Genomic DNA, 138784 nt, shown 5'->3' with positions numbered 1-138784 from the left:
TGCACCTCTATAAGAGGAAGGGCAATCGCCAGGTATGCAACAATCACCATGGAATCTCGCTGCTCTACAGCGTGGAAAATTCTTGCACGGGTTCTGTTGAACCGATTGATCACTCACCTGGAACAGGGCTTACTGCCAGAATCACAGTGCGGCTTCCGCAAGGGACGTGGGACTATTGACATGATCTTCGCTACATGTCAGCTACAGGAGAAATGTCAAGAACAGAATTGTGAACTCTACACAACTTTTGTGGACCTCACGAAAGCGTTCGACTCTGTCAGTCGCCAGGGCCTGTGGAGGATCATGTCGAAATTCAGCTGTCCAGACAGATTCATACCAATGGTACGTCAATTTCATCACGGTATGATGGCTCGTGTCCTGGATGACAGTGAAACATCTGAGGCCTTCCCAGTCACCAACGGCATCAAGCAAGGGTGTGTTTTAGCACCCACTTTGTTCAGCATGATATTCTCTGCCACTCTGACTGATGCCTTTCAATACTGCACTGAAGGAGTAGGCCTGAAATACAGAACTGACAGGAAACTATTCAATCCGAGGCGACTGTGTGCCATTACCAAGGTGAAGGAAACTGTACTTTGAGACTTTCTCTTTGCCGATGATTGTGCGCTGAATGCTAGTACAAAGCCACAAATGAAAGCCAATATGGACAAGTTTTCATCTGCATGTAACAACTTCGGTCTCACCGTTAACATCAAGAAGACTGAGGTCATGCACCAGCCAGCTCCCACGCCCGTACTCAGAACCGTCCATCACTGTAAATGGACAGAGACTCCAGGCAGTGGAGCACTTCACATACCTGGGCAGTACCCTTTCCCAAGCAGTGTCAGTCGATGATGAAGTAAACGGCAGAATTGCTAAAGCCAGCTCTGCATTTGGCCGATTGCGCTCCAACGTCTGGGAACGTCGAGGGATCAGCCTACCAATGAAGCTGATGGTCTACCGAGCAGTGGTGCTTCCAACTCTGCTGTAGGCCTGCGAGACGTGGACTGTCTATCAGAGTCATGCACGAAGGCTCAATCACTTCCACATTTCCTGTCTGCGAAAGCTTCTAAAAATCAGATGGCAGGACAAAGTGCCCGATACTGAAGTCCTTACCAGAGCCAGTCTGCCGTCAGTTCACACACTGCTGATGAGAGCCCAGACCAGATGGGCTGGACATGTCGTGAGAATGTCAGAGGAGTGCATTTCTAAACAGCTCTTCTACGGAGAACTCACCAGGGAAAGCGCTCCCATGGAGTACAAAAGAAGCGGTTCAAGGACACGCTGAAGACCTCTCTGAACTCCCTCGAGATCAACACCGCCACATGGGAAACCCTCGCACTGAACCGTCCAGCATGGCGCAGCCTCATTCACACAGGCAGTAATACCTCTGAGGCGAGGCGTACTGCTGAGTCTGAAAGAAAGCGTGAGCTGCGCGAGTCCAGAGCTGCCCTCACATCATTGACAGTGCCATCGCATGTCTGTCCAACGTGTGGCAAGACGTTCCACGCCCAAATCGGACTGATCAGTCATCTCCGGACTCACAGAGTCCGGTCATCGAACGAATGAGTTGTTGAGGTCTTCATCGACAACGATGGACGAACATCACAGTACCTCAGCACCACGAATGCCCATTTCACTCCCAGGGCCTCCCGCTCTGTGGTGGAATACCGGGTCTCTCTGGGGAACAGCTTGTGGCTCAGGTCCAAAATGGGGTGTTCTTCTCCTCCCACCTCTTGCGACAGTACGGCCCTGTAGTGAGGCGGCCTGGCTCCCGGCCGCACCCGAGAGGGAGGAGCCAGAACAGCTGCCACAGTGGGCGGAGCCACTGCCCCTGTCCCCGCCCCCCGGAAGTCAAGGGGCGGGACAGGAAGTATAAAAGCCCCGGTGGCCGGAGAGGACAGACGCTCCTGACCGAGCTCTTGCTGGACCGAGCCTGCCCCAAGCCCCGTACCCTGAAGAAGACTGGCCGAGCCTTCCCCGAGCCCGGTACCCTGAGGAGAACTGGCCGAGCCTGCCCCGAGCCCGGTACCCTGAGGAGAACTGGCCGAGCCTGCCCCGAGCCCATTACCCCGAGGAGCTGCCCGAGCGTCCCCCCGACCCATGTCCTGAGTAGCAGCCCGACCTAGCCAGCCCTCAGCACGACGAGGAGCCCATGGTATGGGACCCCGCTGCGGACACCTGCGATGAGCAGGTACCCATGGAGGGGGAGATGGGAAGTAGCCCGGGGGTAGCTGACCCCAGTCTGGCTACTGCAGATTTCGAGCCGATGTCGGTGTGTTGCGGTCAGGACCCCACCGACACAGCAGCAGACTAACTGCTGCTGTTAGGGCCCCGGGCTGGGACACAGTGGAGTGGGTGGGCCTGTGTCCCCCCATCCACCGCCTCACGGGTGGCAGTCTCCCCCTCACATCGGAGCTCAGATCCAGAAGTCTGGACTCACCTATTGTTGCTGCTCAGCTCCTGCTTTAAGGACCTGAGCCCTGAACTATTATTGCTGCTCAGCTCCTGCTTAAGGACCTGAGCCCTGAACTATTGTTGTTGCTGCTCAGCTCCTGCTTTAAGGACCTGAGCCCTGAACTATTGTTGTTTGCTCAGCTCCTGCTTAAGGACCTGAGCCCTGAACTATTGTTGTTGCTGCTCAGCTCCTGCTTTAAGGACCTGAGCCCTGAACTATTGTTGTTTGCTCAGCTCCTGCTTAAGGACCTGAGCCCTGAACTATTGTTGTTGCTGCTCAGCTCCTGCTTTAAGGACCTGAGCCCTGAACTATTGTTGTTGCTGCTCAGCTCCTGCTTTAAGGACCTGAGCCCTGAACTATTGTTGTTGCTGCTCAGCTCCTGCTTTAAGGACCTGAGCCCTGAACTATTATTGCTGCTCAGCTCCTGCTTTAAGGACCTGAGCCCTGAACTATTATTGCTGCTCAGCTCCTGCTTAAGGACCTGAGCCCTGAACTATTATTGCTGCTCAGCTCCTGCTTAAAGATCTGAGCCCTGAACTATTGTTGTTTGCTCAGCTCCTGCTTAAAGATCTGAGCCCTGAACTATTGTTTGCTCAGCTCCTGCTTAAAGATCTGAGCCCTGAACTATTGTTATTTGCTCAGCTCCTGCTTAAGGAGCTGAGCCCCTTGAACTACTGCTTATTGCCCCGCCCTGACTAGGGCTAGGGCTTTACTGACTCTGGGTGCTCAGCCCCTGCCTGAGGGTCTGAGCCTAGAACTGCTGTTTGCTGCCCCACCCTGACTGAGGACTTGGGCTTCGTTGACTGTTTATTTCTGCTCAGCCCTGCCTGAGGGTCTGAGCCCTTGGACCTTCGGAGACTGAACTGCTGATTTAGGCCGTGTAGTGACGCGGCCTGGCTCCCGGCCACACCCGAGAGGGCTGAGCCCCCACACCGGACTCTTACACGTGGTGCCTTCTCTGAGGACCTCTCGCCCAGGATGTGGGTGCGAGCTCTTGACGCTGGTGAAAAGGGGGCCGCGGGAGAGAGGCCTCCCGCCAGAGAGATGGATCTGTCCCAGCTCCTGCCCTCATGACGGAGAGCCAGGAGCGACAACAGGCGGCCCAGTCGCAACAGCAGCAGCAGCTCGTCGAGCAGCTAGGTTCGCAACAACGGCAGCTCATTCAAGACCTGGTTACCCAGCACCAGGACTTCCAGCGGCAATGTGTCCAGCAGCTCGCAGCGGTGCTGACTCGACCGGGGGAACCCCAGCCAGGAGATGCTGCAGGCCCCGCGCCCAGCCCCCACCCGGCTGACGAAGATGTGGCCCGGCGACGACCCGAAGCCTTTCTCGTCACATTCGAGCGGGTGGCCATCGTCGCGGGCTGGGCCCAGGACCAATGGGCCACCATCCTGGCCCCATACTTAACGGGGACTGCTCAGACGGTCTATCGAGGCTTGTCTGTGGAGGCAGCCCAGGACTACTGCCAGGTGAAAGCCGCTATCCTAGACGCCCTGGATGTGAGTCCAGAGACCTACCGACAGCGGTTTAGAAGCCTGGCGTATCCTCCAGGGGCCCGACCTCGGATAGTGGCCCAGGAGCTTCGAGAGACCTGCAAAAAGTGGCTACAGCCCGAACGCCGGACATCAGAGGAGCTGATGGAGCAGGTAGTATTGGAGCAGTTCGCCCATGTACTCCCGCCGCGAGGAAGAGCCTGGGTCCTCCGCCATAGGCCGGCGACAGTGGCCGCGGCCGTTACATTAATGGAGGACTTCCTCGCGGCTGAAACCCCGCTGGGCTCGGCTGGCCGGACCGCCCCGCCCCGGACGGAGCACCCCAACCCAGAAAAGAAGGGTGCACCCACCCTCACAGACGTACGAGTTTCCTCCCGTGGAGCGGAGGCCCGGACCCGTACCGCCACGTCCTCCAGGAGACCCGCTCGGACCCCGGTTCCCGCAGAGAGAGGGGACTACCGGAACCCGCCTGGAAGTAACCCCGGGACCCGGTCACGGACGGGACGAGCAGACCTGGGGCCCTGTTTCTCCTGTGGAGAGTATGGCCATTTACAGCGGGACTGCCCAGGACTGGAGTGTACCTTTGGCCAGGTTTACTCATGGGAAGGCCGTGCCCGGCGTTGGCAAGCGGCCAAGATCACCGTGCCCGTGGTCGTTGAGGGGCGCCCGACGGTGGTCCTCCTCGATTCAGGCTGCGGCCAGACACTGGTCTGCCAAACCATGGGCCCGCAGGCTGACAACCGCCTGGGGAAGATTCAGCTGCAGTGTATCCACGGGGATATACGGCCCTACCCAAGTACCAGGGCCCAACTGACTATTGATGGGGTCACCCAGCTGATGACAGTGGGACTCGCTCCACGGCTGGCGTACCCGGTGATCCTGGGTCGGGACTGGCCCGAGTTCCCCGCCGTACTACGCCGCCACGCCGAGGGCAGCCCGCAGGTCACGCCAGCCTTGGAAGGGGAGGCCCCAGAGACTGAGGAAGACGAGGTGAAAGCCCCCGACCACACCAACCCGACGGAAGGACGTGAAGATCCTCCCCCCGGAGTGGGGGAGGATGCCTCGGCTGCCACAGACTTTTGCCGGGATCAACAGGCCGACCCTACACTCACGCGGACATACGACCAGCTGGCCTCCGTGGATGGGACAGTCCTCGACCCCCATCGAGCGGCGCAGTGGCCGCACTTTGAGTTGCGGCAGGAGCGCCTGTATCGCGTCGAGAGGGACCCCCGCAAGTGGGATACCCGGACACAACTCCTCGTGCCTCGGTGTCACCGCCGGGCGGTCATGAAACTGGCCCGCGACATCCCTGCGGCCGGGCACCTCGGTCACGAGAAGACCCTGGCTCGGATCCTGGGGCGCTTCTTCTGGCCAGGGGTACACCAGGAGGTAAAGAATTATTGCAACTCTTGCCCGGAATGCCAGTTGGCTGCCCCAGCACGAACTCCCAAGGCACCGCTGGTCCCGATGCCTCTGATTGAGACCCTCTTTGAACGTGTGGCCATGGACCTGGTGGGGCCTCTCCCTAAGAGCAGCGCAGGGTTCCAATACATTTTGGTGATAATGGACTATGCTACCAGGTTCCCCGAAGCAATCCCTCTCCAGACCATCACAGCCCGCACCATCACAGCTGATCTGTTGAATGTATTCGCCCGTCGGCCTGCTCCCGGAGATCCTCACGGATCAGGGGACCAACTTTACGCCACGGCTGCTCCAGCAGGTGTGCGAACTCTTGGGGATAAAGCAACTCCGACGTCCGTTTACCATCCCCAGACAGATGGGCTGGTTGAAAGATTCAATCGGACGCTGAAAGAGATGTTGCGTAGGTTCCCCCAGGAGGACCTTCGCCGATGGGACCAGCTCCTTCCACCCCTGCTCCTGGCGGTGCGGAAGTCCCCCAGTCTTCAACCAAGTTCTCACCCTTTGAGTTGCTGTACGGTCGGCGACCTCGGGGCCTGCTGGATCTCATGAGGGAAACCTGGGAGCAAGCCCCATCGCCGGCCCATGGCCTCTTAAAGTACGTACTCCAGCTTCAGGAGCGCCTTAAGCAGGCGGGGGCCCTGGCGCAGGAGAACTTGAAAGCCGCCCAGGACACGCAGGCCCAGACTTATAACCGGGACGCCCAGACTCGGGACTTTCATCCCGGAGACCGGGTATTACTCCTTCTTCCCTCCAGTGAATCGAAGATCCTGGCCCGGTGGCAAAGGCCATATGAGGTGGTTCGGAAGGTGGGCCCGGTTAATTATGAAATCAATCAGCCGGACCGGAAAAAGAAGACCCAACGGTACCATGTCAACCTCCTCAAGCCCTGGCGGGAATGTGAAGGTCTCCTGATCAACCCCTACCCGCCAGAACCTGAGCTAGGACCCCAGGTAGCCCATACCGAGGACCCCGGGGAACCCCAGCTCGGGGAGACCCTAACAGACGACCAACTCAAGCAGACCCCGTGCCTCCTGCAAGCCTTTTCCCGCACCTTTACGGGCCAACCGGGATACACCACCCTGGTATACCATAGGATCCAGACAGAGCCTGGGGTGGTGATCCGGGGCGCGACCAGGCCCTTGCCGTATCACAGGAGGCAGGTCGTTGAGGAGGAGGTACGAGCTATGCTGGATCTAGGGGTGATTGAACCATCGCAAAGTGAATGGCGCAGCCCTGTAGTGCTGGTACCGAAGCCCGACGGCTCACAGAGATTCTGTATCGACTTTAGGCACGTTAATGCTATCTCCAAGTTCGATGCCTATCCCATGCCTCGGATAGATGAGCTGTTGGCCCGCTTAGGGGAGGCCCGCTATATCACCACCCTTGATCTAAGCAAAGGGTACTGGCAGATCCCCCTGGAACCAGACTCCAAGGAGAAGACTGCGTTCGCCACACCCACGGGCCTATACCAGTTTACCCGGATGCCCTTCGGCCTCCATGGTGCTCCGGCCACCTTTCAGCGCCTAATGGACCGCCTCCTCCAGCCACATCAGGACTACGAGGCCGCCTATCTAGATGATGTGGTCATTTACAGTCCTCGGTGGGAGAACCACCTAGAAAGGGTTGCAGCCGTCCTGAGGTCCCTGCGGAAGGCCGGGTTAACAGCCAACCCTAAGAAATGTTGCATCGGCTGACAAGAGACCACGTACCTGGGGTATACTATCGGGCATGGAAGGTAAAACCTCTTGTCGGCAAGATCCAGGCCATCGCAACCTGCCCCCCGCCAGCCACGAAGCGCCAGGTGCGCCAGTTTCTGGGGCTGGCAGGGTATTACAGACGATTTATTCCTCAAATCGCGGCAATTGCAGCCCCCTTACCGGGGCTCCTGACAAAGGATAGCCCGCGGCAGGTGAAATGGACCCGCGAGTGCGACGAGGCCTTTCAGACACTCAAGACGAGCCTCTGCAGCGAGCCAGTCTTGTATAGTCCTGATTTCCACCAGACATTTGTTTTACAGACAGACGCCTCGGAAGTGGGACTCGGGGCTGTCCTTTCCCAAGAAGTAGAGGGGGAAGAGCATCCGGTTCTTTACATCAGCCGGAAGCTGTTCCCCCGAGAGAAAAACTACGCGGTGGTCGAAAAGGAAGCCCTCGCTGTGAAGTGGGCCTGTGAAGCCCTGAGGTATTACATCCTGGGAGCCCCCTTCACCTTGGTCACCGACCATTCCGCCCTCCAGTGGTTGGCTCGCATGAAGGACCATAATATGCGGCTGCAGCGGTGGTACTTGGCCCTGCAGCCCTATGCCTTCACTGTGCGTCATCGGGCTGGGAAGGACCATGCTAACGCGGACTTCCTCTCCCAGCTGGGGGGTATGGAAGGGGCTGGCCCCGCTGCACGGGAGCCAGCCTTGAGGGGGGGGCCGTGTAGTAAGGCGGCCTGGCTCCCGGCCGCACCCGAGAGGGAGGAGCCAGAACAGCTGCCACAGTGGGCGGAGCCACTGCCACCTGTCCCCGCCCCCCGGAAGTCAAGGGGCGGGACAGGAAGTATAAAAGCCCCGGCCCAGCGCTCAGTTGCAGCCCGGCAGCCGGAGAGGACAGACGCTCCTGACCGAGCTCCTGCTGGACCGAGCCTGCCCCAAGCCCGGTACCCTGAAGAAGACTGGCCGAGCCTTCCCCGAGCCCGGTACCCTGAGGAGGACTGGCCGAGCCTGCCCCGAGCCCAGTACCCTGAGGAGAACTGGCCGAGCCTGCCCCGAGCCCGGTACCCTGAGGAGAACTGGCCGAGCCTGCCCCGAGCCCGGTACCCTGAGGAGAACTGGCCGAGCCTGCCCCGAGCCCGGTATCCAGAGGAGAACTGGCCGAGCCTGCCCCGAGCCCGGTATCCAGAGGAGAACTGGCCGAGCCTTCCCCGAGCCCGGTATCGAGAGGAGAACTGGCCGAGCCTTCCCCGAGCCCGGTATCGAGAGGAGAACTGGCCGAGCCTTCCCCGAGCCCGGTACCCTGAGGAGAACTGGCCGAGCCTGCCCCGAGCCCGGTACCCCGAGGAGAACTGGCCGAGTCTGCCCCGAGCCCGTTACCCCAAGGAGCTGCCCGAGCGTCCCCCCGACCCGTGTCCTGAGGAGCAGCCCGACCTAGCCAGCCCTCAGCACGACGAGGAGCCCATGGTATGGGACCCCGCTGCGGACACCCGCGATGAGCAGGTACCCATGGAGGGGGAGATGGGATGTAGCCCGGGGGTAGCCGACCCCAGTCTGGCTACTGCAGATTTCGAGCCGATGTCGGTGTGTTGCGGTCAGGACCCCACCGACACAGCAGCAGACTAACTGGGTCTGGGACACAGTGGAGTGGGTGGGCCTGTGTCCCCCCCATGCCACCGCCTCACGGGTGGCAGTCTCCCCCTCACATTGGAGCTCAGACCCAGAAGTCTGGACTCACCTATTGTTGCTGCTCAGCTCCTGCTTCGAGGACCTGAGCCCTGAACTATTGTTGTTTGCTCAGCTCCTGCTTAAAGATCTGAGCCCCTTGAACTACTGCTTATTGCCCCGCCCTGACTGGGGCTAGGGCTTTACTGACTCTGGGTGCTCAGCCCCTGCCTGAGGGTCTGAGCCTAGAACTGCTGTTTGCTGCCCCGCCCTGACTGAGGGCTTGGGCTTCGTTGACTGTTTATTTCTGCTCAGCCCTGCCTGAGGGTCTGAGCCCTTGGACCTTCGGAGACTGAACTGCTGATTTAGGCCGTGTAGTGACGCGGCCTGGCTCCCGGCCACACCCGAGAGGGCCGAGCCCCCACACCGGACTCTTACACGCCCCCAACCCTACCTGCGAGGCGTCTGTCTGGAGCATTTAAACCCCTCCCCCACCCATGGAGTGTCCTCTTTTTTGACAGTTCCAATATGGTAACCCTACCCTATGGGCCAAGCCTCCACTCCTGACAGTTCAGGCTAACCTCCCTTGGCTGCTTGGCCTGCCTGCCGAGACAGAGGACTCAGGGATTTCCATCAGGCTGCTCGGTTGCAAATGCAGCCACCCAAAGAAGTGAAGAATGGAAGTGAAAGAGCAAAGCTGGACCATCCGCTGAGCTGCTGCAATCAAGTGAGCAGAGCCTGGGAGAGAAGAGGGAAAGCTTGAAGGTGGCTAGTGGCTGTAGGGAGCCAGGGGAGGAGAAATAAATAGTTAATGAGGAATCCTACAGGCTTTGTCTTGTGTGGTGAAGGGTTTCAAATGGGTCTTGTTACGATCACGTTACACTTGAAAATAGCTGGGGATGGCTGAAGGGCAGGTCTATAAAGGTAAGAGGTCACTCTAGGAGCTTCAAGTCTCAGATTCTGTCCCTACTGCCTGCTTGGATCAGGTGATCTCAACCCAACACGTCCCTCAGGTGGGAGCAGGGGCGAGCTCTTTTTCCGGATTAGCCGCCAGAATAGGGACAGGATACATGTGGCCAAGGAACTAGAGAGGCCTGGGGGTCAATTGCAGAGTTGCCTGTTAATGCAGCTCTTCTGGGGGAGCACGGTAGGGGACTGTGCACACAGGAGCCCCATTTCAAATGGTGGGGGGGGAGGGTAATTTAACCATGATTCCAGGGGCTACTTGCGCACCTGAAAACTCCAGTGTTTTGGCAGGGAAGTTAGCAATGAGCTGGCAGGAGCCCTGTATCTAATTCCTTTATAAAAGAAAGAAAATTAAATCGATATTAGACCCACTGAGCTCTAATACTAATGTGGTCTGAAAATCACTGTAGGGACACTGGTTAAAATGTGACTGTATATTCTTCCTTTATTACTAACTCTGTCGGGAGAGACCCTGCCAGGAGTCCTGGGTTCGATCCCAGCTCTAGGAGGGGACTGGGGTGTAGTGGATTACAGTCAGGGGCGGCTCTAGACCCCAGCGTGCCAAGCAGGCGCTTGGGGCGGCCGTTTCCCGGGGGGGCGGCATTTGGCTCCGGTTGAGCTCCCGCCGGCATGCCTGCGGCAGGTCCACCGGAGCCCGAACGGCGGACCTGGCCGCAGGCGGGTCCCGTCTTCCCGCGGCTCCGGTTGAGCTCCCGCAGGCATGACTGTGGAAGGTCCGCTGGTCCCGGGCTCCGGTGGACCTGCTGCAGGCATGCCGGCAGGAGCTCAACCGGAGCCGCGGGAAGAGGGGACCCGCCGCGGGACCGGGGAAGGGCGGCGCAGCGCTCTGCGCTGCTTGGGGCAGCCTACTTTCTAGAGCCGCCCCTGGTTACAGTGGGGGGCAGATACAGCTCGGTTAGTTATAAGAACATCAGAATGGCCCGAGTGGTCAGATCAAAGGTCCACATAGTCCAGTATCCTGTCTTCAAACAGTACCAATAAGGCTCTGTTTCCTGGCCTGGGCGTTGAGGCTGCATTAGGGGAGGGAGCTTCCCTCTGGGGTTTAAAGCTGGTACCTGCCTCTTCTGATCCCTCCTCACCAAAAGCTTCTGGCCCCTTCATTGCTGTGTCTCTGCCGCTGAGGATGGAGCAGCCCAAGCAGCAGGGCCGGTGCAAGGATATTTTGCGCCCTAGGCAAAACTTCCACCTTGCAGCCCCCTCCCCCCCACAACAGGAGCAGAGGGGCCCTGAGGGCAGACGTGGGGCTGCAGGGGCAGAACTGAGGGAGGGGCTGGGGCAGAAGTGATGGGAGGGTTGAGGAGGAGAATTGACAGCCGGGCTGGGGACAGGCAGATGTGGGGGTGGCAGGGACACAGAATGAATTAGGAGTTGGGGTTTGGGGGAGAAGCTGGAGGCTCCCCAGGAGCAGGGAGCCTGGGAGAGGGAGACCCAGAAACTGCAGAGTGTGACCTACAAGTCATGAGAGAAGGGAGGCTCTAGTGGGAAGCGGTTAGAGGGTGTGGAGGGTCAAGTACAGGGTAGGTTTACCCAAACCGGGGGAAAGAAATGAAAGAATAAAAGAGAAAAAATAAAGTAAAACCAGTGTAAGGGCAGAAGCCTGGAGAAAGTGGCGGGAAACTCAACTGAAGAGTGAAAGCCAAATGGTGCTGTGAGGGGAAATGCTCTGGGGCAGGCGGCAAGAGCAGAAGGGATCTCAAGCTGCAGTGGGGATTCAGGATCCAGATGCCCAGCAACTTTAATAGCTCTTAGGCATGGATGTCAGTCACGTCCATACTGACTGTTACCGGACCAGAATAGCCATGGTTGTTATGAAAGGAAAGGAATTGCTCCTTGGAAATTGATACTCTCACCACTGGAGCCTATTTAGTTGCACTTAGTATTGGGCAAATAACTGACTTTTTGCTTCACTGGCAGTTTTGCGCACACACAAAAAAATCAGCAAACCAAACAGAAAAATCATTATTGCAGACGGCAGGACTGGCCTCGCTGGCAGGAGCAATTTTAACTATTTGGACCCACTTTGATGCTAAGTAGGACCTGCTGTTTATGTTTCTAACATGTCGCCATTTCTTATTAATTGCCCAAACATCTTCTCATTGTCTCTCTTGCTGAAGACAGATTTCCAAAGGCGGTCAATATCCCAGCTATGTCATTTTGTCCCGCCGCTACATACACGAACAGGCCTCCTTCTCCAGCATGTTTTCCACTTGTTGGATAGAGACATTCACTTACTCAGCCAATAGGTCTAACAGATCCTGATAACGGCAAAACACGCAGTGATTTCATCACACTTGCCTCCAGTGCCGGACAATGCAGCTTCAGCTTCCGTTGGTTTCGCAAACGTATTGATCCCTTTTTGTTAAGCTTTTCTTAGACATTTCTCATTACCAGGTAGGGTGACCTGACAGCAAGTGTGAAAAATTGGGACGGGGGTAAGGGGTAATAGGTGCCTATATAAGACAAAGCCCCAAATATCGGGACTGTCCCTATAATATCAGGACATCTGGTCACCCTATTTCCATGTTAACTCCCCTCCCAGGTTTGGGGTTAGTTCAAATCAGTTGCTTCCAGCTTTGTAGCTACTTTATCTTTTATTGGCCTCACAAAGGTGGTTACTCTGTAGCACTAAGCATCACTACTCTGCCATTCCTTAGACACGCAGCATTCTGCTAAAGATTAAGCTGTTCAATGCTATCAGAACAGATTCTTAAAAGTCCCAGCAGGCTCTGTCTCAGGGCTGAATGAGCTTCCTCCCCTGGACCAGCTGTTCTTACGGCATGTTACTCTCTTGGCTTTTGTCAGCCCAGGCTGATTTGCGGAGGAGGAAGGGGGGATACGCTGTTCACGGTGATGGGGTGTACGGGCCCCTCACTGATCCAGTATTAGACTAGGGGTGCCCTGCCCCTCCACAGGAGCAGGGCCTGCTCCCAGCGGAGGAAGAATTTAAAAGGACACCGGTAGCCGAGGGGAAGGGGGAATGAGCTGCATGTGGCACCAGGCTACAAGGCTGGTGCTCAGAGCTTTGCCAGGAGCGGCAACAGCTTTGTGAGGGTTTCTCCAGTAGCAGGGACGTGGATTCCTCCCCACCCCCACCCCTTTGGGAGATGAAAGCCTGAGAGAGATGGACTGACTGAACTGGACACAGAGACAGAGGGAAGTCTGCTAAGCCAGCGACCGTGCCCCAGACTGAGGAGCTCCAGATGGGTAGGAGGTGACAAAATTTGGGGCTGGTCAGTACCTGAACTGGACACTTTGAGAGCCCCTCAGGGAGCTGGGCTGACCCCCAATGGAGTGGACGGGCCTGGGCCTAGGTTTGGGATGGAGGAACTGTACAGGCTTGTCGGCAGTAAAGAAATTGACACTGATACAAACTCCTAACATAGAAGCACCAAGTGGGATTTACACCACCTTAGCTTAATTCAGCAACCACATGCAGATACGTACCAGTGCGCGCCTTCTGGAATGCGTCTGCACAACATACACTCCCTGATGAGGTCCAGCTCCTTACGTGGGAAATAATGGCCCACGTGGGGGAAAGATTAGCATATTTCCAAGCTATCTGATTTGTCCAAATGAAGAAAATATTAGAATCCCAAGATAAAATAGGCGCCCTCATGAGTCATGAAAATCCCTTTCTTGATTTGATACAAATTAACATAATGGGTTATGGGGAGGGGAGCTGACGTGAAAATGCCCTGGCTTTGTCCAGGGCTGGCTTTGTCTGTGACATCAGCACTAAGGCAAGGCATAAAACAGGCAAACAGGGGCTCTTTGGCTCACAGAGTCCAATCATCGGAGGAAGGAAGCAGCATCACACTCCAGAACTCCTACTTGACACACAGTAAGTACTTTAGCATGTCTGTGTGCCAGCCACACTCTCACAGCCAGAGGTAAACTGGAAGGGGTTGGAACTGCACCTTATTTGAATCCACTGGTTTTTCCCTCCACTCTTTGTTTGCTTGTGTGATGCGTTATCTTGGGGACGCAGCTAGGTGTTTTCATGCAGTGACCCTTGTGTGCTGTGGCAATGTGCTTGTTCGCATGTTTGAAGTTTTTGGTGTGAGTTTTTCTGCACATGAATGTCTGTGTCCTATCCATCCATGTGAGCAGTGTTACACGTTCAGCAAACAGTATTTCCCATAAAGTGCTCTTTGCTGAAAGTACATGAAGCCTGCAACGAAAGGCAAGTGTCCATACACAGTGCGAGCCTTTGAGCTTATATCCAAATGGCTTCTAATTCTGTTTTCCCATGACTGAACTATAACCACTACTACAATGTTGTTTGCATGGCAAAACAGGTATTTTCTGTCGATTCAGTTCAGAGCCTTAGAATTTTCAAAAGGCCTGCAAAGGAAAACTGACTTTGTCTGAGTCTGCAGCCGATGCTAAGAACTTCTGAAACAATACCTCTCATCCCTTGTAGGTTTTACATGCTCGGTTAGCTCCTGAATTCCAGGTGGTGGAAGAAAACAACACTGGACATGTTAGGCATCTAGCCTGTGCATTTATACTCAGATATTAACCTCATTGTTTAAGACCCATGAAACCTCTAGTAAAACCCAACTGGAAAAAAAAGTGGGGAAGCCAGAAAAGATTAAAATGATGTGTTCAGTTTGGATCATATTATCACCCGCAAGGGTGTTGATTGTGCATGAAGTTATGCACCCGCAGCTGGGTGCACTCGGTTTTAAAAACTGTCTTAGGTCACACCTGCTTCCTTCGCTGACCCAGTTTTTGCATGAAGTTCCCACTGCAGATTGAGCCAGCTCTGGAAAAGCAAGGTGGAGTCTCTTCTGTCTGTTGCATCAGCGGCAGAATTGCCAAATTCTGGACGTCCTGATGGCAGAATCTTTATTGCTCATGTAAAAAGCCCTTTGATTTTCAGAGCCTGGCTTGGACGTTCAGGTCTCTCACTTTGCAGGGGGAAACGGCCTTTTGATTGAACTGAGCACTCTGCTCAAGCTAGAACAGCCACAGGTGGCATCACTGTCAGTGGGAGGTCAACTATATGACACTTGAGCCTCCCAGGAGCCGTAGGAACTAGAAATGGGCTGGGTGGGAATGCTGTTCTTCCACTGATACTCAGAGTTACCACCTAAACATCTGCACATTAACTGGTGTCCCCGGGCCATGTCCTGCAGCAGTGGGGTGTGGACTGCCCAAAAGTCTGTCTTTGTCCAAATGGGGCAATGGACAAATGCAGCAGAACATGCAGCCAGATCCCACTCTCATTCCTAGTGCATCGGCTCCAGTGGCCGTCTTTTAAATGTCCATACTCCATTTGAATGGTGAGGGCAATGCAGTGAGAGCGTGCCAGTTGCACGGGGAAGCACTGGTGAGGAGTTTTGACTCCCATGCCCGGTATGTTTGGTTGCATGGTTGCCATCACTTTAAATGAAAATGTAAGAAGCACAGTGTAAATTGTGCCATAAGGGGTGTGAAGAAGCCTCAGTGCTCAGAGTCCGTCTCTCCCAAGGTGCCAGAATGCATCTGTTATCTGTAGCACAGAATTTCACATTTTAAAATGGAGTGCACACAGCGGCGGGTGCATAACTTCATGTACAGTTATCGCCGCATGCAGGAGAGAAACCGTGAGTGCTAAAAAGGAGGCGATCAATGGTGATATAGCCCAGGGGAAAAGAACAGGTGTGGATGGACAGAAGGTTCTATAACGATTAGCACATTTCCTTCCATTGGATATTTGCTGCTATAAGGTTCAAACTCAGCAGCCTGCAGGCAGCGCTATAACTGCAATCAGCTGGCCTTTCTGGTAAGAGATTGCCAAACAGAGTCACTTCATTTCTACCTGGAGTCCCAGGGTGATTCCTGGCACGGGGAAGGGCTATGTGACTTTGTCAGAGTAAATCACGCTGACAAATTGAAGCCACACACCAGCTCGGTGGTGGGAGGCATCGGAGTAAACGCAAATCCAGCCTAGGGCCGCCATCCACTGATGGCTCGGCCAGTTACAGGTGTGAGAGTCAGGGCTTGTGCGGCTCTGTCACGGGACTCCTCCTGCTCTCCCAAAGGGGTGCTCCTGCAGCTCATAGGAATTAATGGTTTGCGATTCAGAGAAATAAGGAGGTGGCAACTAAGGGCTAGTCTAAACTAGAAAATTTACGTTGCTCAAGGGTATGAAAAATGCACACCCTTCCGTGGGTAGTTAAGCTGACCTAAGTTCCCATGTAGCCAGTGCTAGGTTGCTGGAACCATCAACCTAGCTACCACCTCTCAGGGAGGTGGATTAACTACACCGATGGGAGAATCTCTCCTGTCAGCATCGGGAGCGTCTACACCAAAGCGCTACAGCGGTGCAACAACTCTGCTGCTGTAGCATTTCAAGTGCAGACAAGTCCTAAAGCACCTGACTTCCAGCCCTTCACTAAGACACCTGAAACCCTTCTTAGGATGCCCGCTAAGGGCCTGCTGCCATCCATGGAAAGACTCCCAGTGGGCTTTGGGCTGGGCCCGAGAGCTCCAGTGTCTGCAGTGTCAGACGTAGGGGTGCAGGAGGAGTCAGTCTGACAGTTGTCTTCAGTGTCACTGGGAACTGCGTGGCTCCTTCCCCAGGCACAGCTTTCAGTAGGTAGCCGTCCCCACCGAACACCTTCATGGCATCATCCAATTACATGGATTTCCTAGCATGATTCAGACCAATAGTTTGCGGGTGTACAGCCCCGCCCACCCCCCAAGGATCTCAGCCTGCTTAACAAACGTTCATTAGGCCTCAGAACCTGCTGTCGGGAAGTATTGTGATGCCTGTTTGACAGACAGGAAAGTGAGGACTAAAGAGAGTAAGGGCCTGGCAAGGGTCAGCGATAGAACCAGAACCAGAAATCTACCAGTTCTGGGCCCCAGCCCAATGGTCTCACCACTAGCCCATCCAGCTTGAGGTTCTGCTGGCCTTAGTCATGCACGTGGGCTCATTGGGCCAGAGCTTGGATCCCCTACAGCTTCCCCTATATTTTTCTAACCATTGCTTCATTAAATGACAGTCGGCCTTCCGTTCCCCCCCCCCACTCCCCAGCACAAGTTTCCTTTTTATTCACATCAATAAGAAATGGCTTCCAAAACGCCCTCTCTGATGTGCTAGGGAAAGAATTAACAAGGTAGTAGGACTTGCCACTGAGACTGGAGGTTACAATGAACACTTACACTTGTGTTGACGCCTCACGCAGCCAGATGACTTGGTCATTTATTTCCTAGGCTGAAGACCTCTGTCTATTTCTGAACCACTTCAGTGTTTTAAGCAGGTCAGTAACTTGGATAGAAAATAACAATGAACAGAAGTAATAGACCAAGAAGCTTTTCAAAGCAATTCCTTTCTTACAATGTCTTATGGCAAACACACGGTAAAAGACAGACCAGGCCCCGATGAACTCGGTCTGAGGTCCTGACCCTGGCCACGCAATGCAGGGTTCTGGTCACACACAGCCGCTTGCAGGGTAAGGGCCCAACTTACGACAAGACACACCAGAGAAAGTCAAAAGCAATCGAGCAGGCGTAGTAAACAATGTGAGGGAATGAGGTGATGGAACAACAGATAAGGTGACTGAAGGATGCATAGCCGATGAATGTGCACTGTAGATCGGTCTGAGTCTTACAAGATCAAATAAATTTTGAGATGCAAACAAATGCACAAAATACTCTGTGCGATCCCCACAGTCCATTAATGAGCCATTAGCAGTTGTCACCACCAGTGGCTTCGTGACACACAAGTAGGCCTTGAGGAGAAGGAGGCCTGGGGTGGCAGTTCTGAGGGCTAGTTGGGACAGGAACTCTCTGCACCGGGGAAGCATGGGAGAAGTGGACAGACAGGCCGACAAGGTCGGCATCGTTGACAGAGTGGAGGCAGTAGGCTCAGACAAAACGAAGCGCAGGTAAGGAGCCGAGCCATGAAAGATATTAACAGTGAGAACAAGATGTTTAATCGACTGCAGGGAAGCAGGGTGACGTGGTCATAGCTACAAGGTCAGAAGACAATCCCAGCCGTCAGACAGGAGGGAGGGGCTTGACCTGGCTGTCGGGGAGGCCTGGAAAGGAGGTTGCAGGATCGAGGCCAGAGATGACGAGGGCTCAGAGAGTTTTTATGGTCCTTGGTGCCTTCAAAATATGTAGCTTTTGGTGCAGGGCTCAATCATCTCCAGGGCAGAGTACTCTCAAAACTCTGGGCCCAGGGCATTCACTCGCACCAACACCCCTGATGGAGGGAGCAAAGGTCACGGATCTCCCCAGTGGCTGCACTGCCAGGACTTCCAAAGGGAGCAGCTACACCGCGGCTTTACGGATGGATGGGCAGCAGAAACGTATTAGCCCTGGCTGTGTTACATCTCTGCCATGAGCAATGCAAATGGGTGGGACAATGCTGGCCTGCCCACTGCCCCCTTTGCCCCCCCCCCACTGCCTGCCTCTACCCCAGCCAGCTCCTTGGACCCATGTCACAGATGCAGTTACCAGCTCAAGGCATCGGTGCCCGTGTCACTCTGGTGGTACGGCTTGCAGCCCTTTCACTGCCCTTTGCTGCCCTAGAGTGTTGCTGCCGAAGCGCCCCCTTGTGGCCAGGGATGCCTCTGCAGTGTCTTGCCTCTAGCAGCCCCTTATGGGCCCCTTAAGCACCCCAGAGAGTCTTGTACCCAAAGCCGCCGGGTCTCAGCCCTGTGGCTCCTTTGCTTGCCCTCCTGCTCCTTCCTCCCTCTCAGCCAGCCACACACCTGCCTCTTATGTTAAATCACCTGCATCCACTCAGGTGAGGCTCCTCTTGTACTCCGGCCTGGCTTAGCCCAGACTCCAGAACCCAGGCAAGCCGCCCTGTTACATGCCCACAGAGGAGACGCTCAGGTGTGCACCTGTGTGTGATTTCACAGGTAAGTTTAGGTCTCAGGTTTAGTTGCAGCTCCAAAAAGGCAGCTACTCACTCACTGCTGAGAGTGATGCCAACTCTCGAGATGTTTTATCCAGTTTTCAGAATCCAGAGATTGCACGAGAGTCTTGGCTTTCATCAAAAATGGTTTTTCGCTCTACTGGCTGAGGAGAAAAGCTTGAAAATATAACCCACGTGCACTGTAGCAGCTCAGAAACCAGACTGGCAAATAAAAAGAAACGTGTATATATATATATATATATATATATCATCATCTCATGATTGGGGGGACCTGACTCATGACTTTAGAATGGCTAAGGTGTGGTTGACAATGCTGATCATGCATCCGTTCCCACTGGTGCTGGGCAAAACACTTTCAGGGGAACCTTTTTTCCATTGGAAAATGCAGTTTTGTCAAAGTCTAGCTGTTTTGCGGGAATGTGTCAATTCTGACAACATTTTGGATACATAAAGAACCAAAATGAACCGTTTTGACTTTCTGGTTTCGTTTCGATAATGTTGAAGTGGTTCATTTTGATAGAGTCAAAACACAGCGTTTTGAATCTCCTCATTTTGATTCGTTTCGTTTTGACTTTTATATTAAACCATTAATTTTAATGTAATTAAGATTGATAGTTTAATAGTGTGTATTGTTTTGACATTAACTAAACAAAACATTTTAATGGTTCCAAATTTAAATTTTTGGCATTTTTTATTTTGTGAGAAATTTCAGCTTTTCAGTCCAATTTGGAACAAAAACCCATTTCAGAACGTTGGCACTTCCATGTTTGCTCCAGTTTCCCGGGAACAGCTGTAATTCCTGTTATTCAGTGAGTGTCTCTCCGGAGAGAGGATTGATTTGCTCACCCCACCCCCACCCAAGATGACGTCTCATTAACTCTCCTGGTCTCTGTTTCTGCAGGCTGGACTCACACCTTGCTAAATTCCGGCACCAGCCACAAGCCTTGGGGGAGCTGAAGGGAATGAAACTGCTGGCTGCCTGCTTCATGTACCTGCTGCTCATCTGTCTGGCCCTGCCCAAAGCCGAATGCCGACTCCACGAGCGATCCATGGAAATCAGGAGTAAGTCCCTGTAACTGCAGCAGCCAGGCCAGCTCCTCAGCTGGTGCAGACTGGCACAGAGCCACCCCAAATGGCTGTGCTGCCCCCCCACCCCCGTTATCTCTGCCCTCCCCCAGATAGTTGGACCCAGCACAGAAGAGCCTAGGAGGTCGGTGACGGTATCAGTGGGTGGCATGGCAGGGTCAGTGTTTAATAGAGAGGCTTCTCCTGTCTCTCTCCCATGGTAGCCTATGTTCAGAGCCTGGTTTAGTCACAGGGTGGAGAGTCTCCAGAGCGCCCAGGCGTTGAACAGGGTGTAGTGCAGAGGTGCAGGAGCAGCGCTGTGCGCGTATGAAGCCTGCCCGCACTCAGAGCACCTCAAGCCACTCTGCTTCCTCCCTGTACCTCCCCGTGCACACTGACCGCAGCCGGGCGTGGGCCTGGCATGGCAGGAGCAGGGTCTCCTTGCACACACGCACACGCCTATGTAAGGACTTGTCCCAACCTGACCCCAAACACGTGGGGTTGTTCAAATTCAGCAAAAGTTTTTGAAAAGGCCTCTGGGTTAAGGCTGTCATTGCTAGCCACAGTGTGCTCGGGCCTGTGTAGCAGCGCCCTCTGCCGGTGAACGTGCAACATTGCGGGTCACTGCAAGGCTAGTCTGCTGCAGCGTGAGATGGCTGAGCTTTCTGTCCTTTCATTATCTAGGCTTTGTTCTTGTCCCTCCAGAATCCCCCTCTTGCTCCGCATAGCTTCCCCCACCTGCCTCTGCATTTTCCCTCTCATCTTCTGCAACCCAATCCATCCTCCCCCTCACCCAGCCACTCCGCTCTGGCTCAGTCCAGGAGCTGGACTTCAAAACGGTCCTTTCGAGGGACTTCAGACACTCTAAAACAATTCCTTACTTCTCTTAACCCCCTTCCTCCCGCCCACCCCGAAGGCCGTTCTCCCCAGCAAGGCCTACAAAGGGCCGACAGACGGAGTTTCCTGGCCCAGCCGCGTTGCAGATTCCATGAGCCAGGAAAAGTCTAGAGGAACTTTCCAGACAGCAGAACTCAAAAACTTGCAGTTTTTAATCAGCCTGTCCAGCAAATCTCTTCCTACAACGTGTGTCACGGCAGCACCCGGTGGCACCCGACGCGATCAGGCCGCTCTGTGCTAAGCGCCAGGCACACCCCTGGCAGTAACAGCCCTTCCTGAATGAGTTTGCAATATAAACACACCAGACACTGGGGCGGTGACTTTCTCGAGGTCACAGGCAGGGTTAGAACCCAGCTCTCCTGACTCCCCAGCCCACCTGAATTAGCTTGGGCAATGGAGTTGCCTGGTGCTCTGGTGGTGGGGCAGCCTATACACACACCGGGCTGTCGGCAGTCTCAGGATGACAGGGCCCCACGTGCTCATAGCACAAAGCCCATGTTCTAACTGCCGCGAGGACGCACAGGTCGCATGTGAGCAAGTGAGTCACTGCAGAGCCAGAGAACTAAGCACATGGGCCAGATCCTCAGCGGCTGTGAATCAGCGGAGCCCCACTGATTTCAACGGATCTGCTCCAAGCCGAGAATGTGGCCCTTGCTTCCCGTCACCCCAGCAGGGCCCTGTTTGCGCTGCGTGGCTCAGGGTGCCTGCTGTTGGTTTTCAGCGGTGGTTGTGAAAGGGGCTGGACGGCAGTCCCTGGAGAATCGAGTCCTGTGGTTCTCCATAGGCCTGGCACAACGGGAACCAGACAGGGGAAGAGGGTTGCACCCCATTCCCAGTGCCCTGAGTCACCCAGTCCCTCCTGTGTATGGCTACCCGCTTCCCTCCTTCATTACTATGCAAAAGACATTGTCATTTTAAAATAAGCGAAGGCCACGCCACCTGCTCACCACCGGCAATGACAAGGCAGGTGCAACCACTGGCAAGTGTATGTTACAGGTCGGGGCCTGAGCCACAGAGGATATGAGCGATCACAGCCTAGAGCTTGGGAGCTTTAACTCCAGCTGGACCAGTCCATGGTTTTAGCTCGGGAAGTCCCTCCTTCTCCATCCCAAGCAGGTGGCTGTGACACATGCTCAGGAGAATTAGTCCTCAGCCTCACGTTCTAAAGACTTCCTGGCCTTTGCCTTCTAGACCCTGATATCGACCCTTCCTGGTACACGGGGCGTGGGATCAGACCCGTGGGACGGTTTGGCCGGAGGAGAGCTGTCGTGGAGAGCTCCCGGAAGTCGGGCTATGGACACAGGCAAGCTTGCTTCCCTCTAGAAGAAAGCAGTGAATCCCTTCAAGATGAATGAAATGGCCAAGACAAAGAATGAATTTGAATGATGATAAGAAAAGACCCTTCTCCTCTCTCCCTTCCACATCCCAGCCTCTCTTCTAGGCACATGAAAATGTTTGGTCTCATTTCAATGTACAGTATCTTTGTGGCTATAAATGATAGAAACCAAAGAGCAGTTGATAACTCCACTATTTTTGCAGACAATTTCCCTCTTGTCTGTTTTTTCTTTTTCTCTCCCCTGTTCCCCATTTGTCCCCATCTCTGGCTTTTGCTCTTAAATCTAACGTGATTTGTGCCAGAAAATTGCTGGGGGAAAGAAATACAAATTCCCATGTTAATTATCTTCCTAGAACATGGGCTCTTTTATACAAACCAAAAAAATAATAAAAAAAATTGAGAAACCGAGCCCGGCACGTGTCTGCTGTGACTTGAAACGTATCAGACTTGTCTCAACTCTCCTGGGCACTAGGATCTTTAGAACCGAGTGGCGTCACTTTCCCCTGAGATTGTGTCTCTTTTCCTGAACAATTTCTCTTCCACACAATAAAGTCTTTTGACGTGATCACCGGGCAGAGGAGCCAGCGTTTTAGTCTGGATTCTGAATCCATCTGAAAGCAGGTGGAATATAACTGGCCCTACTCCCCTGACCAATGTGTCATGCCAGCAGGAGTAATACGCTGGCGAATCAAGATGACCATTTCAGCAGGCCCCACACAGCTGGCTCTGCACAGTCCAGATGGCAGCCATCTTGCCATTGTGCATCTGTGCAGTTCCACCCACCTCCTAGGACAACAAACACTTATTGCTCTGCTGAGGCCTGAGCTGGCGTCTCTAATTCCCAGCTCTGTTAGTCACTCACTGCGGGCCACCCCTGCCGCTCTGCATGAGATTTGCCTATTAGTCAGGTCAGACCAGATGATCTAATGGTCCCTTCTGGCTTAAAAGTCTAGAAGATGCTGACTTAGGGTGACCAGACAGCAAGTGTGAACAATCGGGATGGGGGGTAATAGGAGCCTATATAAGAAAAAGCCCCAAATATCGGGACTGTCCCTATCAAATCGGGACATCTGGTCACCCTCTGCTGAATCCACGTAGGCCTGACTTCCCCCTTCCACCAAACTGCCATGTCCAATGTCCCTGCTCTCCTTTTAAACACTGCATGCCTGCTGCCCCGCACTGAGCTGGCTGGGCTGAGCTCCCCGCTGCTATCCTGCCGTCTGCGGCCCACCGGCAGCCAGCCCGGAGTGCCAGGCTGCGCTACGGTACTTGAGAAACACTGCGGAGTAGGCCAGATCCGCTGCGGGTGAAACTCGGCCTAGCGCCATTGGCTTCAGTGGGGCTACAAGCGCCTCTGGAAAAGGGGGATACGAGTCGCGCACCACGTTTGGCAGTGGGAGCAATACGCAGCCGCTAGCACAGAATCAGAAATGAGGGTTGCCAGGTGTGCGGTTTCTGACCGGAAAATCCAGTTGAAAAGGGAACCTGGCGTGTTCGGTCAGACGTAGTGACCGGACACTAACAGCCTGGTTACTGCGGGCGGGGGGGTAGTGGCAGCCTGTTACCCAGCCCTGAAGTGGCGGCTCCCGCGGCAGCAGGCACCAGCTTGGGCGGCAGGCAGCCCCTTTGCAGAGCCTGGCTTGCGGGGCTGTGGCAGGAGACAGCGTGCGGGACCCCTGGCGAGTGGGGGAAGGGGCTCTCAGCAGGCACAGAACGTTCCCCGGGCGGGAAGGAACACGAGCTGCCCCCCCAGCCGGCGCTTCCCCTGGCTGCGCTCTCAGGCGGCTCCGGGGCAGAGAGGGCTGGAGCGGGCGAGGAAGGGGGCTGCTGGGCAGGCAGCACAGAAGGAGGCAGGAGGCTGCTCTGTCCTCTGGGGGAGCAACTTGGGTGCTGAGAGCTGCCCACTGGCCTCTGCTTCTAATGACCATGGAGAGCCCCACCGTGCAGCCTGCGGGGAAACAGAAGCCCAGGGAGAAAGCCCAGCCCTGAGCTCCTGCAGCATGAACAGCCGCTGCTGGGGAAAGCAGCAACTACTACATAATTAGGGGCCGGATTCTCCTTTCTCCCCCCAGGGTAACTCAGGAGTCACTCCACTGAAGCGGGTGGGGGAAATTCTCCACCTCCAAAAGTGACACAAGCCTTGCACACAGTGAGGCTGCTGGGCAGGAAGCAAATGGAACGACAGCCCAGGGGCTGAGAAGGCTTCTGGAGTGTGTCAGCGCTGGGGTGAATGTGTCCCACGCTCAATCAGAGAGGAAAAGGGTTAATGTTCTGCAAAGGGAGCCAGGCCCCAGAGGCCCCGCTCAGCCTGCCAATTAGAGGCAGCCAGCTTCCAGCTGGGCTTAGCAGGGCAGGTATTTAAGCAGGAAGAGGCAGCAGCCTAGGAGTTCCTAAGAGGAAAGCCTCTTAGACAAACCCCTGGATTCTCTGTGTGACCCAGAGCCCAGCCAGTGATCTGCTCCTGCTGGAGGTGGCCTGTCTCCTGAAGACCCTTTCAGATAAGCCTCTCCCTTCCCTTTTGGTTTTGAGCTGCCTGGGATGTGGGTGATGGATTGTGCCTGACAGGTCTATGCTGGAGGCAGGGCTGATTCACTTCCCAGAGCCAGATCAGTGCATAGACAAACTATAGACCCAGGCCTAAGGCTTCAGTGCCTGGGGTCCCACTTCTGACATGCCTGTGTGACCCATCCAGGACCAAGCCTGCACACTGCTAGGAGCTGTCCTGGCCTCAACACAGGTGATGGGAGGTTCCTCTTTCTCCATGTGGTGCTAAGTGCATTTGTCTGTAATACTTGAGTTGATGTCTGATGCTAATAGCAAGGTGGCCCCCATTGCTGTATCTCAACAGAAGCTAGTGACGGCCTCTGAATTCCCTATACCCTGACATAGGAAGGAAGCTGGGAAGTTTTCCATACTGTCTGTCTAGAGGAGAAGCTCGTATACAATTGACACCTTTGCAAAGCAATGAAGCTCAAAACCAGCTGCAAGATGCTGCACCTCAGTGTAGGAGTGTGGCCATTTGTCAGTAACTAATTGCGGTGAACCCACCACAGTGCAAGCAAAGTTGCTAGGTTCAGCCCCAGCTGAGTCAATGTGGCATACTTCAGCCATGGAACTCTGTAACGGTTCCCCCGGGCTGAGTCTGTCTCGGGTGAGATGATGTGTATAAGCAACAGCAGGAGTTTAGCGGTGAGATCATGTGACGTGCTGTAAGCACATGTGTACAGGAGGATGACTTCACCCTCCTGAAATAGCAGAGACTGGCTGGTGGCTGTTACAGCTGCAGTGAAATGAGCCCCTGCACTTCCCAAATGTGGGGTCATTGAACCAATTCACTGAGTCTTGAGCACTGGTTATAGCAAATGCCCTGTAGACCCTCAGCTGTGACCCCTTCCAGGGGTGTTTTCTCGCTGCATGTGCAGTGCTCCTATCAACGGTACATCTCACCCTGGCTTTATCTTGCAACGTTGGCTGCAGTGTAAATACTGTAGCTCAGGTGGTAAAATGGCTTCAGTTACTCCGTTTTCACAAGCTCATGATCCTGTGCCTTTTCAGATCAAGCTTTCCATGCTTGGTCTCCGCTGGAACTTAGGTAAAAAATTCAGTAAACCTGAGCAAAGTCCCTTCAGCTCTTTTGTGCTCCTCGGATGTAAGAGAATACACCCCCACCCCGCCTTCCACTGCCACACTAAAACTACTGCCTCTCTTCACAGCGACAATTCCCAAGTATCAGAGGGGGAGCCGTGTTAGTCTGGATCTGTAAAAACGGCAAAGAGTCCTGTGGCACCTTATAGACTAAGAGACGTATTGGAGCATGAGCTTTGTGGGTGAATACACATGCATCCGACAAAGTGGGTATTCACCCACGAGAGCTCATGCTCCAATACGTCTGTTAGCCTATAAGGAGCCACAGGACTCTTTGCTGAATTCACAAGTAGATGATCTTTGAATCTTGACATGCCCTTAGCATTGAGGCATCGGTGATCAGTTCACAACTAAGTGTGCTGAAATTAACAAGGTTAGATATGTTAGTAAACTGGTTACCTGACAAGCGCAAGACAAAATTTGATTTTTTTGCGTAGTCTGCAACAGAAAAAGTTTGCTGGGCTTGGGTAGCATCCTGGCAAACCCTTTTTGTGTAGATGCAGCACCACTGTGCCAGCTGGAGTTTCTAGTGTGGACGTGGCCTAAGTGAGAAGGTCTGATTCTCTTATTTACACCAATGTAAGTTAACGCCGTTCGCTTTAGTGTTGCAAGTGTGTAAGTTTGAGGAGAATCAGGCCCTGGTTTATTTCTATAAATCTATACTATTGAAGTATTGCCAATCCCAGGTACTCAAATGAGAAATCAGCCCCCATCTGCTCCCAGAAATTCATGAGACTTTTAAACAATGTTCAGAGTCTCCTTATTTACAATCTGGTTTCTGGACCTTCAGGGTGTGCTTGTTTCATGTTCTCAGTTTTTTCCACAACCAGGAGGGCCAGAAAATGTTAGTTTTGGATTTGTTGTTTGTTTAAAGATTCCCAAGTGATCATTTGACTCCAGCAGCTGAAGCTTTAGCAAACGCCCCAAAAATCACAAGACTCATGACAAAATCATGAGTTCTTAAGGCAATATTAAATTCGAGCTGCATGTTCTGGCTATTCCATGTCTTGCATTTAATGATTGGGTGACCTAAATGTTAACAGCCTCTGTAAAAGTTTTATAGAATTTGCAAAGGTGAAGGGGGGCGGGGGGGAGAGAGAGAGACTACTCCTCCTTTTTGCTGTTTTTATTTGTGAAGCTATTTTGCACTGTATTCTTGTATAATGATAACACTGAGCAAACACAAGCGAGAGGAGACTTGCAGCACTTTTCAGGTTCCTTGCATTGGGCAATATCTCCTCCGTACAGTTCTTCAATCGAACACTGACAATAATGAAAAATAAAAGCAATAATCACGGTCTGACACACCAGCTGCCCCCTAGAACCATGCTGCCTGCACACAATACATAGGGCCAGCCTCCCTTCCCCCCTTTGCCCCCCCTCCCAATAAAAACACACTTGATGGTAACCTTAGGTCAGTCTGCCATTTCCTTTAGTTCATGCACACTAATTAGTGTGATTGCTTGGCTCTCGCAGGTCCACGCGTGACTTCGTCCAGGGCTGAGGCTGAGGGGCTGGTTCCTTCTGTTGTTCCTATTTCAATAACTCGGGAGCTGTGAAGAAACTCAGAATAAGAAATTCTCGATCCTTCTCTGCTGAGCTATTGTACCATTTTGTGCTACATACTCAGAGCCTGCTCTGACTTTGTTAGGGCAAGTTTCCATCCACTAATGGAGCAGCTACAGGTTCCCCTGCTGTGTCCCCCTCCCATCAGCAGTGGGCTGGGGTGTGGCCCGATCCCCAACCAGCAGAATGGTTCCTGGTGGTGAAACTTAGAGCAGCCCCAGGGCTCTTTCAATTTATGCCAAGGACTGACCCACAACAAGCAAGAGAGAGAGGAAAAGGAACCTTAGGAGCCACTTTCTCCATCCCTCATGAGCTTTTTGGCTAGGCCTGGGGATCTGCCCCTCTAAATTTATTAAGATTTAAAATATCTAAATATGAGCAACAGGGGATGGATCACTTGATGATTACCTGTTCTGTTCATTCCCTTTGGGACGCCTGGCAGTGGCCACTGTCAGAAGACTGGATACTGGACTAGATGGACCTTTGGTCTGACCCAGTATGTTCTTATTTATAATGTTGATTTAAGTTAACTTTACATTTTAACTTTATTAACTTCCTATTTTTTTACCTTGAGACCCATATGTTTCTTGGCCTAGGACTCCTGCACTTACTATTTAACAAACTTCCATCCACAATTTTCCTCATGAACCTTTGTTCTTTCTGGAAAATGGTCCCTCCCTCAGGACTCTCCCATACACCTCTTCATTCCCCACCCTAGAACATCTACAGATTCCACCACACCTGCATCATGGACATCCCCCTAAAAACATCTCAGGACAGCAAATGTTGTATTGCACCAAGTTGTCTGTAGGAAATCCCATTATCAGATAGAATGGTGGTGATGATGTGCAAATCACATCTCTATAAGCTTTAGTGAAATTCTTTTTAAAAGGAAGTAGAAGTAGGAGACCCTAACTTGAAACTGGCATAAGATGGGTGCTAGGTGTCTCATGAATTGTCACTCTCAAACTGCTAGCATTCTTAAGGACCAAGAATATCTATGGGGTAGTAAATGCTTATTATTGGTTCATGATATGCTGTAGGTGGAATCTGTTGCTGCAGTTGTGTCCTATTATTCTAGAGCTTTCTCCAAGCGGTTTCATTAATAGGAACAAACATGAGAAGACTCTAGTGCCATCTCACGGACTGCCAAGGTAATGGCAGTGGTTTGCCATTTGTGCACTAGTGCAGGGTCAAGCGGGAGGCATACCCCACATTTGAATCCCCATATGGCAATACAGGGTCAGCTGGCTAACGTCTGTGGGGTAAGCTACGTATCAGAGGCCCAGGAGGCGAAGTGGGATGGGTGGGACAGAGCCCCAGGGTTCCAGGCCTGCATGCAGGGAAGAAACGGCTCCCCAGAAGTGTCTGCAAACTGCTGGTTCTGGTTAGCCTCCCATGAAACCAGCGTCGTTGGGGCTTGGCAGTAGTCGGCGTTCATGTGAAGGGAGGACTGACCACTCGGGATTGTCTCTGGGCATAACTGGTTCTTGGGAGGGGGCTGGATGTGTCTGTCCTCTGAAGAAAGAAGAAACCTCAAAGACTCTCTGGGCCAGTCCAGAGGAGCGAGGCTGACTCAGTCTAGCTGAGCCTCTGGCTCTGTTGCCTAGCCCCGTGGTTCTCAACCAGCGATATGCAGAGGGCTTCCAGGGGGAACATCAGCTCATCTAGATATTTGCCTAGGTTTCCAACAGGCCACATTAAAAAGCAGTAGCTAAGTCAGTACAAACTCCAATTTTATACAGACAATGACTTGTTTATGCTGCTCTGTGCACTATACACTGAAATGTAAGTACAATATTTATATTCTAATTAATGATGGTAAAAGAGAAAGTAAGCAATTTTTAGTAGTTGTGTGCTGCGACACAGCTGTATATTTGATTTTGCAAGCAAGTAGTTTTTAAGCGAGGTGAAACTTGGGGTACGCAAGACAAATCAGGCTCCTGAAAGGGGACAGTAATCTGGAAAGGTTGAGAGCCACTGTCCTAGCCGGTTCGAGGGCTTTATTCTACCCCCTAAGGAAGAAGGATGCAGGGATCTTGTTTTGCAGCCTGGGTGAGGCCTCTGATCTCTGGCCTGAGGGATGAAGGAAACATGGCTTGGTTTGTCTGGGGATCCTAACTGGGGCCAAGGGGAATGGGTCTCGGAGAGAAGAGCTCCTCTGGGAGTGACAGTGAGGAATCTGGGGAGTGGGGAGAAATTCCCACTTCCCCATTGCTAGGGCCAGTGGCTGGTGTTCCAAAGGGTGGGTGAACCTCCTCCCCATTCAGCCCTCAGCAGGTTCCACCCTCACCCCGGCGGCAAAGGCAGAACCACTCCAGAAGTTTGCTTGTCTCAGAAGTTGGGGGGGGCGGGCAGCAGGGGGGCAGCCTGTCTGTGTTTGCAATGGGGAAGCCACTGCTCTGGATCTGTCTCGCTCGCTCTTGGCAGCTGTGAGGCTTGACAGGCCAGAGTGTACCAGTCACCTCTTGTCTAGGCCTACAGGCAAGGCACTGCTGCAGTCACAGTAAAGACTTTCCAGTTCCTGGACCTCTTCAGGTCAAGTGACTCAACCCTAATTGCCCCTGAGCAACTGGGAGCAGACAAGCGGTGCTGTGCTATCGCTCACAAGGCAGAGAGCTGGCACAGACCTCTCTAGTGCTGTTACCTGTCCAGCGGCTTCTCACTTGGAACTTACCTATGGCCATAAGCACCTCGGTCACTTGGTGGTTGGATTTTGCCGATGTTTCCATGTAGATTAAGCTTTCACTCTTTGCAAACTCCTCCGCCTCCTAGTTGGGTGGGGAAGGTACAAAACCAGGGTTATTTCAAAGTAGACGTAGGTGTGTTCTGCACGGTAATCACATCCAGCTTGGGAAATGTCCTGGAAAGTGGTGGAAATAAGGGCTCCATTTACAAGGTATTGGCTCTTGTCCTTAGGCCTGGCAGGGAGGCACAGCTCCCCCCTGTATGATTAGACACCTCAGGCATTACAGGGCCCTGCCCAGTGTGGACTGGGCTGCAGGGTGCCAACCTGGAGAAGCAATCTCGGAATGGACACAAACACTAGTGTAGCAGGGCAAGTTGTGGTTCTCCTGACTAGTGGCTGAGAAGTAGGAAGAGGAGCATGCAGAAATCTCCAGCTATTTGCAAGGGTGGCTCTGGAACAAATCTCCAAGCCGGATGCTGCAAACTGCCTTAGGGCCTCGTACCCCCGTCGTTAGCTCCAGCGCTTGCACTGTCAGACTAATGATGTACAAGGAGCCTTAAGGCTCAGAACTCATCTGCATGGTGCATTAGTCTGCACTGGAGTGGGACACATTCCAGTGTGTTGTGCACTAACAGGCCTGTGCGTGCTGCAGTGACGCACACTAGGGAACTCTCCGTGCGTGCCAGCAGGCCCTTATGGGCCAGTTAGTGCACAACACACAAGTGCACCCTAGACCTTGCCCCCCGCTCGTGCAGACAAGCTCTTAGTTTACACTGACTTTAGTTCCCCACCTTTCTGAAGAGCAGCGTGTCCGGTGATAGAGCCACCGTTGCATTCCAGCAGATTCTGCTGCAAAGCCTAAAGCTTCCTATTTCCCCAGCTCACGCTCCTTCTGTTCCAGGCACACGGTTGCAGCCGAACTGTTTAGGCAACGCTTGTTTTCTCTCTTGCACAGCTCAAGGCATTGCAGCCGCTCTCTGACTGGACCCTGTTAAAACTCCCTGGCTCACCGGGTTTGGATGCACTAGCCTTGCAGACGGCTTGGTTTGGACTGGACATATTCAGAGCGAGATCTTGTCCAAAGTGTGGGGGGGGGGGAGAAGAAAGGTGTCAACACATTAATACCACAGGGTCAAAGCAGGAGCACAACTGCAACCATAGATGCACTAACAGGCTCTCCTGGGCTGAGATTTAAAGCCCACAAGCCAGGAAGTTGGCAGATAAGGCTACTGCGCGCAGCCTCCCTGCCCCCTGCTCACCCTACTCCTATCTCCGCTAGAGCTGGTCAGGGATTCTTTGCCAACGTGTTTCTATTGGAAAATGCTGGTGTGGCAAAGCAGAAACGTGGTTTTAAGCCAAACACGCACGTTTCCACAACTTTCCTCAAGAACGTTCTTCAAGTCCAGGCTGGCGTTGGGGTGAGAACCCTTTTCTCCCCCTCCCCCCAGCCCAGACTAGCCAACAGCTCTGTGTGTGGCACGATCACTGGGGGTGTGGGAAGCCCAGGTTTGAATCCCTGCTCTGCCTGGTGCCTCTGTTTCTCACACAATGGAAGTCTCGTTTTTCAGCCAGTCCTAACCCCCACCAGAGCCCTGGAGAAGAGGCATCACAACAACCTTTGTCTGCATGATCAAATGGTGCTAGGCAAGGGCACGTGCTATTGATCATGTGTCCAGCTGACACACAGCCTGTGGCTATAGCTGTATTTCACCCTTGTATGTCTTCAAAGCGCTAGCTCAGGTGACTGGCACCCAAGTTGACCTAGCCTGGCTGGCAGCAGCCACATGGCAACTCCCTCCCAAATTGTGTCCCCACTGGTGCTGCGCACTCCCGTTTGTGTTGCTCTGGCTTCTGGAGGCACAGCCCGTGGTTCTGTCTGCTGCAGTACGCTGAACCACTCTAATTCCTTCCCAGGGGATTGTGGGAGAACTCCACGCACTCTCCTGGGCGCACCAGGGGAATTGTGGGAAGACACTGGAGGCCTATCAGCACTGGAATCGTTTATTCTGCACCCTCACTGCAAAGTGGGTGGGTTTGTGTGTGGATGGGTGGGGGGTTAACGGCACTGAAGACCTACCCATGTTTGACACAGAGGCCCACTAGTGGTTTGTTACTCTGTGTCAGCGACTCTTGTCGGGCATGACATACTCACCAGTGTGGTGAGTGATACTTATTTAAAAGGTGATGTGGAATATGTCATTTGAAATTTAACACCACATTGCACCGTCACTGTGAAATGTTTGGAAGAACTCTGTAGCTGAAATCACAGATATTCATTCCCAGGGCTGGCCTTACCATGAGGCAAACTGAGGTGGCAGCCTCAGGTGCCAGACTGTGGGCGGGCACCACTAGGACCCAGAGTGTAGAAAATGTGTCTGGTGCTGGTGCATATGTATTCTCCCTGCTCTAGATGCACAGAGCTGGTGGAGTGCTGTGCTGGAGGAAGGAGGGCACAAGAGACGTAACAGGAGGCAGGAGAAAAGGTGAGAGGGAATGACAGAAAGCAGCAGGAGCTGCAGGGAAAGAGAGGAGGCGGCGCCTCTTATGTACCTCTCCAGCACCCCCAGGAGCCTGGACTGATTCACACCAGCTTCTTAGGGAGCTTCCTGTTTCCTGCTGCTTCCCTGAACCCGCTTGAGGAGAACAGGCAGTCACCTGACATAATAGGAGCCAGTTAGGCCCTTAAGATGCTGATATCTTCCCTCACTCAGGCCCTGCTACCAGCCTGCTTATTTGTCCTCTTCCATTGAGTGTTGAGAGCCACTCTAGCTGGCACAGAACAGCAGTCATGAGTGAAAGAAGAAAACACCCTCCGGGGCAGCATTCAGAAAAAGAAAGAAAGCAAAGGAAGCTTTTCTATCTAAGCAGGAAGGAGCTCTCCTGAGATACATAGACACAAATGTTCACCGTGAGCCTTCCGGCCCCAGTGATGATGTGAGTGGTGAGGAGATGCCTGATCTTCCAGTTAGTCAGAGTGCAGGTGACCTGGCAGCTACTGCAGCATCCATATCTCCCATCTCAAATGGATGTAACCAAGCACATTCCTGAAGAAAAGCGTAGATCAGAGAAGAGTGTGGTGGAGGCACAAGAAGCAGCTGCTGCTGAGTTTAGTTCCTTAAGTCTAGATGATCCAGGATTATGGACGCACTTGAGCAGTAGCCTGAGGGACTTCCTTGTTCTGCATGGGCCACAGCAAGTGAAACTTCATGTTCCCCAAAGACAATGAAAATAGAAGTTTCCATCCAACACATTACTGGTGTGAAATCCCCAATGGTGACAAAGTGGAGAGGCCACGGCTTATGTACTCAGAAACCCAGAATGCTGCATACTGTTTTTGTTGCAAACTCTTCCAGTCTAATGTTCCAGCCTATTGGGTTCTACAGAAACAAAGGACTGGAAACATCTGGCAAGAAATCTGGCATGCCATGAGAAGGCAGCAAATCACCAGAGAGCATTGCATAGGTGGAAAGAGCTTGAGATGAGACTAAGGTTAAAGGCCACCCTAGATGATCAGCATCAAGAGAAGATTGCATCAGAGTCTCTGTACTGGCAAAATGTTCTGAAAATGCTTCCGATCCAAAACCTAGCACTTCAGATCAGCTGTCTGGGCCAAACAATGGAAACTTCCTTAAAACTGTGGTGCTGATGATGGCTGAGTTTGATGCTGTACTCCAGGAGCATCTAAGAAGAGTCACCACTCAAGAAATGTACATACACCACTACCTTGGAAAAACCATTCAAAATGAGATCATATAGTTACTGGTAACAAAAATCAAACAGAAGATTGTGGCAGATTTGAAGTCAGCAAGATATTACTAAAAAGAACAGGAGGACTTGTGGCACCTTGGAGACTAACAAATTGATTTGAGCATAAGCTTTCGTGGGCTACAGCCCACTTCATCGGATGCATGCAGTGGAAAATACAAGAGGAAGCTATATATACACACAGAGAACCTGAAACAATGGGTGTTACCATACACACTCTAATGAGAGTGATCAGTTAAGGTGAGCCTTTACCAGCAGGAGAGGGGAAAAAGAATTTGTAGTGGTACTCAAAATGGTCCATTTGCAGCAGTTGACTTCTGGGCTGCACACCTAACATCAGCCATATGCAATAAATGACTTTAATGGTGCATTTTGTAACAAGAGAAGAACCTAGTGAAAATGTCCTTGCAATGGTGATGGTCAGAGAGCATTTTCTAGAATTTATTGACATTGATGATACTCCAGGAGCTGGTATGACAAATGTGCTTCTTAAAAAGCTGGAAGATACAGGAATTGCGATAGCTGACATGAGAGGTCAGGGCTACGATCATGGTGCCAACGTGAGAGGAAAGAACAGAGGAGTGCAGACACGGATCCGAGAGTTAAACCCTCGAGCTTCTTTTGTCCCATGCAGTTCTCATTCATTGAACTTGGTGGTCAGTGATGCAGTATCAGCTTCTAGTGAAGCTGCTGAATTTTTTAATGTAATTCAAAGCCTCTATATATTTTTCTTTGCATCAACTCATCGATGGCAAGTTTTGAAGCAACATCTGGGAACATTCTGTCTGACATGGAAACCTACCGATGCACACTCTGAACCCTCTGAACAAACCCACCAAAGCTCAGAAAAGTCTCGAAGATCCAAGAAAGTTAGCAGCTGAAACAGATGGCAAAATGGGATTTATGACCTCTAACATCGCTGGCAGCCAGTGGGGCCTTGCTATATTGCTCACTGCTAGGAGAATGGCGTTCACGTAAACATTTACTTATAAACTGTTCAGTGTGAAAGCCTGAAGTGCAGCACTTGGGAAACACGCTGCCGTGGTGTTTTTGAAAGAGAGAATCTGCCAAGTGCTGAGATCTTACTGCAGTGCACTTACCTCAAAGGTGAATTCCCGCTGAGCAGCAAGATCTATCTTATTGCCGACTAAAACAATCACGAGCTCATCGGGAAGAAATTCCTTCTCTAATTCCCTCAACCATAGCTTTGCTCTCGCAAAAGTTGCCTGGAAAGGTGAGAGAGAGAGACACACACACACCGACATTAAACCAACAGATACTCAGCAGCTGTCACATGGCCCAAAGGAGATTGGCAGGTGAGGGGTAAAAATGGTAGAAACAAATGGGTAATGCACTTGACAGATAGTGATGCTAGGAGCACTACTCAGCATGGAACCAGCTCTAAATATACTTGCTTCCCCAAAGCCAAGGATGACTTCTCCTCCATCAGACATGACCCAACCACCATGGATCCCCAGTGGGTCGTAGACCCAGCCTACAGGTGATGGGCTGAGGTGACTGGGCTCTCTTGTGATGGGGCAAGGATTCTTAGTAGCTTGGTCTACCTCTTCAATAAAGCTCTGTTACTGTGAGATGTTACTCGTCAGCAGCCTATGGTCTCCTCCTTCTGTAACTACCATGGCAGTAATACAGACATATGGCCCTCGGTGTTGCGGTTCCTGTGTGTTGCGTATTACCAGTAAAAGGGAAAAAACCTTCATAACGTAGTGGGAGATCATGCGACATGTCCCCCTGGAACAGTCCATCAGAAACAGACATTAGTGTAACTCATTTTATCTCTCTCTAAGTCAGGGCTTGGCAACCTTTCAGAAGTGCTGTGCCAAGTCTTCATTTATTCACTCTAAGTTAAGGTTTCGCATGCCAGTCATACCTTTTAATGTTTTTAGAAGGTCTCTTTCTATAAGTCTATAATATGTCAACTAAACTATTGTTGTCTGTAAAGTAAATAAGATTTTTAAAATGTTTAAGAAGCTTCATTTAAAATTAAATTAAAATGCAGGGCCCCCGGACCAGTGGCCAGGACGCGGGCAGTGTGAGTGCCACTGAAAATGAGCGTGCGTGCCACCTTCGGCACCCTTGCCATAGGTTGCCTACCTCTGCTCTAAGTGGTGTCGGTGCCACTAGATGGGACAGGACACCACACCCAGGTGTGGGGTTACATGAGGGTAGGGGAACAAAGAGCACTTAGTGATGCTCCCTCATTATCTACTTGGCTGGTGAGCTGGACTGGGCTGGGAGGCAGGGGTAGACAGAGAAATCTTGGCTTTGAGGGGGAAAGCGTGAGCATTTATTGTCCACTGTCAGTGAAATGTCTGTACCAGTTCCTTGCATGTCTTCACCAATCTTTACCAGAAGAGAAGGATAAACCTGCCCATGATGTGTAGCCCTTACGGGATGTGCGCAGGAAAAAGCAGTCTTGGTTGAAATGTCTGGAGACGTATTGGGAAGCGACCCTACACTAGAACTATTGCAGCCTACCAGCAGCGTGGCTGCATGATCAAGATTCAGTTGGGATATTTTAGAAAGATAAAGGCAAACCCTTCTGGAGGAGAGAGGCAAGAGAACAAGCCATCGCTGCTCTTACCTTTCTGGCTATGTCAAATACAAGAAGGGCAGCACTCACCCCCCTGTAATAAAGATGGCAAACACCATGGTACTTCTCCTGTCCTGCAGTGTCCCAGATCACAAGCTTGATCGTGGCAGTCTCTAAACATACCAGCTGGGTGAAGAAAGAACCTGGAAGCGCAGAGATGGGACAGCTCCTTGAGAAAGCCATAGCATGCACCTTAATTAATGTTAACCTTCATCTCGGTGATCTGTGTGAAAGATGGGTGTCGAGATTCGGTTGGAAAGGGCTGCAGGGGGAGGGAGGATGAGAGAGAGAATTAAAACACCCCCTCCCCCACCAAAAGCAATGTAACAAACAGGCTGGTGAACTGGTCTTACCCAATCACAGCCCGGTAGTACACCAATGCACATCAGCAGGGTGTAGCTGGGAGATGGGGAGGGGAAGAGGAATGAGAACAATGGTTCTTGCTCAATCCATCAATATTAGTGGCATTAGCAAGCTTTGGTTTTGCAGCTGTCTAGCTGGAGGAAATGTGATGGCAGGGTGGGAATTAGGAGTCTTGAGTTCTAATCCAGCTGTACAGTGCCTGGCCCCTGTTGGGTGCTGCTGTAACAGAAATACTGCAATCTCCCCGACACTGATTTGCATGACCTTGGGCAAGTCACTTAAGGCTCTCGTGGGCCCCTAAGCACAGCCCTGATTATACAGAAGCAACGCTGTCCCAGGAGTAGCCCCGGGGAGGTGCTCAGAGGCTTCTGAGCTACAACTGCTTGTTCTTGCTCTTAGCCCATGCCAGCAAACCTGCCCCACCCCCAAACTGGCAGGGCTCTGCTGGCCAGTGGGCCATGCCTGCTCCCCTCTCTCCCTGCTCTAGGGAAGTGAGAGGTGCACGTTTGCTCCTGCACACCTGGCCCAGAGGCGTAAAGGGGGGCAGAGGCCTTTGCTCTCCCATATTCCCCCAGGCAAATGTGTGGGCCAAGTCCCAGCCTAGCCCCTAACCTTCCTGTCTCAGCTTGCCCAGATGGATAATGGGTCTAATTAAAATCCACCTCCCTGGAGTGCTGCGAAAGCCGGCAAATGTCTGCAAAATGTTTGAAGATCCTTGGTCTGAAAGTGCTATAGCAGCTCAAATGTGCGGCTGTGCACAGTAGATAGGCAGAAGCCATCGGTTAAGGGCCAGATTGTCTGACAAATACACGGGCTTGAGGTAAAGGGGGCAGTACAGAGCCCAAGCTCTCCAGAGAGCCTGGGAGGGACAGAAGCTTTCTCTGAGTGCCAAGTAACGTAGGCGAATGACACCACCAGGGCCGGCTTTAGGAAGTGCGGGGCCCAATTCGAACAGTTTTGACGGGGCCCCGGCAGGGATGACTTAAAAAAAAAAAACACTTAAAAAAAACCACCTTTCATTTCTTACATGTATTATTTACTTTCCATGACTAGATACATAATAACAAAATTATATATTACAACATAATATTGTATATGGCTCTTTTCTTACTCCCACTTGGTACTTTCTACCAATATCTCTTGATCTCTTGCCCATATTGATAGAAGTCACCACATTCTAAAAGAATATTAATTATAGATTTTCACTTTCATATTAGGAAAATAATTTGTTTTGATAGTTGTATAACTGATTTTCTTCAATAATGTTAATTTTATGCCCCCTTCTTCCCCCCAGCACTGCCCGGCCCCGTGGAAACACTGCCCCCACCAGCGCCGCTCGCCTCGCAGAAACAAACCCTCCTTCCTCAGCGCCACCCCATCAAAACAGCTGTGGGCCAAAGAGGAAGGTTTGAGGGGGAGGGAGGAGAAACGGCACACATAGGCAAAAAGAAGTATTCCATTCTATGCGTCCGAAGAAGTGGGCTGTAGCCCATGAAAGCTCATGCTGAAATAAATTTGTTAGTCTCTAAAGGTGCCACAAGTACTCCTGTTCTTTTTGCAGATACAGACTAACACAGCTGCTACTCTGAAACCTGGCACACATAGGTTGACCAGATCACAGCAGTAAAATAGGACCTACCCCCTCCCCGCTCGGCCCCACCATCACACCCCTCTTCACCCCCTAGTCCCCCACTGACTTGCTGCGTCCCTCCTAGTCAGTCCCCCACCCACCACTCGCCTCATTTCACTTTCTCCCTCCCCTGCCAGAAACCCCCATACCCGCCCCTAAACCCCCTGCTGGCTCACTGCTCACCTCTTGCCCACTTGCCGCTTGCCCACCTGCTCGCCCCGACTTGCTGCTGCACCCCAGTATATAGCCTTATTCAAAGACCCAGGGGTCACTATATTACTGCACACAGCAGTCAGTCAATGCAGTTGTAGATAAATCTCTGCATTATGCATTTTTGTATAACTTTTACATGACTTTGTATTGAACCTTGGTAATATGTTATAGCAGGCCCCTAAGGTAGTATAATTAAGGTAAAAGAAAAATGTCTTTTTGCTAGAAGTAGAATAAGATCTCTCCACTTTGTAATCAATTGCCCTATTGAATGAATGAGGTGTGAATGAGGAAGGTGTGGAAGGCAGGCACCTCCAGACAGCTGCAACCCTTGGAGAGGGGCTGGGAGCCAGACCAAGGAGCTTTGCCCAGGCTGAGTGGGACGGAGTTTGGGTGCTGGGTGCAGGCTCCGGGCTGGGGCACGGGGTGGGGTGCAGGAAGGGTGGAGGGGTGCAGGCTCTGGGAGGGCGTGCGGAGGGGTGAGTGCAGGCTTTGGGACAGAGTTTGGGGGCTGGAGGGGGGTGCTGGGGGGAAGGGACTGCCATGCGGCTTCCTTCCTCCCCTGTTGTCCCTCACCATAGCCTCGGTGGGGAATGGGGCTGCCCCTTGCCCAGTGTTTGCAGGAGTGGTGGCTGGGGGGAAACCCAGTCAAACTCTGGTTTTACTCTTTCGCTGATGGGTCACTTAAACCCCTTACAAACTCCTTCCTGCCTCTTTCACTCCCCTTTTCTACTGGGCTTGTTTGATCTTTTCGGTGAAGCCAGATGAAAACCACAAACCCCAGTGAGAGCAACAGGCTGGAAGACTAGACTGAACCCACCACCCAGCCTAGTCCATCCCAGAGCCCAGGACTGAGGGCAAATGTCCCCCCACCCCCAGGCCACCTGCTTCCACTCCTGGCCTCTCCCAGTGCTGCCAGCGATTCTGTATGGCTGCATCGGGTGGGATTTCAAGCGGACCCCTCAACCCCCCGCTAAATTCACCCCTGTTTTGTGACCACTCTGCACCAAGAGCACCTTCCTTCCCTGCCCTAGAGCTGCTGGATGGCTAGAAAGCTAAGCTGGACATTTGATTGATCTAGAATATTATCATGCCCCCCCCCCCAACCTTAATATCCACAAAGCTTTGGGGGGGGGCTATTCCCCCCCAAGCCGGTCTATTTCATTGTTGCAGGGCAAATGAAGGAGCCATGGTTTAATGGAAATATTCAGCCCCTACAGCAGTCTTGCAGCAGGAAAAGCAGAGTTGATGGGAAGGGAACAGGTTTGGATAGGAGCCCCTGTCCTCCTCCTTTGCAAATAATTTGGAGAGGGAAATTTGATCACTCAGTGCCTCAGTTTCCCCTCTTGCGGGGGGGGGGGGAGATAAAAGTCTCAGCCTGCCATGTTGCAGACCTTTCGCATTCTCCCCTCTTGATGTATTTGATTTCCCCCCCTCTCTCTCACCTGGAGTTCACAGCACTAAGTACCGGCTCGGGGCTTTTTTCCTGGGTTACAGGATCCCAAGACTTTAGTTTTGAAACAGACACAGGCAGGCACCAACTCACCCTCAGACACCAACACAACGAAAACAACCCAATATTACAACCCTCCGGGGAATCACAGGGTCAAACACTCACGGCTGGAAGCCCCAGCAGCTGCTCAGGTGAGTGAGATCCACTGCAGAGATTCCTGTCTCCCACCAGACCGGAAGCTCCCTCGGCGTCTCCTCCAGGTGAGTGCTGGGGGAGGGGGAGGGGGAGGGGAAGGAAGACACATGTGCCTTCTCCCCCCCACCCCCTCCTCCTCACGACCTGCAAGTACAGCCAGGGCTGCCTCTGCCAGCCAGCCTCTCTCATTGCCTAGCAACAGCTGCTGCTTCTGGGAGACGCAGAGTTTGCTTCCGGGAGAGACGCTGCTGGTGCGGGGGGGCCCCTTCAGGCGCGGGGCCCAATTCGGGGGAATCGGGCAAATCGGCCTAAGGCCGGCCCTGCCTGGGAGGGACAAAGTTATGTCTGGCAACGACTTCCTCAAGGCTACAGAGACAGCCCCACGATTTTCAGCCAGTGCCTACGCCACGACTTGGAAGGCTTCACCAGTCCGCAGGGATCCACGTTAGTCCTATACGTAGATGACATCCTACTAGGTAACCGCGAAGAAGCCGCCCTCCGCATCGATGGTAAGGCACTTTTATTATACCTACACACCAGAGGCCACAAGGTAGACCCTAACAAGATTCAGTGGGTCTCACAGAAGGTCCGATATCTGGGCTTCCTGTTAACCCCAGAGGGGAGACAAATGGACCCAGTCCGCATAAAGACTATCCAAAACTGCCCTCTGCCAAACACCAAGAAACAACTTCGAGGTTTCTTAGGATTAATTGGCTTCTGTCGACCTTGGTTGCCGTCCTGCGGGGAGTTGAGCAAACCGCTCCACCGACTGACTGCTAACCTTGCTCCTGACCCTGGGTCATTTTACCACGGTCTGGACCTCTCATGCCTTGTCAGCCCTTCTGCGTAGGGGCACAACCCAAGTCTTTTCGGCCCATCGTCAGCAGCAGCTAGAGGCCGAACTCCTAAAAGACACTAATCTAATTTTTAAAAGGTGTGGGCCCCTTAATCCAGCTACCTTGCTTCCTGACCTGCCAGTCCTCCAGGATCAGCACAACTGTGTGAAAGTAGTTCATAGCATCTTACAGATAAGGAACAACCTGTTTGACGTGCCACTGGACAACCCTGATTGCATCCTCTTCTCGGATGGAAGCTCCTTCTATGTTGATGGCAAGCGTTTCACCGGTTATGCAGTCACCTCTGAATGGGACATTCAAGAGGCCGCCTCACTGCCAGGCAACTGGGGAGCCCAAGCCGCCGAACTCTATGCCCTGGCCCGAGCTTGCCAGTTGGCCGCTGGTAAGACCGTTACCATTTTTACTGATAGCAAGTATGCTTTTACCCCGTACCAGTACCCGCTGCTGAACTACAGTCGTGGGAGAGCCTCGGAGCCACTCTGGTCAAAGGGACCTGGCTTATGCCGGATGGCCGAGCCTGCCTCCCTCGCTCCACATACCCCGTGGCAGTTCGCTGGCACCATGATAAGGGGGGTCACTACGGCACACACGCCCTTGTGGACACCATCGCTCGCTTTTGGTATGCTCCAGGCATTCAACCCTACTGCCTGTCAATAGTGAAAGCATGCAGCACATGTCAGCGAAATGGACCTGCTCCGCCTCTTAACAAAATTAAGGGTGGAAGACCGCCACCTGCTGCTCCATTTCAACATCTTCAAATTGACTTTGCAGATATGCCAAAGGCTTTTGGGAAAAAACACCTCCTTGTTTTGGTTTGCCCTCTGACTTCATGGGTCGAAGCTTTTCCTACTGCTAATTGTACTGCTGCCACAGTGGCGAAGATCCTCCTTAGAGACATTGTACCCCGTTTTGGCATCCCTCTTATACTTGACTCAGATCGCGGACCCCACTTTACTGGTAATGTCCTTGGCCGTTTAGAACAAGGACTGGGCATTTCACACTCCTTTCATACACCCTACCACCCCCAGTCTAGCGGGAAAGTTGAGCGTATGAATAGGGAGCTTAAGCTTACATTGGCTAAATACTGTCAGGAAACAGGGTTAAAGTGGCCTCAGGTACTTCCCTTGGTCCTGTTTCACCTTCGTACTCGCCCAACCCGTGTATTGGGATTATCCCCCTTTGAACTGCTCTATGGACACCCCCCTTTCAAAGGCGGGGTGCTACCACGTGCTGATGTTTCACTATTGGGAGGGGATCATATGACCGCATGCCAGTTTCTCTCCCTACAGGCTCGCCTCCGTACCCTTTGGAAAGCCTCGCCAGGCTCGCCTCCGTACCCTTTGGAAAGCCTCGCAGTTTTCCCAGACCGTGCCACTAGAAGAACAGATCCACCCGTTCCAACCAGGGGACTTCGTCTGGGCCAAAAAGTTCGTTCGTGGCGACGCCCTCCAGCCGAGGTCCTGGATCCACCACTCCCACGTCAAGCCAGCCGTAGTGGACCACAGTGACGGACCAGCAACTCTTGCCACCACTAAGGACACTGCCTCTGACCAGTGGACCAGCTTACCTCTTTCAGACATCAGACTTAAATTGACTCGGAAAAAATGAGACGACCTTTTATTCTGACAACTGTATGTTTTTTATTATGCCTTTTTAGTTTATTTTCTGCTTATGAAGATAATGCTTTTATTAGATATTCCCAGTTTATTCTTTTCCTACTTCAGCCAAAGGCCTTACTCTCTTCGAGTTGGCCCAGGCTGAAATTGCCAAGCGACCTTTGGCTCCTTAAAATGGGGTGTAGCTTTGGTAAATAGTTATCCCAAAGCTACAAATGGAGGAATGTTGAGTCTGAACTCTTTATGAACTGAAACTTAACTCAGACTACATGTCTCTGTCTGAAACTTTTAATCAAAAGCTCTGACCTGCGAACTACTCCTGACACCTCCCCCCTCCCAATAAGTAGCCATCTCCTCCTTTGTCTTTTCTAATTTACATTTTAACCTGTTTTATCCTGTAGAATCTTGTTTGATTATGCTTGACCATTATGATCTGTTAATCACTTTGTTTACTTCTGTGTATAAATATTGATGCTCAACCCTAATAAACTTGCCACACTTACTCCGAAGCTTTGCTCTTAAGCTAAGGATGGTGTGAGCCCGTTGATCAACGAATTGTTGTCTGGTCTCTGACAGATCTCTGAGCCCTATACCAACTCCGCACAAACTCGGGTGCTGGAGAGGTGAGTAGGACTTGCTTTTTACCTAACAGGCCCTTCTTTAAAACAGGAAGAAAAGGGTCTTTCTGCCTATTTCTGATGTAAAGACACAGAGCCAGATCCTTGCTTATGTAAATTGGCCTTGCCTCCATTGAAGTCAACATCTAACAGGTGGGGATCAGTCCCATGAACATCAATGGCCTCCCTAGCTCATACCAGGGTCTGTAAGCTTGCAAAACTTCCTAAAGAGACTTAACCGACCTTGGGTTGACATCTCCACTAAAAACTAAAGCCGTGTTTTCCACCAATGTTGCCTACTGAGATGAATGTTTTTGCTTCTGATGATGGGAGCGCGTAGCAGAACTGGGTGAATAATGGTGGGTTGGTTTTGTTGTTGGCAATTTGAAAAGTCAAAACAAAATTGATTGCAAGTCCAACACCACATGAAATGTTTCAAACATTTTGACTCTACGTCGAGAGAAATTTTATTCTGGGTCAAATGAAACATTTATTTTAATTTTGACCATTCTAAATAATTATTATAAAATAAGACTAAAGGAATTTTTGAAAGTCATTTCAAACCAAAAAAATGAAACATTGTGATTTTTTTAAAAAACAATTCAGTGAAACTACCATGAACTCACAAGGTGGGTGAGATAAGATCTTATCTCGGACCAACCTCTGTTGGGGGAAGGGACACACTTTCATGCTACACAGAGCTCTTCTTCAGGTCTGAGGAAGGAACCGGAGTGTTACAGCTAAATCCTCCGCTTCCTACCCAGACCCCGAAGAGCTCTGTAAAGCTCAAAAGCTTGTCCCCTCTAGGGTGACCAGATAGCAAGTGTGAAAAATCGGAATGGGGGTGGAGGGTAACAGGCACCTAGATAAGATAAAGCCCCAAATATTGGGACTGTCCCTGTAAAATTGAGACATCTGGTCAACCTAGTCCTCTCGACCAACAGAAATTGGTCCAATAAAACACCTACCTTGTCTGTTCAATATTCTGGGACCAACCTGGCTACATGAACACTGTTACCATGAACTCCTAAAATGTGGTGGTGTCCCTGGATCTGCAGCTTTTTCAGAAAAAATGTTCTGCTGAAATTTCACCTAGTTCTAGTGTGAGTGGGTGTCTGTTGAAACACCAGGAAAATGTCAAAGGCAGGTTTGCTGATCACATTGGAGAGGCTAGATGGGCTGCTTTGACTAGAGTGACTGGAGTGATATCATGGGCAGAGCTGCTGGGAGTCTGGGAAGATAGCCTTTTAAATGTCATCCGTTGGAGGCTCCGTTGTCATACGTCCTCTGTCACAAACAGGGCAGAACAGAGTGTTACGTCTGTTTTTCTGACACCCAGGAATTCTACAAGGGGTGGTTCCAACCAAACCCACTAGATCGGACTCTGAAGCGCAGTTCCTGGGATTCCAGGATGTGCCTGTGTCAGTTTCTGCAGCGAGAGTAAGAAAGTGGTGCAATGTCGCAGTGAGCGCTGGGATTGGGACTGGCACACATCCAGAGATAATGCAGTGCGATTGGTAGTATTTCTGTGGGGGCAGCTGGGAGAGCCAGGACTAGGGGGAGAGCACGGAGAGAACGCAGAGGGGAAAATCTATAACATTGAATAGTAAATGGTGAACACTCTCTTGGGTTACTCAGAACTGGCAGGTGTAGACCAAAACTCTCCGCTGAGGTGACCTATTTAAATGCTGCACTACCTGCAATGAACCGCTAGCTGTCACTCTGACTCCACAATGAACACAGCTGTGTTGCTGGTCCCCTGTTCATGATTTCCTGTCTCCAATCTACCCCAGCAGAGAAATGTGTCCTGCCTGGGGCCTGAGCCTCCCTGCCAGTGAACTCCAAAGGCCCTTTGCCACTGGTGTCGGTGGAGCAGGAGATGCTGAGGCCTGACTTTTTTCAGACGTGCTTCTTAGGTTGGTGCCTAAAGATCCAGCTCTGAAGAGCAGCGTCAGACAAGGCCCAGCTTTTAAAATGGGCACATCAGCCTGCACAGCTTGCGCCGCCTTAACCAGACTTTTCCGGATCTCGCCGTTGTCAGACCTGTGCCTGAGCTGAGAAACCAAACTAACCCCGCGCTCACGGGCTGTAACATTGGGGATCTGTTGGGTCACGTTCCGTTAGCCGCCAGAGCTGCCAGCTGGAGCCCCTAACCCTGCCTGCTGAGTGACGTCCTGCTGCTTCACTGCTGGGCCTGAGAGCTTAAGCAAAACCAGACTTCACGCTAGCGTCGCTCCGCTGACTTCAGCAGAGACACTCCTGCTACAAGGGAGACGCAGATCAGGCCCTTTGTGTTGCACCAAAGGATTAGTTCATTGCTCCCACTCACTCACATCCCACAGTGGGCACGGATTCCCTGACGTCGTTTTTCACACGGCGGAAGGCTGTGCTTGACTTTCCCACGGCCGCGCTCCCCAGCAGAACCACCTCGGAGATGTAGGCTTGCTCCGTGGACGGCCCCGCCCCCACCTGCTGCGTTCTTCTCGGGGCCATATTCTGCAAAGAAGAGAGAACCCTGTTCAAAAGGCATTGACAGTGCGCTCCAGGGCCCTCGGATGATTAGCTGCGTACACGCTAAAGAGTTAGGCCCCAGGCCTCGATTTCCCACTCAGCGTAGCAGGAGACGTGGCTCCAGTTTAACCCTGATATTCTGTGATTCTATCTGCTATTCTATGATGCTGTATGATTTAGTTGGGAATTGGTCCTGCTTTGAGCAGGGGGTTGGACTAGCTGAGCTCCTGAGATCCCTGCCAACCCTGATATTCTATGATCCTCCCTGCACCCCCGTTCCAATCATTCAAGCTCAACATGCTTAAAAGAATCCTAATGGGAGTCTAACCCTACGGGTACATGTACAGTACAGGGGGCTGTACCAACATAGCTCTGTCACTGTATTGGCCAGTATAACGCCGTGGTATAGACACAGCCCACACCAACAGAAATGGGGTTTCCTTTAGTGTAGGCCACCACTTCCCCGACAGACAGGCGCTTCAGCGATGGAAGCCTTCTTCTGTCAACACAGCTGCAGCCACCGTGCGGGTTAGGTTGCCATGGCAATGTCACGCAGGAGTGTGGCCAACCACAGGGCAACGTGCTGACCTAACTTAGGTGTAGACCAAGTCTAATCCATAGACTCATCAACAGTCTGAGCTGCTGTAGCCACAGTCACAATGTCAGATGTCCTCTCATAGCAGCACTGTGAACTCAAGACTCCCTGTCTTAAATACTAGGCATAGCACTCCAACCTGTTTCCCCCCCAATACCTGACCTCCTGAGAGAGCTCTTCCGTCAATACACTGGCTTGGGCTCTTGGAACCAACTTGATACAGGTGGTCCCAAAGCTTCCAGCGCTAGGCTCACAAGGGGCAGTCCGGATGCACAGCCATGAATCAGTCGGACTTTTTCCTTACCAAGAAACCTCACTGGCCCTATCCCTGTGGTTCTCAGGAGTCTCAAAGGCCAGGTGAGGCTGGCTATGGTGGGAAGCCTGGGGGTGAGGGGTGGGGAACCATCAGTGGCTGAACTTTCAACCCTAGCAAATAGCTTCTCTTGAAGTCAGTTTCTAGTGCTTGGTGTTATGAAGATGGGCCACATTTTCAAGGCTATATTCAGTCTCTGGTCTGGCTCAGCTCAGTGCACCAACTGAGTGTGGGGGGGAGGGGTGTGCAAAGAGGTCATTCCTGCAGCTGGGGGTCCTGTCCTGCACTTTAGGAGCGGAGGGTTGCTTAGAGTTCTTGCTGATTGGCCATATAGGCTCTGGGCATTTCGCTACATCACTAAATTAGCACAGAAGTCTTAGCAAACTGTATTTCACCCCTCTAATGTTGGTCAAGATACACATGGTGCCAGTGATGACCTGCCAAAATCTTAACAACCGGTTCCCTATAAAAAGTTCTGATTTAAGAGGGGGGAACGGGGGAGGGGCCAGGACAGGGGGAGACATACCCGTGGGGCCAGGAGCCCCTGCAGGGCCTGGGGCAAATTGCCCCACTTGTCCCCCTGGCAACCCTAGAGCTTGCAGCCGCTTCCCTCCTTACCTTCCTGGCAGCTCAAAGCAGCAGGACGACTCAGGATCTCAGCTGAGCTGCCCAGCTGCTGGCCATGCTGCAGCTCGGGGGGGGGGGTCTGGGGGGGCTGGGAGGAGACATCCTCATGGGGCCAGAGGCCTGGGGCAAATTGTCCACTTACCCACCCCCCCCACACACACACACAGCCCTGGAGCTTGCAGCCCCCTTACCTTGCCGGCAGCCCAGAGCTCAGCTGAGCTGCCCAGCTACTGGCCGTGCTGCAGCTCTGCGGGGTGGGGGAAGCAGGGGAGGCCCAGGGGAGACATCCTCATGGGGCCAGGGGCCCTGCAGGGCCTGGGCCAATGGACCCACTTGCCCCCTCCTCCCGGCCAGCCCTGGAGCTTGCAGCACGACCCCCCCCACACACACCTGCTGCCTCAAAAAGCGGCAGCAGGACGACTCCCGAGCTCAGCTGCCCAGCTGGTGCCGGCGGCTGGCCGTGCTGCAGCTGGGGGGAAGCGGGGGAAGGGCCGGGGGAGCCTCAGCCTCCCCAGCTGGGACTCCTGGGAGCAACAGATCTTTGCCCACCCCTGGCCCTTTAACAACCGGCTCTCCACGGAGGTCTAATTTTAGCAACCGGTTCTTGGGAACCTGTGGGAACCGGCTCCAGCTCCCCCCTGCATGGTGCCTCCATGGGGCTCCACTGCTGAAACCTATGAGACACCAATGGTGCCCAGAGAGCAGCAACCACTCCTCTGGGGTGTGGTTCAGCCTGCCCGCCCTTGGCCAGTGTGCAGTCACTGGAGCCTGCTAGGCAAGAAATGGAGCTGTTGAGTGCAGAGCCGATCTCAAGGCATGTGCCTAGGACAGCAGCACGCACGAGACCATGACATGGGCATGATGAAAGGAGGCAGTTGGATCTTCCAGGGGTACGTCTCCCCCGGGAGCCATGCTGGTGGCTTCATCTCCTGCTCTGGAAGGGGCAGCGAGGGCAGCCCACGGCAAGTGGAGATTGCAGGAGGAGAGGCACGCAGCTTGGGAGAAGGGAAATGGAAAGCAAACAGTGCGAGTCCCGGGGCGAATGAGATTCATGTGTTCGATCCTGTAGCCCTGAGGTTTTCAATTCAGTGTCTTGGTGCCTTGAAGAAGCCTGTGATGACCCATCGACCCTGAAGAAGATGGAGCCTCAAGACACTGCAATTTTACTAACAATGCCTGGCCTCAGCTCAGAGCTTCACCTTTATTTCCCTCAACACATTCTCCGAAGGGCTGGACAGAGAGGAGGAGGCAGTCCCGTGGGACAGGGAAATCCTGCCGAGTTGTGCTTACAGAGCTCCGGCTCCACCTCGCTACCCAAGCAATCAAGTCCCGAAAAGAAACTTGCTGCCTGTTCCTGACAGGATTTCCAGCCCACAGTGTCTGGCAAAGCAGCCCCAGCTCTTTGTTACAGCACACACCCACTCTGTCTCTTCCGCAAGTCTCCATTGTTGTGAAACCAGGGCGTCTGTCTGCATTTGAAAGCAGCGTTGTCAAGGCTGGGAGCTGGGAGGGTTAACTCAGTGGGCCAGATACATGCTGGGTGTAATTCTGGTGGCTTCAGTGGAGTGAGTTGCTTTCCTCTTGGGTTGGTGCAGAGAAGTCAGTGATTGGACCCAGCAGTGTTCAAGAGTTTGCAGTGGATTTAAAGTGCCCACTCCCCACTGCCTTGAATGGGCGTCACGTGCCTAAAACCCAGCCCAACACTCTGAAACTGTGCGGCTAGACGTTTGCAAAGGTCACTCTGCAGTTCTCCAAGTTCTTTCCATTCGCCCTCTCCCCATGGGCAGGAGCGACAGAAGCTTCCTAAAAGAGGGCTGGAGGCCACCTCAGTATTTCAAAATGGAAACATCTAGTTTAAGAATGATCCATGTGAATCCTCGTGTGAGTAACATGTCATTACATTAGGCTTTGGTCACGAGCGGAAGCACCGAACCTCTGCAGATACGTCCTGCAGTCACTTCATTGCAATAGCAGTGAGCTGGACCCAGAGTTACCAAGTCACAGGTAATTCTGTGCTTTGGGGCATTTTTACCGTTCTGAAATGGAACAAAAACAAAATATTTTATCTCCAGCGGAATCAAATTCCAAAAAAAGGTTGGGGGTCAATCAAAACGTTTCATTTTAATAAAACTGAAACCTTTAATTCCCATTTCGATCTCAAAACTTTCAAATGTTTTTAGATAAAATAGGGTTTTTTTGAAAAAGTCATCTTGAACTGAAAAATGAAACTGTTCTAGTCCCAATATGTCAAAATTGGATGTTTCAATGTTATTAAAATGCTTCTTGGGATGTGGAGAAAATTCATCAAAATCAACATGTTTTTCAAAACATTCTGATTTGACAAAATTTGCATTTTGGGGGTTAAAAAAAGCAAATTTTGATGAAAATTTTCCAACTAGCTGTAGTTGTAACCAACTAATGGTATTTGTATCATCAGCCTACTGTTCTTATTCTCTCGGACACGATAGCTGAAATGAACCAATGCGACTTCTCCGCAGCTGCTGCCTCATTTTTAGTATAATTCATGGAGAAGCTACTTAAATGCTCAGATTCCCTTCATGACCCTTTAGAAGTCATTTCCATTCTCACTAGTATAGTCCAAGCTGAGATCCTGAGTTCTCTTTAAGTTGGCATATGGCTAGGCTGTTCCAAGAAACCAGTATAATTATCTCTCTGTTAGAAACCAACTTCTAGCCACAACCATGTCATCACAGCCCCCTGCAAGTCAATTAAATGGCCAGTTGTGTATATATCTCACCACTGAGCTGACATCAAGCATAACCCAGTGACCCAGATCCTCAGCTGGTGTAAGGCAACTCAGTTGAAGTCAATACAATGATGCAGATTTATACCAGCTGAGGACACTCAGATGCCCAACTCCCAATGGGGTCTAAACCCAAATAAATCCATTTTACCCTGGATAAAGCTTATACAAGGTAAACTCATAAATTGTTTGCCCTCTATAACACTGATAGAGAAATATGCACAGCTGTTTGCCCCTCCCCTGGTATTAATACATACTCTGGGTTAATTAATAAGTAAAAAGTGATTTTATTAAATACAGAAAGTAGGATTTAAGTGGTTCCAAGTAGTAACAGACAGAACAAAGTGAATTACCAAGGAAAATAAAATAGAACACGCAAGTCTATGTCTAAGAAACTGAATACAGCTATAACCTCACCAGTTCCAGTAAGCTTCCTTTTACAGACTAGTCTCCTTCTGGTCTGGGTCCAGCAATCACTCACCCCCCCTGTAGTTACTGTCCTTTGTTCCAGTTTCTTTCGGGTATCCTTGGGTTTGGAGAGGCTCTCTCTTTAGCCAGCTGAAGACAAGATGGAGGGGTCTCCCAGGGGTTTAAGTAGACTGTCTCTTGTGGGTGGAGGCCTCCTCCTCTCTCCTATACAAAGTCCAGCTCCAAGATGGAGCTTTGGAGTCACATGGGCAAGTCACATGTCCCTGCATGACTCAATTTTTACAGGCAGCAGCCATGGCTTACCTGCTACCTTGAACGTCCTCGTGTAGACTTCTTATGTGGATTGGAGCCTCCCAAGATCCATTGTCTCTTAAGTGCTTCTTGATTGGGCACTTAACTTGCACATTCCTTTCTCAAGAAGCTGCTCAAATGCTTTACAGAGGCTACTTAGAAATCAAGCAAGTATACAGCCAATATTGCTAACTTCAAGTACAAAAATGCTACATGCATACAAATAGGAGGAGTGTATTCAGTAGATCATAACCTTTACGTAGATATGTTACATGGCATGTGTAGCATAAAACATATTCCAGTTATATCATGTATACATTCATAAGCATATTCCCATGAAGCCTTATGGGGTTCACCGTCACCCGCAGTTCCAACCTTTAGTTCAGTACCCGTCTATCAGAATCTCATGACAAACCTCGGCAATGTAAAATAAGACTCTAGCTTTCAGGCCATTTTGATTTATCTGCTTTCATCCGCCTCTGTCCCTATATATCTGTACATATGTTAAGTCTTACAATAAAGCCGATTTTGTGTTAGGAGATCCTAGCACCCCATTTTGCGTCTGCGTTCCTCCCTCTTGATCTCGGCAGAATTGTTTGCCTCTCCGCTGACTTTCCTCACTTAACCAGGCAGTGCAACTGCATCATATTTGCAAAATACAATTGTTAAAGTACAGGAAATGAAGCTGTGGCGTTGAAACAGAGGATTTGGGGGTGGGGGGGAGAGAAATACATTCATTAACCTGGCATGGATCACATGCCTGTGTTTTCACACTCATTCAGGAGCTACAGAGGAGACTTATTAAACAATGCCCCATACCATACATGCCCTATTGGCTGCATTTTGTTATCTGGGGCCTGTGCCGTTGTGTTTTAAGCACAGGAGCTACCAGAACATCCGCGGATTAACAAATGGGATTGATGCATAAAAGGAAGTAGGAACAGGAGAAATTCTTTAGAACAACCCTGCCCCCACCCCAACAAAAAAGGTTTGATTTATTGGTGCATTAAGTTCTTTGCTTATTTGAATGGCCACACCTCTGCAAAGACCAAACAAATCACATTCCGATGCTGTGATCTAATTCGGGCTCATGCAGTTTGCAAGCAGGCAGGTTTCATGGTGAATCCCATCAGCTGAGCTGGTGAGCTGTTCAAAATGGCAAGCTGTAAAGTTGAAAACCATGAAAGGATTCCTGGATGCACAAACCAGAAGGGCTGTGGTCATTTTTTCTTTAACGACTGGCTTACAAATTGCGGGACACAACGGCTGATTTATGCAGCTTAACTACAGTTACACAGTAATTTCCATGAGAAACATCCTCGCCTCTCAACGCTGCAGTGCGCTTTCAATTCTGGAACAGGACAAGCGCTTCCATAAAGTAACATTTCCTCGTCAAGGCTCCGTTGGCGTGAATATCCCACCCGCTATGACTAGTTTAGCAGTATCTGTGTCTATTGCCACTGTAGCCAAGACCTTTAGAATCCAGCTTTTCCAGCTGAGCAAAGCATATCCTGAGGTTTTGCCCTGATTCCGGTCTTCAGTGTAGCTGGTCTAATACAGTCCCGTTGTAGACAAGGTAAATGGTGTGTTGAACTGGTGTAGCTTATCTCTGCATGAAACCAGGCTAAGCTACACTGGTGACAATTAGCAGCATTACCTTGTTTACACTGGGGTTTTGCAATGGGGCCTGGAAACAAGCCAGATCTCTCAGTGTAGAGCAGTAGTTCTTAACCCAGGGCCCAATCAGCACACAGCTGCAGCCCATGTGACATCCTCAGAGCCATTCAGGTAGTATATATGTTGTGTGGATGCGGCCCACATAACACAGAGAGCTGCATGTGCAGCTCACAATGGTAAATACGTTGAAAACCACTGGTGTAGAGGGAGCCATAGAGAGGCTGGTGGGATATAATTGGTTAAATAACCATGTTACAGTATGTTAGGATTGGTTAGTTAAATGTCAGTACAATGACTGGTTAAGGTCTAGCTAAGCAGAACTCAAGTTTTTCTATGTAGTCTGCAGTCAGTCAGGAAGTAAGGGGGGGATGGGAACAGGGGCTGGGGGTGGGGGAATTGGGATCATGTTTTGCTAAGGGGGGAATGAGAACAGGGAATAGGAACAGGGACACAGGCAAGGCTCTGTGGTGTCAGAGCTGGGAAGGGAGACACTAAGGAAGGAAACTGGAATCATGCTTGCTGGAAGTTGACCCCAATAAACATCAAATTGTTTGCACCTTCAGACTTCGGGTATTGTTGCTCTCTGTTCATGCGAGAAGGACCAGGGAAGTGAGAGGGTGAAGGAATAAGCCCCCTAACATCTCTCAAGGATTAATTCTTGAAAATAAATATCAGTGAACTGCAAGGCAATATAAAATCACTGCCACTAACGTGGGTGGGTGATCAAATACTAGCAGAGAGGTAATTAATGCTGAGGACAGGGCAGTGATGCAGAGCAATCGGATCCCGTGATAAGCTGGACCCATTCAAAGAAAACAAGTTTGAAAAGAACCAAAGGAAAGGTCCTACACCTAGCAGCAAAGCATGCAGGCCACACCTGCAGAATGGGGAAGTGTATCCAGGAAAGCACTAACTGTGAAGAGGATTGAGAGGCCATGCTGGGCAAGCCATTCAACATGAGCACCCAGTGTGATGCTGTGGTGCCCAGGGCTAACGCCATCATTGGCTGGATGAAAAGAGCAGTGAGGAGCACAGGGAGGTGACGCACCATCGGTAAGACTGATCCTGGAATACTGCATCCAGTTTTGGCGTCCGCCTTTGAAAAAGATTTTGAAATATTGGAGATGGGGCAGCAAAAAGCAATGAAACATTTTGAGGGCTGGAGAAAAATGCCTGCTAGTGAACTAGTGAAAGAGCTCAGCATGTTTAGATTATCAAAAAGATCAGGAGGTGATGTCATTGAAGTGTTGAAGTGACTTCATGGAGAGAAAATAGCTGATATTAAAGGGCTCATTAATCTAGCAGAGAAAAGCATAACAAGTCCCAGTGGCTGGAAACTCAAAAGAGACCAATTCATATTAGAAATAGGGCACAAATATTCAACAGTGAGGATGAATCACCAAAGGAATAAACTAGAAAGGGAAGTGGTGGGAATTCCCCATTTCTTGAGGTCTTCTAATGAAGACTAGATGCCTTTCTGGAACGTGTTTAGTCAAAAACTAGCTACTATGCTATACAGAAAGCAAGTGATATGCAGGGTGTCAGATTCCATGGTCTAATTGTCTCTTCTGTCCATAAAGTCTACTAATTTATGAACAACTGAGCGTAGCATGGGGAAGAGTGTCTCGTGTTCTACTGTATAGTCGGTGTCATCCCCACAATGAAGAGTCATTGAGTGGGGTGATCCAGGGGAAGCAGCACAAACATCCAATGTGGCTGGACAGGGGCAGGACATCAGCACTGCGGGGGAGGGGTGGGTGTGGCAGTGACATCACAAGGGCCTTTGGCAGGACCTCAGCCTATTGGACAAAGGTGGTGGGAGGCGATGATCTCACAGAGAGCTCTTGACATCATCCAGGCAGGACAGGGGTGCACGACAGGAGCAACCTTGGAGATCCCTGTGGCTTTGCTTCAGCGCGTCTCCATCTCGAGGTCTCTCCTTGAGTACCGAGATAATTCACTTTTACCTACGTGAGCGTAACGAGGACCCTCTTCAGAGTTTTCTCTACTTCAATTATTGATTTTGCCAGAAAACAGACGTCCCTATATAGAAGGTAAGAGCCTCTGAAAGATTTGGAACCTGTTCAGTCTGATCCATCAGGTGCCGGCTGATTTTTAGGAAAGGAAAACACTAGATTGTGGGGGCAGCATTTTATTTCTGACCTAGGACTTTGTCCCTTAGAATCACTGGGGACATTGGGGTTTCTCCTTTTTGTTTTCCCTTTTCCTGTCTCTCCCTCCTTTCTCTTCTTCTCTTGCATCTTTGTCCTTTCCCCCTGCTCTCCTTTCACCACCAGGACCTGTGTGCGCATGTGGAGTGGGGGGCAGGGGTGGGGGGTTGCGCTCCAACTCTCCTTGCGGGAGGCCCTCCCAAAGATGTGGCTGGAATAGTGCTCTAAGAGTGACTCCCTCCGGTGGTGACCTGCGACAGCTGGTGAGACCTCTCCGCTTTCTGAGTCTCAGAGTCTGAATGCTGATTGGGCCGAGCATGGGGCTATTGTGAGGGAGGAGACTCAGGTCCTTGTTACTCTCTTTTAAGACCAAGGAAATAAGCCAGAACCAAACGTGTTTGTTTGCTCTTGCTGCTTTTCTCCATTCGTTGTCTTTGAGCAATTCATGATTCTCTCTCTAATGGGCTAGTTCTTCTAAACTACTTACTGAATCATTAGCTTTTAATAAAGCCACATGCAAACCCAGCCTGCCAGTAACAGAGGAGTCAGGCAGCACCCTACAGAATGGGGGACAGTCCGCTGGAAAGCTGTGACTCTGAAAAGGATTTGGGGGCCATAGTGGATGAGCTGCTCACCACAATCTGTCAATGTGAAACTGTGGTAAAAAAGGTTAAAGCCATTCTTGGCTGGATAGAGTAGTGAGTATGGAAAGGGAAGTGATCCAGCATTGGTGAGCCTGAAACTGGAATGTTGAATCCAGTTCTTGTGTCCACATTTTGAATATTATGTTAAAAAATTAGAGAGGGTGCAGAAAAGATTCCTAATTGAGTGATTATTTCCTGGGCTCTCTCCCTGCCTCTGTGGGGGTTGTTGTCTGTTAGTTAGAACAGGAGTCAGGACTGTTGGCTTCTCTTTCTGGCTCTGTCCCCACTTTGCTGTGGGACTCCTTGCAGGTCCAAGGGAATAGGGTGGATTCTCTAACTCCTGGCAGCAGTGAGCCTGGGTGAGGAGGGATGCTCAAGCTGTCTGCGAAGGAGAAAGGGATGTTTCCAGGTGTTGAACGTCAAGAATTCTAAACTTTGCTAAAATGGCAAGTGTAGAGAAACAAGAAAGAGTTGGGGCCAAACTTTAACCATTGTCTTCTTTAAAGCCCATTCGGGGATGTGAGGCCCAGAGAGCCCAGTCCCACAGATCAATAGGCAGCAATGGAGCCAGGAGTGACACTCCCTCTCAAAGGCAGGGGGAGCGGACACTAGGGCCTGGTGCGATTGCCAGCTGTGGGAGGGAGTGTGCAGCAGTGGTTAGGGAAGGGGTCCATCCATGGCTCTGACACTCGGTGTGACCCTGAGCCAGTAGCTGAGGCCTGTTTGCCATCAGTAGGGTCGGGGTCCCATGGCTACAGGCCATGGGGGTTGGGAGGCTGCAGGAAGGTGTGTAAAGTGCTGGCATGTCAGGATCCTGGAGGGAGCTGCTTGTCCAGAGTAACCGATGGTCTTTGGGACTGACCCCATTGCTCTAAAAGGATGAGACTTCCTGGATCTTGCAGCAGCAGCAGGGATGATGAGGGGGAACGTTGAGGGGGAGCAGATCATGCAATGAACTCCTGCCAGTGTGTGTAGCTTGCACTCCCTGCACTCCTATGGGGGGTGAAGGGGCTGCTCTGGTTGGAGCAGGGCTGAGGAGGGACCGAAAAGGCCCAGGAGTGACCCCAGACTCACACCTGTTCCCCGCTCGATTCCAGGATGGCCAAGCTCCTGCGGAGGTTCAGGAGGAAGGCTCTGCAGGTGCCCCCAGAGCCTTCGGGAAGGAGCGGCCATCTTCCCAAGGGGCAGAGCCACCTCTCCGTCCCCGCTGGCGGGGAAGCAGCTCCCATCCAGGCCAGAAGGCGGAAGTTCCCAGCCTTCTGGAGAACAAAGCCAACTCCTGGCGCAGGCGCCAACCTGGGAGAGACCCCGACCAAGCCCAGGTGGAGCTGGCTCAGGATGAGGATTTGCGGACAGGACCCAGCCCAGGAGGGGCGCCGGGCAGGGAGGCTCTGGGGCCTGTTATGTGGGCAGCAGCGGCCCCAGGAGCCCAGCCCTCATTCCCAGCAGGGGGCATCGCCCTGCCCGGGCTCTGAGGATCTTTCAGCCCCCTCAGACCAGGAGGTGGAAGATCCCAGCACCAGCACCATCAGATCAGCACGGGACAGCAGCAGTGCCTGGGGCTCCAGCAGCAGCGACGCCTCTGGACGCTGCTGCTTTGTTCCAGGTGAGGAGCCAGGCTGGGCTGAGGGAGGGGTGAGGACGGGGATGTGAACACCCTGGGCCCAGACACTCTCCCAGGGATATGGCGGGGGGGTGGGGGGTGTCCCCAGCCCAGGTGTCTGGCCTGAGCCACGTGAACCCCACTGACACCAGCAGCAGTCACACAGCTGCCCCTGCAGCAAGGGGAGCTGGGGGTGGGGGCATCAAGAGCTGCTGCCACTTTGTCCCTTGATGCTCCGGGGCTGGGGGAGTCGGCACCTCCCGTGGAGTCCTGGACAGTGGAGGGGGGGGCTCTGCTATGGGCTTCTGAAGCTGTTGGGGGCTGAAGGCAGCCCTGAGAGGGAGGTGTGGGGCCCGATCTGCCCTGGGTGCCTGAGGTGGGAAGGGGGGTCCTTAATCCTGCGCTCCCCACCACACCCCTGTCCTTCCCCCAAGGGGCAGCAGACATCCCCCTGTTCCCTTCTCTCCCGGGTGCAGGGACCCCCACGGAGTCAGCGGCGGAGGAATGGCTGGAGATGACCACAGAGGAAGCTGCTCTCAAGGTCATCGGAGAGCAGCTCCAGGGCAGAGACAAGGTACAAATGTTCCCCACCTGGGCTGGAACCAAGATTGTCCTGTCCCTTCCCAGCATCCCCACCCCCTGCCGAGGGTCTTGTCCTTGATGATCCACCACCCCTAATGGGGCCCTTGTACATCCCTGATGTGGGACCCCCAAGATGGGGGTGTTTGTCCCACAACAGCCGAGGTCTCCTCCTCCGACAGGCACTGTCCCAGTTCCCAGTCCTGCTTGTGTAGGAGTCGTGGGGGATTTGGACACTAGGCGGCTCCCCACAATCCCCCATTGAGGCCTGAGCCCTGGAGCTGGTGTGGGTGGGGAGGAAGGTCCCTAGCTAACAGGTTCTCTCTCGCTATCCCCCACTCCCGGTGGGTACAGGATGAGGGGCAGCAGCTCAGGTTCCTGCGGGCCATCTACCCCGCGTGTCTTGCTGCACAGGACAGAGGGCAGGACACGCTGGAGCCGCACTGCTGCAAGGCGGCTGTGGTGGAGAGGATTGTGGTGAGTGAGACCCGTCATCCGGCAGCTGGAGGGGGGAGAGAGACGTGGGATTGGCCGGGGTATGGCCGGGCTAATGGGTGGGGGCTGGGGGGTGTGGGTGGGGGCAGCAGAGGGCAGGGATTGCTGGGGCTGAAGGCGGGGAGAAGAGAAGGGAGAATTGTGAGATTGGGCAGTGGGGGAATTGTGGGGCTGGAGGGCAGCTGTGACTGGGGGACAAGGAATCACATGGTCCCAGCTCGGTCGTGGGGATGGTGCTGAATGGGGGCAGGTTTGACAGGGAGGAGGGAAGAAGGGGATTGGGACTGAGCTGGGCAGGAATCCTGGAAGGGGACCAGTTTGCTGGGCAGGAAGAAATGGGAGGAGCGGGAGGTAGTGGGGGATCCTGCTGGCCATGTGGGGCACTGGCTGTGTCATCTCCTCACTGGGAGGTGTCAGCAGGGCCCGAATCCCTCATGCTCCTTTGTCTCCTTCGCGTCTCACAGGAGCTCATTGAGGAGCTTCCTAAAGACTCTCCACCCAGCGAGATCCTCGCCAGCTGCCTGGCTGCTGTGGGCAACCTCAGGTACCGAGACAGCCCCCTCTTCCCCCCCCCACCTGCCCCCCGCTGGCTCCCCTAACCCCAGTGCTGCTCAGGCCCAAGGCTGGGAGACTGTCCCTCCCACTCCCAGGTCGCTCACCTCCCAGGAGTGGCTCCTCTGGCAGAGCTGGTGGGGCGGGAAGGGTCACTCTCTCCTGGCTGGGCTCTTCTTTTCACCCCACTAACATTGCAGGGGCCTTGGGGAGGGGCTCACTCCCGGGCTCAGATACAGGAGGGGCAGCAGGCTCCAGGGACCAGGCGCTATTCCTGCCCTGCCACTGTCTGTCTGTGACGCCTCGGCCTTGTCATTCCCTAGCTCAGTGCCTCAGTTTCCATTCTCGCCAGCCTGTGCCTGTAGCCCTGTGGTTTCGTGTCCGTGTTGGCGACAGTCCCACCCCCGCACTGCGCAGTCTAATACCAGCTCCTCTCTTGCCAGCACCATGAAACCAGCCCTTGAGCCTGAGCTAGAGTCCCGCCTCTTGCAAGCTGCCCTTGGCTCGGTCTTCACCCTGGGCACGGAGACGGACGCCACCGACATCCAGGTACATCCTCCGCCTCTTCCAGAGTGGTCCTTGTCCGGGCTCCCTTGATTCGCTGGAGCTCCAGATTTAGGGGTGGGGTAGGCAGAGATGGAACAAGCTGTAGGGTTGGATCCTTCCCTCCAGAGGATTACCCCCTTCTTTCTTTCTTTCTTTCTTTCTTTCTTTCTTTCTTTCTCTTCCATATGCCGTGTTTTGCCCAGCAGCCCAGCTTCCATCCATAGCAACTTGGCTGTATCCTACTCTTCCGCCTACAAGGCCGTCTGCAGAGACCTGCTAAGCTCATGGATCAAAGATCCAGGTGTCATCAATCCTTGCTAATTGCCTGCAGTGGGACATGAATGAGCGAGGCCAGGAGATGTGTTTGGGAGTCTCACCAGTGCTTCCCAGAGACCCTCTTCCCATCCTGTGGCAGGGGTCGGCCCAGTTTCCCTAACTCTGACCCATGCTTTGCAGGCGCTACACAAAGTCATGCCAGAGCTCCTGGATGCTGTGCTGGGGAACCTGCTGGCAGAGTCCCCAGACGCAGGCAGGCTCCACTTCATCTTGGAGGTGAGTCCCATAAGGAGGGGTGGGAACCAATTTTACCTTAACTCTTTGGGGGCTGGTAAGGAGAGACTGGCAGATCCAGTTTCTATTCTGTCCTCCTAGCTGGGTCCCCATTGGGGCGTCCTTGGCTGGGGAGGTCAGTGCAATGCAGTGTCAGGTCCTGCTTTCTTGAGGGACAGAGGAAGGAGCTGGGACATCAAGCCAGAGCTCTGCCTGCTTCTGTTGAACACTAATCACAGGGCCCCTGGTTGTCTTGGGGAGTGAGAGTCTGAAACCCCCCCTTCCCCCCCCCAACACACACACCCCACGAGTTTCCAGAGATGGTTCTCAGAGAAGAGGCACACGCTCCTTCCTAGAGAAACAGGAGGAACCCAGGGAATCAGCCCTTCTCTCTGATATGCTCTGAAATTCCTGGGGGGATTGTGCTCTCAGTGACTCCTTACATCCCACCAAGGATTTTAGTGGCAGGGAAGGGCGAGGATTCAGTCTCCTTTCTGGTGAACTCTTCAGGAATCAGGAGCTCTGGGAGGATGGGACCAATCTAGAGAGACCCTGACAAGTTGTGACCTGCAGGATACAAGCTGTGTCCTGGGGGAAAGAATCCCCTTCTAAAGCTCTGTGATCAATGACTCAGCTATTCTCTCTGTGCATAATGTCTCGGGCCCCTGGGGCTGGGGCGGGGGGTGGGGCTCATTTGCAAAGCACCACCTGCCCATTCATCCTGACCTGCCTCCTTTCCCCACAGCATGTCAACCGCTGGATCGTGTCCAGGGTGCCCCAGGAGAGAGCCAGGGCCATTAAGAGCAGCACGGCCCTGCTGAGATTTGCAGTCACCCTCCCCGAGTTTGACGTAAGTGACCTCTGACCCCAGCTTCCTGACTCCAGGCGCAGGCGGGCTGGCTCCACCGGGCTGTAGGATCTGCTGCTGCAGGGGCTGTGGGTTCGCAGTGTTCCTCTTGGGGAGGCAGAGTCAGAGCAGGGAATGAGATAGGCTTGAGTCAAGTTCTTCTTGTCCTGGTCAAGTGTCGTCCCTGGGCCTTGAAGGGGATTGTCATAACTATAAAGGGAAGGGAACAGCCCTCCTGTGTACAATACTATCCAATCCCTCCTGGCCAGAGACACCAAAATCCTTTTCCCTGTAAAGGGTGAAGAAGCTCAGGTAATCTGGCTGACACCTGACCCAAAGGACCAATAAGGGGACAGGATACTTTCAAATCTTGGTGGGAGGGGGAGGCTTTTGTTTGTGTGCTCTTTGTGTTGGGGGTTGTTCGCTCTTGGGACTAAGAGGGACCAGCCATCAATCCAGGCTCTCCAAATCTTTCTGAACCAGTCTCTCATATTTCAAACTTGTAAGTACCAGCCAGGCAAGGCGTGTTAGGTTTCTCTTTGTTTTCTCAACTTGTAAATGTTCCTTTTTGCTAAGAGGATTTACCTCTGTTTGCTGCAACTTTGAACCTAAGGCTAGAGGGGGTTCCTCTGGGCTCCTTGAATCTGATGACCCTGTAAAGTTATTTTCCATCCTGATTTTACAGAGATGATTTTTACCTTTCTTTCTTTAATGAAAAGCCTTCTTTTTAAGAACCTGATTGATTTTTCCTTGTTTTAAGATCCAAGGGTTTGGATCAGTGTTCACCAGGAAATTGGTGGAGGAGTCTCTCAAGGCTACCCAGGAAGGGTTCTAGTATTTGGGAGGAGATATTCTAGGGTTGAGGTCGACATAGTTTCCCAAATAACTATTAAATGCTTTGTGTGGTGGCAGAAAAACCATATCTAAGCTGGTAATTAAGCTTAGAGGTTCTCATGCAGGTCCCCACATCTGTACCCTAGAGTTCAGAGTGGGAAGGAACCTTGACAGGGACCATGTTCCAGCCCCTGCTTGGCATCCCAAAGCAGCTCCTGGCTCCCTTGGCAGCAGAGCAAATGAAGGGTCTGTCTCAGGCTCCTCTCCCTCAGCATCTCCTGCAGAAGGAGCCTTCTGGCCCAGGGGACAGGAGCTGACAGGAAAATGCTGATGGAGTCTCCTCTCCTCTCCCTTCCATTAGATCTCAGCAGAGTTCCCTAGGCTGGGTCAGCACGTGGCCCAGCTGGCTCTGTTTGTGAGTTACCCAGACCAGGACATCAGCCGGCAGGCCAGGGAGGGGACTTACCGGCTGTACCAGCTGCTGCTCGAACAGAGGGGTAAGGAACCCACTGGGACACGGAACCCATCAGGGGACTGAAAGGGACCACAGGTGGATAATGGGACCCCAGACAATTTCCCTCAGCCTGACCCCAGCTGGAGAACAAGTCTCTCTCCGCCTCTGTTCTTCTCCACTCCACTGGGCAGCCACCAATGGGATTGGAAGGACACAGAAACTGCAACCAGAATGATCAAAGTGTCTCTCTCTGTAACTCTCTCTTCCAGGGCTGAGCATACACGAGGTGGAGGATCTGTGGTGCCACAACTGGTACCAGGACAGCAGGCTCCTGGGCTATAAAAACACAGCCAGGGTGGGGGAGGTAAGGACACTGTGGCAGGGTAGGACACAGCTCAGGGAGTGGGGCTGGCTGGGGTCCCTGCAGTGGATGCCTCCTGGAGACAGGACAAGAGCCCACTCCTTATTTCCAGCTCAGAGTTCCTCACCCAGCACCCAGTGGGACAGGCTGGTGCTAAAGGTCCCACATTGGAACCTCGCTAGTTGCTGTGATTTGAGTGTCTTCCATGGAGCCGTTGCTACGTGGCATAAGGCGAATCCCCGGGTGGGTGAGTTAATAGAGGATTATGGCTCTGGGTGTCTCTCTGCTCCTTGTCCCCTTGGCTGATCCCCAAGTGTCTGAGAGAAGAGCACTGGGTCCGTCAGTCACTAGTGCTTGAGCAGACCCTTGTTTACTTCCCTGCACCCTGTAGAAGCAGAGAAAGGAGGTGGGGTTTGCCCAAGTCCATTGCCAGTCAGGAAGCAGAATGCCCCAAGCCGAGAACTGGGAGGGACACAGTGAGCTCCAGAGCCAATATGCACCACATGCGCCTCCTCATGTCTCCAGTCCCGGCCAGGGAATGGCAGAGTATCTGGACCTCAGCCACTGTGCCAAAGAAGCACATTGTCACTGACCCAAGTTGCGACTACTTGCTGCACAAGTAGAAAATCAAAGACCTCCCGGCCCCCTGTCTCACAACTGTGCTGAGAACATCCAAACCTTGGAACACACCATAACCCAGTGCCCCCAGATTGGAGTCAAAGGTGAAATGGGTGATTTCCACAACATCACAGAGGAGGCCTTGGAATGGCTCCTGGATCTCCAAGTGCATCTACAGAATGCTGCCCTATAGACGCCACGTGAGAGAGACTCTGTGAGCTTGTCCTGCCTCCCACAAGCTGAATTGCTGCAGCAGAAGAAAAGTTTCCTAGGAGTGTCTGTGATGGGGACTGGGACATGAGTCTCCTTATCCTGGTCAGGTTGCAGATTGGATTCCCTTTGGCAGAAACCAAGGAGCTGCCGAGGCCATAGCCAGCTACTAGAGAAATCACTAATTTGGGGGCAATAGACCTTTGGTCTGTCAGCTCCAACCCCTTTCCCACGCACACTCCTCTAGCCACTGAGGTGCAGGAGATCTCTCTGCTGGAAGCAATACAGGGTCCCCTATCATCTCGGTGCGCTGCACAGCAGAGTGGGCCCTGCTCACCCACATTAGAGATCTATTTCCAGCCCATCATGGCCCCTGCGATCAATTGCCCTCCAGAAAGAGCCACTGGAGGCTTTGGTCCCTAAGCATCTGCCACCTTTTCATAAAGGGGCTTCCCTGAGCCATGGGACCCTGAAAGCCTCCTGGGGAATGAACGGCCTTGGCTACAGCAGCTCTCTTACCCTTCCTTTGGGGCACCGGACACTGAGGCCATTCTATCTCCAGGGCTTGGAGGCTGGCTCTGGGCAATCTGCTACAGCCTCCTGTCCTGTTGGTTTTAGGTCTTTGGAAAATTCTTCTCTGCGGGGCAGAGGAAATGCTTCCTCAAGACAGCCGTGCCAGCGATCTACAACCCCCTGCTGTGCATTAGCCAGGCTGGGCTTCTCCTCACATACGCCATCCTGGGGGAAGCCGAGCAACTGCTGGGGTACACGGTAAGCAGCTGCATTCGACTCAGGAGATTGGAGCGGGGCCCAGGCCTCATTCCCATCCTATCACCATTTGCTGGCCTGGGAGCAAGGGCCTAGTGGGGACTTGTGGACTTCATGGACTTGTGTTCTTAGGATGTGATGCTCTGCTCTCACTCCTGGGAAGGGCAGGAGAGTCCCCTAAGTGCCCTGTGTGAACCTTTCCTGCCCCACAGAGCTGCACCCATTTCCCCATGGCCTAGTGTCCATGTCACCCCAGCCACCACCCAGAGTTGCTCCCATCACTGGCAGCCTGGGAGGCCAAGGACTGATGGGTGATGGCGACCGGCCAGGCAGTTCTGAGGCACATGGGTGGGGGAAGCTTGTCCTGCTGCTGGCAGGGCTGGACCCGCTCTAGAGAGAATGGGAGGATTCAGCCAGCAGGGGCTGCTGACCTGCCCGTTCACCAGGGCTGCCATCCTCTGGCTTCAGCATTTGTCACTGGGGTGACTTGGGAAAGGTCTCAACCTCCCGCAGGCCACTTCACTGCTGTCAGAATCCCTCCTGCCCTACCTGGGTGGGGATGGAGGCAGGGGTGGAGGAGAGGGTTCTACCAACTTGAGCGGTGTCCCCAGGTGGGTTGGAGGTGGAACAGCTGTCAGGGGCACTGAGGGGGAGGCGGCAGGAGCTAACCCTAAAGGAGGGGGGCTGGCACTGGAGGTCACTAGAGAGGACAAGAAGCCTCCATCCTGGGGATCAGGAGGTGAATCCACCACTCAGACATGAGCAGCTGCTGGGTGGAAATGGTGCTGGTTCCAGGTGCCCTTAATCCTCCCTGATTCCTGGGCAGTGTCTCAGTCTCTGACATGTTCTCCTTCCCCTGCAGCTGGAGGACATCACCGCCAAGGTGATGGGTCAGCTCCGCAGCATCCGGCAGCTGCACCAGGTGCCTGAGGTGCTGCAAGGGCTGAGCCTCACCTGATGCCCTTAAGGTCCCCCTCAGCAACTCCTGCTCCTGCTGCAGGTACTGCTCTGTCTCCTGGAAATGGGGGGCTAGTGGAAGGGGAAATGGAGGCCCCTGTCACTGACAGAAACTCTCTCCCCTCTCTGTGGAGCAGGGTCCTTCCCTCTGACCCCAAACGTCCTTCATCTGGGGCATGAGCTCTTCCCCTCACTCCCATACCCCTCCCCTCTTTCCTTGCTCTCACCCCCTCCCATTCCCCGGGCTCCCAGGCAGAGCTCTCCCTGCCCCAGATGGCGCAGAAGCACCTTTGTGCCAGAGCTACATTTTCCGTCTGCCCAACTGAAGCTCAGGAAGCTCCACATTTGAGGAGGTGAGGATGGGACAGAGGCTCAGGGCCTGCTTCACCTCTTGCCCTTAATTCTTCCTTTGGCCCTTCTGTGGGCTCTCAGAGGGTGACATGAACGGGAACCTCCTCCCCACCTGTCTGCTAGGCCCTGGGGTGTGTGACAGCCTCCCAGATGGGCCACCTCAGGGAGCAGTGGGGACAGGTCACCTTGTCCTAGGAAACCAAGCAGTGCTAGTTCTCAGAGAGGCTGAGAGGGAGACCCCGCTCCCTCGTGGAGGTAAGAGCCATTGACTGCTTTGGGCAGATGGCAGTGGTGAGCTGGAGCCGGTTCGCAGGAACTGGTTGTTAAATTTAGAAACCCTTTTAGAACCAGCTGTTCCAGGACAACCGGTTCTGAAAAAGCTTTTCCATTTAACAAAAGCTCGGGCAAGCGTCCCCCCCGCCCCCGCCCCAGCTCACCTCCCCCTCCTCCCTGAACGCTCCGCCCTCCTTCTCCTCCCCCTCCCCTGCTTCCCGCGAATCAGATGTTCGCTGGAAGCCTGAAACAAGCAGCAGGCAGGTAGGCTGGGGCTGGGGGGTGCGAGTACAGCTCCAGGGAGGCACAGCGCGGCCCTGTCTGGCCCCAGCCGAGCGCCCCAGCCCAGTCCCGGCCAAGCACCCCCGGCTCTGGCCCCAGTGGCTCCAGCCCGGCTCGGGCCCCGTGGCACCAGTGCTGGTCCCGGACGAGCGGCTTCGGCCCGGCCCAGCCCAGGGAGTCAGGCCCGCGGCGCCGGTCCTGGTCCTGACTGACCAGCTCCGGCCTGGCTCGGCCCAGCCTGTGGAGTCGGGCCCCACTGCACCAGTCCCGGTCCTGGCCAAGCAGACCTGGCCCCGGCCCCGGCCCCAGGCAGTGTGGTAAGGGGGCAGGAAGCAGGGAGGGGGTTGGAAGAGGGCAGGGAGTTCGGTGGGTTGTGGGGGGTGGATCGGGGTTGGGGCGGTCAGAGGGCAGGGAATGGGGATTGAATGGAGGCAAGGGTCCCAGGGGGGCAGTCAGGAAGGAGCAGGGGTTAGATGAGACGATGGGGGGCAGTCAGGGACAGAGAGAAGGGGTGGTTGGATGGGGCAGGGGTCCTGGGGGGCCATCAGGAATGAGAGGAGGGGTTGGATGGGATGGCAAGGGGGCAGTCAGGGGACAGGGAAGGGGGGTGGATGGGTCAGGGGTCCTGGGGGAGGGCGTCAAGGAACATGGGGGGCTGGATGGGGCATGACCCCCTGGGGGGGGCACGGCCCCCTTGTGGGTGAGCAGGAGGGACACCCTTTGAACGGATGGGCTTGGACTTAGTGGGGCCTTTGGAGAAGAGTAGCTCCAGCCATAAGTATATCAGGTTGTGGTTGACTATGCCACACGGTATCCAGAGGTGGTACCACTATGGTCTGCCACGGCTCCAGTTATCGCCAATGAACTCTTGCAGATCTTCGCACGGGTCGGCTTGCTGCAGGAGACACTGACGGACATCATCATCTACAGTGCCAACTGGAAGGAACAGCTCCAGCTGTGGGCGCTGGGCAGAGCAGGACTCACCGCAAACCGAACCAAATGTCACCTGGGCCAGAAAGAACTGATCTACCCGGGCTATACGGTGGGCCAAGGGAAAATACGGCCTTCGGTATCTGAGCCACAAGCTGTTCTATCTAATAGGGAACCCCTTCTCCTTGGTAACAGACCACGCACCCCTCAGGTGGATTAACAGCATGAAGGACTCACACACACGGATCATGTGGTGGTACATGTCCCTCCAACCCTATTCCTTTCGAGTGTTACACCGGCCGGGAAAGGCTCATGCGGATGCAGATTTCTTTTCCCGAGATGGGGGGGGTCGGAGGGGTAGGGGGAAGGGGAGGAGACGACCAAGGGTCAGGCTGCCCAGGGGACTGTCTTAAGGGGGAGAGTGTGTGATGGGGCAGAGCGGCCCCGCACTGGCATAGCAGGGGTTAACCCTTCCTCCCTGGCAGAGGAAGCCCCGCCCCAGAAGTTCTGCTGGGCATGCTCCAACTGGAGCTCAGATATAAAAGCCTGCACATCAGCTCAGTCTGGGCTGACCGCCAGAGCGGAAGGACACACGCTGTTAGCTCCTGCAGAGAGAGGGGCTGCGAGCCAGGATCTGGGCGTCAGCCCTGTCGAGGCTCCACCGGAGACTCTGACGGAGGACGACCCAGGGGAGGAACAGACCGGAGGACCCCTCGCCGCAGAAGCACTGCCATTCCCAGGGGAAAGTAGAGATAAACGGTGTTAATGCTGTATTACCACTCGGCGTGTTGCAGGCGGATCCCCGCTGAGCAAGCGGCAAGTAGAGCTTGCCGCTACCAGGGCCCTGGCTTAGGGCTCGGTGGAGAGGATGGGCCCGAGTGCCCCTACCCCCCCACCCTGAACCGTGAAGGATTATATGGACTCTGGCTGTTAGGCCGTGCTACCCCATGTGTACAGGGGGATTATATGGACTCTGGCCACTAGGCCATGCTCCCCCACCTGCAAGGGGGGATTTTATAGACTCTGCTCGCTAGGCCGTGCTACCCCACCTGCAAAGGAGGATTAAATGGACTTTGGCTGCAGGGGGGAGAGGGAGGCCAGGGGAGGGGGAGACCAGGGGAGGGGCTCTGACTACTGGAGGCCCGGATGTGAGTGGCTCAATCGGGCCTGGCCGCCGTTTCAGCTGAGTCACACTCTGCATTGGGTGGGGCCGCCCAGAGGATTCAGGGGTCCCGGGGTCTTTGGCGGCGGGACCCGGAGCGGAAGGACCCCCCCACCGCTGAATTGCCGCTGAAGAGCCAGAGCAGAAGAAGCTCCGGGGGCCCGGGCCCCGCGAGAGTTTTCTGGGGCCCCCGGCGCGAGTGACAGACCCTTCTCCAGAGGCCCCCAAAAACTCTCGTGAGGGCCCCTGCGGGGCCCAGGGCCTGGGGCAAATTGCCCCACTTGCTCCCCCTCTGGGTGGCCCGGGCATTGGGAGGAAATCACGGACCTTTAGATTTTTACAAATTCCTCCCCGACGGCTATTTAAAAACAAAAAGCTGGACATGTCTTGGAAAATCCGGATGCATGGTAACCATATCATAGGGACTCCAGGATCTGAAGCTGCTGCCAGCTATATGGTGAATCCTCCAACAAGGCACCAAACAGCTCTTCCACATGCTGCAAACTGGCCTCACTGGCTGACTATGTAGGAGAACAGAAACCCTTTGTTACCGCAGGAGAGTCTCTTCAATGCTGCACTCTTTGCATGGCTTTCAGAGGTCACCGTGAAACACGACTACCCTGCCCCTAGGAGTCTCTCAAGCAGCTGCCTGCGCACTCACTTGGCACCCACCAGTAATGGTCTCTGACAGTGGCATTGCAGAGGGAGCTTAGCAGACCGTCCCTTCTATGACTTCCTGAATTGCTGCCAGGACTGATTCTAAGAGAAGAGCGGATTTCTCCTCTGCGCTAGGGAGATTCTCATAGGAAAAGCAGCTGTGGTGCGGGATGGGGCAATACAAGCACTACCCCTGAGCCCTTGAATAGCAGCAACTAGGACTTTGGGAGCCAGGGGATTGGTGTGTCTTGCTGGGAGAGCAGAGCTGGAGAGCAGAAAAGGGCATTGGAGGAATTGTAGAAAAGTCAGTGTCATGGCCGGGTCATGAGCAGCCAGACCTAGTGCTCAGAGGCAGAGTCTACACTCAGAAGACAGGAGTCGAGAGTCAGCTGGGTCAGGATACTGGAAGAGCAGAAGCAAAAGATCAAATTGTGTTCAGACCCTCAAATCCGATGAGCCACAGCGAGTCACATGGTCCAGAAGACAGGGGAGCCCCGGTGAGCAGACAGCTTCTTGTTCCTGCTGTTGGTTTAAGGAGGTCCCGGGGGCCGATTAGCTGCTCTGGGACTCTGCCAATAGGCCTCAGGGATGGAGCCTCAAACTGGGTCTGGACTTTGTAAGTCGTAGGTAAGCAGTTTTTAGTAGGCTTCCAGATGGCCTGCTGGAGTGTGGCTGCTCCCATGAACCCTGCAGACCCGAGTGATCTTCTGAGTGATCTCTCCCCGCTCAAACCTCCAGCAGGAAACAGTCTCCAGGATCCCAGACACGTCCTCTGAGAATAAATAAACAAAGTCATGATGACAACTAGGCTATGGAACAGGAAGCCCAAAGTGCCCAGAAGAGTGAATGGTTTTTACCTCCACGAGATACCTGGGATCTTCCATCTAAGCCTCAATGCGACCCATGTTGCTTGGTTTGACAGGATGAGATCATGTGTCTCCACTGCTCTCTGAGCTGGGCTGGCTGCAGCATACGTCTGTGGAAGAGGCTGGGCCAGAGACTGGAAGAGAGATGTTGCAGTCAGGGTCCAGGCACCCCAGAAAGAGAACAGAGGGTCTGAAACCGAAAGGCTAAGCAATCAAATCAGCAGATTCGACAGAGAATTTTTGTACCGTACAGGGACATCAAATAAGGTCTGTTAGGAAAGCGGAGATGTTAGTCTGGAAACTGCTAAGGCCACAATTGTGACTCTTATGATTCAGTTTGAGTCACTACAAAGTGTGTTTTGTTTTGTTTGTCTGTTTGAAATTTGTCTCTTTCTCTTGCTTAGTATCACTTAAATCTCTTCTTTGTTACTGTGCTTCCCAAAGCCCCTCAGTGTTGTGTGTGTGAGTGAAGTGTGAGTCTCCAGCCTACCTACCAGGCTGAGCTGTGCCCTGTTTCTTTCAAGGTAGCGAATAATTTCGGAGCGGTGCGGGGCACAGAGTCCACAGGCAGTTCACCAGACATCTCCTGTGAAGCCCAAAGAGAACAAAGGAGCAGGAGAGATTCAGGCCACACTGACCCATGAGAACTTCCCACAGAAAAGGCTGCACAGTGCTCCAGACACAGCCAGCAGGATCCTTCCCACAAGCTGGGCCATGTCCTTCCCCTCCCAGCCCCACAGCTTCTTCCCCACCCCAGCCTCAGTAACCCCTCCCATCTCCCTGGTCTCCCCACCCACTCGCCAGTACCAGGCTGTTTCCATAATGGAAGCAGCTTTGTACCAGAGTTCACTGGCCACTAGATCCGAGGCTGCTCTGTTTGTCCATGGGCGTAGCAGGTTCATTTCCCTTTGCAGGATCTCTGACAGGTCTTGCTGCTGCTCCTTCAAGATTACCAGCTGCATCTGCAGCTCTGCCTGCACTTCCTTCTGCTTCTGGGGAGTTTCTAGGAGCTGCTGGAGAAACCCCGAGCCCTGCTTTGCCTGCTTAACCAGTCCCTGGAACTCAAATGGGATTCCCACTTGTGGGGATGGACCTTCCTTCAGTATCCAAGACTTCCATGAGCCATCGCGGGTGACGGGAGGAATTCATTTCTGCTGACGATGCCAATAATCAATGAATCTACTCATTGTTAGGTGCCTCTGGTCCTTCATCGATGGTCACTCCAGCACCATGGCAGTCTCTCTGCCTGGTAATTCGGCCCTCTGGCCGGCTCACTACTTTTAGTCACCGCTTCTGGGGCTCAGTTTGTCACACAGTAAAAGTCCAAAAAGGTCTTCCCAGAGAAAAAAGTTCTTCTCCTCTCACTGGGGCTCTGGCTCAGCCTGCAGCCCCCTTGCTGGGCTTGGTAACCTCTCTGGGTGCATTTATGCCCCCTTCTTTGGGGTCAGTAGAGGAACCCGGTCCCATCCTGAACCTGGTAGCAGCCCAGGGCTCTGTGCTCAACAGCTAGGTCTGCTCTTTTCTCTTTGCTGCAGGTTTCCCTGGGCACATCCTACCTCTCTTCTCAAGTTCCCTTCTAGGCTTTCCTTGCTGCTTTCAACTTCCTACCTAGTTCTCATTCCAGTGCATAGCCCAGCTAGGCTTTATCGCCGCTGCAGTCTGGTTCTTTCGGGGCCAATACATGGTCCCTCGGAGGTAGGACTCATTCTGTAATCAATTTGGCTAAGCCCCAGGCTGTGCCGCCCAGGGGAAAGCACTCTCCTTTCCCTGGTACAGACCTGCTCTGCCCAGGCCTGCTCTTCTTGGGTCGAGGTGAGTCTTGCCCACATGCTCAGGGTTTAGCTGATCGCCATAGCTGGGCTTTTCACCTTCCTCTGCAGTACAGGGCCTGGTTCACTTGCTGGAGGAGTCTCTGCACCTTAAAGTCTTGAAACCATTATTTGAGGACTTGAGTAGTTCAGACATAGGTCAGGGGTTTATTACAAGAGTGGGTGGGTGAGCTTCTGTGGCCTGTATTGTGCAGGAGGTCAGACTAGATGATCATAAATGGTCCCCTCTGACCTTAAAGTCTAGGAGTCTGTAGTGGACCTGGCACCGCAGCGCCCCTTTGTGGCAGGTGCCGGAACGGTGCTGGGGCCTCGCGTCTCTCTAGTCTCGGTGTTTGCCTCTCTACGGGCCGTCTGTTACTGTCACTCGGTCTTACGCTCTTCCCTCCCCCAGTATTTGCAGTAGCGCGACCTCGTGGGCGGCATCTATATAACCCCTCTTAAGGGTGGGGTAGCACAGCCTAGCGGACAAAGTCCATATAATCCCTCTTTGCAGCAGGGTAGAACAGCCTAGCGGCCAACGTTCATATAATCCAGGCCTGCACAACATACGGCCCGCGGAGCCTCACTGTGCGGCCCGCGAGGGGATTCTAAATCCCCCGCACACGGAGCTCTGCGGGCAGCCCAGAGCCCTTTGAATCCCGGCTGCGGCCAGGAAGCAGAGAGCTCTGGGCTGCCGGCAACCGCGGGGAGCCCTTTGAATCTCAGCCGCGGCTGGGAGTCAGAGGGCTCTGGGCTGCCGGCAGCGGCGGGGAGCCCAGAGCCCTTTAAATCCCAGCCGCGGCCGGGAGTCAGAGGGCTCTGGGCTGCCCGCAGCGGCGGGGAGCCCAGAGCCCTTTAAATCCCAGCCGCAGCGGGGAATCAAAAGGCTCTGGGCTGTCGGCAGCCGCGGTGAGCCCAGAGCCCTTTAAATCCCAGCCGCGGCTGGGAGTCAGAGGGCTCTGTGCTGCTGGCAGCCGCGGGGAGCCCAGAGCCCTTTAAATCCCAGCCGCGGCCAGGAGTCAGACGGCTCTGGGCTGCCCACAGCGGCGGGGAGCCCAGAGCCCTTTAAATCCCAGCGGCGGGGAGCGCACAGCCCTTTAAATCTCAGCCAGAGTCGGGAGTCAGAGGGCTCTGGGCTGCCCACAGATTCCCGGCTGCGGCTGGGATTTAAAGGGCTCAGGGCTCCCCGCGGCTGCCAGCAGCCCAGAGTGGTTTGAATCCCAGCACGCGACCGCTGTTTGCACCCTCCCCAACTGTCCCCCCGAACCCCACCCCTATCTAACACCACTGGTCCTTGTCCCCTGATACTCTCCTGGGACTCCTGCCCCTAACTGTGCCCCCCGGCCCCCACCCCCTATCTAAAAGCCGCTGCTCCTTGTCCCCGAATTGCTCCCTCCTAAGACCCCTGCTCCAACTGCCCCTTGGGACCCCAGCCCCTATCTAAGCCTCCCTTCTCCTTGTCCCCAACTGCCCCCTCCTGAGACTCCCCCAACTTTCCCCCAGGACCCCACCCCCTACCTATCCCCTGATAAACCCCTGGGACTCCCATGCCTATCCTACTGCTGCCTGTCCCCTGACTGCCCCCCTGAACCTCTGCCCCATCCAGCCCCCACAGCTCCCTGTCCCTTGACTGCCCCCTGGAACTCCCTACCCCTTCTCCAACCTCCAGCCCACTTACTGTGCCACTCAGACCAGCGTGTCTGGCTCCATGCAGCTCCAGACACATTGCTGCCATACTCCCCCGTGGAGCCCACAGCCCCAGCACCTGCCTTCAGATTTGAACACCTCAGGATTCAGGAGTGCTCAAGCTCAGTTTGGGCAGCTGTTACTTCATTTCTCCCAAATCAAATATACTGATCCACTGTAACTTGCTGTAGAAAAAGCAGGATAAAATTGAGCAAGAAATGCTTATTAGGACTGGAATTGCTATTTTCAGCAGCCATTGCCTTTTTGTTTGTTTAAGGAAGACAGTGATATTGCATAGGCAAATTCCCCATAGAAAGAAAGAGTGGAACAAAAGAATAATAAAGGCACCTCAACTTTTCCTCATTTATGGAGGACAGTCTTATAATATGCATCCAGATATCCTCCAATCACACAAGCTGAAAATTGTTCCACTTTACTGCAGCTCTGTAACCATATGGGAACCAATCCTGTCTGTGTTTTGTGCACATCCAAAATTCCTGCTGAATGACCTGCCCTGGGAGCGTTACTAGTGACCCAGGGCTGGGGAGGCAGGAGGTGTGTGGGGGGGGAGGCACTGGTGGGGGGAGCCCAGGGCTGGGGCAGCAGCAGGGTGGAGGAGGGCACTGGTGGGGAGGAAGGGGAAGCCCAGCACTGGGGCGGCAGGGGTGTGGGTCAGTGGGAGAGCCCAGGATTGGGGCAGCAGGAGGGTACAGGGGGGAGCCCAGGGCTGGGACGGGGGGCAGCCAAGTTTTTTTTTTGCTTGGGGCAGCAAAACACCTAGAGCTGACCCTGCCGGGTTCCCCCAGCCACCGGAGCCCTGGGCCCTTTAATTTGACCCTGAGGGCTCCCAGCCACCTCTTCAGCTGGGAGCCCCTGGTTGATTTAAAATAAAGTATCACCTCCCCCCCCCCCAACCTTCCTTTTTGGCCCACAGCAGTTTTGGTGGGGCGGCGCTGGGGAAGGAGGGTTTGTTTCCGCAGGGCTGGGCGGCCCTGGGGCGGGGTGTTTCTGCGGGGCCGGGAGGTTTCGGCCCTCGGCTGTTTTCTTTGGAGGAATGTGGCCCTCGCCGCTTTACGAGTTGTGCGGGCCTGATATAATCCCCCCTTTCAGGCGGGGTAGCGCGGCCAGAGTCCACATAATCCTTCACGGTTGGACTCGGGCCCACCCTCTCCTCTGAGCCCCAAGCCAGGGCCCTGATAGCTGCAAGCTCTACTTGCCGCTCGCTCGGCAGGGATCTGCCCGCAACACGCCGAGTGCTAATACAGCTTTAACACCGTTTATCTCTACTTTCCCCTGGGAATGGCAGTGCTTCTGCAGCGAGGGGTCCTCCGGTCTGTTCCGCCCCTGGGTCGTCCTCCGTCAGGGTCTCCGGTGGTGCCTCGGCAGGGCTGACGCCCGGATCCTGGCTCGCAGGCCCTCTCTCTGCAGGAGCTAACAGCGTGCGTCCTTCCCCTCTGGCTGTCAGCCCAGACTGAGCTGATGTGCAGGCTTTTATATCTGAGCTCCAGTTGGAGCATGCCCAGCAGAACTTCTGGGGCGGGGCTTCCTCTGCCAGGGAGGAAGGGTTAACCCCTGCTATACCAGTGTGGGTCCACTCTGCCCGTCACACACCCTCCCCCTTAAGACAGTCGCCTGGGCCGGCTGACCCTTAGTCGTCTCCTCCCCTTCCCCCTACCCCCCTACCGCCCCACAACTTGGGAAAAGAAATCTGCATCCGCATGAGCCTTTCCTGGCCGGTGTAACACTCGGAAGGAATAGGGTTGGAGGGACATGTACCACCACATGATCCGTGTGTTTGAGTCCTTCATGCTGTTAATCCACCTGAGGGGTGCGTGTTCTATTACCAAGGAGAAGGAGGGCTTTGTAGAACTGCTTATAGTCATTCCTGTCCGCATATGCCTGTATTTCATCTGCTTTGGCGCTCAGCCACAAGTCCCGCATTTTGTGCAGTCGGTGCTGTACTGTTCTGCGAGCATGATAAAGGCTGTCTTCTTTGCCGCTGAGGATGGGTCGTTCTGATGTGCACGATGCAGGCGATGCTTCTCAGCAAGTAGGACCTGGATTTCTGCATCATTTTCGTCAAACCAGCCTTGCCGCCTGCGTGTGGAGGGCCCCAATACCTTCGATGCAGCTGTATGGACAGTGTTGCGGAATGGCTCCCAGTCTTTCTCAGCGTCATCCTCAATACGAAGATCAGCAAGCTCATTCTCTAGGTCTTCCGCTAGATTTTCAGCGATGCGGCTATTCTTCAGCTTCGACACGTTGATCCTTTTGAGAGCCTTACAGCCTTGTGGTCGTCTCTTCGGCATGATACAGAGCTTCATTTTGGATACTATGAGCCTGTGATCCGTCCAACAGTCACCGCCACACATAGCTTTTGTAACCCTGACATCTTGTCTGTCCCTTCTCCTGATGACGACATAGTCGATCAGATGCCAGTGCTTGGAACGGGGATGCATCCACCAAGTCCTGTTGCGGGTACGGAGGCGGAAGACCGTATCGGTGATCAGAAAGTCATGTGCTGCACAAGTTTTCAGCAGTAACAGGCCATTGCTGTTACACTTTCCCACTCCATGTTTCCCGATGACTCCTTCCCAGGCTGCGGCATCGCATCCGACTCTTGCGTTAAAATCGCCAAGCAGGATCAGCTTGTCTCTGCGGTGCACTGATGATAACAGAGCATCTAGTTCTTCGTAGAATTTATCCTTCACATTCTCTGGGTTGGTCATTGTGGGAGTGTATGTGCTGATCAAAGTAGCTTGTTTTCCTTTTTGAAGCGGAAGCTGCATTGTCATGAGTCGGTCATTCACACCCTTGGGGGAACTGGCAAGTTTCCGAACAAGATGATTCTTGATGGCGAAGCCAACTCCAGATTCGCGACGCTCATCACTGCTGCGGCCACTCCAGAAGAATGTATAGCCTCTGCCTGACTTGGACAGCTGTCCTTCATTAGCAAGGCGAGTTTCGCTAAGGGCTGCAATGTCAATGTTGTAGCGTGCGAGCTCTCTGGCGACAAGTGCTGTTCTTCTCTCCGGTCTGTCTGCCGTGATGTTGTCCAGTAGCGTGCGCACAGTCCATGTGCCAATGGGGATCGGTGTCACTCTAAGTTTTGTTTTTGTTCAACCGCTTTGATGGGATCCCCACCAGCTGCGGTATGCTGGCCAGGGTAAGGTGAAGCAGGCAATGTTTAGGGCACCTTTTCTAGCCAAGTGAGCAGTGCAGTCCTGAATGGGGCTGCTCAGTCGCTCAAGAAGACGCCGCGCTCCACTGCTGCTTCGGTCAGTGAGGAACGACCATTATACCTGAGCCGCCTGTGTGCAGGTCCGCGGCAACAGCTCCCAGTGTATCCACACCTGCTGCTTCGTCGCTTGCCCATCACCACAGGACTTGATATGTTATGATGTCGAGACTTGCGCGTGAATTGGATTAAAGTGAGGGAGAGTCTATGGTCCACAGTCTTCTGGGAGCTTTCCCCTCCTGAACTCTGATGGCACTGTGCTCCTTACAGAGAAGACGCAGATTCTCCAGAGATGGGCTGAACATTTTGAAGCAGTTCTCAACTGCCCCTCAGTCATCAATGATGAGGCCATTGACAAGATGCCCCAGGTTGCAGTCCATGACTCCATGGATGCTTCACCAAAAGAGGATGAAGTGAAGGAAGCCATCAACCAGCTGTCAAGTGGCAAAGCCCCAGGGTCAGATGCCATACCAGCAGAGGTGTACAAAGTCAGTGGACCCGTGCTGCTAGAAAGTCACTGAGCTGTTTCAGTCCTTCTGGAAGCAGGATCCATTCCACAGGAATTTAGAGATGTGTCCATGGTGCACCTCTATAAGAGGAAGGGCAATCGCCAGGTATGCAACAATCACCATGGAATCTCGCTGCTCTCTACAGCGTGGAAAATTCTTGCACGGGTTCTGTTGAACCGATTGATCACTCACCTGCAGCAGGGCTTACTGCCAGAATCACAGTGCGGCTTCCGCAAGGGACGTGGGATTATTGACATGATCTTCGCTGCGTGTCAGCTACAGGAGAAATGTCAAGAACAGAATTGTGAACTCTACACAACTTTTGTGGACCTCACGAAAGCGTTCGACTCTGTCAGTCGCCAGGGCCTGTGGAGGATCATGTCGAAATTCAGCTGTCCAGACAGATTCATACCAATGGTACGTCAATTTCATCACGGTATGATGGCTCGTGTCCTGGATGACAGTGAAACATCTGAGGCCTTCCCAGTCACCAACGGCATCAAGCAAGGGTGTGTTTTAGCACCCACTTTGTTCAGCATGATATTCTCTGCCACTCTGACTGATGCCTTTCAATACTGCACTGAAGGAGTAGGCCTGAAATACAGAACTGACAGGAAACTATTCAATCCGAGCGACTGCGTGCCATTACCAAGGTGAAGGAAACTGTACTTGAGACTGTGTCTTTGCCGATGATTGTGCTCTGAATGCTAGTACAGAGCCACAAATGAAAGCCAATATGGACAAGTTTTCATCTGCATGTAACAACTTCGGTCTCACCGTTAGCATCAAGAAGACTGAGGTCATGCACCAGCCAGCTCCCCACGCTCCGTACTCAGAACCGTCCATCACTGTAAATGGACAGAGACTCCAGGCAGTGGAGCACTTCACATACCTGGGCAGTACCCTTTCCCAAGCAGTGTCAGTCGATGATGAAGTAAACGGCAGAATTGCTAAAGCCAGCTCTGCATTTGGCGATTGCGCTCCAACGTCTGGGAACGTCGAGGGATCAGCCTACCAACGAAGCTGATGGTCTACCGAGCAGTGGTGCTTCCAACTCTGCTGTAGGCCTGCGAGCCGTGGACTGTCTATCAGAGTCATGCACGAAGGCTCAATCACTTCCACATTTCCTGTCTGCAAAAGCTTCTAAAAATCAGATGGCAGGACAAAGTGCCCGATACTGAAGTCCTTACCAGAGCCAGTCTGCCGTCAGTTCACACACTGCTGATGAGAGCCCAGACCAGATGGGCCGGACATGTCGTGAGAATGTCAGAGGAGCGCATTTCTAAACAGCTCTTCTACGGAGAACTCACCAGGGAAAGCGCTCCCATGGAGGACAAGAGAAGCGGTTCAAGGACACGCTGAAGACCTCTCTGAACTCCCTCGAGATCAACATCGCCACATGGGAAACCCTCGCACTGAACCGTCCAGCATGGCGCAGCCTCATTCACACATGCAGTAATACCTCATAGGCAAGGCGTACTGCTGAGTCTGAAAGAAAGCGTGAGCTGCGCGAGTCCAGAGCTGCCCGCACATCATCGACAGTGCCATCGCATGTCTGTCCAACGTGTGGCAGGACGTTCCACGCCCGAATCGGACTGATCAGTCATCTCCGGACTCACAGAGTCCGGTCATCGAACGAATGAGTTGTTGAGGTCTTCATCGACAACGATGGACGAACATCACAGTACCTCAGCGCCACGAATGCCCATTTCACTCCCAGGGCCTCCCGCTCTGTGGTGGAATACCGGGTCTCTCTGGGGAACAGCTTGTGGCTCAGGTCCAAAATGGGGTGTTCTTCTCCTCCCACCTCTTGCAACAGTACGGCCCTGTAGTGAGGCGGCCTGGCTCCCGGCCGCACCCGAGAGGGAGGAGCCAGAACAGCTGCCACAGTGGGCGGAGCCACTGCCGCCTGTCCCCGCCCCCGGAAGTCAAGGGGCGGGACAGGAAGTATAAAAGCCCCGGCCCAGCGCTCAGTTGCAGCCCGACGGCTGGAGAGGACAGACGCTCCTGACCGAGCTCTTGCTGGACCGAGCCTGCCCCAAGCCCGGTACCCTGAGGAGGACTGGCCGAGCCTTCCCCGAGCCCGGTACCCTGAGGAGGACTGGCCGAGCCTTCCCCGAGCCCGGTACCCTGAGGAGGACTGGCCGAGCTTGCCCCGAGCCCGTTACCCCAAGGAGCTGCCCGAGCGTCCCCCCGACCCGTGTCCTGAGGAGCAGCCTGACCTAGCCAGCCCTCAGCACGACGAGGAGCCCATGGTATGGGACCCTGCTGCGGACACCCGCGATGAGCAGGTACCCATGGAGGGGGAGATGGGAAGTAGCCCGGGGGTAGCTGACCCCAGTCTGGCTACTGCAGATTCCGAGCCGATGTCGGTGTGTTGCGGTCAGGACCCCACCGACACAGCAGCAGACTAACTGGGTCTGGGACACAGTGTAGTGGGTGGGCCTGTGTCCCCCCTGCCACCGCCTCACGGGTGGCAGTCTCCCCCTCACATCAGAGCTCTGACCCAGAAGTCTGGACTCACCTATTGTTGCTGCTCAGCTCCTGGCTTTAAGGACCTGAGCCCTGAACTATTATTGCTGCTCAGCTCCTGCTTTAAGGACCTGAGCCCTGAGCTATTATTGCTGCTCAGCTCCTGCTTAAGGACCTGAGCCCTGAACTATTGTTGTTTGCTCAGCTCCTGCTTAAGTAGCTGAGCCCCTTGAACTACTGCTTATTGCCCCGCCCTGACTAGGGCTAGGGCTTTACTGACTCTGGGTGCTCAGCCCCTGCCTGAGGGTCTGAGCCTAGAACTGCTGTTTGCTGCCCCGCCCTGACTGAGGGCTTGGGCTTCGTTGACTGTTTATTTCTGCTCAGCCCTGCCTGAGGGTCTGAGCCCTTGGACCTTCGGAGACTGAACTGCTGATTTAGGCCGTGTAGTGACGCGGCCTGGCTCCCGGCCACACCCGAGAGGGCCGAGCCCCCACACCGGACTCTTACACGCCCCCAACCCTACCTGCGAAGCATCTGTCTGGAGCATTTAAACCACTCCCCCGCCCATGGAGTGTCCTCTTTTTTGACAGTTCCAATATGGTAACCCTACCCTATGGGCCAAGCCTCCACTCCTGACAGTTCAGGCTAACCTCCCTTGGCTGCTTGGCCTGCCTGCCGAGACAGAGGACTCAGGGATTTCCATCAGGCTGCTCGGTTGCAAATGCAGCCACCCAAAGAAGTGAAGAATGGAAGTGAAAGAGCAAAGCTGGACCATCCGCTGAGCTGCTGCAATCAAGTGAGCAGAGCCTGGGAGAGAAGAGGGAAAGCTCGAAGGTGGCTAGTGGCTGTAGGGAGCCAGGGGAGGAGAAATAAATAGTTAATGAGGAATCCTACAGGCTTTGTCTTGTGTGGTGAAGGGTTTCAAATGGGTCTTGTTACGATCACGTTACACTTGAAAATAGCTGGGGATGGCTGAAGGGCAGGTCTATAAAGGTAAGAGGTCACTCTAGGAGCTTCAAGTCTCAGATTCTGTCCCTACTGCCTGCTTGGATCAGCTGATCTCAACCCAACACGTCCCTCAGGTGGGAGCAGGGGCGAGCTCTTTTTCCGGAGTAGCCGCCAGAATAGGGACAGGATACATGTGGCCAAGGAACTAGAGAGGCCTGGGGGTCAATTGCAGAGTTGCCTGTTAATGCAGCTCTTCTGGGGGAGCACGGTAGGGGACTGTGCACACAGGAGCCCCATTTCAAATGGTGGGGGGAGGGTAATTTAACCATGATTCCAGGGGCTACTTGCGCACCTGAAAACTCCAGTGTTTTGGCAGGGAAGTTAGCAATGAGCTGGCAGGAGCCCTGTATCTAATTCCTTTATAAAAGAAAGAAAATTAAATCGATATTAGACCCACTGAGCTCTAATACTAATGTGGTCTGATATCTTGTGGAAAATCACTGTAGGGACACTGGTTAAAATGTGACTGTATATCCCTACTTTGTTACTAACTCTGTCGGAGAGACCCTGCCAGGAGTCCTGGGTTCGATCCCAGCTCTAGGAGGACTGGGGTCTAGTGGGTTACAGTGGGGGCAGATACAGCTCGGTTAGTTATAAGAACATCAGAATGGCCCGAGTGGTCAGATCAAAGGTCCACATAGTCCAGTATCCTGTCTTCAAACAGTACCAATAAGTCTCTGTTTCCTGGCCTGGGCGTTGAGGCTGCATTAGGGGAGGGAGCTTCCCTCTGGGGTTTAAAGCTGGTACCTGCCTCTTCTGATCCCTCCTCACCAAAAGCTTCTGGCCCCTTCATTGCTGTGTCTCTGCCGCTGGGGATGGAGCAGCCCAAGCAGCAGGGCCGGTGCAAGGATATTTTGCGCCCTAGGCAAAACTTCCACCTTGCAGCCCCCTCCCCCCACAACAGGAGCAGAGGGGCCCTGAGGGCAGACGTGGGGCTGCAGGGGCAGAACTGAGGGAGGGGCTGGGGCAGAAGTGATGGGAGGGTTGAGGAGGAGAATTGACAGCCGGGCTGGGGACAGGCAGATGTGGGGGTGGCAGGGACATAGAATGAATTAGGATTTGGGGTTTGGGGGAGAAGCTGGAGGCTCCCCAGGAGCAGGGAGCCTGGGAGAGGGAGACCCAGAAACTGCAGAGTGTGACCTACAAGTCATGAGAGAAGGAGGCTCTAGTGGGAAGCCGGTTAGAGGGTGTGGAGGGTCAAGTACAGGGTAGGTTTACCCAAACCGGGGGAAAGAAATGAAAGAATAAAAGAGAAAAAATAAAGTAAAACCAGTGTAAGGGCAGAAGCCTGGAGAAAGTGGCGGGAAACTCAACTGAAGAGTGAAAGCCAAATGGTGCTGTGAGGGGAAATGCTCTGGGGCAGGCGGCAAGAGCGGAAGGGATCTCAAGCTGCAGTGGGGATTCAGGATCCAGATGCCCAGCAACTTTAATAGCTCTTAGGCATGGATGTCAGTCACGTCCATACTGACTGTTACCGGACCAGAATAGCCATGGTTGTTATGAAAGGAAAGGAATTGCTCCTTGGAAATTGATACTCTCACCACTGGAGCCTATTTAGTTGCACTTAGTATTGGGCAAATAACTGACTTTTTGCTTCACTGGCAGTTTTGTGCACACACAAAAAAATCAGCAAACCAAACAGAAAAATCATTATTGCAGACGGCAGGACTGGCCTCGCTGGCAGGAGCAATTTTAACTATTTGGACCCACTTTGATGCTAAGTAGGACCTGCTGTTTAGGTTTCTAACATGTCGCCATTTCTTATTAATTGCCCAAACATCTTCTCATTGTCTCTCTTGCTGAAGACAGATTTCCAAAGGCGGTCAATATCCCAGCCATGTCATTTTGTCCCGCCGCTACATACACGAACAGGCCTCCTTCTCCAGCATGTTTTCCGCTTGTTGGATAGAGACATTCACTTACTCAGCCACTAGGTCTAACAGATCCTGATAACGGCAAAACACGCAGTGATTTCATCACACTTGCCTCCAGTGCCGGACAATGCAGCTTCAGCTTCCGTTGGTTTCGCAAATGTATTGATCCCTTTTTGTTAAGCTTTTCTTAGACATTTCTCATTACCAGGTAGGGTGACCTGACAGCAAGTGTGAAAAATTGGGACGGGGGTAAGGGGTAATAGGCGCCTATATAAGACAAAGCCCGAAATATCGGGACTGTCCCTATAATATCAGGACATCTGGTCACCCTATTTCCATGTTAACTCCCCTCCCAGGTTTGGAGTTAGTTCAAATCAGTTGCTTCTAGCTTTGTAGCTACTTTTTCTTTTATTGGCCTCACAAAGGTGGTTACTCTGTAGCACTAAGCATCACTACTCTGCCATTCCTTAGACACGCAGCATTCTGCTAAAGATTAAGCTGTTCAATGCTATCAGAACAGTTTCTTAAAAGTCCCAGCATGCTCTGTCTCAGGGCTGAATGAGCTTCCTCCCCTGGACCAGCTGTTCTTACGGCATGTTACTCTCTTGGCTTTTGTCAGCCCAGGCTGATTTGCGGAGGAGGAAGGGGGGATACGCTGTTCACGGTGATGGGGTGTATGGGCCCCTCACTGATCCAGTATTGGACTAGGGGTGCCCTGCCCCTCAACAGGTGCAGGGCCTGCTCCCAGCGGAGGAAGAATTTAAAAGGACACCGGTAGCCGAGGGGAAGGGGAATGAGCTGCATGTGGCACCAGGCTACAAGGCTGGTGCTGAGAGCTTTGCCAGGAGCGGCAACAGCTTTGTGAGGGTTTCTCCAGCAGCAGGGACGTGGATTCCTCCCCACCCCCACCCCTTTGGGAGATGAAAGCCTGAGAGAGATGGACTGACTGAACTGGACACAGAGACAGAGGGAAATCTGCTAAGCCAGCGACCGTGCCCCAGACTGAGGAGCTCCAGATGGGTAGGAGGTGACAAAATTTGGGGCTGGTCAGTACCTGAACTGGACACTTTGAGAGCCACTCAGGGAGCTGAGCTGAGCCCCAATGGAGTGGACGGGCCTGGGCCTAGGTTTGGGATGGAGGAACTGTACAGGCTTGTCGGCAGTAAAGAAATTGACACTGATACAAACTCCTAACATAGAAGCACCAAGTGGGATTTACACCACTATAGCTTAATTCAGCAACCACATGCAGATACGTACCAGTGCGCGCCTTCTGGAATGCGTCTGCACAACATACATTCCCTGATGAGGTCCAGCTCCTTACGTGGGAAATAATGGCCCAAATGGGGGAAAGATTAGCGTATTTCCAAGCTATCTGATTTGTCCAAATGAAGAAAATATTAGAATCCCAAGATAAAATAGGCGCCCTCATGAGTCATGAAAATCCCTTTCTTGATTTGATACAAATTAACATAATGGGTTATGGGGGGGGAGCTGACGTGAAAATGCCCTGGCTTTGTCTAGGGCTGGCTTTGTCTGTGACATCAGCACTAAGGCAAGGCATAAAACAGGCAAACAGGGGCTCTTTGGCTCACAGAGTCCAATCATCGGAGGAAGGAAGCAGCATCGCACTTCAGAACTCCTGCTTGACACACAGTAAGTACTTTAGCATGTCTGTGTGCCAGCCACACACTCGCAGCCAGAGGTAAACTGGAAGGGGTTGGAACTGCACCTTATTTGAATCCACTGGTTTTTCCCTCCACTCTGTGTTTGCTTGTGTGATGCGTTATCTTGGGGACGCAGCCAGGTGTTTTCATGCAGTGACCCTTGTGTGCTGTGGCAATGTGCTTGTTCGCATGTTTGAAGTTTTTGGTGTGAGTTTTTCTGCACATGAATGTCTGTGTCCTATCCATCCATGTGAGCAGTGTTACACGTTCAGCAAACAGTATTTCCCATAAAGTGCTCTTTGCTGAAAGTACATGAAGCCTGCAACGAAAGGCAAGTGTCCATACACAGTGCGAGCCTTTGAGCTTATATCCAAATGGCTTCTAATTCTGTTTTCCCATGACTGAACTATAACAACTACTACAATGTTGTTTGCATGGGAAAAAAGGTATTTTCTGTCGATTCAGTTCAGAGCCTTAGAATTTTCAAAAGGCCTGCAAAGGAAAACTGACTTTGTCTGAGTCTGCAGCCGATGCTAAGAACTTCTGAAACAATACCTCTCATCCCTTGTAGGTTGTACATGCTCGGTTAGCTCCTGAATTCCAGGTGGTGGAAGAAAACAACACTGGACATTTAGGCATCTAGCCTGTGAATTTATACTCAGATATTAACCTCATTGTTTAAGACCCATGAAACCTCTAGTAAAACCCAACTGGAAAAAAAAGTGGGGAAGCCAGAAAAGAGTAAAATGATGTGTTCAGTTTGGATCATATTATCACCCGCAAGGGTGTTGATTGTGCATGAAGTTAGGCACCCGCAGCTGGGTGCACTCAGTTTTAAAAACTGCCCTGTGTGTCTTAGGTCACACCTGCTTCCTTCGCTGACCCAGTTTTTGCATGAAGTTCCCACTGCAGATTGAGCCAGCTCTGGAAAAGCAAGGTGGAGTCTCTTCTGTCTGTTGCATCAGCGGCAGAATTGCCAAATTCTGGACGTCCTGATGGCAGAATCTTTATTGCTCATGTAAAAAGCCCTTTGATTTTCAGAGCCTGGCTTGGACGTTCAGGTCTCACACTTTGCAGGGGGAAACGGCCTTTTGATTGAACTGAGCAGTCTGCTCAAGCTAGAACAGCCACAGGTGGCATCACTGTCAGTGGGAGGTCAACTATATGACACTTGAGCCTCCCAGGAGCCGTAGGAACTAGAAATGGGCTGGGTGGGAATGCTGTTCTTCCACTGATACTCAGAGTTACCACCTAAACATCTGCATGTTAACTGGTGTCCCCGGGCCATGTCCTGCAGCAGTGGGGTGTGGACTGCCCAAAAATCTGTCTTTGTCCAAATGGGGCAATGGACAAATGCAGCAGAACATGCAGCCAGATCCCACTCTCATTCCTAGTGCATCGGCTCCAGTGGCCGTCTTTTAAATGTCCATACTCCATTTGAATGGTGAGGGCGATGCAGTGAGAGCGTGCCAGTTGCACGGGGAAGCACTGGTGAGGAGTTTTGACTCCCATGCCCGGTATGTTCGGCTGCATGGATGCCATCACTTTAAACGAGAACGTAAGAAACACAGTGTAAATTGTGCCATAAGGGGTGTGAAGAAGCCTCAGTGCTCAGAGTCCGTCTCTCCCAAGGTGCCAGAATGCATCTGTTATCTGTAGCACAGAATCGCCGCATGCAGGAGAGAAACCGTGAGTGCTAAAAAGGAGGCGATCAATGGTGATATAGCCCAGGGGAAAAGAACAGGCGTGGATGGACAGAAGGTTCTATAACGATTAGCACATTTCCTTCCATTGGATATTTGCTGCTATAAGGTTCAAACTCAGCAGCCTGCAGGCAGCGCTATAACTGCAATCAGCTGGCCTTTCTGGTAAGAGATTGCCAAACAGAGTCACTTCATTTCTACCAGGGTGATTCCCGGCACGGGGAAGGGCTATGTGACTTTGTCAGAGTAAATCAAGCTGACAAATTGAAGCCACACACCAGCTCGGTGGTGGGAGGCCTCGAATGCATAAATCCAGCCTAGGGCCGCCATCCACTGGGCTCGGCCAGTTACAGGTGTGAGTCAGGGCTTGTGCGGCTCTGTCACGGGACTCCTCCTGCTCTCCCAAAGGGGTGCTCCTGCAGCTCATAGGAATTAATGGTTTGCGATTCAGAGAAATAAGGAGGTGGCAACTAAGGGCTAGTCTAAACTAGAAAATTTACGTTGCTCAAGGGTATGAAAAATGCACACCCTTCCGCGGGTAGTTAAGCTGACCTAAGTTCCCGTGTAGCCAGTGCTAGGTTGCTGGAACCATCAACCTAGCTACCACCTCTCAGGGAGGTGGATTAACTACACCGATGGGAGAATCTCTCCTGTCAGCATCGGGAGCATCTACACCAAAGCGCTACAGCGGCGCAACAACTGTGCTGCTGTAGCATTTCAAGTGCAGACAAGTCCTAAAGCACCTGACTTCCAGCCCTTCACTAAGACACCTGAAACCCTTCTTAGGATGCCCGCTAAGGGCCTGCTGCCATCCATGGAAAGACTCCCAGTGGGCTTTGGGCTGGGCCCGAGAGCTCCAGTGTCTGCAGTGTCAGACGTAGGGGTGCAGGAGGAGTCAGTCTGACAGTTGCCTTCGGTGTCACTGGGAACTGCGTGGCTCCTTCCCCAGGCACAGCTTTCAGTAGGTAGCCGTCCCCACCGAACACCTTCATGGCATCATCCAATTACATGGATTTCCTAGCATGATTCAGACCAATAGTTTGCGGGTGTACAGCCCCGCCCACCCCCCAAGGATCTCAGCCTGCTTAACAATCGTTCATTAGGCCTCAGAACCTGCTGCCGGGAAGTATTGTGATGCCTGTTTGACAGACAGGAAAGTGAGGACTAAAGAGAGTAAGGGCCTGGCAAGGGTCAGCGATAGAACCAGAACCAGAAATCTACCAGTTCTGGGCCCCAGCCCAATGGTCTCACCACTAGCCCATCCAGCTTGAGGTTCTGCTGGCCTTAGTCATGCACGTGGGCTCATTGGGCCAGAGCTTGGATCCCCTACAGCTTCCCCTATATTTTTCTAACCATTGCTTCATTAAATGACAGTCGGCCTTCTGTTCCCCCCGCCCCACTCCCCAGGACAAGTTTCCTTTTTATTCACATCAATAAGAAATGGCTTCCAAAACGCCCTCTCTGATGTGCTAGGGAAAGAATTAACAAGGTAGTAGGACTTGCCACTGAGACTGGAGGTTACAATGAACACTTACACTTGTGTTGACACCTCACGCAGCCAGATGACTTGGTCATTTATTTCCTAGGCTGAAGACCTCTGTCTATTTCTGAACCACTTCAGTGTTTTAAGCAGGTCAGGAACTTGGATAGAAAATAACAATGAACAGAAGTCATAGACCAAGAAGCTTTTCAAAGCAATTCCTTTCTTACAATGTCTTATGGCAAACACACGGTAAATGACAGACCAGGCCCCGATGAACTCGGTCTGAGATCCTGACCCTGGCCACGCAATGCAGGGTTCTGGTCACACAGCCGCTTGCAGGGTAAGGGCCCAACTTACGACAAGACACACCAGAGAAAGTCAAAAGCAATCGAGCAGGCGTAGCAAACAATGTGAGGGAATGAGGTGATGGAACAACAGATAAGGTGACCGAAGGATGCATAGCCGATGAATGTGCACTGTAGATGGGTCTGAGTCTTACAAGATCAAATACATTTTGAGATGCAAACAAATGCACAAAATACTCTGTGCGATCCCCACAGTCCATTAATGAGCCATTAGCAGTTGTCACCACCAGTGGCTTCATGACACACAAGTAGGCCTTGAGGAGAAGGAGGCCTGGGGTGGCAGTTCTGAGGGCTAGTTGGGACAGGAACTCTCTGCACCGGGGAAGCATGGGACAAGTGGACAGACAGGCCGACAAGGTCGGCATCGTCGGCAGAGTGGAAGCAGTAGGCTCAGACAAAAAGAAGCGCAGGTAAGGAGCCGAGCCATGAAAGATATTAACAGTGAGAACAAGATGTTTAATCGACTGCAGGGAAGCAGGGTGACGTGGTCATAGCTACAAGGTCAGAAGACAATCCCAGCCGTCAGACAGGAGGGAGGGGCTTGACCTGGCTGTCGGGGAGGCCTGGAAAGGAGGTTGCAGGATCGAGGCCAGAGATGACGAGGGCTCAGAGAGTTTTTATGGTCCTTGGTGCCTTCAAAATATGTAGCTTTTGGTGCAGGGCTCAATCATCTGCAGGGCAGAGTACTCTCAAAACTCTGGGCCCAGGGCATTCACTCGCACCAACACCCCTGATGGAGGGAGCAAAGGTCACGGATCTCCCCAGTGGCTGCACTGCCAGGACTTCCAAAGGGAGCAGCTACACCGCGGCGTTACGGCTGGATGGGCCGCAGAACCGTATTCGCCCTGGCTGTGGTACATCTCTGCCATGAGCACTTCAAATGGGTGGGACAACGTTGGCCTGCCCACTGCCCCCTTTGCCCCCCCCCACTGCCTGCCTCTACCCCAGCCAGCTCCTTGGACCCATGTCACAGATGCAGTTACCAGCTCAAGGCATCGGTGCCCGTGTCACTCTGGTGGTACGGCTTGCAGCCCTTTCACTGCCCTTTGCTGCCCTAGAGTGTTGCTGCCGCCGAAGCGCCCCCTTGTGGCCAGGGATGCCTCTGCAGTGTCTTGCCTCTAGCAGCCCCTTATGGGCCCCTTAAGCACTCCAGAGAGTCTTGTACCCAAAGCCGCCGGGTCTCAGCCCTGTGGCTCCTTTGCTGCCCTCCTGCTCCTTCCTCCCTCTCAGCCAGCCACACACCTGCCGCATCCTGCTGCCTCTTATATTAAATCAGCTGCATCCACTCAGGTGAGGCTCCTCTTGTACTCCAGCCTGGCTTAGCCCAGACTCCAGAACCCAGGCTAGCCGCCCTGTTACATGCCCACAGAGGAGACGCTCAGGTGTGCACCTGTGTGTGGTTTCACAGGTAAGTTTAGGTCTCAGGTTTAGTTGCAGCTCCAAAAAGGCAGCTACTCACTCACTGCTGAGAGTGATGCCAACTCTCGAGATGTTTTATCCAGTTTTCAGAATCCAGAGATTGCACGAGTCTTGGCTTTCATCAAAAATGGTTTTTCGCTCTACTGGCTGAGGAGAAAAGCTTGAAAATATAACCCACGTGCACTGTAGCAGCTCAGAAACCAGACTGGCAAATAAAAAGAAACGTGTATATATATATATATATATATATATATATATATATATATATAATCTCATGATTGGGGGGACCTGACTCATGACTTTAGAATGGCTAAGGTGTGGTTGACAATGCTGATCATGCATCCGTTCCCACTGGTGCTGGGCAAAACACTTTCAGGGGAACCTTTTTTCCATTGGAAAATGCAGTTTTGTCAAAGTCTAGCTGTTTTGCGGGAATGTGTCAATACTGACAATATTTTGGATGCATAAAGAACCAAAATGAACCGTTTTGACTTTCTGGTTTTGTTTCGATAATGTTGAAGTGGTTCATTTTGATAGAGTCAAAACACAGCGTTTTGAATCTCCTCATTTTGATTCGTTTTGTTTTGACTTTTATATTAAACCATTAATTTTAATGTAATTAAGATTGATAGTTTAATAGTGTGTATTGTTTTGACATTAACTAAACAAAACATTTTAATGGTTCCAAATTTAAATTTTTGGAATTTATTTTGTGGGAAATTTCAGCTTTTCAGTCCAATTTGGAACAAAAACCCGTTTCAGAACGTTGGCACTTCCATGTTTGCTCCAGTTTCCCGGGAACAGCTGTAATTCCTGTTATTCATTGGGTGTCTCTCCAGAGAGTGGATTGATTTGCTCCCCCCACCCCCACCCAAGATGACGTCTCATTAACTCTCCTGGGCTCTGTTTCTGCAGGCTGGGCTCACACCTTGCTAAATTCCGGCACCAGCCACAAGCCTTGGGGGAGCTGAAGGGAATGAAACTGCTGGCTGCCTGCTTCATGTACCTGCTGCTCACCTGTCTGGCCCTGCCCAAAGCCGAATGCCGAATCCACGAGCGATCCATGGAAATCAGGAGTAAGTCCCTGTAACTGCAGCAGCCAGGCCAGCTCCTCAGCTGGTGCAGACTGGCACAGAGCCACCCCAAATGGCTCTGCTGCCCCCCCACCCCTGTTATCTCTGCCCTCCCACAGATAATTGGACCCAGCACAGAAGAGCCTAGGAGGTCAGTGACGGTATCAGTGGGTGGCATGGCAGGGTCAGTGTTTAATAGAGAGGCTTCTCCTGTCTCTCTCCCATGGTAGCCTATGTTCAGAGCCTGGTTTAGTCACAGGGTGGAGAGTCTCCAGAGCGCCCAGGCGTTGAACAGGGTGTAGTGCCGAGGTGCAGGAGCAGCGCTGTGCGCGTATGAAGCCTGCCCGCACTCAGAGCAGCTCAAGACGCTCTGCCTCCTCCCTGTACCTCCCCGTGCACACTGACTGCAGCCGGGCGTGGGCCTGGCATGGCAGGAGCAGGGTCTCCTTGCACACACGCACACGCCTATGTAAGGACTTGTCCCAACCTGACCCCAAACACGTGGGGTTGTTCAAATTCAGCAAAAGTTTTTGAAAAGGCCTCTGGGTTAAGGCTGTCATTGCTAGCCACAGTGTGCTCGGGCCTGTGTAGCAGCGCCCTCTGCTGGTGAACGTGCAACATTGCGGGTCACTGCAAGGCTAGACAGCTGCAGCGTGAGATGGCTGAGCTTTCTGTCCTTTCATTATCTAGGCTTTGTTCTTCTCCCTCCAGAATCCCCCTCTTGCTCCGTATAGCTTCCCCCTCCTGCCTCTGCATTTTCCCTCTCATCTTCTGCAACCCAATCCATCCTCCCCCTCACCCAGCCACTCCGCTCTGGCTCAGTCCAGGAGCTGGACTTCAAAACGGTCCTTTCGAGGGACTTCAGACACTCTAAAATAATTCCTTACATCTTTTCACCCCCTTCCTCCCGCCCACCCCGAAGGCCGTTCTCCCCAGCAAGGCCTACAAAGGGCCGACAGACGGAGTTTCCTGGCCCAGCCGCGTTGCAGATTCCATGAGCCAGGAAAAGTCTAGAGGAACTTTCCAGACAGCAGAACTCAAAAACGTGCAGTTTTTAATCAGCCTGTCCAGCAAATCTCTTCCTACAACGTGTGTCACGGCAGCACCCGGTGGCACCCGACGCGATCAGGCCGCTCTGTGCTAAGCGCCAGGCACACCCCTGGCAGTAACAGCCCTTCCTGAAGGAGTTTGCAATATAAACACACCAGACACTGGGGCGGTGACTTTCTCGAGGTGACAGGCAGGGTTAGAACCCAGCTCTCCTGACTCCCCAGCCCACCTGAATTAGCTTGGGCAATGGAGTTGCCTGGTGCTCTGGTGGTGGGGCAGCCTATACACACACCGGGCTGTCGGCAGTCTCAGGATGACAGGGCCCCACGTGCTCATAGCACAAAGCCCATGTTCTAACTGCCGCGAGGACGCACAGGTCGCATGTGAGCAAGTGAGTCACTGCAGAGCCAGAGAACTAAGCACATGGGCCAGATCCTCAGCGGCTGTGAATCAGCGGAGCCCCACTGATTTCAAAGGATCTGCTCCAAGCCGAGAATGTGGCCCTTGGTTCCCGTCACCCCAGCAGGGCCCTGTTTGCGCTGCGTGGCTCAGGGTGCCTGCTGTTGGTTTTCAGCGGTGGTTGTGAAAGGGGCTGGACGGCAGTCCCCGGAGAATCGAGTCCTGTTCTTCGCCATAGGCCTGGCACAACGGGAACCAGACAGGGGAAGAGGGTTGCACCCCATTCCCAGTGCCCTGAGTCACCCAGTCCCTCCTCTGTATGGCTACCCCCTTCCCTCCTTCATTACTATGCAAAAGACATTGTCATTTTAAAATAAGTGAAGGCCACGCCACCTGCTCACCACCGGCAATGACAAGGCAGGTGCAACCACTGGCAAGTGTATGTTACAGGTCGGGGCCTGAGCCACAGAGGATATGAGCGATCACAGCCTAGAGCTTGGGAGCTTTAACTCCAGCTGGACCAGTCCATGGTTTTAGCTCGGGAAGTCCCTCCTTCTCCATCCCAAGCAGGTGGCTGTGACACATGCTCAGGAGAATTAGTCCTCAGCCTCACGTTCTAAAGACTTCCTGGCCTTTGCCTTTTAGACCCTGATATCGACCCTTCCTGGTACACGGGGCGTGGGATCAGACCCGTGGGACGGTTTGGCCGGAGGAGAGCTGTCGTGGAGAGCTCCCGGAAGTCGGGCTATGGACACAGGCAAGCTTGCTTCCCTCTAGAAGAAAGCAGTGAATCCCTTCAAGATGAATGAAATGGCCAAGACAAAGAATGAATTTGAATGATGATAAGAAAAGACCCTTCTCCTCTCTCCCTTCCACATCCCAGCCTCTCTTCTAGGCACATGAAAATGTTTGGTCTCATTTCAATGTACAGTATCTTTGTGGCTATAAATGATAGAAACCAAAGAGCAGTTGATAACTCCACTATTTTTGCAGACAATTTCCCTCTTGTCTGTTTTTTCTTTTTCTCTCCCCTGTTCCCCATTTGTCCCCATCTCTGGCTTTTGCTCTTAAATCTAACGTGATTTGTGCCAGAAAATTGCTGGGGGAAAGAAATACAAATTCCCATGTTAATTATCTTCCTAGAACATGGGCTCTTTTATACAAACCAAAAAAATAATAAAAAAAATTGAGAAACCGAGCCCGGCACGTGTCTGCTGTGACTTGAAACGTATCAGACTTGTCTCAACTCTCCTGGGCACTAGGATCTTTAGAACCGAGTGGCGTCACTTTCCCCTGAGATTGCGTCTCTTTTCCTGAACAATTTCTCTTCCACACAATAAAGTCTTTTGACGTGATCACCGGGCAGAGGAGCCAGCGTTTTAGTCTGGATTCTGAATCCATCTGAAAGCAGGGGGACTATAACTGGCCCTACTCCCCTGACCAATGTGTCATGCCAGCAGGAGTACTACGCTGGCGAATCAAGATGACCATTTCAGCAGGCCCCACACAGCTGGCTCTGCAGCAGTCCAGATGGCAGCCATCTTGCCATTGCGCATCTGTGCAGTTCCACCCACCTCCTAGGACAACAAACACTTACTGCTCTGCTGAGGCCTGAGCTGGCGTCTCTAATTCCCAGCTCTGTTAGTCACTCACTGCGGGCCACCCCTGCCGCTCTGCATGAGATTTGCCTATTAGTCAGGTCAGACCAGATGATCTAATGGTCCCTTCTGGCTTAAAAGTCTAGAAGATGCTGACTTAGGGTGACCAGACAGCAAGTGTGAACAGTCGGGATGGGGGTGGGGGGTAATAGGAGCCTATATAAGAAAAAGCCCCAAATATCGGGACTGTCCCTATCAAATCGGGACATCTGGTCACCCTCTGCTGAATCCACGTAGGCCTGACTTCCCCCTTCCACCAAACTGCCATGTCCAATGTCCCTGCTCTCCTTTTAAACACTGCATGCCTGCTGCCCCGCACTGAGCTGGCTGGGCTGAGCTCCCCGCTGCTATCCTGCCGTCTGCGGCCCACTGGCAGCCAGCCCGGAGTGCCAGGCTGCGCTACGGTACTTGAGAAACACTGCGGAGTAGGCCAGATCCGCTGCAGGTGAAACTCGACCTAGCGCCATTGGCTTCGGTAGGGCTACAAGCGCCTCTGGAAAAGGGGGATACGAGTCTCGCACCACGTTTGGCAGTGGGAGCAATACGCAGCCGCTAGCACAGAATCAGAAATGAGGGTTGCCAGGTGTGCGGTTTCTGACCGGAAAATCCAGTTGAAAAGGGAACCTGGCGTGTTCGGTCAGATGTAGTGACCGGACACTAACAGCCTGGTTACTGCGGGCCGGAGGGCGGAGGGTAGTGGCAGCCTGTTACCCAGCCCTGAAGTGGCGGCTCCCGCGGCAGCAGGCACCAGCTTGGGCGGCAGGCAGCCCCTTTGCAGAGCCTGGCTTGCGGGGCTGTGGCAGGAGACAGCGTGCGGGACCCCTGGCGAGTGGGGGAAGGGGCTCTCAGCAGGCACAGAATGTTCCCCGGGCGGGAAGGAACACGAGCTGCCCCCCCAGCCGGCCGGCGCTTCCCCTGGCTGCGCTCTCAGGCGGCTCCGGGGCAGAGAGGGCTGGAGCGGGCGAGGAAGGGGGCTGCTGGGCAGGCAGCACAGAAGGAGGCAGGAGGCTGCTCTGTCCTCTGGGGGAGCAACTTGGGTGCTGAGAGCTGCCCACTGGCCTCTGCTTCTAATGACCATGGAGAGCCCCACTGTGCAGCTTGCGGGGAAACAGAAGCCCAGGGAGAAAGCCCAGCCCTGAGCTCCTGCAGCATGAACAGCCGCTGCCGGGGAAAGCAGCAACTGCTACATAATTAGGGGCCGGATTCTCCTTTCTCCCCCCAGGGTAACTCAGGAGTCACTCCACTGAAGCGGGTGGGGGAAATTCTCCACCTCCAAAAGTGACACAAGCCTTGCACACAGTGAGGCTGCTGGGCAGGAAGCAAATGGAACGACAGCCCAGGGGCTGAGAAGGCTTCTGGAGTGTGTCAGCGCTGGGGTGAATGTGTCCCACGCTCAATCAGATGGAAAAGGGTTAATGTTCTGCAAAGGGAGCCAGGCCCCAGAGGCCCCGCTCAGCCTGCCAATTAGAGGCAGCCAGCTTCCAGCTGGGCTTAGCAGGGCAGGTATTTAAGCAGGAAGAGGCAGCAGCCTAGGAGTTCCTAAGAGGAAAGCCTCTTAGACAAACCCCTGGATTCTCTGTGTGACCCAGAGCCCAGCCAGTGATCTGCTCCTGCTGGAGGGTGGCCTGTCTCCTGAAGACCCTTTCAGATAAGCCTCTCCCTTCCCTTTTGGTTTTGAGCTGCCTGGGATGTGGGTGATGGATTGTGCCTGACAGGTCTATGCTGGAGGCAGGGCTGATTCACTTCCCAGAGCCAGATCAGTGCATAGAAAAACTATAGACCCAGGCCTAAGGCTTCAGTGCCTGGGGTCCCACTTCTGACCCTCCTGGCCGCAGGGCAGTGGATGGAAAATGTGAACTGAGACTAACCAACGTGGCGATGTCTGCCTGGGGTCTGGCCCTCCCTTGAAAGGCTTTGCCCCCATGGATTATTCCAGACTCTCCCCACCGCCGCAGGGGAAACAAGCTGTCCCAGTAACAGTGCAGTTCTGCTGTGTATCTGCACTCCAGGCTTGGTGCAGGCACAGGTGTGTTACACAGGGGTCACCCCCCGATCCAGCCATGCTGGCAGAAGGCTGTAGTGTAGACCTGGCTTGAGCCAGCAGATGGCCAGAAACAACCACCCTGAGAGGTGTGAACTGCCCCATGCCTCTAAATGTGTCTTTACAACAAAACCCAATGCAAGGGGGGCTAATGTGCCACCCAAGCAGGAGGGGAAGAGAGAAGCATGCTTAGTCCACCATCAAAACAGATCCACCCTGGCTCCTTGAGAAAATACACCAGGGGGATGGGGGCGCCTGACATGCCTGTGTGACACATCCAGGACCAAGCCTGCACACTGCTAGGAGCTGTCCTGGCCTCAACACAGGTGATGGGAGGTTCCTCTTTCTCCATGTGGTGCTAAGTGCACTTGTCTGTAATACTTGAGTTGATGTCTGATGCTAATAGCAAGGTGGCCCCCCTTGCTGTATCTCAACACAGGCCAGTGACGGCCTCTGAATTCCCTATACCCTGACATAGGAAGGAAGCTGGGAAGTTTTCCGTACTGTCTGTCTAGAGGAGAAGCTCGTATACAATTGACACCTTTGCAAAGCAATGAAGCTCAAAACCAGCTGCAAGATGCAGCACCTCAGTGTAGGAGTGTGGCCGTTTGTCAGTAACTAATTGCGGTGAACCCACCACAGTGCAAGCAAAGTTGCTAGGTTCAGCCCCAGCTGAGTCAATGTGGCATACTTCAGCCATGGAACTCTGTAACGGTTCCCCGGGCTGAGTCTGTCTGGGGTGGGATGATGTGTATAAGCAACAGCAGGAGTTTAGCGGTGAGATCATGTGACGTGCTGTAAGCACATGTGTACAGGAGGATGACTTCACCCTCCTGAAATAGCAGTGACTGGCTGGTGGCTGCTACAGCTGCAGTGAAATGAGCCCCTGCACTTCCCAAATGTGGGGTCATTGAACCAATTCACTGAGTCTTGAGCACTGGTTATAGCAAATGCCCTGTAGACCCTCAGCTGTGACCCCTTCCAGGGGTGTTTTCTCGCTGCATGTGCAGTGCTCCTATTGACAGTACATCTCACCCTGGCTTTATCTTGCAACGTTGGCTGCAGTGTAAATACTGTAGCTCAGATGGTAAAATGGCTTCAGTTAAAGTCCGTTTTCACAAGCTCATGATCCTGTGCCTTTTCAGATCAAGCTTTCCATGCTTGGTCTCCACTGGAACTTAGGTAAAAAATTCAGTAAACCTGAGCAAAGTCCCTTCAGCTCTTTTGTGCTCCTCTGACATAAGTGAATCAACTCCCTCCCGCCACACATCATTAAAACTACTGCCTCTCTTCAGAGGGACAATTCCCAAGTATCAGAGGGGGAGCCGTGTTAGTCTGGATCTGTAAAAGCGGCAAAGAGTCCTGTGGCACCTTATAGACTAAGAGACGTATTGGAGCATGAGCTTTGTGGATGAATACATCATACATTCGGCGAAGTGGGTATTCACCCACGAGAGCTCATGCTCCAATACGTCTGTTAGTCTATAAGGAGCCACAGGACTCTTTGCTGAATTCACAAGTAGATGATCTTTGAATCTTGACATGCCCTTAGCATTGAGGCATCGGTGATCAGTTCACAACTAAGTGTGCTGAAATTAACAAGGTTAGATATGTTAGTAAACTGGTTACTTGACAAGCGCAAGACAAAATTTGATTTTTTTGCGTAGTCTGCAACAGAAAAAGTTTGCTGGGCTTGGGTAGCATCCTGGCAAACCCTTTTTGTGTAGATGCAGCACCACTGTGCCAAATGGAGTTTCTAGTGTGGACGTGGCCTAAGTGAGAAGGTCTGATTCTCTTATTTACACCAATGTAAGTTAACGCCGTTCACTTTAGTGTTGCAAGTGTGTAAGTTTGAGCAGAATCAGGCCCTGGTTTATTTCTATAAATCTATACTATTGAAGTATTGCCAATCCCAGGTACTCAATTGAGAAATCAGCCCCCATCTGCTCCCAGAAATTCATGAGACTTTTAAATAATGTTCAGAGTCTCCTTATTTACAATCTGGTTTCTGGACCTTCAGGGTGTGCTTGTTTCATGTTCTCAGTTTTTTCCACAACCAGGAGGGCCAGAAAATGTTAGTTTTGGATTTGTTGTTTGTTTAAAGATTCCCAAGTGATCATTTGACTCCAGCAGCTGAAGCTTTAAGAAACGCCCCAAAAATCACAAGACTCATGACAAAATCATGAGTTCTTAAGGCAATATTAAATTCGAGCTGCATGTTCTGGCTATTCCATGTCTTGCATTTAAGATTTGGTGACCTTAATGTTAACAGCCTCTGTAAAAGTTTTATAGAATTTGCAAAGGCGAAGGGGAGGGGGAGAGAGAGAGAGACTACTCCTCCTTTTTGCTGTTTTTATTTGTGAAGCTATTTTGCACTGTATTCTTGTATAATGATAACACTGAGCAAACACAAGCGAGAGGAGACTTGCAGCGCTTTTCAGGTTCCTTGCATTGGGCAATATCTCCTCTCGTACAGTTCTTCAATCGAACACTGACAATAATGAAAAATAAAAGCAATAATCACGGTCTGACACACCAGCTGCCCCCTAGAACCATGCTGCCTGCACACAATACATAGGGCCAGCCTCCCTTTCCGCCCCCCCAATAAAAACACACTTGATGGTAACCTTAGGTCAGTCTGCCATTTCCTTTAGTTCATGCAACACTTCTTAGTGTGATTGCTTGGCTCTCGCAGGTCCACGCGTGACTTCTTCCAGGGCTGAGGCTGAGGGGCTGGTTCCTTCTGTTGTTCCTATTTCAATAACTCGGGAGCTGTGAAGAAACTCAGAATAAGAAATTCTCGGTCCTTCTCTGCTGAGCTATTGTAACATTTCTAGCTACATACTCGGAGCCTGCTCTGACTTTTTTAGGGCAACTTTCCATCCGCTAATGGAGCAGCTATGGGTTCCCCTGCTGTGTCCCCCTCCCATCAGCAGTGGGCTGGGGTGTGGCCCAATCCCCAACCAGCAGAATGGTTCCTGGTGGTGAAACTTAGAGCAGCCCCAGGGCTGTTTCAATTTATGCCAAGGACTGACCCACAACAAGCAAGAGAAAGAGGAAAAGGAACCTTAGGAGCCACTTTCTCCATCCCTCATGTGCTATTTGGCTAGGCCTGGGGATCTGCCCCTCTAAATTTATTAAGATTTAAAATATCTAAATATGAGCAACAGGGGATGGATCACTTGATGATTACATGTTCTGTTCATTCCCTCTGAGACACCTGGCAGTGGCCACTGTCAGAAGACTGGATACTGGACTAGATGGACCTTTGGTCTGACCCGGTATGTTCTTATTTATAATGTTGATTTAAGTTAACTTTACATTTTAACTTTATTAACTTCCTATTTTTTTACCTTGAGACCCATATGTTTCTTGGCCTAGGACTCCTGCACTTACTATTTAACAAACTTCCATCCACAATTTTCCTCATGCTCCTTTGTTCTTTCTGGAAAATGGTCCCTCCCTCAGGACTCTCCCATACACCTCTTCATTCCCCACCCTAGAACATCTACAGATTCCACCGCACCTGCATCATGGACATCCCCCTAAAAACATCTCAGGACAGCAAATGTTGTATTGCACCAAGTTGTCTGTAGGAAATCCCATTATCAGATAGAATGGTGGTGCTGATGTGCAAATCACATCTCTATAAGCTTTAGTGAAATTCTTTTAAAAAGGAAGTAGAAGTAGGAGACCCTAACTTGAAACTGGCATAAGATGGGTGCTAGGTGTCTCATGAATTGTCACTCTCAAACTGCTAGCATTCTTAAGGACCAAGAATATGTATGGGGTAGTAAATGCTTATTATTGGTTCATGATATGTTGTAGGTGGAATCTGTTGCTGCCGTTGTGTCCTATTATTCTAGAGCTTTCTCCAAGCAGTTTCATTAATAGGAACAAACATGAGAAGACTCTAGTGCCATCTGTGAACTAGTGCAGGGTCAAGTGGGAGGGAATGGGTCTTGGAGAGAAGAGATCCTCTGGGAGTGACAGTGAGGAATCTGGGGAGTGGGGAGAAATTCCCACTTCCCCATTGCTAGGGCCAGTGGCTGGTGTTCCAAAGGGTGGGTGAACCTCCTCCCCATTCAGCGCTCAGCAGGTTCCACCCTCACCCCGGCGGCAAAGGCAGAACCACTCCAGAAGTTTGCTTGTCTCAGAAGTTGGGGGGGGCAGCAGGGGGGGCAGCCTGTCTGTGTTTGCAATGGGGAAGCCACTGCTCTGGATCTGTCTCGCTCGCTCTTGGCAGCTGTGAGGCTTGACAGGCCAGAGTGTACCAGTCACCTCTTGTCTAGGCCTACAGCAAGGCACTGCTGCAGTCACAGTAAAGACTTTCCAGTTCCTGGACCTCTGCAGGTCAAGTGACTCAACCCTAATTGCCCCTGAGCAACTGGGAGCAGACAAGCGGTGCTGTGCTATCGCTCACAAGGCAGAGAGCTGGCACAGACCTCTCTAGTGCTGTTAGCTGTCCAGCGGCTTCTCACTTGGAACTTACCTATGGCCATAAGCACCTCGGTCACTTGGTGGTTGGATTTTGCCGATGTTTCCATGTAGATTAAGCTTTCGCTCTTTGCAAACTCCTCCGCCTCCTAGTTGGGTGGGGAAGGTACAAAACCAGGGTTATTTCAAAGTAGACGTAGGTGTGTTCTGCACGGTAATCACATCCAGCTTGGGAAATGTCCTGGAAAGTGGTGGAAATAAGGGCTCCATTTACAAGGTATTGGCTCTTGTCCTTAGGCCTGGCAGGGAGGCACAGCTCCTCCCTGTATGCTGGAGTGGGACACATTCCAGTGTGTTGTGCACTAACAGGCCTGTGCGTGCTGCAGTGACGCACATTAGGGAACTCTCCGTGCGTGCCAGCAGGCCCTTATGGGCCAATTAGTGCACAACACACAAGTGCACCCTAGACCTTGCCCCCCGCTTGTGCAGACAAGCTCTTAGTTTACACTGACTTTAGTTCCCCACCTTTCTGAAGAGCAGCGTGTCCGGTGATAGAGCCACCATTGCATTCCAGCAGATTCTGCTGCGAAGCCTAAAGCTTCCTATTTCCCCAGCTCACGCTCCTTCTGTTCCAGGCACACGGCTGCAGCCGAACTGTTTAGGCCACGCTTGTTTTCTCTCTTGCACAGCTCAAGGCATTGCAGCCGCTCTCTGACTGCACCATGTTCAAACTCCCTGGCTCACCGGGTTTGGATGCACTAGCCTTGCAGACGGCTTGGTTTGGACTGGACATATTCAGAGCGAGATCTTGTCCAAAGTGTGTGGGGGGGTGAGGAGAAAGGTGTCAACACATTAATACCACAGGGTCAAAGCAGGAGCACAACTGCAACCATAGATGCACTAACAGGCTCTCCTGGGCTGAGATTTGAAGCCCACAAGTCAGGAAGTTGGCAGATAAGGCTACTGCGCGCAGCCTCCCTGCCCCCTGCTCACTCTACTCCTATCTCCGCTAGAGCTGGTCAGGGATTCTTTGCCAACGTGTTTCTATTGGAAAATGCTGGTGTGGCAAAGCAGAAACGTGTTTCTAAGCCAAACACGCACGTTTCCACAACTTTCCTCAAGAACGTTCTTCAAATCCAGGCTGGCATTGGGGTGAGAACCCATTTCTCCCCCTCCCCCCAGCCCAGACTAGCCAACAGCTCTGTGTGTGGCACGATCACTGGTGGTGTGGGAAGCCCAGGTTTGAATCCCTGCTCTGCCTGCTGCATCTGTTTCTCACACAGTGGAAGTCTTGTTTTCCAGCCAGTCCTAACTCCCACCAGAGCCCTGGAGAAGAGGCATCACAACAACCTTTGTCTGCATGATCAAATGGTGCTAGGCAAGGGCACGTGCTATTGATCATGTGTCCAGCTGACACACAGCCTGCGGCTATAGCTGTATTTCACCCTTGTATGTCTTCAAAGCGCTAGCTCAGGTGACTGGCGCCCAAGTTGACCTAGCCTGGCTGGCAGCAGCCACATGGCAAGTCCCTAACAAATTGTGTCCCCACTGGTGCTGCGCACTCCCGTTTGTGTTGCTCTGGCTTCTGGAGGCACAGCCCGTGGTTCTGTCTGCTGCAGTACGCTGAACCACTCTAACTCCTTCCCAGGGGATTGTGGGAGAACTCCACGCACTCTCCTTCTGGGTGCACCAGGGGATTTGTGGGAAGACACTGGAGGCCTATCAGCACTGGAATCGTTTATTCTGCACCCTCGCTGCAAAGTGGGTGGGTTTGTGTGTGGATGGGTGGGGGGGTAACGGCACTGAAGACCTACCCATGTTTGACACAGAGGCCCACTAGTGGTTTGTTACTCTGTGTCAGCGACTCTTGTCGGGCATGACATACTCACCAGTGTGGTGACTGATACTTATTTAAAAGGTGATGTGGAATATGTCATTTGAAATTTAACACCACATTGCACCGTCACTGTGAAATGTTTGGAAGAACTCTGTAGCTGAAATCACAGATATTCATTCCCAGGGCTGGCCTTACCATGAGGCAAACTGAGGTGGCAGCCTCAGGTGCCAGACTGTGGGCGGGCACCACTAGGACCCAGAGTGTAGAAAATGTGTCTGGTGCTGGTGAATATGTATCCAAGAAAGTTAGCAGCTGAAACAGATGGCAAAATGGGATTTATGACCTCTATCATCGCTGGCAGCCAGTGGGGCCTTGCTATATTGCTCACTGCTAGGAGAATGGCGTTCACGTAAACATTTACTTATAAACTGTTCAGTGTGAAAGCCTGAAGTGCAGCACTTGGGAAACACGCTGCCGTGGTGTTTTTGAAAGAGAGAATCTGCCAAGTGCTGAGATCTTACTGCAGTGCACTTACCTCAAAGGTGAATTCCCGCTGAGCAGCAAGATCTATCTTATTGCCGACTAAAACAATCACGAGCTCATCGGGAAGAAATTCCTTCTCTAATTCCCTCAACCATAGCTTTGCTCTCGCAAAAGTTGCCTGGAAAGGTGAGAGAGAGACACACACACACACCGACATTAAACCAACAGATACTCAGCAGCTGTCACATGGCAGTAATACAGACATATGGCCCTCGGTGTTGCGGTTCCTGTGTGTTGCGTATTACCAGTAAAAGGGAAAAAACCTTCATAACGTAGTAGGAGATCATGCGACATGTCCCCCTAGAACAGTCCATCTGAAACAGACATTAGTGTAACTCATTTTATGTCTCTCTAAGTCAGGGCTTGGCAACCTTTCAGAAGTGCTGTGCCGAGTCTTCATTTATTCACTCTAAGTTAACGTTTCGTGTTCCTTTTAATGTTTTTAGAAGGTCTCTTTCTATAAGTCTATAATATATCAATTAAACTATCGTTGTCTGTAAAGTAAATAAGGTTTTTAAAATGTTTAAGAAGCTTCATTTAAAATTAAATTAAAATGCAGGGCCCCCGGACCAGTGGCCAGGACCCGGGCAGTGTGAGTGGCACTGAAAATGAGCTTGCGTGCCACCTTCGGCACCCTTGCCATAGGTTGCCTACCTCTGCTCTAAGTGGTGTCGGTGCCACTAGATGGGACAGGACACCACACCCAGGTGTGGGGTTACATGAGGGTAGGGGAACAAAGAGCACTTAGTGATGCTCCCTCATTACCTACTTGGCTGGTGAGCTGGACTGAGCTGGGAGGCAGGGGTAGACAGAGAAATCTTGGCTTTTATGGGGAAAACGTGCGCATTTATTGTCCACTGTCAGTGAAATGTCTGTACCAGTTCCTTGCATGTCTTCACCCATCTTTACCAGAAGAGAAGGATAAACCTGCCCATGATGTGTAGCCCTTACGTGATGTGTGCAGGAAAAAGCAGTCTTGGTTGAAATGTCTGGAGACATATTGGGAAGCGACCCTACACTAGAACTATTGCAGCCTACCAGCGGCGTGGCTGCATGATCAAGATTCAGTTGGGATATTTTAGAAAGATAAAGGCAAACCCTTCTGGTGGAGAGAGGCAGGAGAACAAGCCATCGCTGCTCTTACCTTTCTGGCTATGTCAAATACAAGAAGGGCAGCATTCGTCCCCTGTAATAAAGATGGCAAACCCCGCATGGTACTTCTCCTGTCCTGCAGTGTCCCAGATCACAAGCTTGATCGTGGCAGTCTCTAAACATACCAGCTGGGTGAAGAAAGAACCTGGAAGTGACACAGATGGCACAGCTCCTTGAGAAAGCCATAGCATGCACCTTAATTAATGTTAACCTTCATCTCGGTGATCTGTGTGAAAGATGGGTGTCGAGATTGGGTTGGAAAGGGCTGCAGGGGGAGGGAGGATGAGAGAGAGAGAATTAAAACACCCCCTCCCCCCCCCAAAAGCAATGTAACAAACAGGCTGGTGAACTGGTCTTACCCAATAACAGCCCGGTAGTACACCAATGCACATCAGCAGGCTGTAGCTGGGAGATGGGGAGGGGAAGAGGAATGAGAACAATGGCTCTTGCTCAATCCATCAATATTAGTGGCATTAGCAAGCTTTGGTTTTGCAGCTGTCTAGCTGGAGGAAATGTGATGGCAGGGTGGGAATTAGGAGTCTTGAGTTCTAATCCAGCTGTACAGTGCCTGGCCCCTGTTGGGTGCTGCTGTAACAGAAATACTGCAATCTCCCCAACACTGATTTGCATGACCTTGGGCAAGTCACTTAAGGCTCTGTAAAGCTCAAAAGCTTGTCCCCTCTAGGGTGACCAGACAGCAAGTGTGAAAAATCGGAATGGGGGTGGAGGGTAACAGGCACCTAGATAAGATAAAGCCCCAAATATTGGGACTGTCCCTGTAAAATTGAGACATCTGGTCACCCTAGTCCTCTCGACCAACAGAAATTGGTCCAATAAAACACCTACCTTGTCTCTTCAATATTCTGGGACCAACCTGGCTACATGAACACTGTTACCATGAACTCCTAAAATGTGGTGGTGTCGCTGGATCTGCAGCTTTTTCAGAAAAAATGTTCTGCTGAAATTTCACCTAGTTCTAGTGTGAGTGGGTGTCTGTTGAAACACCAGGAAAATGTCAAAGGCAGGTTTGCTGATCACATTGGAGAGGCTAGATGGGCTGCTTTGACTAGAGTGACTGGAGCGATATCATGGGCAGAGCTGCTGGGAGTCTGGGAAGATAGCCTTTTAAATGTCATCCGTTGGAGGCTCCGTTGTCATACGTCCTCTGTCACAAACAGGGCAGAACAGAGTGTTACGTCTGTTTTTCTGACACCCAGGAATTCTACAAGGGGTGGTTCCAACCCAAACCCACTAGATAGGACTCTGAAGCGCAGTTCCTGGGATTCCAGGATGCGCCTGTGTCAGTTTCTGCAGCGAGAGTAAGAACGTGGTGCAATGTCGCAGTGAGCGCTGGGACTGGGACTGGCACCCATCCAGAGATAATGCAGTGCGATTGGTAGTATTTCTGTGGGGGCAGCTGGGAGAGCCAGGACTAGGGGGAGAGCACGGAGAGAACGCAGAGGGGAAAATCTATAACATTTAATAGTAAATGGTGAACACTCTCTTGGGTTACTCAGAACTGGCAGGTGTAGACCAAAACTCTCCGCTGAGGTGACCTATTTAAATGCTGCACTACCTGCAATGAACCGCTAGCTGTCACTCTGACTCCACAATGAACACAGCTGTGTTGCTGGTCCCCTGTTCATGATTTCCTGTCTCCAATCTACCCCAGCAGAGAAATGTGTCCTGCCTGGGGCCTGAGCCTCCCTGCCAGCGAACTCCAAAGGCACTTTGCCACTGGTGTCGGTGGAGCAGGAGATGCTGAGGCCTGACTTTTTTCAGACGTGCTTCTTAGGTTGGTGCCTAAAGATCCAGCTCTGAAGAGCAGCGTCAGACAAGGCCCAGCTTTTAAAATGGGCACATCAGCCTGCACAGCTTGCGCCGCCTTAACCAGACTTTTCCGGATCTCGCCGTTGTCAGTCCTGTGCCTGAGCTGAGAAACCAAACTAACCCCGTGCTCACGGGCTGTACCGTTGGGGGTCTGTTGGGTCACGTTCCGTTAGCCGCCAGAGCTGCCAGCTGGAGCCCCTAACCCTGCCTGCTGAGTGACGTCCTGCTGCTGCTCTGCTGGGCCTGAGAGCTTAAGCAAAACCAGACTTCACGCTAGCGTCGCTCCGCTGACTTCAGCAGAGACACTCCTGCTACAAGGGAGACGCAGATCGGGCCCTTTGTGTTGCACCAAAGGATTGGTTCATTGCTGCCACTCACTCACATCCCACAGTGGGCACGGATTCCCTGACGTCATTTGTCACACGGCGGAAGGCTGTGCTTGACTTTCCCGCGGCCGCGCTCCCCAGCAGAACCACCTTGGAGATGTAGGCTTGCTCCGTGGACGGCCCCGCCCCCACCTGCTGCGTTCTTCTCGGGGCCATATTCTGCAAAGAAGAGAGAACCCTGTTCAAAAGGCATTGACAGTGCGCTCCAGGGCCCTCGGATGATTAGCTGCGTACACTCTAAAGAGTTAGGCCCCAGGCCTCGATTTCCCACTCAGCGTAGCAGGAGACGTGGCTCCAGTTTAACCCTGATATTCTATGATTCTATCTGCTATTCTATGATGCTGTATGATTTAGTTGGGAATTGGCCCTGCTTTGAGCAGGGGGTTGGACTAGCTGAGCTCCTGAGATCCCTGCCAACCCTGATATTCTATGATCCTCCCTGCACCCCTGTTCCAATCATTCAAGCTCAACATGCTTAAAAGAATCCTAATGGGAGTCTAACCCTACGGGTACATGTACAGTACAGGGGGCTGTACCGACATAGCTCTGTCACTGTATTGGCCAGTATGACGCCGTGGTATAGACACAGCCCACACCAACAGAAATGGGGTTTCCTTTAGTGTAGGCCACCACTTCCCCGACAGACAGGCGCTTCAGCGATGGAAGCCTTCTTCTGTCAACACAGCTGCAGCCACCGTGCGGGTTAGGTTGCCATGGCAATGTCACGCAGGAGTGTGGCCAACCACAGGGCAACGTGCTGACCTAACTTAGGTGTAGACCAAGTCTAATCCATAGACTCATCAACAGCCTGAGCTGCTGTGGCCACAGTCACAATGTCAGGTGGCCTCTCATAGCAGCACTGTGAACTCCAGAGTCCCGATCCTAAATACTGGTCATAGCACTCCAACCTGTTTCCCCCCCAATACCTGACCTCCTGAGAGAGCTCTTCCGTCAATACACTGGCTTGGGCTCTTGGAACCAACTTGATACAGGTGGTCCCAAAGCTTCCAGCGCTAGGCTCACAAGGGGCAGTCCGGATGCACAGCCCTGAATCAGTCGGACTTTTTCCTTACCAAGAAATCTCACTGGCCCCATACCTGTGGTTCTCAGGAGTCTCAAAGGCCAGGTGAGGCTGGCTATGGTGGGAGGCCTGGGGATGGGGGGTGGGGAGCCATCAGTGGCTGAACTTTCAACCCTAACAAATAGCTTCTCTTGAAGTCAGTTTCTAGTGCTTGGTGTTATGAAGATGGGCCACATTTTCAAGTCTATATTCAGTCTCTGGTCTGGCTCAGCTCAGTGCACCAACTGAGTGTGGGGGGGAGGGGTGTGCAAATAGGTCATTCCTGCAGCTGGGGGTCCTGTCCTGCACTTTAGGAGCGGAGGGTTTCTTAGAGTTCTTGCTGATTGGCCATATAGGGTCTGGGCGTTTCGCTTCATCAATAAATTAGCACAGAAGTCTTAGGAAACTGTATTTCACCCCTCTAATGTTGGTCAAGATACACATGGTGCCAGTGATGACCTGCCAAAATCTTAACAACCGGTTCCCTATTAAAGTTCTGATTTAAGGGGGGGGAACGGGGGAGGGGCCAGGGCAGGGGGAGACATACCCGTGGGGACAGGAGCCCCTGCAGGGCCTGGGGCAAATTGCCCCACTCGTCCCCCCGGCAACCCTAGAGCTTGCAGCCCCTTCCCCCCTTACCTTGCTGGCAGCTCAAAGCAGCAGGACGACTCAGGATCTCAGCTGAGCTGCCCAGCTGCTGGCCATGCTGCAGCTCTGCGGGGGGGGGGGGAGGTCTGGGAGGAGACATCCTCATGGGGCCAGGGGCCCTGCAGGGCCTGGGCCAATGGACCCACTTGCCCCCTCCCCCCTGGCCAGCCCTGGAGCGGCAGCAGGACGACTCCTGAGCTCAGCTGCCCAGCTGGTGCCGGCGGCTGGCCATGCCGCAGCTGGGGGGAAGCGGGGGAAGGGCCGGGGGAGCCTCAGCCTCCCCAGCTGGGACTCCTGGGAGCAACAGATCTTTGCCCACCCCTGGCCCTTTAACAACCGGAGCTGTTGAGTGCAGAGCCAATCTCAAGGCATGTGACTAGGTCAGCAACAATCACGAGACCATGACATGGGCATGATGAAAGGAGGCAGTTGGATCTTCCAGGGGTACGTCTCCCCCGGGAGCCATGCTGGTGGCTTCATCTCCTGCTCTGGAAGGGGCAGCGAGGGCAGCCCACGGCGAGTGGAGATTGCAGGAGGAGAGGCACGCAGCTTGGGAGAAGGGAAATGGAAAGCAAACAGTGCAAGTCCGGGGGTGAATGAGATTCATGTGTTCGATCCTGTAGCCCTGAGGTTTTCAGTTCAGTGTCTTGGTGCCTTGCAGAAGCCTGTGATGACCCATCGACCCTGAAGAAGATGGAGCCTCAAGACACTGCAATTTTACTAACAATGCCTGGCCTCAGCTCAGAGCTTCATCTTTATTTCCCTCAACACATTCTCCGAAGGGCTGGACAGAGAGGAGGAGGCAGTCCCGTGGGACAGGGAAATCCTGCCGAGTTGTGCTTACAGAGCTCCGGCTCCACCTCGCTACCCAAGCAATCAAGTCCCGAAAAGAAACTTGCTGCCTGTTCCTGACAGGATTTCCAGCCCACAGTGTCTGACAAAGCAGCCCCAGCTCTTTGTTACAGCACACACCCACTCTGTCTCGTCCGCAAGTCTCCATTGTTGTGAAACCAGGGCATCTGTCTGCATTTGAAAGCAGCGTTGTCAAGGCTGGGAGCTGGGAGGGTTAACTCAGTGGGCCAGATACATGCTGGGTGTAATTCTGGTGGCTTCGGTGGAGTGAGTTGCTTTCTTCTTGGGTTGGTGCAGAGAAGTCAGTGATTGGACCCAGCAGTGTTCAAGAGTTTGCAGTGGATTTAAAGTGCCCACTCCCCACTGCCTTGAATGAGCGTCATGTGCCTAAAACCCAGCCCAACACTCTGAAACTGTGCGGCTAGACGTTTGCAAAGGTCACTCTGCAGTTCTCCAAGTTCTTTCCATTCGCCCCTCTCGCCCCCATGGGCAGGAGCGACAGAAGCTTCCTAAAAGAGGGCTGGAGGCCACCTCAGTATTTTAAAATGGAAACATCTAGTTTAAGAATGATCCATGTGAATCCTCGTGTGAGTAACATGTCATTGCATTAGGCTTTGGTCACGAGCGGAAGCACCGAACCTCTGCAGATCCGTCCTGCAGTCACTTCATTGCAATAGCAGTGAGCTGGACCCAGAGTTACCACGTCACAGGAAATTCTGTGCTTTGGGGCATTTTTACCATTCTGAAATGGAACAAAAACAAAATATTTTATCTCCAGCGGAATCAAATTCCAAAAAAAGGTTGGGGGTCAATCAAAACGTTTCATTTCTATAAAACTGAAACCTTTAATTCCCATTTCGATCTCAAAACTTTCAAATGTTTTTAGATAAAAAAGTTGTGGTTTTTTTGAAAAAGTCATCTTAAACTGAAAAATGAAAATGTTTTAGTCGCAATATGTCAAAATTGGATATTTCAATGTTATTAAAATGCTTCTTGGGATGTGGAAAAAATTCATCAAAATCAACATGTTTTTCAAAACATTCTGATTTGTCAAAATTTGCATTTTGGGGGTTAAAAAAAGCAAATTTTGATGAAAATTTTCCAACTAGCTGTAGTTGTGACCAACTAATGGTATTTGTATCATCAGCCTACTGTTCTTATTCTCTTGGTCATGATAGCTGAAATGAACCAATGCGACTTCTCCGCAGCTGCTGCCTCATTTTTAGTATAATTCATGGAGAAGCTACTTAAATGCTCAGATTCCCTTCATGACCCTTTAGAAGTCATTTCCATTCTCACTAGTATAGTCCAAGCTGAGATCCTGAGTTCTCTTTAAGTTGGCATATGGCTAGGCTGTTCCAAGAAACCAGTATAATTATCTCTCTGTTAGAAACCAACTTGTAGCCACAACCATGTCATCACAGCACCCTGCAAGTCAATTAAATGACCAGTTGTGTATATATCTCACCACTGAGCTGACATCAAGCATAACCCAGTGACCCAGATCCTCAGCTGGTGTAAGGCAACTCAGTTGAAGTCAATACAATGATGCAGATTTATACCAGCTGAGGACACTCAGATGCCCAACTCCCAATGGGGTCTAAACCCATTGGGTCTAAACCCAAATAAATCCATTTTACCCTGGATAAAGCTTATACAAGGTAAACTCATAAATTGTTTGCCCTCTATAACACTGATAGAGAAATATGCACAGCTGTTTGCCCCTCCCCCTGGTATTAATACATACTCTGGGTTAATTAATAAGTAAAAAGTGATTTTATTAAATACAGAAAGTAGGATTTAAGTGGTTCCAAGTAGTAACAGACAGAACAAAGTGAATTACCAAGGAAAATACAATAGAACACGCAAGTCTATGTCTAAGAAACTGAATACAGCTATAACCTCACCAGTTCCAGTAAGCTTCCTTTTACAGACTAGTCTCCTTCTGGTCTGGGTCCAGCAATCACTCACCCCCCCTGTAGTTACTGTCCTTTGTTCCAGTTTCTTTCGGGTATCCTTGGGTTTGGAGAGGCTCTCTCTTTAGCCAGCTGAAGACAAAATGGAGGGTCTCCCAGGGGTTTAAGTAGACTGTCTCTTGTGGGTGGAGGCCTCCTCCTCTCTCCTATACAAAGTCCAGCTCCAAGATGGAGCTTTGGAGTCACATGGGCAAGTCACATGTCCCTGCATGACTCAAGTTTTACAGGCAGCAGCCATGGCTTACCTGCTACCTTGAACGTCCTCGTGTAGACTTCTTATGTGGATTGGAGCCTCCCAAGATCCATTGTCTCTTAAGTGCTTCTTGATTGGGCACTTAACTTGCACATTCCTTTCTCAAGAAGCTGCTCAAATGCTTTACAGAGGCTACTTAGAAATCAAGCAAGTATACAGCCAATATTGCTAACTTCAAGTACAAAAATGCTACATGCATACAAATAGGAGGAGTGTATTGAGTAGATCATAACCTTTACGTAGATATATTACATGGCATGTGTAGCATAAAACATATTCCAGTTATATCATGTATACATTCATAAGCATATTCCCATGAAGCCTTATGGGGTTCACCGTCACCCGCAGTTCCCCCTTTAGTTCAGTACCAGTCTATCAGAATCTCATGACAAACCTCGGCAATGTAAAATAAGACTCTAGCTTTCAGGCCATTTTGATTTATCTGCTTTCATCCGCCTCTGTCCCTATATATCTGTACATATGTTAAGTCTTACAATAAAGCCGATTTTGTGTCTGCGTTCCTCCCTCTTGATCTCGGCAGAATTGTTTGCCTCTCCGCTGACTTTCCTCACTTAACCAGGCAGTGCAACTGCATCATATTTGCAAAATACAATTGTTAAAGTACAGGAAATGAAGCTGTGGCATTGAAACAGAGGATTGGGGGGCGGGGGGTGGGGGGGAGAGAAATACATTCATTAACCTGGCATGGATCACAGGCCTGTGTTTTCACACTCATTCAGGAGCTACAGAGGAGACTTATTAAACAATGCCCCATACCATACATGCCCTATTGGCTGCTTTTTGTTATCTGGGGCCTGTGCCGTTGTGTTTTAAGCACAGGAGCTACCAGAACATCCGCGGATTAACAAATGGGATTGATACACAAAAGGAAGTAGGAACAGGAGAAATTCTTTAGAACAACCCTGCCCCCACCCCAACAAAAAAGGTTTGATTTATTGGCACATTAAATTCTTTGCTTATTTGAATGGCCACACCTCTGCAAAGACCAAACAAATCACATTCCGATGCTGTGATCTAATTCGGGCTCATGCAGTTTGCAAGCAGGCAGGTTTCATGGTGGATCCCATCAGCTGAGCTGGTGAGCTGTTCAAAATGGCAAGCTGTAAAGTTGAAAACCATGAAAGGATTCCTGGATGCACAAACCAGAAGGGCTGTGGTCATTTTTTCTTTAACGACTGGCTTACAAATTGCGGGACACAACGGCTGATTTATGCAGCTTAACTACAGTTACACAGTAATTTCCATGAGAAACATCCTCGCCTCTCAACGCTGCAGTGCGCTTTCAATTCTGGAACAGGACAAGCGCTTCCATAAAGTAACATTTCCTCGTCAAGGCTCCGTTGGCGGGAATATCCCACCCGCTGTGACTAGTTTAGCAGTATCTGTGTCTATTGCCACTGTAGCCAAGACCTTTAGAATCCAGCTTTTCCAGCTGAGCAAAGCATATCCTGAGGTTTTGCCCTGATTCCGGTCTTCAGTGTAGCTGGTCTAATACAGTCCCGTTGTAGACAAGGTAAATGGTGTGTTGAACTGGTGTAGCTTATCTCTGCATGAAACCAGGCTAAGCTACACTGATGACAATTAGCAGCATTACCTTGTTTACACTGGGGTTTTGCAATGGGGCCTGGAAACAAGCCAGATCTCTCAGTGTAGAGCAGTAGTTCTTAACCCAGGGCCCAATCAGCACACAGCTGCGGCCCATGTGACATCCTCAGAGCCATTCAGGTAGTATATATGTTGTGTGGATGCGGCCCACATAACACAGAGAGCTGCATGTGCAGCTCACAATGGTAAATACGTTGAAAACCACTGGTGAAGAGGGAGCCATAGAGAGGCTGGTGGGATATAATTGGTTAAATAACCATGTTACAGTATGTTAGGATTGGTTAGTTAAATGTCAGTACAATGACTGGTTAAGGTCTAGCTAAGCAGAACTCAAGTTTTTCTATGTAGTCTGCAGTCAGTCAGGAAGTAAGGGGGGGATGGGAACAGGGGCTGGGGGTGGGGGAATTGGGATCATGTTTTGCTAAGGGGGGAATGAGAACAGGGAATAGGAACAGGGACACAGGCAAGGCTCTGTGGTGTCAGAGCTGGGAAGGGAGACACTAAGGAAGGAAACTGGAATCATGCTTGCTGGAAGTTGACCCCAATAAACATCAAATTGTTTGCACCTTCAGACTTCGGGTATTGTTGCTCTCTGTTCATGCGAGAAGGACCAGGGAAGTGAGAGGGTGAAGGAATAAGCCCCCTAACATCTCTCAAGGATTAATTCTTGAAAATAAATATCAGTGAACTGCAACGCAATATAAAATCACTGCCACTAACGTGGGTGGGTGATAAAATACTAGCAGAGTGGTAATTAATGCTGAGGACAGGGCAGTGACGCAGAGCAATCGGATCCCGTGATAAGCTGGACCCATTCAAAGAAAACAAGTTTGAAAAGAACCAAATGAAAGGTCCTACACCTAGCAGCAAAGCATGCAGGCCACACCTGCAGAATGGGGAAGTGTATCCAGGAAAGCACTAACTGTGAAGAGGATTGAGAGGCCATGCTGGGCAAGCCATTCAACAGGAGCACCCAGTGTGATGCTGTGGTGCCCAGGGCTAACGCCATCATTGGCTGGATGAAAAGAGCAGTGAGGAGCACAGGGAGGTGACGCACCATCGGTAAGACTGACCCTGGAATACTGCATCCAGTTTTGGCGTCCGCCTTTGAAAAAGATTTTGAAATATTGGAGATGGGGCAGCAAAAAGCAATGAAACGTTTTGAGGGCTGGAGAAAAATGCCTGCTAGTGAACTAGTGAAAGAGCTCAGCATGTTTAGATTATCAAAAAGATCAGGAGGTGATGTCATTGAAGTGTTGAAGTGACTTCATGGAGAGAAAATAGCTGATATTAAAGGTCTCATTAATCTAGCAGAGAAAAGCATAACAAGTCCCAGTGGCTGGAAACTCAAAAGAGACCAATTCATATTAGAAATAGGGCACAAATAGTCAACAGTGAGGATGAATCACCAAAGGAATAAACTAGAAAGGGAGGTGGTGGGAATTCCCCATTTCTTGAGGTCTTCTAATGAAGCCTAGATGCCTTTCTGGAACGTGTTTAGTCAAAAACTAGCTACTATGCTATACAGAAAGCAAGTGATATGCAGGGTGTCAGATTCCATGGTCTAATTGTCTCTTCTGTCCATAAAGTCTACTAATTTATGAACAACTGAGCATAGCATGGGGAAGAGCGTCTCGTGTTCTACTGTATAGTCGGTGTCATCCCCACAATGAAGAGTCATTGAGTGGGGTGATCCAGGGGAAGCAGCACAAACATCCAATGTGGCTGGACAGGGGCAGGACATCAGCACTGCAGGGGAGCGGTGGGTGTGGCAGTGACATCACAAGGGCCTTTGGCAGGACCTCAGCCTATTGGACGAAGGTGGTGGGAGGTGATGATCTCACAGAGAGATCTTGACATCATCCAGGCAGGACAGGGGTGCACGACAGGAGCAACCTTGGAGATCCCTGTGGCTTTGCTTCAGCGCGTCTCCATCTCGAGGTCTCTCCTTGAGTACCGAGATAATTCACTTTTACCTACGTGAGCGTAACGAGGACCCTCTTCAGAGTTTTCTCTACTTCAATTATTGATTTTGCCAGAAAACAGACGTCCCTATATAGAAGGTAAGAGCCTCTGAAAGATTTGGAACCTGTTCAGTCTGATCCATCAGGTGCCGGCTGATTTGTAGGAAAGGAAAACACTAGATTGTGGGGGCAGCATTTTATTTCTGACCTAGGACTTTGTCCCTTAGAATCACTGGGGACATTGGGGTTTCTCCTTTTTGTTTTCCCTTTTCCTGTCTCTCCCTCCTTTCTCTTCTTCTCTTGCATCTTTGTCCTTTCCCCCTGCTCTCCTTTCACCACCAGGACCTGTGTGCGCATGTGGAGTGGGGGGCAGGGGTGGGGGGTTGTGCTCCAACTCTCCTTGCGGGAGGCCCTCCCAAAGATGTGGCTGGAATAGTGCTCTAAGAGTGACTCCCTCCGGTGGTGACCTGCGACAGCTGGTGAGACCTCTCCGCTTTCTGAGTCTCAGAGTCTGAATGCTGATTGGGCCGAGCATGGGGCTATTGTGAGGGAGGAGACTCAGGTCCTTGTTACTCTCTTTTAAGATCAAGGAAATAAGCCAGAACCAAACGTGTTTGTTTGCTCTTGCTGCTTTTCTCCATTCGTTGTCTTTGAGCAATTCATGAGTCTCTCTCTAATGGGCTAGTTCTTCTAAACTACTTACTGAATCATTAGCTTTTAATAAAGCCACATGCAAACCCAGCCTGCCAGTAACAGAGGAGTCAGGCAGCACCCTACAGAATGGGGGACAGTCCGCTGGAAAGCTGTGACTCTGAAAAGGATTTGGGGGCCATAGTGGATGAGCTGCTCACCATAATCTGTCAATGTGAAACTGTGGTAAAAAAGGTTAAAGCCATTCTTGGCTGGATAGAGTAGTGAGAATGGAAAGGGAAGTGATCCAGCATTGGTGAGCCTGAAACTGGAATGTTGAATCCAGTTCTTGTGTCCACATTTTGAATATTATGTTAAAAAAATTAGAGAGGGTGCAGAAAAGATTCCTAATTGAGTGATTATTTCCTGGGCTCTCTCCCTGCCTCTGTGGGGGTTGTTGTCTGTTAGTTAGAACAGGAGTCAGGACTGTTGGCTTCTCTTTCTGGCTCTGTCCCCACTTTGCTGTGGGAGTCCTTGGGTAGGTCCAAGGGGAATAGGGTGGATTCTCTAACTCCTGGCAGCAGTGAGCCTGGGTGAGGAGGGATGCTTAAGCTGTCTGCGAAGGAGAAAGGGATGTTTCCAGGTGTTGAACGTCAAGAATTCTAAACTTTGCTAAAATGGCAAGTGTAGAGAAACAAGAAAGAGTTGGGGCCAAACTTTAACCATTGTCTTCTTTAAAGCCCATTCGGGGATGTGAGGCCCAGAGAGCCCAGTCCCACAGATCAATAGGCAGCAATGGAGCCAGGAGTGACACTCCCTCTCAAAGGCAGGGGGAGCGGACACTAGGGCCTGGTTGCGATTGCCAGCTGTGGGAGGGAGTGTGCAGCAGTGGTTAGGGAAGGGGTCCATCCATGGCTCTGACACTCGGTGTGACCCTGAGCCAGTAGCTGAGGCCTGTTTGCCATCAGTAGGGTCGGGGTCCCATGGCTACAGGCCATGGGGGTTGGGAGGCTGCAGGAAGGGGTGTAAAGTGCTGGCATGTCAGGATCCTGGAGGGAGCTGCTTGTCCAGAGTAACCGATGGTCTTTGGGACTGACCCCATTGCTCTAAAAGGATGAGACTTCCTGGATCTTGCAGCAGCAGCAGGGATGACGAGGGGGAACGTTGAGGGGGAGCAGATCATGCAATGAACTCCTGCCAGTGTGTGTAGCTTGCACTCCCTGCACTCCTATGGGGGGAGAAGGGGCTGCTCTGGTTGGAGCAGGGCTGAGGAGGGACCGAAAAGGCCCAGGAGTGACCCCAGACTCACACCTGTTCCCCGCTCGATTCCAGGATGGCCAAGCTCCTGCGGAGGTTCAGGAGGAAGGCTCTGCAGGTGCCCCAGAGCCTTCGGGAAGGAGCGGCCATCTTCCCAAGGGGCAGAGCCACCTCTCCGTCCCCGCTGGCGGGGAAGCAGCTCCCATCCAGGCCAGAAGGCGGAAGTTCCCAGCCTTCTGGAGAACAAAGCCAGCTCCCGGCGCAGGCGCCGACCTGGGAGAGACCCCGACCAAGCCCAGGTGGAGCTGGTTCAGGATGAGGATTTGCGGACAGGACCCAGCCCAGGAGGGGCGCCGGGCAGGGAGGCTCTGGGGCCTGTTATGTGGGCAGCAGCGGCCCCAGGAGCCCAGCCCTCATTCCCAGCAGGGGGCATCGCCCTGCCCGGGCTCTGAGGATCTTTCAGCCCCCTCAGACCAGGAGCTAGAAGATCCCAGCACCAGCACCATCAGATCAGCACGGGACAGCAGCAGTGCCTGGGGCTCCAGCAGCAGCGACGCCTCTGGACGCTGCTGCTTTGTTCCAGGTGAGGAGCCAGGCTGGGCTGAGGGAGGGGTGAGGACGGGGATGTGAACACCCTGGGCCCAGACACTCTCCCAGGGATATGGCGGGGGGGTGGGGGGTGTCCCCAGCCCAGGTGTCTGGCCTGAGCCACGTGAACCCCACTGACACCAGCAGCAGTCACACAGCTGCCCCTGCAGCAAGGGGAGCTGGGGGTGGGGGCATCAAGAGCTGCTGCCACTTTGTCCCTTGATGCTCCGGGGCTGGGGGAGCCGGCACCTCCTGTGGAGTCCTGGACAGTGGAGGGGGGGGCTCTGCTATGGGCTTCTGAAGCTGTTGGGGGCTGAAGGCAGCCCTGAGAGGGAGGTGTGGGGCCCGATCTGCCCTGGGTGCCTGAGGTGGGAAGGGGGGTCCTTAATCCTGCGCTCCCACCACACCCCTGTCCTTCCCCCAAGGGGCAGCAGACATCCCCCTGTTCCCTTCTCTCCCGGGTGCAGGGACCCCCACGGAGTCAGCGGCGGAGGAATGGCTGGAGATGACCACAGAGGAAGCTGCTCTCAAGGTCATCGGAGAGCAGCTCCAGGGCAGAGACAAGGTACAAATGTTCCCCACCTGGGCTGGAACCAAGATTGTCCTGTCCCTTCCCAGCATCCCCACCCCCTGCCGAGGGTCTTGTCCTTGATGATCCACCACCCCTAATGGGGCCCTTGTACATCCTTGATGTGGGACCCCCAAGATGGGGGTGTTTGTCCCACAACAGCCGAGGTCTCCTCCCCCGACAGGCACTGTCCCAGTTCCCAGTCCTGCTTGTGTAGGAGTCGTGGGGGATTTGGACACTAGGCGGCTCCCCACAATCCCCCACTGAGGCCTGAGCCCTGGAGCTGGTGTGGGTGGGGAGGAAGGTCCCTAGCTAACAGGTTCTCTCTCGCTATCCCCCACTCCCGGTGGGTACAGGATGAGGGGCAGCAGCTCAGGTTCCTGCGGGCCATCTACCCCGCGTGTCTTGCTGCACAGGACAGAGGGCAGGACACGCTGGAGCCGCGCTGCTGCAAGGCGGCTGTGGTGGAGAGGATTGTGGTGAGTGAGAATCCGTCATCCGGCAGCTGGAGGGGGGAGAGAGACAGAGACGTGGGATTGGCCGGGGTATGGCCGGGCTAATGGGTGGGGGCTGGGGGGTGTGGGCGGGGGCAGCAGAGGGCAGGGATTGCTGGGGCTGAAGGCGGGGAGAAGAGAAGGGAGAATTGTGAGATTGGGCAGTGGGGGAATTGTGGGGCTGGAGGGCAGCTGTGACTGGGGGATAAGGAATCACATGGTCCCAGCTCGGTCGTGGGGATGGTGCTGAATGGGGGCAGGTTTGACAGGGAGGAGGGAAGAAGGGGATTGGGACTGAGCTGGGCAGGAATCCTGGAAGGGGCCCAGTTTGCTGGGCAGGAAGAAATGGGAGGAGCGGGAGGTAGTGGGGGATCCTGCTGGCCATGTGGGGCACTGGCTGTGTCATCTCCTCACTGGGAGGTGTCAGCAGGGCCCGAATCCCTCATGCTCCTTTGTCTCCTTCGCGTCTCACAGGAGCTCATTGAGGAGCTTCCTAAAGACTCTCCACCCAGCGAGATCCTCTCCAGCTGCCTGGCTGCTGTGGGCAACCTCAGGTACCGAGACAGCCCCCTCTTCCCCCCCCCACCTGCCCCCCGCTGGCTCCCCTAACCCCAGTGCTGCTCAGGCCCAAGGCTGGGAGACTGTCCCTCCCACTCCCAGGTCACTTACCTCCCAGGAGTGGCTCCTCTGGCAGAGCTGGTGGGGCGGGAAGGGTCACTCTGTCCTGGCTGGGCTCTTCTTTTCACCCCACTAACATTGCAGGGGCCTTGGGGAGGGGCTCACTCCCGGGCTCAGATACAGGAGGGGCAGCAGGCTCCAGGGACCAGGCGCTATTCCTGCCCTGCCACTGTCTGTCTGTGACGCCTCGGCCTTGTCATTCCCTAGCTCAGTGCCTCAGTTTCCATTCTCGCCAGCCTGTGCCTGTAGCCCTGTGGTTTCGTGTCCGTGTTGGCGACAGTCCCACCCCCGCACTGCGCAGTCTAATACCAACTCCTCTCTCTTGCCAGCACCATGAAACCAGCCCTTGAGCCTGAGCTAGAGTCCCGCCTCTTGCAAGCTGCCCTTGGCTCGGTCTTCACCCTGGGCACGGAGACGGACGCCACCGACATCCAGGTACATCCTCCGCCTCTTCCAGAGTGGTCCTTGTCCGGGCTCCCTTGATTCGCTGGAGCTCCAGATATAGGGGTGGGGTAGGCAGAGATGGAACAAGCTGTAGGGTTGGATACTTCCCTCCAGAGGATTACCCCCTTCTTTCTTTCTTTCTTTCTTTCTTTCTTTCTTTCTTTCTTTCTTTCTTTCTTTCTCTTCCATATGCCGTGTTTTGCCCAGCAGCCCAGCTTCCATCCATAGCAACTTGGCTGTATCCTACTCTTCCGCCTACAAGGCCGTCTGCAGAGACCTGCTAAGCTCATGGATCAAAGATCCAGGTGTCATCAATCCTTGCTAATTGCCTGCAGTGGGACATGAATGAGAGAGGCCAGGAGATGTGTTTGGGAGTCTCACCAGTGCTTCCCAGAGACCCCTCTTCCCATCCTGTGGCAGGGGTCGGCCCAGTTTCCCTAACTCTGACCCATGCTTTGCAGGCTCTACACAAAGTCATGCCAGAGCTCCTGGATGCTGTGCTGGGGAACCTGCTGGCAGAGTCCCCAGACGCAGGCAGGCTCCACTTCATCTTGGAGGTGAGTCCCATAAGGAGGGGTGGGAACCAATTTTACCGTAACTCTTTGGGGGCTGGTAAGGAGAGACTGGCAGATCCAGTTTCTATTCTGTCCTCCTAGCTGGGTCCCCATTGGGGCGTCCTTGGCTGGGGAGGTCAGTGCAATGCAGTGTCAGGTCCTGCTTTCTTGAGGGACAGAGGAAGGAGCTGGGACATCAAGCCAGAGCTCTGCCTGCTTCTGTTGAACACTAATCACAGGGCCCCTGGTTGTCTTGGGGAGTGAGAGTCTGAAACCCCCCCTTCCCCCGCCCCCCCCAAGACACCCACCCCACGAGTTTCCAGAGATGGTTCTCAGAGAAGAGGCACACGCTCCTTCCTAGAGAAACAGGAGGAACCCAGGGAATCAGCCCTTCTCTCTGATATGCTCTGAAATTCCTGGGGGGATTGTGCTCTCAGTGACTCCTTACATCCCACCAAGGATTTTAGTGGCAGGGAAGGGCGAGGATTCAGTCTCCTTTCTGGTGAACTCTTCAGGAATCAGGAGCTCTGGGAGGATGGGACCAATCTAGAGAGACCCTGACAAGTTGTGACCTGCAGGATACAAGCTGTGTCCCGGGGGAGAGAATCCCCTTCTAAAGCACTGCGATCAATGACTCAGCTATTCTCTCTGCGCATAATGTCTCGGGCCCCTGGGGCTGGGGCGGGGGGTGGGTCTCATTTGCAAAGCACCACCTGCCCATTCATCCTGACCTGCCTCCTTTCCCCACAGCATGTCAACCGCTGGATCGTGTCCAGGGTGCCCCAGGAGAGAGCCAGGGCCATTAAGAGCAGCACAGCCCTGCTGAGATTTGCAGTCACCCTCCCCGAGTTTGACGTAAGTGACCTCTGACCCCAGCTTCCTGACTCCAGGCGCAGGCGGGCTGGCTCCACCGGGCTGTAGGATCTGCTGCTGCAGGGGCTGTGGGTTCGCAGTGTTCCTCTTGGGGAGGCAGAGTCAGAGCAGGGAATGAGATAGGCTTGAATCAAGTTCTTCTTGTCCTGGTCAAGTGTCGTCCCTGGGCCTTGAAGGGGATTGTCATAACTATAAAGGGAAGGGAACAGCCCTCCTGTGTACAATACTATCCAATCCCTCCTGGCCAGAGACACCAAAATCCTTTTACCTGTAAAGGGTGAAGAAGCTCAGGTAATCTGGCTGACACCTGACCCAAAGGACCAATAAGGGGACAGGATACTTTCAAATCTTGGTGGGAGGGGGAGGCTTTTGTTTGTGCGCTCTTTGTGTTGGGGGTTGTTCGCTCTTGGGACTAAGAGGGACCAGCCATCAATCCAGGCTCTCCAAATCTTTCTGAACCAGTCTCTCATATTTCAAACTTGTAAGTACCAGCCAGGCAAGGCGTGTTAGGTTTCTCTTTGTTTTCTCAACTTGTAAATGTTCCTTTTTGCTAAGAGGATTTACCTCTGTTTGCTGCAACTTTGAACCTAAGGCTAGAGGGGGTTCCTCTGGGCTCCTTGAATCTGATGACCCTGTAAAGTTATTTTCCATCCTGATTTTACAGAGATGATTTTTACCTTTCTTTCTTTAATGAAAAGCCTTCTTTTTAAGAACCTGATTGATTTTTCCTTGTTTTAAGATCCAAGGGTTTGGATCAGTGTTCACCAGGAAATTGGTGGAGGAGTCTCTCAAGGCTACCCAGGGAAGGGTTCTAGTATTTGGGAGGGAGATATTCTAGGGGGGAGGTCGACAGAGTTTCCCAAATAACTCTTAAATGCTTTGGGTGGTGGCAGAAAAACCAGATCTAAGCTGGTAATTAAGCTTAGAGGTTCTCATGCAGGTCCCCACATCTGTACCCTAGAGTTCAGAGTGGGAAGGAACCTTGACAGGGACCATGTTCCAGCCCCTGCTTGGCATCCCAAAGCAGCTCCTGGCTCCCTTGGCAGCAGAGCAAATGAAGGGTCTGTCTCAGGCTCCTCTCCCCCAGCATCTCCTGCAGAAGAAGCCTTCTGGCCCAGGGGGGACAGGGAGCTGACAGGAAAATGCTGATGGAGTCTCCTCTCCTCTCCCTTCCATTAGATCTCAGCAGAGTTCCCTAGGCTGGGTCAGCACGTGGCCCAGCTGGCTCTGTTTGTGAGTTACCCAGACCAGGACAACAGCCGGCAGGCCAGGGAGAGGACTTACCGGCTGTACCAACTGCTGCTCGAACAGAGGGGTAAGGAACCCACTGGGACACGGAACCCATCAGGGGACTGAGAGGGACCACGGGTGGATAATGGGACCCCAGACAATTTCCCTCAGCCTGACCCCAGCTGGAGAACAAGTCTCTCTCCACCTCTGTTCTTCTCCACTCCACTGGGCAGCCATCAATGGGATTGGAAGGACACAGAAACTGCAACCAGAATGATCAAAGTGTCTCTCTCTCTCTCTCTCTTCCAGGGCTGAGCATACACGAGGTGGAGGATCTGTGGTGCCACAACTGGTACCAGGACAGCAGGCTCCTGGGCTATCAAAACACAGCCAGGGTGGGGGAGGTAAGGACACTGTGGCAGGGTAGGACACAGCTCAGGGAGTGGGGCTGGCTGGGGTCCCTGCAGTGGATGCCTCCTGGAGACAGGACAAGAGCCCACTCCTTATTTCCAGCTCAGAGTTCCTCACCCAGCACCCAGTGGGACAGGCTGGTGCTAAAGGTCCCACATTGGAACCTCGCTAGTTGCTGTGATTTGAGTGTCTTCCATGGAGCCGTTGCTACGTGGCATAAGGCGAATCCCCGGGTGGGTGAGTTAATAGAGGATTATGGCTCTGGGTGTCTCTCTGCTCCTTGTCCCCTTGGCTGATCCCCAAGTGTCTGAGAGAAGAGCACTGGGTCCGTCAGTCACTAGTGCTTGAGCAGACCCTTGTTTACTTCCCTGCACCCTGTAGAAGCAGAGAAAGGAGGTGGGGTTTGCCCAAGTCCATTGCCAGTCAGGAAGCAGAATGCCCCAAGCCGAGAACTGGGGAGGGGACACAGTGAGCTCCAGAGCCAATATGCACCACATGCGCCTCCTCATGTCTCCAGTCCCGGCCAGGGAATGGCAGAGTATCTGGACCTCAGCCACTGTGCCAAAGAAGCACATTGTCACTGACCCAAGTTGCGACTACTTGCTGCACAAGTAGAAAATCAAAGACCTCCCGGCCCCCTGTCTCACACCTGTGCTGAGAACATCCAAACCTTGGAACACACCATAACCCAGTGCCCCCAGATTGGAGTCAAAGGTGAAATGGGTGATTTCCACAACATCACAGAGGAGGCCTTGGAATGGCTCCTGGATCTCCAAGTGCATCTACAGAATGCTGCCCTATAGACGCCACGTGAGAGAGACTCTGTGAGCTTGTCCTGCCTCTCACAAGCTGAATTGCTGCAGCAGAAGAAAAGTTTCCTAGGAGTGTCTGTGATGGGGACTGGGACATGAGTCTCCTTATCCTGGTCAGGTTGCAGATTGGATTCCCTTTGGCAGAAACCAAGGAGCTGCCGAGGCCATACCCAGCTACTAGAGAAATCACTAATTTGGGGGCAATAGACCTTTGGTCTGTCAGCTCCAACCCCTTTCCCTCCCCCCACGCACACTCCTCTAGCCACTGAAGTGCAGGAGATCTCTCTGCTGGAAGCAATACAGGGTCCCCTATCATCTCGGTGCGCTGCACAGCAGAGTGGGCCCTGCTCACCCACATTAGAGATCTATTTCCAGCCCATCATGGCCCCTGCGATCAATTGCCCTCCAGAAAGAGCCACTGGAGGCTTTGGTCCCTAAGCATCTGCCATCTTTTCATAAAGGGGCTTCCCTGAGCCATGGGACCCTGAAAGCCTCCTGGGGAATGAACGGCCTTGGCTACAGCAGCTCTCTTACCCTTCCTTTGGGGCACCAGACACTGAGGCCATTCTATCTCCAGGGCTTGGAGGCTGGCTCTGGGCAATCTGCTACAGCCTCCTGTCCTGTTGGTTTTAGGTCTTTGGAAAATTCTTCTCTGCGGGGCAGAGGAAATGCTTCCTCAAGACAGCCGTGCCAGCGATCTACAACCCCCTGCTGTGCATTAGCCAGGCTGGGCTTCTCCTCACGTACGCCATCCTGGGGGAAGCCGAGCAACTGCTGGGGTACACGGTAAGCAGCTGCATTCGACTCAGGAGATTGGAGCGGGGCCCAGGCCTCATTCCCATCCTATCACCATTTGCTGGCCTGGGAGCAAGGAGCCTAGTGGGGACTTGTGGACTTCATGGACTTGTGTTCTTAGGATGTGATGCTCTGCTCTCACTCCTGGGAAGGGCAGGAGAGTCCCCTAAGTGCCCTGTGTGAACCTTTCCTGCCCCACAGAGCTGCACCTATTTCCCCATGGCCTAGTGTCCATGTCACCCCAGCCACCACCCAGAGTTGCTCCCATCACTGGCAGCCTGGGAGGCCAAGGACTGATGGGTGATGGCGACCGGCCAGGCAGTTCTGAGGCACATGGGTGGGGGAAGCTTGTCCTGCTGCTGGCAGGGCTGGACCCGCTCTAGAGAGAATGGGAGGATTCAGCCAGCAGGGGCTGCTGACCTGCCCGTTCACCAGGGCTGCCATCCTCTGGCTTCAGCATTTGTCACTGGGGTGACTTGGGAAAGGTCTCAACCTCCTGCAGGCCACTTCACTGCTGTCAGAATCCCTCCTGCCCTACCTGGGTGGGGATGGAGGCAGGGGTGGAGGAGAGGTTCTACCAACAGGCGGTGTCCCCAGGTGGGTTGGAGGTGGAACAGCTGTCAGGGGCACTGAGGGGGAGGCGGCAGGAGCTAACCCTACAAGGAGGGGGGCTGGCACTGGAGGTCACTAGAGAGGACAAGAAGCCTCCATCCTGAGGATCAGGAGGGTGAATCCACCACTCAGACATGAGCAGCTGCTGGGTGGAAATGGTGCTGGTTCCAGGTGCCCTTAATCCTCCCTGATTCCTGGGCAGTGTCTCAGTCTCTGACATGTTCTCCTTCCCCTGCAGCTGGAGGACACCACCGCCAAGCTGATGGGTCAGCTCCGCAGCATCCGGCAGCTGCACCAGGTGCCTGAGGTGCTGCAAGGGCTGAGCCTCACCTGATGCCCTTAAAGGTCCCCCCTCAGCAACTCCCGCTCCCTGCTGCAGGTACTGCTCTGTCTCCCTGGAAATGGGGGGCTAGTGGAAGGGGAAATGGAGGCCCCTGTCACTGACAGAAACTCTCTCCCCTCTCTGTGGAGCAGGGTCCTTCCCTCTGACCCCAAACGTCCTTCACCTGGGGCATGAGCTCTTCCCCTCACTCCCATACCCCTCCCCTCTTTCCTTGCTCTCACCCCCATCCCATTCCCCGGGCTCCCAGGCAGAGCTCTCCCTGCCCCAGATGGCGCAGAAGCACCTTTGTGCCAGAGCTACATTTTCCGTCTGCCCAACTGAAGCTCAGGAAGCTCCACATTTGAGGAGGTGAGGATGGGACAGAGGCTCAGGGCCTGCTTCACCTCTTGCCCTTAATTCTTCCTTTGGCCCTTCTGTGGGCTCTCAGAGGGTGACATGAACGGGAACCTCCTCCCCACCTGTCTGCTAGGCCCTGGGGTGTGTGACAGCCTCCCAGATGGGCCACCTCAGGGAGCAGTGGGGACAGGTCACCTTGTCCTAGGAAACCAAGCAGTGCAAGTTCTCAGAGAGGCTGAGAGGGAGACCCCGCTCCCTCGTGGAGGTAAGAGCCATTGACTGCTTTGGGCAGATGGCAGTGGTGAGCTGGAGCCGGTTCGCAGGAACCGGTTGTTAAATTTAGAAACCCTTTTAGAACCAGCTGTTCCAGGACAACCGGTTCTGAAAAAGCTTTTCCATTTAACAAAAGCTCGGGCAGCCGTCCCTCCCGCCCCCGCCCCAGCTCACCTCCCCCTCCTCCCTGAACGCTCCGCCCTCCTTCTCCTCCCCCTCCCCTGCTTCCCGCGAATCAGATGTTCGCTGGAAGCCTGAAACAAGCAGCAGGCAGGTAGGCTGGGGCTGGGGGGTGCAAGTACAGCTCCAGGGAGGCACAGCGCGGCCCTGTCTGGCTCCATCTGAGTGGCTTCCCCTGGCCCTGGCCTGGCGCCGGCCGAGCGGCCCAGCCCAGTCCCGGCCAAGCACCCCCGGCTCTGGCCCCAGTGGCTCCGGCCCCGTGGCGCCAGTGCTGGTCCCGGATGAGCGGCTCCTGCCCGGCCCAGCCCAGGGAGTGGGGCCCCGCGGCGCCGGTCCTGGTCCTGACTGACCAGCTCCGGCCTGGCTCGGCCCAGCCTGTGGAGTCGGGCCCCACTGCACCAGTCCCGGTCCTGGCCAAGCGGACCTGGCCCCGGCCCCGGCCCCAGGCAGTGTGGTAAGGGGGCAGGAAGCAGGGAGGGGGGGTTGGTTGTGGGCGGGGGAGTTGGGTGGTTTGTGGGGGGGTTGGTTTGGGGTGGGGGCGGTCAGAGGGCAGGGAACAGGGGGATCGAATGGGAGCAAGGTTTCCAGGGGGGAAGTCAGGAAGGAGCAGGGGTTAGATGAGACGATGGGGGGCAGTCGGGACAGAGAGAAGGGGTGGTTGGATGGGGCAGGGGTCCTGGGGGGCCATCAGGAATGAGAGGAGGGGTTGGATGGGATGGCAAGGGGGCAGTCAGGGGACATGGAAGGGGGGTGGATGGGTCAGGGGTCCTGGGGAGGCGTCAAGGAACATGGGGGCTGGATGGGGCATGACCCCTGGAGTGACACGGCCCCCTTGTGGGTGAGCAGGAGGGACACCCTTTGAACGGATGGGCTTGGACTTAGTGGGGCCTTTGGAGAAGAGTAGCTCCGGCCATAAGTATATCAGGTTGTGGTTGACTATGCCACACGGTATCCAGAGGTGGTACCACTATGGTCTGCCACGGCTCCAGTTATCGCCAATGAACTCTTGCAGATCTTCAAACGGGTCGGCTTGCTGCAGGAGACACTGACGGACATCATCATCTACAGTGCCAACTGGAAGGAACAGCTCCAGCTGCGGGCGCTGGGCAGAGCAGGACTCACATAAACCAGACCAAATGTCACCTGGGCCAGAAAGAACTGATCTACCCGGGCTATACGGTGGGCCGAGGGAAAATACGGTCTTTGGTATCTGAGCCACAAGCTGTTCTATCTAATAGGGAACCCCTTCTCCTTGGTAACAGACCACGCACCCCTCAGGTGGATTAACAGCATGAAGGACTCACACACACGGATCATGTGGTGGTACATGTCCCTCCAACCCTATTCCTTTCGAGTGTTACACCGGCCGGGAAAGGCTCATGCGGATGCAGATTTCTTTTCCCGAGATGGGGGGCGGTCGGAGGGGCAGGGGGAAGGGGAGGAGACGACCAAGGGTCAGGCTGCCCAGGGGACTGTCTTAAGGGGGAGAGTGTGTGATGGGGCAGAGCGGCCCCGCACTGGCATAGCAGGGGTTAACCCTTCCTCCCTGGCAGAGGAAGCCCCGCCCTGGAAGCTCTGCTGGGCATGCTCCAACTGGAGCTCAGATATAAAAGCCTGCACATCAGCTCAGTCTGGGCTGACCGCCAGAGGGGAAGGACACACGCTGTTAGCTCCTGCAGAGAGAGGGGCTGCGAGCCAGGATCTGGGCGTCAGCCCTGTCGAGGCTCCACCGGAGACTCTGACGGAGGATGACCCAGGGGAGGAACAGACCGGAGGACCCCTCGCCGCAGAAGCACTGCCATTCCCAGGGGAAAGTAGAGATAAATGGTGTTAATGCTGTATTACCACTCGGCGTGTTGCAGTCGGATCCCTGCTGAGCAAGCGGCAAGTAGAGCTTGCCGCTACCAGGGCCCTGGCTTAGGGCTCTGTGGAGAGGGTGGGCCCGAGTCCACCTACCCCCCCCACCCTGAACCGTGAAGGATTATATGGACTCTGGCTGTTAGGCCGTGCTACCCCATGTGTACTGGGGGATTATATGGACTCTGGCCACTAGGCCATGCTCCCCGGCCTGCAAGGGGGGATTTTATAGACTCTGCTCGCTAGGCCGCGCTACCCCACCTGCAAAGGAGGATTAAATGGACTTTGGCTGCAGGGGGGAGAGGGAGGCCAGGGGAGGGGGAGACCAGGGGAGGGGCTCTGACTACTGGAGGCCTGGATGTGAGCGGCTCAATCGGGCCTGGCCGCCGTTTCAGCTGAGTCACACTCTGCATTGGGTGGGGCCGCCCAGAGGATTCAGGGGTCCCGGGGTCTTTGGCGGCGGGACCCGGAGCGGAAGGACCCCCCCACCGCTGAATTGCCGCTGAAGAGCCAGAGCAGAAGAAGCTCCAGTGGCCCGGGCCCCGTGAGAGTTTTCTGGGGCCCCCGGCGCGAGTGACAGACCCTTCTCCAGAGGCCCCCAAAAACTCTCGTGAGGGCCCCTGCGGGGCCCAGGGCCTGGGGCAAATTGCCCCACTTGCTCCCCCTCTGGGTGGCCCGGGCATTGGGAGGAAATCACGGACCTTTAGATTTTTACAAATTCCTCCCCGACGGCTATTTAAAAACAAAAAGCTGGACATGTCTTGGAAAATCCGGATGCATGGTAACCATATCATAGGGACTCCAGGATCTGAAGCTGCTGCCAGCTATATGGTGAATCCTCCAACAAGGCACCAAACAGCTCTTCCACATGCTGCAAACTGGCCTCACTGGCTGACTATGTAGGAGAACAGAAACCCTTTGTTACCGCAGGAGAGTCTCTTCAATGCTGCACTCTTTGCATGGCTTTCAGAGGTCACCGTGAAACACGACTACCCTGCCCTAGGAGTCTCTCAAGGAGCTGCCTGCGCACTCACTTGGCACCCACCAGTAATGGTCTCTGACAGTGGCATTGCAGAGGGAGCTTAGCAGACTGTCCCTTCTATGACTTCCTGAATTGCTGCCAGGACTGATTCTAAGAGAAGAGCGGATTTCTCCTCTGCGCTAGGGAGATTCTCATAGGAAAAGCAGCTGTGGTGCGGGAGGGGGCAATACAAGCACTATCCCTGAGCCCTTGAATAGCAGCAACTAGGACTTTGGGAGCCAGGGGATTGGTGTGTCTTGCTGGGAGAGCAGAGCTGGAGAGCAGAAAAGGGCATTGGAGGAATTGTAGAAAAGTCAGTGTCATGGCCGGGTCATGAGCAGCCAGACCTAGTGCTCAGAGGCAGAGTCTACACTCAGAAGACAGGAGTCGAGAGTCAGCTGGGTCAGGATACTGGAAGAGCAGAAGCAAAAGACCAAATTGTGTTCAGACCCTCAAATCCGATGAGCCACAGCGAGTCACATGGTCCAGAAGACAGGGGAGCCCCGGTGAGCAGACAGCTTCTTGTTCCTGCTGTTGGTTTAAGGAGGTCCCGGGGGCCGATTAGCTGCTCTGGGACTTTGCCAATAGGCCTCAGGGATGGAGCCTCAAACTGGGTCTGGACTTTGTAAGTCGTAGGTAAGCAGTTTTTAATAGGCTTCCAGATGGCCTGCTGGAGTGTGGCTGCTCCCATGAACCCTGCAGACCCGAGTGATCTTCTGAGTGATCTCTCCCCGCTCAAACCTCCAGCAGGAAACAGTCTCCAGGATCCCAGACACGTCCTCTGAGAATAAAAAAACAAAGTCATGATGACAACTAGGCTATGGAACAGGAAGCCCAAAGTGCCCAGAAGAGTGAATACCTGGGATCTTCCATCTAAGCCTCAATGGGACCCATGTTGCTTGGTTTGACAGGATGAGATCATGTGTCCCCACTGCTCTCTGAGCTGGGCTGGCTGCAGCATACGTCTGTGGAAGAGGCTGGGCCAGAGACTGGAAGAGAGATGTTGCAGTCAGGGTCCAGGCACCCCAGAAAGAGAACAGAGGGTCTGAAACCGAAAGGCTAAGCAATCAAATCAGCAGATTCGACAGAGAATTTTTGTACCGTACAGGGACATCAAATAAGGTCTGTTAGGAAAGCGGAGATGTTAGTCTGGAAACTGCTAAGGCCACAATTGTGACTCTTATGATTCAGTTTGAGTCACTACAAAGTGTGTTTTGTTTTTTTTGTCTGTTTGAAATTTGTCTCTTTCTCTTGCTTAGTATCACTTAAATCTCTTCTTTGTTACTGTGCTTCCCAAAGCCCCTCAGTGTTGTGTGTGTGAGTGAAGTGTGAGTCTCCAGCCTACCTACCAGGCTGAGCTGTGCCCTGTTTCTTTCAAGGTAGTGAATAATTTCGGAGCGGTGCGGGGCACAGAGTCCACAGGCAGTTCACCAGACATCTCCTGTGAAGCCCAAAGAGAACAAAGGAGCAGGAGAGATTCAGGCCACACTGACCCATGGGAACTTCCCACAGAAGAGGCTGCACAGTGCTCCAGACACAGCCAGCAGGATCCTTCCCACAAGCTGGGCCATGTCCTTCCCCTCCCAGCCCCACAGCTTCTTCCCCACCCCAGCCTCAGTAAGCCCTCCCATCTCCCTGGTCTCCCCACCCACTCGCCAGTACCAGGCTGTTTCCATAATGGAAGCAGCTTTGTACCAGAGTTCACTGGCCACTAGATCCGAGGCTGCTCTGTTTGTCCATGGCCGTAGCAGGTTCATTTCCCTTTGTAGGGTCTCTGACAGGTCTTGCTGCTGCTCCTTCAAGATTACCAGCTGCATCTGCAGCTCTGCCTGCACTTCCTTCTGCTTCTGGGGAGTTTCTAGGAGCTGCTGGAGAAACCCCGAGCCCTGCTTTGCCTGCTTAACCAGTCCCTGGAACTCAAATGGGATTCCCACTTGTGGGGATGGACCTTCCTTCAGTATCCAAGACTTCCATGAGCCATCGCGGATGACGGGAGGAATTCATTTCTGCTGACGATGCCAATAATCAATGAATCTACTCATTGTTAGGTGCCTCTGGTCCTCCATCGACGGTCACTCCAGCACCATGGCAGTCTCTCTGCCTGGTAATTCGGCCCTCTGGCCGGCTCACTACTTTTAGTCACCGCTTCTGGGGCTCAGTTTGTGACACAATAAAATTCCAAAAAGGTCTTCCCAGAGAAAAAAGTTCTTCTCCTCTCACTGGGGCTCTGGCTCAGCCTGCAGCCCCCTTGCTGGGCTTGGTAACCTCTCTGGGTGCATTTATGCCCCCTTCTTTGGGGTCAGTAGAGGAACCCGGTCCCATCCTGAACCTGGTAGCAGCCCAGGGCTCTGTGCTCAACAGCTAGGTCTGCTCTTTTCTCTTTGCTGCAGGTTTCCCTGGGCACATCCTACCTCTCTTCTCAAGTTCCCTTCTAGGCTTTCCTTGCTGCTTTCAACTTCCTACCTAGTTCTCATTCCAGTGCATAGCCCAGCTAGGCTTTATCGCCGCTGCAGTCTGGTTCTTTCGGGGCCAATACATGGTCCCTCGGAGGTAGGACTCATTCTGTAATCAATTTGGCTAAGCCCCAGGCTGTGCCGCCCAGGGGAAAGCACTCTCCTTTCCCTTGTACAGACCTGCTCTGCCCAGGCCTGCTCTTCTTGGGTCGAGGTGAGTCTTGCCCACATGCTCAGGGTTTAGCTGATCGCCATAGCTGGGCTTTTCACCTTCCTCTGCAGTACAGGTCCTGGTTCACTTGATGGAGGAGTCTCTGCACCTTAAAGTCTTGAAACCATTATTTGAGGACTTGAGGGTGGGGTAGCACGGCCTAGTGGACAAAGTCCATATAATCCCTCTTTGCAGCAGGGTAGAACAGCCTTGCGGCCAACGTTCATATAATCCAGGCCTGCACAACATAAGGCCCGCGGAGCCTCACTGTGCGGCCCACGAGGGGATTCTAAATCCCCCGCACACGGAGCTGTGTGGGCAGCCCAGAGCCCTTTGAATCCCGGCTGCGGCCAGGAAGCAGAGAGCTCTGGGCTGCCGGCAACCGCGGGGAGCCCTCTGAATCTCAGACGCGGCTGGGAATCAAAAGGCTCTGGGTTGCCCACAGCGGCGGGGAGCCCAGAGCCCTTTAAATCCCAGCCGCAGCGGGGAATCAAAAGGCTCTGGGTTGCCCGCAGCCGTGAGGAGCCCAGAGCCCTTTAAATCCCAGCCGCAGCCAGGAATCAAAAGGCTCTGGGCTGCCGGCAGCCACGGGGAGCCCAGAGCCCTTTAAATCCCAGCCATGGCGGTGAATCAAAAAGCTCTAGGTTGCCCGCAGCTTTGGGGAGCCCAGAGCCCTTTAAATCCCAGCCGCGGCCGGGTGTCAGAGGGCTCTGGGCTGCTGGCAGCCGCGGGGAGCCCAGAGCCCTTTAAATCCCAGCCGCGGCCAGGAATCAGACGGCTCTGGGCTGCCCACAGCGGCGGGGAGCTCAGAGCCCTTTAAATCCCAGCCGCGGCCGGAAATCAGAGGGCTCTGGGCTGCGGCGCAGAGCCCTTTAAATCTCTGGGCTGCCCACAGATTCCCGGCTGCGGCTGGGATTTAAAGGGCTCAGGGCTCCCCGCGGCTGCCAGCAGCCCAGAGTGGTTTGAATCCCGGCACGCGACCGCTGTTTGCACCCTCCCCAACTGCCCCCCAGAACCCCCACCCCCTATCTAACACCACTGGTCCTTGTCCCCTGATACCCCTCTCCTGGGACTCCTGCCCCTAACTGCCCCCCGGACCCCACCCCCTATCTAAAAGCCGCTGCTCCTTGTCCCCCAATTGCTCCCTCCCAAGACCCCTGCTCCAACTGCCCCTTGGGACCCCAGCCCCTATCTAAGCCTCCCTTCTCCTTGTCCCCAACTGCCCCCTCCTGAGACTCCCCCAACTTTCCCCCAGGACCCCACCCCCTACCTGTCCCCTGATAAACCCCTGGGACTCCCATGCCTATCCTACTGCTGCCTGTCCCCTGACTGCCCCCCTGAACCTCTGCCCCATCCAGCCCCCACAGCTCCCTGTCCCTTGACTGCCCCTTGGAACTCCCTACCCCTTCTCCAACCTCCAGCCCACTTACTGTGCCACTCAGACCAGCGTGTCTGGCTCCATGCAGCTCCAGACACATTGCTGCCATACTCCCCCGTGGAGCCCACAGGCCCCAGCACCTGCCTTCCAGATTTGAACACCTCAGGATTCAGGAGTGCTCAAGCTCAGTTTGGGCAGCTGTTACTTCATTTCTCCCAAATCAAATATACTGATCCACTGTAACTTGCTGTAGAAAAAGCAGGATAAAGTTGAGCAAGAAATGCTTATTAGGACTGGAATTGCTATTTTCAGCAGCCATTGCCTTTTTGTTTGTTTAAGGAAGACAGTGATATTGCATAGGCAAATTCCCCATAGAAAGAAAGAGTGGAACAAAAGAATAATAAAGGCACCTCAACTTTTCCTCATTTATGGAGGACAGTCTTATAATATGCATCCAGATATCCTCCAATCACACAAGCTGAATATTGTTCCACTTTACTGCAGCTCTGTAACCATATGGGAACCAATCCTGTCTGTGTTTTGTGCACATCCAAAATTCCTGCTGAATGACCTGCCCTGGGAGTGTTACTAGTGACCCAGGGCTGGGGAGGCAGGAGGTGTGTGTGGGGGGAGGCACTGGTGGGGGGAGCCCAGGGCTGGGGCAGCAGCAGGGTGGAGGGAGGGCACTGGTGGGGAGGAAAGGGGGAAGCCCAGCGCTGGGGCGGCAGGGGGTGTGGGTCAGTGGGGGGAGAGTCCAGGATTGGGGCAGCAGGAGGGTACAGGGGGGAGCCCAGGGCTGGGACGGGGGGCAGCCAAGTTTTTTTTTTGCTTGGGGCAGCAAAACACCTAGAGCTGACCCTGCCAGGTTCCCCCAGCCACCGGAGCCCTGGGCCATTTAATTTGACCCTGAGGGCTCCCAGCCACCTCTTCAGCTGGGAGACCCTGGTTGATTTAAAATAAAGTATCACCTCCCCACCCCCAACCTTCCTTTTTGGCCCACAGCAGTTTTGGTGGGGCGGCGCTGGGGAAGGAGGGTTTGTTTCCGCAGGGCTGGGCGGCCCTGGGGCGGGGTGTTTCTGCGGGGCCGGGAGGTTTCGGCCCTCGGCTGTTTTCTTTGGAGGAATGTGGCCCTCGCCGCTTTACGAGTTGTGCGGGCCTGATATAATCCCCCCTTTCAGGCGGGGTAGCGCGGCCAGAGTCCACATAATCCTTCACGGTTGGACTCGGGCCCACCCTCTCCTCTGAGCCCCAAGCCAGGGCCCTGATAGCTGCAAGCTCTACTTGCCGCTCGCTCGGCAGGGATCTGCCCGCAACACGCCGAGTGCTAATACAGCTTTAACACCGTTTATCTCTACTTTCCCCTGGGAATGGCAGTGCTTCTGCAGCGAGGGGTCCTCCGGTCTGTTCCGCCCCTGGGTCGTCCTCCGTCAGGGTCTCCGGTGGTGCCTCGGCAATGCTGACGTCCGGATCGTGGCTCGCAGGCCCTCTCTCTGCAGGAGCTAACAGCGTGCGTCCTTCCCCTCTGGCTGTCAGCCCAGACTGAGCTGATGTGCAGGCTTTTATATCTGAGCTCCAGTTGGAGCATGCCCAGCAGAACTTCTGGGGCGGGGCTTCCTCTGCCAGGGAGGAAGGGTTAACCCCTGCTATACCAGTGTGGGTCCACTCTGCCCCGTCACACACCCTCCCCCTTAAGACAGTCGCCTGGGCCGGCTGACCCTTAGTCGTCTCCTCCCCTTCCCCCTACCCCCCTACCGCCCCACAACTTGGGAAAAGAAATCTGCATCCGCATGAGCCTTTCCTGGCCGGTGTAACACTCGGAAGGAATAGGGTTGGAGGGACATGTACCACCACATGATCCGTGTGTTTGAGTCCTTCATGCTGTTAATCCACCTGAGGGGTGCGTGTTCTATTACCAAGGAGAAGGAGGGCTTCATAGAACTGCTTATAGTCATTCCTGTCCGCATATGCCTGTATTTCATCTGCTTTGGCGCTCAGCCACAAGTCCCGCATTTTGTGCAGTCGGTGCTGTACTGTTCTGCGAGCGTTGATAAAGGCCTTCTTCTTTGCCGCTGAGGATGGGTCGTTCTGATGTGCACGATGCAGGCGATGCTTCTCAGCAAGTAGGACCTGGATTTCTGCATCATTTTCGTCAATCCAGCCTTGCCGCCTGCGTGTGGAGGGCCCAATACCTTCGATGCAGCTGTATGGACAGTGTTGCGGAATGGCTCCCAGTCTTTCTCAGCGTCATCCTCAATACGAAGATCAGCAAGCTCATTCTCTAGGTCTTCCGCTAGATTTTCAGCGATGCGGCTATTCTTCAGCTTCGACACATTGATCCTTTTGAGAGCCTTACAGCCTTGTGGTCGTCTCTTCGGCATGATACGGAGCTTCATTTTGGATACTATGAGCCTGTGATCCGTCCAACAGTCACCGCCGCACATAGCTTTTGTAACCCTGACATCTTGTCTGTCCCTTCTCCTGATGACGACATAGTCGATCAGATGCCAGTGCTTGGAGCAGGATGCATCCACCAAGTCCTGTTGCGGGTACGGAGGCGGAAGACCGTATCGGTGATCAGAAAGTCATGTGCTGCACAAGTTTTCAGCAGTAACAGGCCATTGCTGTTACACTTTCCCACTCCGTGTTTCCCGATGACTCCTTCCCAGGCTGCGGCATCGCATCCGACTCTTGCGTTAAAATCGCCAAGCAGGATCAGCTTGTCTCTGCGGTGCACTGATGATAACAGAGCACCTAGTTCTTCGTAGGATTTATCCTTCACATTCTCTGGGTTGGTCATTGTGGGAGTGTATGTGCTGATCAAAGTAGCTTGTTTTCCTTTTTGAAGCGGAAGCTGCATTCTCATGAGTCGGTCATTCACACCCTTGGGGGAACTGGCAGGTTTCCGAACAAGATGATTCTTGATGGCGAAGCCAACTCCAGATTCGCGACGCTCATCACTGCTGCGGCCACTCCAGAAGAATGTATAGCCTCTGCCTGACTCGGACAGCTATCCTTCATTAGCAAGGCGAGTTTCGCTAAGGGCTGCAATGTCAATGTTGTAGCGTGCGAGCTCTCTGGTGACAAGTGCTGTTTTTCTTTCCGGTCTGTCTGCCGTGATGTCCAGTAGCGTGCCCACAGTCCATGTGCCAATGGGGATCGGTGTCACTCTAAGTTTTGTTTTTGTTCAACCGCTTTGATGGGATCCCCACCAGCCGCGGTATGCTGGCCAGGGTAAGGTGAAGCAGGCAATGATTAGGGCACCTTTTCTAGCCAAGTGAGCAGTGCAGTCCTGAATAGGGCTGCTCAGTTGCTCAAGAAGATGCCGCGCTCCACTGCTGCTTCGGTCAGTGAGGAACGACCATTATACCTGAGCCGCCTGTGTGCAGGTCCGCGGCAACAGCTCCCAGTGTATCCACACCTGCTGCTTCGTCGCTTGCCCATCACCACAGGACTTGATATGTTATGATGTCGAGACTTGCGCGTGAATTGGATTAAAGTGAGGGAGAGTCTATGGTCCACAGTCTTCTGGGAGCTTTCCCCTCCTGAGCTCTGATGGCACTGTGCTCCTTACAGAGAAGATGCAGATTCTCCAGAGATGGGCTGAACATTTTGAAGCAGTTCTCAACTGCCCCTCAGTCATCAGTGATGAGGCCATTGACAAGATGCCCCAGGTTGCAGTCCATGACTCCATGGATGCTTCACCAAAAGAGGATGAAGTGAAGGAAGCCATCAACCAGCTGTCAAGTGGCAAAGCCCCAGGGTCAGATGCCATACCAGCAGAGGTGTACAAAGTCAGTGGACCCGTGCTGCTACGGAAAGTCACTGAGCTGTTTCAGTCCTTCTGGAAGCAGGGATCCATTCCACAGGAATTTAGAGATGTGTCCATGGTGGACCTCTATAAGAGGAAGGGCAATCGCCAGGTATGCAACAATCACCATGGAATCTCGCTGCTCTCTACAGCGTGGAAAATTCTTGCACGGGTTCTGTTGAACCGATTGATCACTCACCTGGAACAGGGCTTACTGCCAGAATCACAGTGCGGCTTCCGCAAGGGACGTGGGACTATTGACATGATCTTCGCTGCATGTCAGCTACAGGAGAAATGTCAAGAACAGAATTGTGAACTCTACACAACTTTTGTGGACCTCACGAAAGCGTTCGACTCTGTCAGTCGCCAGGGCCTGTGGAGGATCATGTCGAAATTCAGCTGTCCAGACAGATTCATACCAATGGTACGTCAATTTCATCACGGTATGATGGCTCGTGTCCTGGATGACAGTGAAACATCTGAGGCCTTCCCAGTCACCAACGGCATCAAGCAAGGGTGTGTTTTAGCACCCACTTTGTTCAGCATGATATTCTCTGCCACTCTGACTGATGCCTTTCAATACTGCACTGAAGGAGTAGGCCTGAAATACAGAACTGACAGGAAACTATTCAATCCGAGGCGACTGTGTGCCATTACCAAGGTGAAGGAAACTGTACTTCGAGACTTTCTCTTTGCCGATGATTGTGCTCTGAATGCTAGTACAGAGCCACAAATGAAAGCCAATATGGACAAGTTTTCATCTGCATGTAACAACTTCGGTCTCACCGTTAACATCAAGAAGACTGAGGTCATGCACCAGCCAGCTCCCCACGCTCCGTACTCAGAACCGTCCATCACTGTAAATGGACAGAGACTCCAGGCAGTGGAGCACTTCACATACCTGGGCAGTACCCTTTCCCAAGCAGTGTCAGTCGATGATGAAGTAAACGGCAGAATTGCTAAAGCCAGCTCTGCATTTGGCTGATTGCGCTCCAACGTCTGGGAACGTCGAGGGATCAGCCTACCAATGAAGCTGATGGTCTACCGAGCAGTGGTGCTTCCAACTCTGCTGTAGGCCTGCGAGACGTGGACTGTCTATCAGAGTCATGCACGAAGGCTCAATCACTTCCACATTTCCTGTCTGCGAAAGCTTCTAAAAATCAGATGGCAGGACAAAGTGCCCGATACTGAAGTCCTTACCAGAGCCAGTCTGCCGTCAGTTCACACACTGCTGATGAGATCCCAGACCAGATGGGCTGGACATGTCGTGAGAATGTCAGAGGAGTGCATTTCTAAACAGCTCTTCTACGGAGAACTCACCAGGGAAAGCGCTCCCATGGAGTACAAAAGAAGCGGTTCAAGGACACGCTGAAGACCTCTCTGAACTCCCTCGAGATCAACACCGCCACATGGGAAACCCTCGCACTGAACCGTCCAGCATGGCGCAGCCTCATTCACACAGGCAGTAATACCTCTGAGGCGAGGCGTACTGCTGAGTCTGAAAGAAAGCGTGAGCTGCGCGAGTCCAGAGCTGCCCTCACATCATTGACAGTGCCATCGCATGTCTGTCCAACGTGTGGCAAGACGTTCCACGCCCAAATCGGACTGATCAGTCATCTCCGGACTCACAGAGTCCGGTCATCGAACGAATGAGTTGTTGAGGTCTTCATCGACAACGATGGACGAACATCACAGTACCTCAGCACCACGAATGCCCATTTCACTCCCAGGGCCTCCCGCTCTGTGGTGGAATACCGGGTCTCTCTGGGGAACAGCTTGTGGCTCAGGTCCAAAATGGGGTGTTCTTCTCCTCCCACCTCTTGCGACAGTACGGCCCTGTAGTGAGGCGGCCTGGCTCCCGGCCGCACCCGAGAGGGAGGAGCCAGAACAGCTGCCACAGTGGGCGGAGCCACTGCCCCTGTCCCCGCCCCCCGGAAGTCAAGGGGCGGGACAGGAAGTATAAAAGCCGACGGCTGGAGAGGACAGACGCTCCTGACCGAGCTCTTGCTGGACCGAGCCTGCCCCAAGCCCGGTACCGTGAGGAGGACTGGCCGAGCCTGCCCCGAGCCCAGTACCCTGAGAAGAACTGGCCGAGCCTGCCCCGAGCCCGGTACCCGAGGAGCTGCCCGGCGTCCCCCGACCCGTGTCCTGAGTAGCAGCCCGACCTAGCCAGCCCTCAGCACGACGAGGAGCCCATGGTATGGGACCCCGCTGCGGACACCTGCGATGAGCAGGTACCCATGGAGGGGGAGATGGGAAGTAGCCCGGGGGTAGCTGACCCCAGTCTGGCTACTGCAGATTTCGAGCCGATGTCGGTGTGTTGCGGTCAGGACCCCACCGACACAGCAGCAGACTAACTGCTGCTGTTAGGGCCCCGGGCTGGGACACAGTGGAGTGGGTGGGCCTGTGTCCCCCCATCCACCGCCTCACGGGTGGCAGTCTCCCCCTCACATCGGAGCTCAGATCCAGAAGTCTGGACTCACCTATTGTTGCTGCTCAGCTCCTGCTTTAAGGACCTGAGCCCTGAACTATTATTGCTGCTCAGCTCCTGCTTAAGGACCTGAGCCCTGAACTATTGTTGTTGCTGCTCAGCTCCTGCTTTAAGGACCTGAGCCCTGAACTATTATTGCTGCTCAGCTCCTGCTTTAAGGACCTGAGCCCTGAACTATTGTTGTTGCTGCTCAGCTCCTGCTTTAAGGACCTGAGCCCTGAACTATTGTTGTTGCTGCTCAGCTCCTGCTTTAAGGACCTGAGCCCTGAACTATTATTGCTGCTCAGCTCCTGCTTTAAGGACCTGAGCCCTGAACTATTGTTGTTGCTGCTCAGCTCCTGCTTTAAGGACCTGAGCCCTGAACTATTATTGCTGCTCAGCTCCTGCTTAAGGACCTGAGCCCTGAACTATTGTTGTTTGCTCAGCTCCTGCTTAAGGACCTGAGCCCTGAACTATTGTTGTTTGCTCAGCTCCTGCTTAAAGATCTGAGCCCTGAACTATTGTTGTTTGCTCAGCTCCTGCTTAAAGATCTGAGCCCTGAACTATTGTTGTTTGCTCAGCTCCTGCTTAAGGAGCTGAGCCCTTGAACTGCTTATTGCCCCGCCCTGACTAGGGCTAGGGCTTTACTGACTCTGGGTGCTCAGCCCCTGCCTGAGGGTCTGAGCCTAGAACTGCTGTTTGCTGCCCCACCCTGACTGAGGGCTTGGGCTTCGTTGACTGTTTATTTCTGCTCAGCCCTGCCTGAGGGTCTGAGCCCTTGGACCTTCGGAGACTGAACTGCTGATTTAGGCCGTGTAGTGGCGCGGCCTGGCTCCCGGCCACACCCGAGAGGCGAGCCCCACACCGGACTCTTACACGTGGTGCCTTCTCTGAGGACCTCTCGCCCAGGATGTGGCGCGAGCTCTTGGCGCTGGTGAAAAGGGGCCGCGGGAGAGGCCTCCCGCCAGAGAGATGGATCTGTCCCAGCTCCTGCCCTCATGACGGAGAGCCAGGAGGCGACAACAGGCGGCCCAGTCGCAACAGCAGCAGCAGCTCGTCGAGCAGCTAGGTTACGCAACAACGGCAGCTCATTCAAGACCTGGTTACCCAGCACCAGGACTTCCAGCGGCAATGTGTCCAGCAGCTCGCAGCGGTGCTGACTCGACCGGGGGAACCCCAGCCAGGAGATGCTGCAGGGGCCCCGCGGCCCAGCCCCCCAATTCGGCTGACGAAGATGTGGCCCGGCGGCGACCCGAAGCCTTTCGTCACATTCGAGCGGGTGGCCGTCGTCGCGGGCTGGGCCCAGGACCAATGGGCCACCATCCTGGCCCCATACTTAACGGGGACTGCTCAGACGGTCTATCGAGGCTTGTCTGTGGAGGCAGCCCAGGACTACAGCCAGGTGAAAGCCGCTATCCTAGACACCCTGGATGTGAGTCCAGAGACCTACCGACA

At 53.1% G+C, this 138784-nt stretch overlaps 5 protein-coding genes and 1 long non-coding RNA gene across 16 annotated transcripts; 4 read left to right on the top strand and 2 right to left on the bottom strand.

Annotated features, from left to right (window-relative positions):
- The first annotated feature begins 13271 nt into the window (after positions 1-13271).
- On the top strand, positions 13272-22301 carry LOC120392914 (prolactin-releasing peptide-like). Of its 3 annotated transcripts, none has more exons than XM_039517559.1 (3): positions 13272-13562; positions 19504-19664; positions 21756-22301. In XM_039517559.1, the coding sequence occupies exons 2-3, from the start codon at positions 19565-19567 to the stop codon at positions 21917-21919; spliced, it is 264 nt and encodes an 87-aa protein (XP_039373493.1). In that variant the 5' UTR covers positions 13272-13562; positions 19504-19564; the 3' UTR covers positions 21920-22301. The 3 variants fall into 3 exon arrangements, with proteins under 3 accessions (XP_039373493.1, XP_039373492.1, XP_039373491.1); XM_039517558.1 differs by lacking the exon at positions 13272-13562 and adding an exon at positions 16751-16974; XM_039517557.1 differs by lacking the exon at positions 13272-13562 and adding an exon at positions 19285-19411.
- A 4737-nt stretch (positions 22302-27038) lies between these two features.
- On the bottom strand, positions 27039-45726 carry LOC120392913 (ras-related protein Rab-17-like). The gene is made up of 5 exons (XM_039517556.1): positions 45454-45726; positions 36171-36322; positions 34666-34791; positions 29789-29882; positions 27039-27098 (listed from the first exon to the last, which is right to left on the bottom strand). Exons 1-5 carry the CDS (start codon positions 45611-45613, stop codon positions 27079-27081), a joined length of 552 nt encoding a protein of 183 aa, XP_039373490.1. The 5' UTR covers positions 45614-45726; the 3' UTR covers positions 27039-27078.
- An 8468-nt stretch (positions 45727-54194) lies between these two features.
- On the top strand, positions 54195-64516 carry LOC120392919. Its single transcript, XM_039517568.1, has 9 exons — positions 54195-54381; positions 56240-56748; positions 57222-57319; positions 57679-57801; positions 58284-58363; positions 58815-58920; positions 59374-59427; positions 63409-63561; positions 64421-64516. Exons 2-9 carry the CDS (start codon positions 56241-56243, stop codon positions 64514-64516), a joined length of 1218 nt encoding a protein of 405 aa, XP_039373502.1. The 5' UTR covers positions 54195-54381; position 56240.
- Positions 64517-66416: 1900 nt separating this feature from the next.
- Positions 66417-92099, top strand: LOC120392915 (prolactin-releasing peptide-like). Of its 5 annotated transcripts, XM_039517562.1 has the most exons (4): positions 82426-82651; positions 83156-83287; positions 89184-89344; positions 91436-92099. In XM_039517562.1, exons 3-4 carry the CDS (start codon positions 89245-89247, stop codon positions 91597-91599), a joined length of 264 nt encoding a protein of 87 aa, XP_039373496.1. In that variant the 5' UTR covers positions 82426-82651; positions 83156-83287; positions 89184-89244; the 3' UTR covers positions 91600-92099. The 5 variants fall into 5 exon arrangements, with proteins under 5 accessions (XP_039373495.1, XP_039373496.1, XP_039373498.1 ...); XM_039517561.1 differs by lacking the exons at positions 82426-82651; positions 83156-83287 and adding an exon at positions 66417-66463; XM_039517564.1 differs by lacking the exon at positions 83156-83287.
- A 4728-nt stretch (positions 92100-96827) lies between these two features.
- Positions 96828-101448, bottom strand: LOC120392916. 3 transcript variants are annotated; one of them, XR_005591823.1, is made up of 4 exons: positions 101299-101448; positions 98982-99075; positions 97117-97261; positions 96828-96980 (listed from the first exon to the last, which is right to left on the bottom strand). It is a non-coding gene; the product is annotated as an uncharacterized LOC120392916 (long non-coding RNA). The 3 variants fall into 3 exon arrangements; XR_005591822.1 differs by lacking the exon at positions 98982-99075; XR_005591821.1 differs by lacking the exons at positions 98982-99075; positions 101299-101448 and having other exon boundaries at positions 97117-97316.
- Positions 101449-115057: 13609 nt separating this feature from the next.
- On the top strand, positions 115058-118715 carry LOC120392911. 3 transcript variants are annotated; one of them, XM_039517553.1, is made up of 6 exons: positions 115058-115523; positions 115996-116093; positions 116453-116575; positions 117065-117144; positions 117598-117703; positions 118174-118715. In XM_039517553.1, exons 1-6 carry the CDS (start codon positions 115256-115258, stop codon positions 118366-118368), a joined length of 870 nt encoding a protein of 289 aa, XP_039373487.1. In that variant the 5' UTR covers positions 115058-115255; the 3' UTR covers positions 118369-118715. The 3 variants fall into 3 exon arrangements, with proteins under 3 accessions (XP_039373487.1, XP_039373489.1, XP_039373488.1); XM_039517555.1 differs by lacking the exon at positions 118174-118715 and adding an exon at positions 117923-118116; XM_039517554.1 differs by lacking the exon at positions 118174-118715 and adding an exon at positions 117920-118116.
- The last annotated feature ends 20069 nt before the right edge of the window (positions 118716-138784 follow it).

Source organism: Mauremys reevesii, unplaced genomic scaffold (genome assembly GCF_016161935.1).
Source record: "Mauremys reevesii isolate NIE-2019 unplaced genomic scaffold, ASM1616193v1 Contig123, whole genome shotgun sequence".
NCBI classification, from domain to species: domain Eukaryota; kingdom Metazoa; phylum Chordata; order Testudines; family Geoemydidae; genus Mauremys; species Mauremys reevesii.
Note: the sequence above shows the minus strand (reverse complement) of the source record. Positions and strands in the feature narration are given on the sequence as shown.

What these genes read in the sequence shown, in the direction of transcription:
- LOC120392914 (XM_039517559.1), top strand. Translation starts at nt 19,565, where the DNA reads ATGAAACTGCTGGCTGCCTGCTTCATGTACCTGCTGCTCATCTGTCTG. An exon ending in GCGATCCATGGAAATCAGGA is followed by an intron (nt 19,665 to 21,755) that starts GTAAGTCCCTGT and finishes TTTGCCTTCTAG; the next exon opens with ACCCTGATATCGACCCTTCC.
- LOC120392913 (XM_039517556.1), bottom strand. Translation starts at nt 45,613, where the DNA reads ATGGCCCCGAGAAGAACGCAGCAGGTGGGGGCGGGGCCGTCCACGGAG. An exon ending in ATCCGTGCCCACTGTGGGAT is followed by an intron (nt 36,323 to 45,453) that starts GTGAGTGAGTGG and finishes CTGCGCTTCCAG; the next exon opens with GTTCTTTCTTCACCCAGCTG. An exon ending in AGCGGGAATTCACCTTTGAG is followed by an intron (nt 29,883 to 34,665) that starts GTAAGTGCACTG and finishes CCACCCAACTAG; the next exon opens with GAGGCGGAGGAGTTTGCAAA.
- LOC120392919 (XM_039517568.1), top strand. Translation starts at nt 56,241, where the DNA reads ATGGCCAAGCTCCTGCGGAGGTTCAGGAGGAAGGCTCTGCAGGTGCCC. An exon ending in ACGCTGCTGCTTTGTTCCAG is followed by an intron (nt 56,749 to 57,221) that starts GTGAGGAGCCAG and finishes TCCCGGGTGCAG; the next exon opens with GGACCCCCACGGAGTCAGCG. An exon ending in CGGACGCCACCGACATCCAG is followed by an intron (nt 58,921 to 59,373) that starts GTACATCCTCCG and finishes CATGCTTTGCAG; the next exon opens with GCGCTACACAAAGTCATGCC.
- LOC120392915 (XM_039517561.1), top strand. Translation starts at nt 89,245, where the DNA reads ATGAAACTGCTGGCTGCCTGCTTCATGTACCTGCTGCTCACCTGTCTG. An exon ending in GCGATCCATGGAAATCAGGA is followed by an intron (nt 89,345 to 91,435) that starts GTAAGTCCCTGT and finishes TTTGCCTTTTAG; the next exon opens with ACCCTGATATCGACCCTTCC.
- LOC120392911 (XM_039517553.1), top strand. Translation starts at nt 115,256, where the DNA reads ATGAGGATTTGCGGACAGGACCCAGCCCAGGAGGGGCGCCGGGCAGGG. An exon ending in AGCTCCAGGGCAGAGACAAG is followed by an intron (nt 116,094 to 116,452) that starts GTACAAATGTTC and finishes CGGTGGGTACAG; the next exon opens with GATGAGGGGCAGCAGCTCAG. An exon ending in CGGACGCCACCGACATCCAG is followed by an intron (nt 117,704 to 118,173) that starts GTACATCCTCCG and finishes CATGCTTTGCAG; the next exon opens with GCTCTACACAAAGTCATGCC.